The sequence below is a fragment of the Drosophila novamexicana genome, unplaced genomic scaffold, assembly GCF_003285875.2.
Source record: "Drosophila novamexicana strain 15010-1031.04,08,12 unplaced genomic scaffold, DnovRS2.1 tig00001353-arrow-arrow-pilon, whole genome shotgun sequence".
In the NCBI taxonomy this organism is placed as follows: domain Eukaryota; kingdom Metazoa; phylum Arthropoda; class Insecta; order Diptera; family Drosophilidae; genus Drosophila; species Drosophila novamexicana.
The window spans coordinates 867288-1004043 of NW_020824851.1; the positions used below are offsets into that span (position 1 = coordinate 867288).

The following is a 136756-nucleotide window of genomic DNA, read 5'->3' on the forward strand; positions in this document are numbered from 1 at the left end:
GCAGAGCGTGAGTGGACTCTCACTGTGTCTGGACAGACAGTATTGGCAACTGCGCATTGCGGTTGGCGACTTTTATACAGTTTGTACAATTATTTTAAGCATTCAATTGGAATTCGACCGCAGAACGCACAAGGAGGCAACCGCAGGATATATATATATATAAATATATATATATATAGATATGTGCATGTATACATACATATGTATGCCTGGCTGCAATTATATGCATTTAAATGCAATAACCGTCATCAGCCAGGCTGAGTAAGAAACCAGGCAGTCAGCCAGCCACAGAAACATTCGTTCCTTGATCCTTGCCAGAGCCTAATTATTTTAAATGTGCGCCCCGCAATTGAAGCGCGCGCATGCGTCCTATCCTCAGGTCTGCCTCTTCCCTCCTGTCAGTTGCTGCTCTAATTTCGTTGCGCCTTTTGCCACCAACCGCACCAGCAACGCCGACTAATGACCTGATCTGGGTCGTCAAGCCCAATACCAATAGCAATTCCAATTTCAAGTCCGATTCAATATCAATCAAACGTTTGCCGCTCGACAAATTGCGTTTGGGCTCGGACTCGGGACTGTTACATCCGCTGTGCGAAGTAATTAGTCCTGGACTAATGCTGCCCGGGGGCAACATGTGGCCAGTTTGTGTCTGAGGCTTAGCTATTGGCGTGGAATTTTAATTGGCGCTTATGCTCAGCTACTTGAACTACTTGGCCAGAAGTTGCCAACTGGCAAAAAAAAACATTGGTATAATTACCTTAGCTATGAGCACATAAATATGAATTTGGGTGAAGTTGGGTCTATATGAAAGCAATGAACACTGCAAGGAAAGAGATCGCGTTGCTTGCCAAACTCGGTAATTAAGAAGACATCTAGTAATAAAAGAATATGGAATGAGCATAAAATAAAATAAGATAAGCATTAGGAACACATAAAGAACAAATAAAGTCGCAATTAGGTGATCCTGGAAGATATAAGTGTGAATTGTTCTTGAATCTATGCGACAGCTAATCAGATGAAAAACAATCAAGCAATCAAGTGACTAGACAACTGGAAAGGAAGAAGAGGCTAGAAATATTGATTTACTTTTGTTTCTTATGAAATAAAAACGTATAAGGAGTTAAAGTCAAACTTCAATGTGTGCTAGGAAAAAAGAAGAGCCTCTGAAGTAAAGGGACTTTGAAAATCGAAAAACTCACCATTAGGTGCTCAAAGAAAGCTTCATGAAATCTGTCAAAATAAACCAATTGGTCTTCATCTTGATAAAATCAGCCAATCTCAGCAAATTTAGGTATAAAGTTCCTAACTATTAACTAACATTCCATATAATACACATGACTATGTGCTGAAACTTATAAGACTTATTCTGAGTCTACAAACTCAATTTCAAACAGATATGCAAAAAGTTTCGCTTGTTATAGCAATATTATAGAATTTATACATTAACTATTTCATAGCTAATTCGCACAAAACTCGTTATTAGGTTAATATTATTGCAACTTGATTGCAATTAATAAATATTCACAATTTTAACTTGTAAGTCTTTATAAGATTAATGTAATTAGTTGATAATTATTTATTTATTTAGTTTATTATTTAAGTATTATTATTATTTTGATGAAATTAATTCATTGATATTGCCAAACACTTTTTTGAGAGTAAAGTTAATGCAGTTATTAAAAACCTAAATAAAAATCTGAAAAGTTTTTGAAAAATTGAAAAACAATGAAATGTTAACTGGACTGACTATATTTGTAAGTCTCAATACCACAAGAGAAGCTCAAAGATATCGACTTGCGATCCTCTTTTGGATGGTTCGTCGCCATTTTGTTGGCCCCAACTGGGCGCTGCCAACTTACTGGCTGCGTGCTGCCCACTTGCCGAATCGCCGCGTCCTTTTGCCTTGCCAGCCAGTTTGACCGACATTCGCAAACGCTTTATGGCACAGCACGTTCTTAATTCTCTCAGCTCGCGGCGCTGCCTAACCAAGTTGCCATAAAAACTGGCTGCGAAACTCACCACAGCTGAGCGCATGTTGAGTTCGGGGCCAACAACATGGCGCTGCGCACAAGCGAGACGGCACATTGAACGTAGATGGGAACAGGCCAACGGACAGGAGAGAGAGGCCGTTAGGCCGAGGCCAAGAGCCAGCGCAGTCGAGACGCAGCGTTCTCGCTCTCACGCACAGACAACTGAACAGCCACCACCAAAGCAACCGCTAGCCACCACCACCATCATCGCCTATGACAAAGTGGCAAAAATTGTTGCCGCAGCCGCCGCTGCGACTGGGCTTTGTGCGGCTGAGGCGTTGCAGGTGCGTTTAGTCTCGTTTTGGCAGCCACAGCGCGACGACGTCCAGAGCGGAGGCGACGGGTTGTCCAAGTTCGAAGTCGTATTTTCTCAACTTAAAAACCTATATGAATTTAAATTTCAAGTTGAAGTGCGCAAACAGCACGAAAACATTGTGCAACATAATCAAGAACAACATTTTTTCAACTATAAAAAAATAAACAATTTTTTTTTTTGGCTGTGCATTTGTGAGTGAACGCCAAGTGACAAGTTGAAAGTGCATCCAATTGAAATCTGTGCGGCCGCCTTGTTGGCAATGAAAGACTCAATGAGCATATTAACCCAGACGCTGCCCACGACTACAGCGCCCAGCGAGCCGTTGCCACATCATTCGCATTCGCTTTCGCATCATCATCATCATCATCATCAGCATCACTATCCGTTGCATCCACCGCCGGTCAATATGTCCATGTCCACCTCGTCCAATTTGAAGCCAAATCGATCCCGCTTCATGATCAATGACATTCTGGCGGGCAGTGCGGCCGCTGCTAGCGCTGCTGCATTCTATAAGCAGCAGCACAACAACAACAATAATAACAACAACACCAGTAACAACAACAACAACAACAACAATGCTAATAATAATAACGAACTCTTGGATGCTGAGCCTGAGACGAGCCTGGCGCCACCGCCGCCTCCACATCAGTTGCCCCACCAGCCGCATCCACATGCCCTGGCGGCAGTTCATGCCCATCATCAGCATCAACATCCGCATCCGCATCCGCACACACTTCCGCACGCCAAACTGACCCACTTTGGACCCACCGCCCAGATGGGCGCCAACGGCTTGAACGTGGCGCAATATGCCGCGGCAATGCAACAGCATTATGCAGCAGCTGCCGCTGCGGCAGCGGCGCGCAACAATGCAGCAGCTGCGGCGGCAGCAGCAGCAGCGGCCGCAGCGGCAGCCGCTGGAGCTGGCGAAGCGCCGCCGCCGCCGCCGTCGGCGGAGCTCGACGATAGCAGCGACTACCACGAGGAGAACGAGGACTGCGACAGCGACGAGGCGGGCAGTGGCGGCGGTCACATGGATGATCACAGCGTTTGTAGTAATGGTGAGGTGAGCTTCTGTATTATTTTGGGGCAACGCGGGGGGCAGGGCGGAGGGCGCGTGTAAACCAACAATAGCTACAGATCGAATTCAAAATCGTATCTAGAGTTGAGCCATTTTTTAATCAGCAAAGCAGAAAACGAGGTGAAAATTGAGAAAAGTCAAGGTTCAGATGGGGTGGGGCTAATGAGAAACCCAATTTGTGTGGAATGTCTATGTCTGTTAATTATGCTTGATCCATTCCGGAACTCGTTAATAATACTAAATATACATTTCACTTAGGGTTGCTATGATACTTTAGCCCAAGTCGCTGGTCTTTAGATAGGTTATCTCCAGTATTAGTCAAAATTATAATAATAATAATGATAATACTGATAATAATCATAAAAATAATAATAATATTAATAATGACAATAAAAATAATAATAATGATAATAATAAAACATGGATAATACAAATACTAATACTAATTAATATCATTAAATTTTGACATACCAGTTGATAAGTCTGCTATCGATTTCCAATCTGACAAGACAATTAATTAGCGGTACTTCAACGTTCTGAAAGAAAAACAAAATATCTACAATGCATTAGCTTGATATTTAGAGATCGTCAATAATTATTGCTTGATTGATTACTAAGTTATTCGCGACAAAACTGTTTATATAGTTTAAATGAAAAAACCTAAACACAGTTAATGCTTTTGCATCTGCTTAATAAAAGCCAAAGTTACAAGTTTGCAACTTGATAATTATTGATGATCAATTTTTAAGGGACAATAATTATTGATATGCCTTAAAGTAGCCACAAATCTTAACTGGAATGCGTACGATTATGATTATATGTGGTAGAGATGACCTGGTCTTATTTGAAAGTTAAGAACTTTTCTTTATTTCAATTTGTTTTCCTTGATTTCCACTCTTGAAAACCTTCGGGCATGACATATTGGTTGTCTAATTTTATGGTATTCCATGACAATTGTCGGTCTGGTAGCGATAACCAATCGTAATGCGAATCTCTTTGTCCGTCCGCCTGTCTGTCTATCTGAGTGAATGTCATGCCAAGTTCGTTGCCAGAGTCTTTTGTTTGTAGGGGGACGCAGCCGCTTTGCAAAACAAACTGTAAAAATTGCATGAACATGCCATATTCTAGTTGTCGGCGGGCGTGGGGGAGCAGAGTAGGTGGCTTTGGATACTGCTAAAAAATTGCATTTTCACGCTTTGTTTGTTTTACCCCACCCCCCAACCACCTTGCGCACTTTTGATGCATGCGCCATTTCAAAATGTGTATTTGTCTGGCAGCAAAATTGTTTAAACAGCAAGCAGCAACAACAACAACAACACCAACAACATAGCAATGGAAGAGTTGGAGGCGTGGCCCGCAGTTGAAGTTAGCTAGGGTAGGCTGAGGGAGTGCTGGTGGGGGGGATATGTCTTCCTCATGAAACACAGCAAAACGCAGCTTGCAAATATAATTTTAATGATTTTTTTTTGTTTTAGCCGAGCAAAAACCTAATTATATATAGTTAGAAGCAAAACGTTGTCTCTGCCCGAGCATGTGCCTGCACTCTTTCTTTCTCTCTCGCACATACTCGTTTATTTCTCTTTTAATTCTCCAGTTCGCTCCTACTCATTTAATTATGGTAAATGTTATAAGAAAAATGCATTTAAGGCCACTCGATAGATGCCCCAAAGCAAATTTTGTATTGAATGTTGTTGAGCTTGTGTATGTAAGTGTGTGTGTGTATTCTGCGTGTGTCTCTTTTGCCATATGATTCTACACTCTTGTCGACCATTTATTACTGCAATTTCCTGTGTGTGCAATTGTAATTTTATAAACGGTAGTCGCGTCTTGTTGGCCCAGCGGCTTTGGCCTCAACGGCCAGCCAGGCCTGACGCAGGTAGGGATAGAGAGAGCGAGAGAGGTAGAGCGACACTGAGAAAAGAGAGAGATCGAAAGAGGGCTAAAAAGTTGGAGCCAAATGTTGTGCCTGGAAGCAGCGAAAGCTGCGTCTCTTTAGCATCTGCCTGGGCTGCACTTAATTTGATTTCTTGACTGCAACTCTGTTTAAGCTTGGTAATTGCAGGCAGCAGCATTTTTGTTGTTGCCCGCAGCAGCTAAATGTTAACCATTTTCTAGCTGCCCTGAAAGCCGCTCAACAGCTGGGTAAACAGTTCTCGCAGTTTAGAATATATTATGTTAGGCATTTGGCTTAAAAGCGCACTTGGCAAATTTTCGCTTTAAACTAATTTAACGCTTGTGAGCTGGCCAGAAAGCGGCCCTGAAACAGAGGCGAGTCGCTTATCGACTAACCACAATCAGATAAATTTACATAAATTTTATGTACTAAATGGCAAACGAGCCAGCAGCTAGCTGGGCAAAAAAATAAAAGTAAAGTAACCAGAAAGGGGTGGTCAATAGGCCGGCAACGGAAATGGGAGCGGGCAAGAGGACTGGGCCAAGTTTAGACATTTTGCTACACATTTTTATTACAGCCACAACATAGAGATAGAGGTTGAGAAAGCGAGGGTGAGGGAGCGAAAGAGACAGCAGCTACAGAGACAGCCTTAGCCGTTGAGAACGGAAACGGCAATTGCGTGGTCTTAAACGTTGTTCAACTCTTACGTCGCTCCTCAGCTCCTCGTGCCGCTGCCTTGGCCATGTGCAGCCGATACAGTTAAGATGAGCTGTGGTTCTAGTGGTCGTCAGCAACTGCATTTAGCATTAAGTTCTTGGCTATTATTTAGTCTATCGAAATGCTTTATAGCCCTGGCTAACAATCTCGCTAATGTCTGTTTGTTTAGGTGGCAAGGACGATGATGGCAACAGCATCAAGAGCGGCTCCACCAGCGACATGAGCGGGCTGAGCAAAAAGCAGCGCAAGGCGCGCACCGCCTTCACGGATCATCAGCTGCAGACGCTGGAGAAGTCGTTCGAGCGCCAGAAATATCTCAGCGTACAGGAGCGTCAGGAGCTGGCACACAAGCTGGACCTAAGCGATTGCCAGGTGAAGACCTGGTATCAGAATCGCAGGTGCGTTGATCCCCACGCCTCACCAAATCCCTCGTCTGCCGTTGGAGCGCTCTTAGCAACAGCCATAACTGAGTTCTCTTCCTTTTGCATTTTTCCATTCCGCAGAACCAAGTGGAAGCGTCAAACGGCGGTTGGACTAGAACTCCTGGCCGAGGCTGGCAACTTTGCAGCCTTCCAGCGGCTTTACGGCGGCTCACCGTATCTGGGTGCCTGGCCGTATGCGGCAGCTGCCGGCGCCGGCGCCGCAGCAGCCGCGCATGGCGCACCGCCACATTCCAGCATCGATATCTATTATCGTCAGGCGGCCGCGGCGGCGGCGATGCAGAAGCCGCTGCCCTACAATCTGTATGCGGGTGTGCCCAGCGTCAGCGTTGGTTCGCTGAGCGCCGCAGCCGCGCCCTTCTCGCATCTATCCGCCTCCAGTTCGCTGTCATCGCTAAGTAGCTACTATCAGAGCGCGGCGGCTGCTGCCGCGGCAGCCAATGGGTCCGCTGCTAGTGGCGCGGTGCCACCGCCACTTGCAGCAGCGCCCGCAGCCGGCGGCGGCGTTAGCATCATACACAAGCCACAGGCGCTGGCCACATCGCCGGCAACGGGTGTGTTGGCGCAGGCGCAGAACGCCGCCGCATCGCCGGCGCATCCGCCATCCACGCCCAGTCCCACGCTGAATCCGGGCAGTCCGCCCGGGCGATCCGTGGACAGCTCCCAGGCGCAATCCGATGATGAGGATCAGCTGCAGGTGTAAAGCGGCCCAGGTGCAAGCGGGTGATCAAAGAAAAAAAAAACGAAATCCAGCAACAAAATTGAAACCATTTTCAAGTATTTGTTTCCAAAACACAAAATGGCAAATGGTTGAGTGTGTGTGCGTGTGTGTGAGTGTATATATATACGTGTGTCTGGCTTAACTTATTTGTTTGCTTTTAGTAATTTATTAAAAAAATAATAATAATATTTACCGATAAACACAATTTTTTTTGAGGTTAGGCTTAAGATATACGAAGCATAAAATATTTATTTAAATGTTGTAAAAATTAGCAGCCAAAACAAATACATTTAATAAATTAACAAATAGAAGCAACAATGTGCATAATTAAGCTAGCCACAAGATGTATTAACGCGAAAACAAAAACAAAACAAAAACGAAACTTTTAATAGAATTTGCATTTTGTTTTTATTTACAAATTTTTTTTTTAATTATAATTATTAGAATAAATGTGCTCGTTGTATTTGTAATGTAAATGTAATTCAACACAATTTTTTTGTCTAAATAAAAATAATAATAATAAGAGAAACATAAAACAAAACTAGAACGCAAGTGTATGAGAGCGAACGAGCTGAAGAGAGAGCGAGAGAAAGTGCGAGAGGGGCGCAATTAAATTATTGAATAGCAGCAATTAACAATTGGTAAGAGCATGAGTGGAGGAGGGAGGGTTGGAGGCGAAAGGAAGGGCTCACTGACGATGTGCGGTCCCAACCCCTAATGATAATAATTGCATGCAAAATGCATTTAACCGCAATTAGTGCATTTATTAGGCCAAAAGCTGCGACTAGTTGGCCAGTTGGCCGAGCACTGTTACTGTAACTGCAAGCTGCCACTTCCACTGCGACTGCAACTGCCACTGCGACTTGAACTGTTATGACCATGTCCAGTTAGCCGCTTTGGCTGCATTGCGTGCACCGCCTGCTACACATGCGAACAGCAGCGCTGCAGGCAAAGCCAAGGCAAGCCTTCAAGTTTAGCTAAGGACACCTGACCAGCTGACCAACTGCATAGTTAGAGCACAAGTGTCAGCATATCGAGCCAGACACATGAGTCATGCATTTTGCGAATTAACCAAGACTGCAAGGCCAACAAACGTTGGTTCGAACCAGTGCTTCGCCTCATGGTTCGCTAACTTCAATTTGTAATAAATAAAAGTTAAATTTAATTTAACTTGATATTAATTATAAATTGATTCGAACCATTTATTGAAAAGAAGCTGGTTCAGCTTTCGACTCAGCTGTCTCTGTTCGGCTTAAAACTGGTTTGCAGCTTTGGTTTTAACAGATTCTAGCCTCAAGGTTCACCAATGCAGCGCACACGTAGGTCGTTCTGGCCGCAACTCACCCTAACCAAACTTTTTCACTGCACGAAGCTTCTTGGCATGAAACACGCGCGTTTCTCTGTTTTTCGCCTTCGTCGACAAATTGGCTGCAATGTTAATGTTGTTGGCTTAAAACAAAAGCGACGCTTGGTAGGACAATAAATGCAACGGCCGAGAACAGCAGCCGCAGCAGCAATAACAATGCCCGCAGGGGGGTTTGGGTAACCGTTCATTAAAGACAAATGACATAAAACCGGCACCATGGATGAGCCCTCTCTGACTCTCTCGCTCACACTCGCTCTATCCCACTCTCTCTCTACGTCTCTCTCAGCGTACCTGCCTGCCTCTCGCTTTGTCTTTGGGCACGCTCAATTAAACATGATCGTTGTCGGTAGCCAAATGTTGCTAATTACTGCAATATCGCCAGCAATTGGCGAAAGTGCCTGGCCAAAGTGCTGGTGAGTGCAACCAGTGTTGGTCAATAGCATTAAGGATAAACAATATAAACGACACAGTTCGAATATCCTGACTGTGCAATACTCTGTTCTTTATGCCAAAGATTTTTGAGTGTGGGCAAAAATAAACTAACATAAACTAAATAACTAACATAACATGACGCAAATACACAGGAGCATATGAAGCCTGTAAAGTTATTGTAGAGGTATTGAACTAATCAGATCGAGCCAGGATTTACAAACTGCTTTTTAGCCTTGAATCCATTCAATTATACATGTATATATCGACGAACTGAATCGATCTAGCCACATCCACCCGTTTATCCACCTAGCTTATCACTTCTCTGGATAATCAACAAATATCGATTTTAATCATAGCTCGAAAATATAAGAGCTGCATATACCGAACTTGGTATGTGGATTAACCTTTAAGCTCTGGCCATTTCCTCCAAATTGGAAAGAAAATATGATTTCAATATCCATTTTTATCAATTTTTAACAAAAACAAACTCATACTGCGCGAGCACTAGGAAGACCTACCTTAAATATTTCCCTAGCTCTTAAAGGTTCTGAGATCCTTGTCTTCATACATTCGGACAGACAGGCGGACATGGATAGGTCGACCAGGCTATTAATGCTGATCAAGGATATTTATCCTTTATGAGATCGAAGAAGCATCCTTCTGCCTGTTACATATATTTCCACAAAAACATTATACCCTTTTTACCCATTTTCAGTAAATGCAGGGTATAAAAACTATATAAATATATACCCAGAAATGTATTTAGGTGTATTATTGATCAGTATCAATAACAACTTCCAAATTCTATCCCTTATAACTTAAAAATTTTGGCAAATTGTGCAATTGTATGGAAAACATTGATGGTTAAGGTAATGAATAACATCGTACATATCTATATATATATATAAAATTGTGATTTCAATGGAACTGTTTGTGGCATTCAATTTTAAGGAATCAAAAATATAATTTATAGAATCCATTTTGGTTAGATTTCTAATCTAAGATATTTAATTGAACAGTGTTTTCTTGTGATATTTCATTAAAAGACGAAATTTAGTTCCAAACAAAACTTAAGTTAAATCCAATTTGGGTTCTTGGACGAAACTTTAGTAAAGTCAAATTTTCTTTAAGTTTCAATTCATTTTAAAATTATTCTATGAACTGTTTAAGGGCACATAAGTAATTGGTAATTGCGTAAATTTCATGCATAAATTAAAAGCACAAACGAAAATCGAAATAAATATTATGGAGCGGCTTATCTGGCTGGTCGTTTTCGATATCAACATCCGTAAAGCTATGGACGTTCGTTTGATATGCAAACTTTGGCAACTGATGGATAGAAGGGGGCCCGTTCCGCCGGGGATTGCAACGGCAATTGGGGATTTCGCCTGGCGCATTTATGAAATGAAGCCGAAATATTGGCTGCTTACTGTGCTGTAACATCAATTTGCATGGAAATCAGCAACAACAAACCGCCGCCTGTCAAAGTAACCATCTATGCGAGTGTACCCACACCCATTGCGACTGTTTGCCATACACACACGCACGCACTTACACACGCCTGTGGGTGTTAGACGGATCATGCGAGAGCTTAAACAATATGATGTTTCATTATAGCTGTGTTTTGTTTATTCATTGTTCATTTTCTTTCTTAACTCTTATGCGCTTTATAATTCCCAACTAGTTTAAGTTCAGCAAAAGTTTTATTGAGGCAAACCAATATGATGTCCTTTTATAGCTGTAACTTTGCATTATTCAGTTTTTGGTTTATTTTCTGAACTCATTTTTAATTGATTTGTAATTCTCAACTAGTTATTGATCAGTTAAATTGAGGGCTTGGCGTTGTTTATTCTTTGTTCAATTTCAATTTATTTTGTGTTCTTAATTTCAGATTGATTTGTAATTTCCCACTAGCTGACGAAAAATAATTTGATATTCTTTTGAAACTGTAACTCGGCCTTGTTCAGTTCTGATTGATTTGTAAATCTCAACTAGCTCGAACCTAGATCAGTTTTATTGAGACTCATGCAAAAACTTACAGCTACTGCTTGACTCTGTTTATACTTTGCTCAGTTTTAAGTATTTTCTAAATTCTACATTATTTGTAACTTCTAACTAGTTTAAGCCTCGATCTATTAAGTATTTGTTTTCGTTAACTGATGGTCAATTAGATATGTCGAATAATTTCAAATATTTGTCTAAGCTTGAAGCACCCAGAATTCAGTCTGAAAGCATTTACCAACTAAATACAGGGAACTACTTGAAAATGTTGTGGGTGGAACGAGCGAACCGGAACAACGCCTACGATTCAGGATTTCAACCTTTGCCACTGGAGAGGCCTCCAAATTGCAAACGGAAGAAGAAACGCTATGCTAAGCTCAGCGCCATGCCGAGCTGCAATTTACTCTGCCGCACATTTAGTTCTACAAATTTGAATTTAAAAACAAAAAAAAAAATAATAATAAAAACAAATGTTTAATAGAAAAACGAATATTTTCATAAAAACAACACAAAACAAAATGCATTCATTATGGAAAATTAAATAACTATTTTATTGCATTTAATTTTGTGTTTATTTTTTTATCTGTTGTTTCGATTGCATTTCCGTTGACCCCTGCCATATGGCACTTATCAGCGCGGACTGGGCTGGTGTTGAGCGGCTGGGCGTGTCAAGTGGGCGGCATTATTAATGATAATGATAATGATATTGAATGCACCGCTTACTGATGTATCTTGTAATGTATGTAATATAATGGGCTAGGCAGAGCAGCAGCCTGGCTTCGAATAGAGACAATAGCCGCACGCCCTGTATAATTTGTCACAGCTTTCAATTGCTTTTATTGTACATAGCTTACAATGTTATGCATTTATATATATATATAAATATATATATTTATATACATATATTGTTCATTTTTGCAATAACAGTAATAAATACATTTGGCAGTAAGCGGAAATGGTGCTTAATTGGCAACACAGCCGCAAAGTTTGCTTATCATTACAAATTATATTTTTTTTAATTTGTTAATTTGTTTGATAATTGCAAGAGAATTTTCATTGAATCGGCTAAAAATCTTAGTTAAGCTAATCGTTAAAATAGAATTGCAAATTGTGAAATTGACCGAGCCTACAGTCAGACAGAGTCTGTTTATTGTTAGGGTAGTTGAGCTTCGCTGTGACCGCAGGCTGTGGCATAGTTTTGCAGCACGGGCTGAAGCGCAACGACTTGGGGGCGGCACATGCAAATTTCATGTGTTTGTTTTTTGCAGCGATTATATTCAATAATTGTGTGCATTTAGATAAGTTACAAGCCTCGGGGCAACAGGGCGCACAGACAATGCCGCAGACGCAGCGCTGGGCCACTTCAGGCGCCGACCAAATGGACGCCAGTCACGCCATCGCACCCTCCCCAAACCCAAACCCAAATTCAAGACCGTGCCCGGGCCCAAGCCCGAGAACGAGCCGAGCCGAGACCGGGCCAGGCATTCCAGCCCCATTCCAGGAATTCAGACGTGTGTAGGTGTTGAAAGTAACTGCAGGCAGGTGCATTGTCATAGGCCCCGCTAACCGCTGCCTGCTGCCCGCTGCCCGATGCCCCTGCTCCATTGCCCATTGCCCATGACTATTCCTTGGCACTGACTATCAGGGGTAGCCGTCGGCATCGGCGTCGGCTCAGAAATGTGTCGGAAGTCTTTAGTAAAAGTTAAATAGAAAGCATATAGAAGATTTATATGCAATTCCCCCCGTTATATTTATGCTAATTTTGGCAACGCTCGCTCCACTTCTGCGCTTCGCGTTCCATTCGCTTCTCGTTGCTCAAGCTGTTTCGCATATCTGGCGCAAGACTTGAAAATTTATAAATCTTTATAGCCTGTCATGTGAATCAATACAATAAATGTACCAACATTTCATATTGTAATATATATAACCCGAATTTACTTTAGCATTTTGCATATTTAACATTTTTTCAATCAATTCAATTAATTTATTGCGTCTCTCTTTTATTGTACTAATATTAATAGTACAATGTGTGGAATGCCGATATCATAATTCAACCTAATTCAACCTGATATAATATTTTTTATATATTTAAGACACACAATAAATAACCGCTAATGTAGTAGATATAGAAGTGATTTAAGAGCTTTATTTCTAAAGAGAGTATCCACAAAATATAATGAATCGATTTGATATGATTTTGCAGATATATTGGGTAAAATATAAACTGATAAACTAAAAGTTTTCTATACAAAATTCAACTTCCCAAGAAATGCTTTGGTAAACCAATAAATGTGAGGTTTACAGGGCCTCAATTTCCGACCGATTTATTGCTATAACAACTATAGAACCACAGACTTTATAGTGCCCCGATCTGTACGGTTCTGAAATCTGTGCTAACTGCAACAAAAACGAGAAAGTTAGGATATCTTCGGAACGCCGAAATTTAATACCCTTGCAGCTCGAAAATGCTGAATTTGGTTGAAATATCTATCAAAATAGAATATTTAGCCATATAAGATCCTTTCCTATAGCCGCTATATTATTTAGTGGTTCGATGTTGATAAGATTTTTTTATACATGTAATGGGCATAGTAAAACTAATAAATGCCAAGTTATGGTAAGTAAGATATCTTGATAAACAAAAAGTATTCGGTACAAGTACTTCATCGATATGATATAATGGTCCGATTCAGCCGGTTTCAACATACTATTTGTACTGCAACAGAAAGAGGGACGTATAAAACTGAGAGACTAGTTTGCATAGAAACAGACAGACATACAGATGGACATGGCTATATCGACTCGGCTGTTGATACTGATCAACAATATATTTACATTATGAGGTCGGAGATGACTCCTACTATGAGTTACACTTTTTGAGACAAAGTTATAATTCCCTAAAAGACAGCGGCTCCAAAAACCTTCAGGTTCTATCATAAGCGAAATTGGCTATCGATTTATTAATCATTTGAAGCTTAAACTCTTTGCGAATTATAATGCGTAAAGCGACTAAAAAACTTTATGCAAAACTTATGCGTTAACAGAGATGACTGAGATGAGAGACTGAGATGAGTGAAACAAAAAAAAACGACTGTATTGAGAACTGAATAAGAAAGTGGATGTTGACATAATATAATTTATTTAAAAAAAATAATAATAATAATAATAATATAAATATTATTTTGAAGATTGTAATTAACAGTTCTCTAATATTTCCTTGATCGTGCCACCAAATAGGAACAGTTCAAATTCCCGTTTGGCATTTAATCCTTGGGTAAAAATTAAAACATTTGTTGTCATTTTCTATCGCAGCCCTGAGATCTGGGCAATTTGTAGACGGGCAAAAGATAAAAATGCGGCAAAAAAAAAATTGAAAATCATAAATAAAACGCAAGAACAAATTATGAAAGCAATCAACGGGGAGAGAGCGGCAATGGGGATTGGTCTGGGTTTTCTTTTTTGTTGGCATTAGGTTTGGGTTCGGGGCTTATGTCTTATCAGCGATGTGAATTTGAGCGTCGCTTGAAAAGGACAACTCGCCGGCAAGGACAACTCAACTCTAAACTGAACTCCCAGCCCGATGGAATGGATGAATTTGTCACATTAGAAGCATTAAGCGGAGCGGGCATATGTGAAGGAGCTGATAAGATCCAACTCGCGATGCCGGGCCGAGGCCAATGCAGCAGAAAATCTGGCCAAGGGACGGGCGGGTGGCTGCCGCTGTTGTTCGCTGTTTGTTGTTGTTGTTGTTGTTGCAAGTGGTGGTGGTTGTCCTTCTAATGCAATTTTCAAATATTGTTGTTGTCAGTGTAATTGCCAGGATATTAATAGGGGTTGTCCTGCGTCCTCGACGGATTACGCCGAGCATTATGAGCAAATTAAGTGTGAAGTGGCATTTGGGATTTATTTACACACACGCACACACTCGCACACACACTCATACAAGCGGGTGCAAAGTCGATAAGGATGCCAAAGGCAGCCAAAGGATCGCTACTCTAAAGCGCTTTACTGACTGTAAAGCCAGACAACAAACAATAGGCGTGGCCGTTGACACTCGCTAACAAAAGGTGTCACATGTCAAACAGCGACTCCCAAAGCCATATACCCATACACATGCCCATACCTATGCCTATATACCTTTATCTTTACCTATGCCTTTACAGTTGCCTTTACCCACTGCCATTCCAGTTGCCATACGCTTTTTCCTTCCTTTTTTATATATACATATATATATTTGTTTAAATTTGAAAAACAAACAAACATAACAAATGCGTTGCCTATTGGCACCGTCAGCGTCGCACATTTAACCCCAAATGCGAGCTAGCCCTTACAGTGGGCCCAACCAAGCATCTCTCAACGGCTTATCATTTACACTTAACGGCTAAGCGAGGGCGAGGGAAACGGCAACGGAAATGGCAGCAGCGACGGCGGCGGCGGTGGCACGTGCCCGCCTGCCGCATCTAGCGATTCATGAGCCTGACCTGGCGGGGGTGCGGAAACATTGAAGTATTATTAACCGCAAAATGCTCATAAAGGATCAATTTGTGCGCACACGTGCCAAGGATAATGCCTTGGTCACTGTGTGGGTGTGGCGAGGGGGTGGGGGCGTGGCAGCGCCATCATTGCGACAAAGCGTGAAGTGCACATAAATCAAAGCAACGGCTGCCAAATGGACACAATTTTGATGACAGCAATATCTGGGAGGGGGCAGAAGAGAGGCGGAGATGGAATGCTTGACTCCTTTCTGGACAGAGTTCCACTTTCTCACTATTTCATTGCTTCCTCCCGACTAATAGGGCTGCACCTGGCGGGAAGCGCACTACTAATCAGTTCAGCTAGTTAATCAGTTCCTTGCCTATACGACCTGACTATTCCGTTGCCTCTTTCATCTCACAGTTCCATTGTATCAGTCTTCCACTTTTGCACAGCTTACATTTTTTTACACCCTGCTCCATTTAGACTTCACAAGGAATAGTTCCACTGTCTCACTGTTCCACTCTTGCATTGTTCACTATATCACTGTCCCACTCTCCCAATGTTCGCCTGCCCCACTATTCCGTAGTTTTTGTCTGATTGCTCTAGGCTTTGTCTTAATGATCCTCTTTCTCACTGTTCCCGTGCCACAGAATTCCACCGCCACAGTGCTCCACGGCATCATTGTTTCACTTCCGCATAGTTTCACTAATTCACAAACTTTCCTCAGTAGTTGACTGTTTATGTTCTCAATGTTCCATTATCCTTTTCAACTAGCTGAAAGACAATTTTCCTACTACACCTATATACCTGGATGAATCCGCTTAAGTTAATTTTTGTTGTTTCGATTAATGTTCTTTTTCCACCCACTCAGCGTGATCTGGATTCAGTTCTTAATGCCATGCAACACAGTCGGTAGGGATTTATTCCCCCCTTGCCGAAAAAGCGAACTTTGTAGTCCACTTTAGCCCCTGTGTGAAGTCTCTCGTGTTCTGCCCGTTCTGATAATGCGAATCTTGTTCTATTGACAGGCAATTGAATGTACACTGTTCCATGATATTCCCGTTGCCGAACCATTGATCTGCCTTTGCAAGTCTTCTGCTCTGCTTCGGCTGTGGTGGCACAACTTTTTGTGCATTGTGTTCCGCTATTCATCGACTGTTAAAAGGCAATTAATTAGTACAAGTTCAGGTCGTGGCCAGCCCAGGTACCAGCCCTGCACATCAGTCAACTGTCCTCAGAACGGGCGGCGTCGGTGGCGGCACGGCTCACCCCCAAAAGCTACAGTGCCCACAAATTGTTTGCAATTTAGCTGAAATCGCGCCTCTTGGCCAAATTGCCTTTAAATTGGCAGTTGGCACAGCGCATCATAAATCCAAACGGCACCAAAGAGCACCATGTGTGCTCCTCTTGCTGCTGCTGCTGCTTCAAGAGCAACAAGCTCTAGCAGCATTTCCATTTCCATTTACGAAGTAGCGGAAGTATCGCTTGTCCAGCTTTGCGCTGCGTCCATTTCCCACAACGAGTCGCCGCGGCGGCCTCCTTCTGGCCGTGGGGCATCGTTGGCGGTCAGCGGCGGCGGCGGCGGCGGTCGCAAATTATCAACAAATTAGACTTTTCGTCGAAGTCATCGTTGGAGTCGAGCTGTGTTGCTGGAGCTGGTATCGGAATCATCATTTCATTTGTTTGCATGTCTCGTTGTCATTTCGTTGATTTTGGCGGCGTCTCCTTTGGGCAGTCATTTCTCAACTCTCCGCTCTCTCGCTCTCTCTCTCTTTTTCTCTCGCTCCCTCCCTCTCTTTGGACACAGCCGCCGCTGGTAAAGTGATTTCTTCAACGCTTTGTTAGCGCACAGGATTGATGCAGCTGTCATTAGGCGTTTTCGGCTTAAACGGATCCAAAGCCACGTTGACCCGCTGCCTGTGCTGCTACGTTTGCCCCGTTTGCTAAATGCGTTTTTAACGTGCTTTTAATTGTCAGTTGGTTATGACTACACACTTACACCCCCCAGCCCCCCAGCCACCAACCCACCTGCCTGCTGAGCAGCAGCTGCCCCTCTAAGCCGCTGGCTGGAGCTGCTGCTTGAGCGCAAATTAAATCAAATTGAAACTAATTAACATAAATAAATTTACACAAAATCCAATTGCAATATGCCTCGTTACAGGCTTTCACACTTTACGCTTCACTGGGCGCCGATGCTCCTGCTGCTACCTCTGCCAGCTACGGCTGCCCTTGGGACCTACCCTTGCCCCCCACCCACCGTATACCCGCCAAGCCAGGCCTGACATTTACAAGCGACAACTGTCAAATTGGACAAGTTGCATTTGCAAATAAATAGACGGGCACTCGTTCAAACGGAAACGGAACTGACGGGCACAAACGCGCCGGAGACGCGCACAGAAGTCGCCTTCCATTAAGCTGTGGCATGGCTGCGTAAAGGGTGTGGAGGTGGGCGTGGGGGTGCGGCTGGGGGGTTGTTGTTGTGTGTGTGTGTGTGTGTGTGTGTGTGTGTGTGTGTGTGTGCTGGGGGTGTCGGCTGTGGTTCGACGCCTCCGCTTAAAGTTTTAGGCGCAATACAATTAATTGGATTTGCCAGCGTTGGCTGTTGCCTGGCTGTCTGATGCTGCTATTTGAACTGCTGTCAGGCCAAGCACCAAACCTAAACTCAACCCCCAACCCAACCCACAACACCTTCACCTGACGCTCACCCGCAGAAGAAAGAGTTGACTACACTACAAGTAATTTTAAATTTACCAAGGTAAATAAAATTTGTTTACAATTTCAGAATAATTTGATGCTTAAAAAGTGTACTTTTAGCTTAGCGCTAATTAGAAATTTGTAGAAAATATTTTTTAAAATTCAGAGCATGTTATATTTTTTCTTAAGCAGAAAATATTTTATTTGGCTTTGTAGCAGTGTAGAAGTGCAAATATTTAAAACTGCTCGCCGGCCATGCGGCGTATACGCAATGCAAACGACTCTCAACCCCCCCGCTGCTGCCCCACCCCTCAAGCGGGCTGTGCTGTAACAAGTTCAGTTATTTACTGCCTTTATTTGCGGTCTTGTCAAAGCAATCAACACAGTCAGCCAGTCAGTCAGTCAGTCAGTTAGTCCATGTCCGTGTCCGTGTTCGTGTCCGTGTCCATGTCTGCGGCATCCTGGTGGTGGATTTTATTTACTTCACATTCGCAGCGACCCCAAAGCCAAATCTGAGCCGGGTCTACGGCTCGGGCTGTGCCTCTGGCTGGCTCATCGTCGTTCTGGTCCGCTCCTGTCCTGTCTGTCTCGTCGCCAGCTCGTTGAGTTTATTTGCAGAATGATTTTTCAATAATTTATGTATGATGTTCGTCGACGCACTGCCACTGTCAGAGCTACAGCCACTTGATTTAATGTGCGGGGTGTTACTTTCAACACCCTCCAATCATAATAATAATAATAATAATAACAGCAACAGCAGCAGCAGCAGCAGCAACAACAACAGCAACAACAACAATCAATAGTGTTTTTGGTGTGACAATGCAATTATCAATGGTGACAAAATAATTTCCGCTGCGTGATTTTTATGACAGTTGTGCGGCGCATTCTGCTCGAATAGGTTCGCGTACAGAGGCACAAATTAAATAAGTATTAAGTAGTTTATCTGCAACCCCTGCCACAACCCTCCCCCACCCATCCAAAGCCGCCTACCGCACCCCCAACTCCTAAACCTATCCCCACCACCATATCAAATGGTGCTCTCCACCCTAAAATCTTATCCTTTTGCCTTTTGGCTCGTTTCAAATGCGAATTCAATGAACATAATTGGATAAAAATGCAACAAAAGAAATAGTAAGCGAAACAGCTAGAGAAAGAGACTGAGAAATAGAAAGAGAAAGAGTGAGTGAAGCCCATAACATAACATTGCATAAAATATATATAATTTGAGTTCATCCTGATTTCCGGCCTCTTTGCAGTCTGTGTGTGGGTGCCCCATCGGGCTATGGCTCCACCTCCGCCATCGACCGGCGCCGTCAAATGAAATCATAATTTAAAGGGTGTCCGTGTATGCCAGATACACCCAACTCCCCACCCCACCCCACCCGCAACCGCGAACGCCATAGCCCCCGTCTCGAGATCATCGCGAATTCATAAAAGCATGTCATTTTGTGCACGCAATCGCGTTGCGTTATAATTGGAAATTGGAAATGGCTGAGAAAAAAATGAAATAGCAGACACAAGCCTTTGCGGAATTGACTGGACCTGGGATTTGGTTTGAGTTTTGAGTTTGAGTCAATCGATGGGTTTGGAGCAGTGGCCGTCTTTACCTGTCTATACTTGTGTCATTTGGGGTAAGTATTGGCTTGGCGAATTACATTGTAATTCCCAAATTGTTCAGGCCATAGCTTGGTCACTTCAGGGGCTTTAGCGCCCCGCCTTATTTTCATATTTCGGCTTTAGTCAAGTGCTGTATACTTTATATTATACTGACTGGTACTTCCAGGCCTTGCTCGGACCCAATTTGTTCTACTAATATTGAACATTGCCCTTTTGCCGCACATGAAAGAATGAAGTCTATACGTTCTATCTTGAACGCCACGTCTCGATTTATATCCGTCCAAGAGTTAGAGTCAAAATTTTCCACCTGTTTTATGTCCCGAATTTTCCCCACAAGATGCGTAGATTTTGCGAAATGAATAAAGGGCTTAGGAAATGGATCTATTTTCCATTCTTGTATGACTTAGCGAAGTGTAAAACAAGTCACCCACCAAATCTTTGAACCATCATTTCCACCAAAAAGTCGTGAATTGGTCGCGTGAAACATCTCACAAAAACTTTTGAACAAATATTTTTGAAAATGAATTTGGGGCCGATCGTATTTACTATACGAAACATGCAATAAATCTTTTCCACAATTTGTCCACACCAGCGGAACCGCGTCTTAACGTACACCTTCTTCACACATGTAAGTGTCCAAGGGAGATGCACACTGTATAGCACGCTTTAGTGGGTAATTAAACAACGAGGTACGAGCTCCTATCTAATGTGTGAAGGTAGTATTTTCATAGGTAAGGGCCAGAGTTTAACATAAGTTGCAATAATAAAATACTTGGGTCCCAATTTCACTTTTAACCAACAAATTTTGAAGAATGCTTGAATTTTGCTCTGTAGGGAACTCAAATTCTAGCTTGTTGTAGCCCCAATTTAAGCATTTGTTAACTTCCAAAAAAAAGTTCATGTCAGTTAGGCAGCGGTGCGAGGGGCACGTACTTATTTTTAGATGGAGTATATAACAATTAAATTACTGTGGGGCTTTGTATGACGAAACAAGGTGTCAAATCCATGCGGCCTTCGTCAGTTAGCTGCCACCAGCCACCGACGACCGCCACATCCTTTGTGCCACTCAATTGTCAACGGGCACGGTTCGGAGCATTGTCATAACCAAAGTGAAGTCTCCCACTCCTGCCCACTTGTGGAGAAATGTTGACAGCTGTTGGGGTTTTACCTTTTCTTTTTTTATTTTGTACCTCTATTCAATTTGAATGAAAATATATATGACAAAAAAAGAAAAAATGCCGGCAACACTTGCACCTGACCACAAAAGAACAGTCCGGCAATGGCATTGTTGATGCAGCCGCTACAACTTCATTACAACCTTCTCCCTTACTGCTACCACCCCGCCTCCTGCTCCAACACCACCCGCGCACCACGCACACTTAAAGCGTTAAATCCACCCCATAAACCCTACCCCACCAGTCGTCAGCTCTCGACGGTCGGACTGCCGATCGGTGGACTGGGGTCAAGCCGTTGGCTCTTTAAGTGAGTTGGCTTTTTATTGGCAGCCGGCGTATAGACAACCCCAAGAACGGCCATAGAACGAGGAAGATTTTAATTTACCCTAATGCGTCTATAATTCGAGCCATTAGTACAATCGCATTAGAAACACTCAACAACCCTTTGCAAACGGCATTGACCAACCAACAGGCAGGCTGAAAGCTATTTCACCAACACCGACGCGCAAATGCCCTATACAGCTCAGTTCTATATACGAGACCTTGAATTAATTCTATTATGGCTTATTCATATCCTTGCAGATGATTTATAATATTGGTAATATTATTTTGTCTGGAAATTAATTCGCAGTTTGGATACTATAAAATAAAGGAACAGCTTTATCTAAATGTCTATAATCTACACATACTATTGCGGATAACTTAAGTAGAAAATAATCTTCTATAGCTCCCATAAGACCTTTATAGAATCTTCCATATATTCTTCGTATATGTTCGGAGTGCCAAAGATGAAAAACCTTTGCAGACATAATGCTGATGTCCGATATATTTTATATAGTTAACTTCGTAATTTAGAGACAAAGTTCGCACTGTTGATATCGATCAATAATATATATAACTGGGGTCTGAGGCGTCTTCTCAATGCGTTACATATATCGTAAGAAACTATTACAAGCCTAACCAAAAATATATAAAGTAGCAACAGTTTCCCACTCATATTTCGCCTTTGCTTGTAGAATTCCTTAACAATGTGCCCAAGCTCTTACGGCTGTAGGTGTACTTTGTTATATCATTTGTGATATTATTATTTTCCCAACAAAAAGTATAGCTACAATACTTTCTGACAATGATCAATATGCGTTTTAATAGGAAGAATGGCAAAGTTGCGATTGGGATATATATTATATATATGCAACACATACTAAGATGAGAATCGTAGAGATCTGTCTATGCCGATCGTTTCTATGTCAACCATAAAATCTGAACTTTTTCCTGTTCTAAACCCAACTAATTATTCAATGCATATACATTTTAATGCCCTTCTGATGCCCTTCTTTTCAAAATGAGATATGAGATTTTTTCAATTTTCGGGAAATTTTAAGTCAGTACCAAATGAGAATATATATTTTGCATTTTAAGTGTCTACTTTTTGTAAGTCCCAAGAGGCAGAGTTCCCGAAATGGACAAATGGGCAGACAGACGGACATGGGAGGATCGACTACAGGCTATTATGCTGGCCGAGAATATATAATGGGATGGGATGGGCAAAGCTTCCCTGTTTCATACATTTGAACAAAACCAATAGACCCTTTCTAGGTCCAACATTTTCAGTAGAAAGATGGGTTTTGAAAATGCGTCACAAGCTGAACTATAATTTCGTAAGGCCTGCCCTGCGCATACACTACCGGCACGGTTACCTTTTAGCCGCGTGCCTGAGGCACCTGTATCAAAATATTATTTCATATGTTGACACTCGCACGTAATTAGGACTCGGCTCAACCTGTGGGTGGACGCTTGATTGGCTGACGGCCAATTTGACTTTCGAGTTGGCTGTCAGACAGACAGACAAACCGGCAATAAGGCGGCTAATTAAAAATCAATCGTTGGCCCCATTTTAATTGCGCTGCATGCAGGGCCGCTATTAACAGCCATGCTAGCCAGCTTATCCTGGCACGTGTTCTGCGCAAATATTGCCGCACGCTTTTGGCCGTCGCTCGATGGAGGATAAAAAAAAAATAAGCGACCGAAAAAAAAATGTAAAGCGAAAGCAAATCGTTTGATTTTTTATGCGTTTATGTTTAATATTTATTTATAGCTTGTCCAACAAATTACGCGCTTCAGTTATACAAAAAGGCGGCCAACACGTGCCCGCCCATCCACCCTCGGCCTTTGCGCGACACAGGGATTGACATTTTCAAAACTGAACGAATCTGCAGTGAGCGGAAAATGGATTTCTAATATTTGCCTTACAGATATTAAAAAAAAAAATGTATATATATATATATATATATATATATATACATACATACATAAAAAAGACAACTAACTGTAAAGATAAGATTTAAATATGCTAGCGGCGAGCGGAGCTGGGCGTTTCAACTTTTCCCGGAGGACGTCCGGGCTTAAAAGTTGAGAAAAATTAAACTTTTATGAGTTGAGCTTGACAGATTCTTAGCATTTTTTAACCGCGCTCCAGCTCCCGCTGTTCCTGCTGCTGCTGCTCCAGCTGCTGCTAAGGGGCAATTTTATTTTCGATTAAACGCTTGAACAGCGCTCGAAGAAAATGGCGCGCATAAATGGGGCCCGTCTGGCCGACAGTCCAGCTCCAGCTCCATCTTCAGTTTCAGCTAGAGCTTCATCTCCATCTCCTGCTCGTCCCGGCATCAGTTACTACGCCAGCTTGCGCCGCTTGGGATCACCGATGGCAGGCAGACCGCTATCAAACTCGGATATGTTGAGGGCGCGCGACTTTTTGAGGCTCTTCATGAAGCTGTTTCTGCCACTTCCCTCCGGCAGATGGCGCTGTCCGTTTAGCTTTCTATGATCGGCCCCTGGCTTCTGCTGCTGATCCTGCACCTGTCGCCTCTCCCCGCTGACCGTTGTGGTGTAGAGACGTCGCTTGGCGCGCTTCGCCTGCTGAAGCTTCTCGGGATCGCTGTGAATGGGAGGATGAGTCAAAGGAGTCAGTACAAATCCGTAGCTTATCGGCAGCAATTGAATGTGACGAATACCGCTCTGTGTAGGTCAGCCGATTGGTGGGCGGTGCCGCCTTTGGGGCCGCATGCTTGCTGGCAAATTTACTGGGCGCCTCCTTCAACGCAAAGCTCTTGGCAAAGTGGCCCATATGCGCGATGCGTACATTGAAGATGGGCTTCAGCTCCTTGGGAAACGTTGAATAGAACTTCATCCAGGAGACAAAGGCTGCAACGAAATGCGGAGTCTAAGTTGTTGGCTGGGAGTCGGAGCATGTTAATGCTTTCAGAATTAATTGATGTGTTGGCTTAAGTGCCTGCCATGTGTGTGTTGTATGTGTGTTGGTGAGTGTGCGTGTGCGTGTGCGTGTGCGTATGCGGTATGCGTGTGTGTGCATGTGTGTGGCATTCATTACAAAATAAATTTGTTAAAATGACAAATGAGCAATGTCAGCAAAGGATTTCTCTCGCTGCCAACCACCTCCCCAACGCACTCGTCCTCATCGTCTCTCTGTATCCTTTTGTGCGGTTGGCCCTGTTGTGGGCATGTCCTTGCTAATTACGCAGCACTTATGCCAGGCAATGCCAAATTATACAACAATGATATCAAATTACCACAACGTGCATAGCTCGAAAAGCCGCAATTGTCCTCGAGTGTGATAAGCATCGCACAGAGAGCGTGAGTGAGAGATATGTAAATGCGATGTGAAATTGTCAAATAAAAAATGCTATGGAAATGAACAAATAAAAAACAATAAAAACCACGAACGCAAAAACGAGGCAGCTGTTGTTGTTGTCTACATTGGATATGGGTATAAGCGGCAGCAGAAGGTTCACCTTTAGTGAGAGATCGAGTCATATGCGGCCAATCCGAAGCAAAATGAAACAATTACCTAACCACAATTCAGCAGATCCAATTGATATATAATCATCACTTGGTAAGCGATATAGAATCGAAGTACTTAATGGATTTCAAATATACTCATCATAGATAACAGTTGATTTTAAGACAGTGCATTAATTTCATCGACAAAGCAACAATAATTCCTGATATCCAAACGGTGAGGATCCAGGTTCGAATGCACGTTATATTTTTTAAATACGTCCTAAACGTAGGATAGTTAATATTATGAAAATTACTGATATATACAACTGAAACATGTTTTATCCAGAAAGCTGTGCCTGCAGCTAAAAATAATATCCACTCAGTGCATTTATTTTAGAATTGATTCCGAACTACTTGAAGAATATGCAATATTTTTAAGAAATATTTTCAAAATTTTTCTTTCAACTTGTAATTTGTTTTGATTTGGATCTAGTTCCGAACCAGTCAATCGATTTTAGTCTCTAAAAGTATGTATTTTATAAAGAAAACCCTTTTTTTTAAATTCTATAATTGTTGATATTTAAACCCTTGCAAGTCGGCGCAGTTAAAAAGCTAAACCACTAGCGAACCAGTTCGCAGCCAATTTGTTGATCGATCAAAAGAACTAGTCATAAATTTAGGGTTCGTTAACCGCACAACATACACATAGAAAGCGACGAAAAAAGAGTGTGGCAGAGCGAGAGAGCAAGGGAGAAGAGCAAAACTAAAAGACAAAGACGTTGCCTCTGCCCTGGCAATTAACTCGCAGCAGCCGGCGTTTCGTTACGTTCCATCCGCCCGCTCGCTAGCTCGTTCTTCCGTCCGCTCCGTTCCGTTCCATTCTGTTCATTTGTCTGTGAGCTGGTTGGTCCCTTTGTAAGTCCCTTGGCTATGGGAGTCTCAAAGTCAAGCCCTTGTCTTTGGGGCTGCTTAATTGCCGCAAACGCGCTTACAGTCAAGTGGCAGACATTAGGCAAACAAAAAGTATGACGAGCCCGGATGTTTGCAGACGTCTGCAAGCCGGAAGTTGCGAATAAAATAAATGTCATTCGAGTCGACTGTCGATTCCAGGGTAAAAAGGAGAGAGCCTGCCCCGTCCAATAAACTCCGCCCTTCGGCTGAAACCGCACAAAATGGCTTTTTATGCCACTTTCTCATCCCCAACTCCAAGCTCCTGCCCAAAATCCATTCTTCCCCTGTGTCCTGGCCAGCCCGATTTCCATTGTTTAGCCTGTGCAATTGACGGGGCCGGGGGGCAGGGTGGTCCTCGGCTAATGCGCCCGTCGACGGCTCAGCGGCAAATGCGAACGGATATTTTATAAAGCGCGCGTGTTCATGCGGTTTCTCTTGTTCTTCTTGCTGCGTAGGCGTGGCAAATTGTTGTGATTGTTTTTCCCTTCGCCGCCCTCAGCGGGCTCGGGTTTTTGGCTTAGGCTCAGTTTTCGGCTTAAGGTTTTGCGGCCTGCGGTTTTCCATCTATTGTCCACTCTGGCCAGTAAGTAGTTAATCATGTGCTATCACGAGCGCTTGGAGAAGGGGCAAAACTTCGATGGAGCTAATGTTTGAAAAATACAGGCTTGACAGGCTTAAGACCCAAACAACGATGATTATGTACAATATTCCTCTGATTGTTCCTATATTGCATGATATAATGGTCCAATGTTGATAACATGTTGAAAACATAGCAAATTCGGTTGAAATTTGTTGAAAATGTGAAAACATGTTTCATTATGTCCGACTGTTCCTATTGGAGCTATATGCTATGGAAGTCCAATGTTGATTTGAAACGACAAAAACCTCAAAATTGAATGACTAGAGACTATAGAAAGAGCCAAATCTGATCAAGAGTACTTATATATATATACTTTATGGGGTCCTAGATTAAAATACGTATGCAAGGTTAAAGAAAAAACGAGTGAACAAAAACTATTGTCACTTTTCTTCTGAGTTGTTAAAGTAATAAATTAAATAAAAACATGTAGGAACGTGCTCGACTACAAAATCCCCTTAATTCATATTATATTTTTGTTTGTACATAATCAAAAAATATATAAATATATATAAAAATATGGCAATCAAGTGTTAGTTTTTTTTTCAACATTGGAGGAATGTAGGGGAGGTAACACAAAAAAACGAAATATTCCTAATCTGTGCATGCTAACTTTGTAAATAGGTCTTCTAGTGTTCGAGTAATGGCTAAAAAAACACATCTTAAAATCGATATTTTTGAAATGGGACAAAATGACGACCTAAAATGATATGTTAGCTAGGCTTAGGGTAAGGGACAATATTTATTTCGAATTTGTCTCTCTTGCTTTTTGTTTTGATAGTCACACAGACGAGCAGACTAGCAGACGGGCAGACGGACATGGCTAAATCGGTTCAGTTCACCATCCTGGTTAAGAATTTATATACTTTATTGGGTCGTTCTGCCTATTACATGCATTTGCACCAAGCCAATATACCCCCTTTTACCCATTTCAAATGCATACATGGTTTAAATAACTTGATCTTCAAAAGAGCATATGATTGGAAATTTCATCACTTTAGCTTAAAAATGGTAGGTTTTTGGGGGCCACGCCCCCCGTTGGCGTAGGTAAAAGACTTTTAAATCGAGCATTAAACGAGATTAGAAGATGAAGAATTTCGCGATTAAACAGGCTCCACGTGGACGCAAAACGCCATACAAGGCCATACAATACATTCCAGATCTTAATTTTCTTACTTCAAAAGCGCCTAACGATAATAAACATAAGGACACTCTCCAAAACCCCGAGTATATAGTTTTCAAAAGTAATAACTATGTGATAAAGTGGTAAAGAAAGTGTTTTAAATGGGATAGTATGGCCTAGGAGAGGGAGAATCAAAGTGCATCTTTTTTGATTCACCTGTCTTTAGAGGAGGAGCTGCTGCAATATCTCAGTTTGAGCAAAAAGTGAATTTTAAGTTGAACATTTTTTTAGTTACTCACGCATGCAGCTCCACTCCGACGTAGTCCTAGCCAGAGTACATACATGGGATATGCTTGCTCCTTTCTATCCATCTTTCTATCTATCTATCTATATTCTCTCTATCTCTGTTTATGTGTTTACTCTCACACTCTCTCTTTCTCTCTGTTGTGTTTCTAAATGCTTTTATCTGCTGCTTTGTACAGTTTTGTTCAAGCGTAATACTTTTTAATGGCTTTTTGATTGGACGCGGCACAGCAACTGCAGCCAGCTCTGGCAGCACCCCGCCTCCGACCGGTCGCAGTCTAGCCTGAACTCATACTCCTTTGGGTGAGAGCGCTCTCAAGTTTTGCCAAGCGGCTTCCTGCCTTGACGCTTGACTCGACGCTTAAGTGCAATTTCAGTTGCCATTTTGGCTGCTGCCTGTCTTTAGTGCCGGCAACTTGTTCTTCTTCTTGTTGTCCCCTTTCCAATCACCGGCAACAACAAAAACTAGAGTACACTAGTCGGGTGTGCAGGACTAAGGGACACCCTGGACCCAGCAACAAGTTACCGTTACTGCATACTTAACGCATTCTTTCCCCAGCAACGAACTATGGAAAAGGCAATCTTCAATACCTTCGGTGTTTACAGTCCAATAAAATTTTTAGAGCCCAAATTTTGTACCCAACTGTGCCGATATACCATAGTGTAAGGCGCTATCTTTAAAAAGCAGTTGTTTTTTTCAATATTGCGGGCAATGTATGAGTCTTCTAGAAGGTGAAATATTCTTAATCCGTATATAATATACAAGAACCTAAATACCTTGTAATTAATGCTTATACCATGTCTCAAAATCGACATTTATCGATATTCGGAAAATGTTAGAAGATACCGAAAGAAACTGATAGAATTAACCTTATATGATATACGAGAGGTCACCATATTCTGTAGTTTCCGGGATGCAGACGAACGGACAGACAGATTGAAGGACAGCCAGACTATGGCTAGCTCGACTCATCGTTCCGATCTATGCCTGTCGCATACATTGGCTTAACTGATACCCTCTTTTTAAATACGTTTGGGCTATAACGAGTGCAATAGCAGCAACAAAATCCTCAACCTCTTCATCTTTGTTATCATCTTCTGTAAAGTCGTTTTTTCATGGTTTGTTTTCTTATGATGATATTCCTTTTACTTGTTTTTATCTCTTTCCTATACGCACAAACAACAACAACATCTTCATCATGTCCATCTTTGTTATCATCTTAAACATCTTTTGCTTTGGATTGTTGTTTTCCCATTTGAACATTTCGTGCAATTTCCGTTTGTTGTTGCTCCGTTACGTTTTTTTCATCTCATGATTCATTTGCATTCCAATTCTTTTGCGGGGGCGGGCGGGCAGGTTGTTTGCGCTTTTCTGATTTTTATGCTTCAATCAAATCTGACCGTCACCACCGCCTGCCACCCCTCACAGATGTCAACCCCTATGCAACCGCCGTCCCGCCCCCTCAACAACAACCCTTTCCATTTTGTTAAGGGGGGGCGGGCGGCCTTAGTAACATCTAATTAACTTTTTTCTCTACCGCGCTGCAATTACAATTTCAACAGGACATTAACAGGGCAACAAAACAAAAAAAATAATAAAAATATCGCGAAAAGATAACACCGAATAGGGAATACCCTCAACTCGCGTTGTCCACAAATGGGAGACAATTGTGGCTGCACGCCCTGTGGCACAATCCCCTTTGCAAGGGTAGACGAGGCAAACAAAGAAAGAACTGTACGCCGAAGGTTGAATACCCTTGCTGACATATGGCTTTCGGATTTGAGGAGAATTGAGTAGCTCGAAATTGCGGAGTTTAGTGAATAGATCTTGAAAAGCAAAAATTTGAAAATCAAAATTTTCAACCGATCGCTCCTATATGCCAGCTTTACGATATAGTGATCCGATGTTGATAAGATTTTCTTTAAAAAAAAAAGAGTGAAACTAATAAAGGCCGATATTTGTTCAAGTTTTCTCGAAAAGCAAACATTTTTTCATACAAAAACCTACTTTTCGAACGATCGGTCCTATGGCAGCTTTATAATATAGTAGTCCGATGCTGATTAGATTTTGCATATATGTCTAAAGCAGAGTGAGAATAAAAAATGTCCAGTTTGGTTAAAATATCATTTTAAACAGAAAAGTTGTTCATACAAGACCCTATTTTTTGACCGACTGTTCCTATAGCAGCTATATGATATAAGAATCCGATGTTGATAAGCTTCTGATTCGAGTTTCGTCAAGATATCTTGATAAACAAAAAAGTTAATCCTACAAGAACTAATTCCTCGACTAATTGTTTTATAATATAGTGATCCGATTCGGCGGGTTGAAACATATGAACAAAATTTCATGACCCTAAGAGACTTGACAGAGTGTTGGCCTCTGATCTGATGAAGATATATATATATATATATATATATATATATATGATATAATGTGTGACACATATAGAAGGAGACAGCTCCGATCCTAAGGAGTATATATATATATATATATATATATATTATATGATAAATAACGCACTATATGATAAATAAGTTATACCCACCACAAGGGTATAAAAAGGACAACGGATAATGGTGCGACGACAGGAGTTGGTCACTGCACACATACACACACAGAAAGAGAGAGAGATAGAGCAGAGACGGTTGGGCGGGGCAGCGTATTCGACACGCAATCGAAATTAACTTCAAATATGAAATAATTTTTAGTGTTTTTTACGCGCGTTGCCAGCGTACAAGTGGGCGGCTGGTCGCAGGGGCGTGGCGCGAACGTCCAACTTATAATTGGAAAATAGCAGCATATATCTGTCTGTGTGTGTGCGTGTGTGTGTTTGTGTGTGTACCTCTCTGTATCTGTTTTCCTTTTTCAGCCCTCTCCGAAGAGCGGCGAAATTTGTTGTAAAAAAAAATCATAATTACAAAGTTAATATCCTTTGGTGAAAGGATTAAATTGCTAGTTGCGTTTAAGTGGACTGAGAGAGGGGGTAGCGGATGAATGGAGGGTGTTTGGTTAGCCAACTGCCATAGAAACTAGCTGAACTGATTGAGCAAACAACTCACCCTTGCAGGACTTGTCATGCAGTTCGCGATCCTCCTCGAGCAGCGACTGAAACTTGTGCTGCAAATTGGATGCTGCCTCCTGAACGGTGCGCGCCTCCGCATCCCGCGGCATTAGGGCCTGCAAATAGGCATACATATCGCCCTGCATAATGCGAATTCGCTTGCTCTCCAAATGGCGAACAAACTGCGCCTCGCTGGGTGCCAGAAAGAGGACAGCCCGACCGCGTCGGCCCGCACGCGCTGTGCGACCCACACGATGCACAAAATCAGCGGTAGTCTGCGGTGGTGTATACTGCACCACCAGCTTTATGTCGGGCACATCGATGCCGCGGCCAACGACATCGGTGGCGAGCAGAACACAGCTGGCGCAGTCGCGGAAGCCACGAAATACGCCCTGGCGTTCCGTTTGCGTCATGGAACCATTGAGTCTGCAAAAAAAGAAGCGGATAGACATTAAATTAGGATCTCTGTTTGTGTAGCCAAGGTTTTTCACTCACTTGAAGAATCGCAGCCCCTGGAGCAAGGGCGTTTCGGCATCGTCGTCATCAGCCTCTCGCTCCTCTTTGGCCACTTGCTCATCATCCTCGTCGAGGACGCGACGTGTGAGCGCCTCGTTGAGCACATCGTGATGAAAGTTTACCATTTCCGTGGTGCTCATAAAGACAATGGCCTTGAATTGCTTGGGACTGGCAGCCAGCTCCTTGGCGAGCAGCGCTGAAATGGTGACCAGGCGCAGTTTGGGTGGCACCACCACATAGCTGAGCTGGAGATTCTCTGGTATGCTCAGCACGCCTGTCACATCCTCCACGTACTCACCGAGGCCATCGTCCTGTAGCGCCTCGATGGACTCCTTCTGATAGCCATTGGTGCCTTTTAGCGCCGCATCAGCTGCCTCATCGCTATTGTCTATGTAGAGCGGTTCTTTGAGCGTCAGACCGGCCAGCTGCTGCACCTGGGCGGTCAGCGTGGCGCTAAGCAGCAGACGCTGCAAGGCAACCGGCGGTTGTTGTGGCTCCTCGGCGCGATGCTTGTCAATGGCCTCCACAAGCTGCTTAACATCGCGCTCGTAGCCCAGTTCGAGCAGGCGATCCGCCTCGTCCAGCACGAGAAACTGCAGCTTGGAGAGCTTAAAAGAGGCTGTGTGTAGTAGATGATCCACTAGGCGACCAGGTGTACCCAGCAGCACATTAATGCCCTTACGCAGGCGCGCCTTCTCGCTCTTGCGGCTCTCACCGCCGAGCAGAGCGCCGGGCACAATCCATGTGTATGGCTTAACCAGCTTCTGGAATAGCTCGTACGTCTGCACGGCCAACTCACGTGTGGGAACTATGATAAGTGCTAGAACGCCATCGGTGCGCTTTATGCGTGGCAGCTGCGCCTGCAGACGTTCGACCACGGGCAGAGCATAGGCCAACGTCTTGCCGGAACCGGTCTGTGAGCGCACCAGCACATCTTTGCCGGCCAACACCTCGGGTATAGTCTTCTGCTGTACTGTTGTCAATTGGCTTATGCTCAGCAGATCCAACAGATTCTTAACCGCGTGCGCATGCAGACCCAAGCTTTCAACCTTGGTGCCAGCAAATATGGTCTCCTTAACGGGCTTGACCGCACGCTGTCCCAGCTGCTTAATTGCCGCCACATCGCTCTGATCAAACAAGCCAATTTTTTTGGTGCGAAACTTATTGGCTACCTGTGGGGCATTATTTGGTGTCTCTGGCGGCGTCTGCTCTGCAGCGGATGTCTCAACAATTGGCTGCTCAGCGGCGCGCTTAAGCCTGCGCTCCTCGTCCAATTGTGCCTTGAACAGATCGCCAGCGCGTGGTAACTTGTTGGGATTCTCCATACGCCGCTGACCCTTAAGAGCTGTACGCAACTGCTGCTTACTGATGCCGGCGCCAGATTTGGCCATCGTGGACGGCTGTTCTATGGAAGCCTCCTTCAGGTGCTGCTGTTTTCTTTTGCTGTCATCTACAGCGTGGGCTGTGTACACATTGAGCATCAGATCGCAGTGAGGCTGTCCCTTGGATGCCTCCTTCGACTGCTGCTCCTGCTGCTGTTTCTTGTTGCCATTCTCATCCTTCGCTGCGCTCCCATTAAGATTTGGTTCGCTGGCGTGCGCAAGTGCGACTTTGGGCTGGGGCGTTGCCTTGGACTTGGCTGGCGGCTCCTTTGACACTGGAGCACGACGCCGCACTACAAGCGCCTTAATCTTAGGCTTATCCACATTGAACTGAAAGTCGAATTCACCACCCGCTACACGTTTTTGTTTGCGCAGCGGCTTTTGCATTGGCGCCGCCACCTGCCGAGCATCAAATGTGAGTGTTTGGCTGTGGTTTATATATTTCTTTTCACTCACCTTTTTTGCAACATTGGGCGTCGGTTTTGTACATATATTAAACATTATATTATCCATTTTCACGCATTTATGTGCAAATCAACTTTTTACTAGAAAAACGTGCGCGCTTTCTTACAGGCACGCATTGAAAAAACAGCTGATTGGCTAGCAAGCAGTGCTGCATGTGAGCAAGTAGTGCGAAAATACTGTCTGCCAACATAGTGGCAACGCTGACTAGTGAGCCAACGAGCTGCAAGTGTAACAAAATGTATAATAAGCGCGCCTTTTCAAAATAAAAAGTACTAAGGTAAAGTCAATACGAGAATGGTTTTTGCTATATATTCTTAAATGTAAGCATACTAAGTGGCACTCTTACATTAAAGTTATACAGCTTCTAGATATAGTTTAAGATTGCAACAAGCGCAAACAAAAATACTGTCTGGCTAGACAATCTGGCAACGCCGACTTGTGTAACCAGCTGCTGTGAGCTGCCAGTGTAGCACAATTTAGAATTTGCGCGCGATTTCAAAATAAAAATGGTTAGAGTAAAACCCTCATGAAAATTGTTTTTGCTATATATTAATATATCTTGGCAAATTTAATAACATTTTATTAAGTTATACAGCTTGCGGCTGTTTTCTATGATTACAACAAGTTCTTGATTACACGAAAAAAAATGTTAACGAGCTGCCTATGGCAGCCGTCTGTGCCATGCATTATTTGTATGTGTATGTGCTTGTGGGTGTTTGCTTTAAATGGTGGGTTATGTTTTCCTTTTGGGTTAACCCCAACTGCGAGCGCCGCAAATGTCAACAACAGTCCAGTTCATAATAGTGACCGCTGGCTCCGCTGGTTCGTGCTCGGGCTCGCGCTGTGGCTGGGGCTCTGACTGTGGTCCTGGGCCGGGATCGGTTGGAGCTGACGCAGTTGCGCCTGCTGCTTGGGGCGTTGCTGCCATGGCTGCTGTGATTGACAAGGCCTGCGCTTCGCCTACACCCACATCGACATCCACATCCATTTGGATGATGCAGTGCGTGGCCGCTGGCAAACCACACTCACCGGCTGCATACATTAACTATGCTGTCACGTAATATTCGCGCTGACGTTTCTGGCACTTCTCTCGTGCAATGTAGCACAATGCAATCGTTATAAGGAGCGCGATAGTCACGCCCATGCCAATACTGACCCACATAATTTCCTCGTTAATGCCCACATACGAACGCCCTGAGGCCAAGCGTGAGCGTGAGTGGAAGAGAGAGAGAATGCGAGAGAGAGAGTCATATATTATTGTATACGCATATTAACCCAATTAAATTTAAATTTAAGAACCCTGTAGCCATCCAGCAATGATGGCTACAAATTAATTAAAATGCATGTTATTCGATTACGGACGCAATCGATGCGAATGTTAATTGTATAACCAGCTGCAGGACTGCAGAATGCATTTAAAATTTTAATTTGTAAAGAAAATAATTATGGATGGATACAAACCATTGTAATAGTGATTGGAGTAGCCGGCTTTACCGGCCACCCGACCCGCTGGCATATTGTGTACTTTTTAGTGCGTCTCCTTGTTGCCAAAAACTTGTATAGAATTGTAATAAATCAAGAACGAATGCAGCTCGTTTTGTCTTTTGCTTCTTGGCAGCTGTGCCAAGCAAAGTTTTGCTGTCTTCCGCCTCGCTGGACGCTTCTTTAATCACAATTTATGTCCAGCTGCATTGCGGCCTTGGCTTAATTTTGCATTGCTTCTCCTGCCAAAAGGCAACTGATTGCCACTGTTTTCGACTGTAGGAAGAAGAAAAGAGAGAAAGTTGTATATTGAAAACAAAGCAAGCAGAGAAATTCAATTCAAATTAAGGCCGTAATCTGCTTAAATTTTTGTTAAGTTGAAAGCAAATTGCAGTTGCCTACAGCACTTTTAAATAAAGACAATCAAAAATAAATGTAATTCATTTAAATTAGCAAAATTTCCAATTCGAATTCAAATTTGAATTCAAATTAAGAAGGCGCGCAGAGCTTGCGCCGTTGCTAACCACTGCGCGTTAACCAACACTGACACTGATCGAACAGCTGTTCGTGTATGTGTCACCTAAATTTTTGAGCAAGTTTTCGCCGTGTTTTATTTTTGTCACTGCTGCCGTCTGCTGGATTAGCTCCTCGTGCATATGGACGAGCAGAAGGTAATGGAGCAAAATATGGAGAACTTGGCCATCGCCATGCCGGCGTCTCCATCGCCGCGCCAACCGAGCCTGAAAGAGGAAGCAAAAGTCGTCAAAGATGCGGCATCTGGCCAACAGCTGAGTGAATTTACCGCCACAAAGAGTTGCACCTGTGGCTGCCGTAAGTTCATATACCCCGCTTTTGAATATGTCCAATAAGTCGAACCTTGGTCCTTGCAAACAACATACACTTAATGGCAAACTCTGATGACTCCGATGATAGCGCTCGCTTCCGCTTCCAGGCGATGTTGTGCGCTATTACCGAAGCGATACCCAACACTCCTCATTGGAGCTGTGCTTGTTTGGGCAATGTGTCTGCAGTCGTGTCCCGTCTTTTCAGCGAGACAAGACGACAGCGGCAGCTTGTCCGGTGCCACGTTCCCAAAGGGAATGCTATGCTTAAGCTTTCGTACTGAGCTTATATCCTTGTAGAGAATATTATAAACTTAACGTCATAAGGCTTTGCATAGGTTTGTCATTCTGTTGTGGGGGCGATTGCATTTATCCGGGCCCCATATCGGTTTATATAGTAATAGCAATGATCGGTCGAAAACTTAGTTTTTGTATGAAGAACTATTTTTCAAGATATCTTGACCAAACCAAGCAATTATGAGCTGCATTATGCTGCTTAAATGTCACCGAGAGCCTCGACATATCGGATTGCTATATCATTAAAAGAATCGGTCGGAAAATATAATTTTTTTAGTTTAACAAAATATCTTGAACAAACTTGACAATCAAGTGCTTCACAAAATCCTAAAAACTTTGAACCGTCATATAATGTGACTCGTATTGGAAAAATCAGTCGGAAATAAAGGTTATACTCAGTTTTCTGGTCTCACACTCATTTCTACTACCACGAGCGCGCGGCCATTCGCGGTAATTGATATATGTCGCTAGTCATAAGTTTACACAGTTGATTGTATATTGCTGATAACAAATATATATTTAGGTCACGTTTGCTCTCAACCGCAAAAATCTATACCGTTTACAGTTTTAAAGTCATCTCATATATACATATGTATGTAGATTCTCCCTTCCAGCTGCTTTCTGCTTTTGTTAACCTAGCATTAGCAATGTTCTCCTGTTTTATGTACAGAAAAGTCAAAAGTACTCGACCAGAGGATACCCTGTTCCTAGCTCCCTGCGAACGCAACATCAATTCGAGCTTCCTTTTATGGAATACGCCTCTCCTTAATACCAGTCTAGCCTCTAGAACTCATAATTTTCAAAGAGATGACCCGAGACTACCTGACAAATCATATATTAACTTCACAAAATGAGCTTTTACCCTGAAATAGATTTTAGGCTCTCGGAGGAAGGTCTGGCTTATGTCCATCAGGGAGAAAAGACCGACTTGCCTTCCATCAGGAGGTCTCTAGCTCCAGATATAGCTTTTCACAATAATGAAGGGTGGTAAAGTTGTAAGATTCAGACAGCCATGTTATATATATATATAGGTTATTGCACAAAACCAAACCAACTTTTCATTCATTTTTTGAACAGTGTAAAAACCGATGTGTGCCGCCCCAAACTCTCATTAGTATTCCCGATGTGCCACTGTAAAATCCATATCCTTGCCGCAATGATAGATTTAAGTTCCGCTCAAACGCCTCGTTGCCTCCCGTAAGCGCACAAATTGCACAAAACGTCAGTCCAATTGCGCCTGATACCACCCAACCCTAACCCTGCCAAGCTCCACCCCCTCAAACGGCCGTCCATTGAAGCTCTGAATGCGAAAAACTTTTGCCACAACAGGAAGCGGCAGTACATTACTGGTGATGCTCCTGCTGTTGCAGTTTCTACTGTGGCGCTGCCCATTACCAACTGCAATGAAAATGCTCGGGTTTTTCGTGATAGTGGCTGGGGTGGGGCAAGGGAGGAGGGGCTTCGAGTCTGTACGCTGACCGCATGAATTATTCACATAATCCAAATGAAAATTTTCGTGTGTGCGCCCGTAGAAATCGAGGTTGGATAAATGATAAGACGATATCGTTTTGTCTGCTTTCCTGCTCAGCAGCCTTAAAGGCTTTCACTTTAGATTATGTTTACTGCGCATTAAAGTCCAGGGGCCAGATCTTAAATCGAATGCTCAAAGCCCAGATATTATGATTTAAAATATGGCACATGCATGAATTAGTTCTTTAAGATTATTTATCATTGAAAAATGATTTAAGTGCACACGTGTCGCTTGGAATGGAGATTCATATTTGAGGCTGAGCTTGTGAGTTATTATTATTATGAAAAATATTAGTTTTATAGAAAATACTCTCGGTGAAAGGTGATTGCAAGAGTAAGTGGAGAAAGAGAGGAATGTTAAGGGGAAATGTGAGAGTGAAAAGTAGAGGTAGATGCATTCAACACTTATTTAACAAATATAATTTGTACAAATTTTGCTGTCAATTTCAAAATTAGTTTTGTATATCTTTAAATAGGGTATTATAATGTTGTCAAGAAATGTGTGACGCATAGGAGGCATGTGCAAGTAGAGTATATATATTCTTGATCAGCATCAATAGCCGAGTTGATATAGCCATGCCCATCTGTATGTTTCTAGTCTTTCAGTTTTGTAGCTATCGTCTTGAATCTATGCATATGTCGGGCCACTATATCCTATAGCTGTCAAATATTCATTTACCAACTTCACTACTTTCACATATCTGCAGAATCGTAAGGCAAATGTCTACAAGGATATTAACCTTTTGCCGTGTCGAGGATATCCTTACTTTCTCGTTTTGTTTTTTAAGTTTTCATTTCCTCCGAGAGTTTAGTTTAGATATTAATTATAATCACTTCGATTAGTCGAGTACGTTAAATTTTTTGTATAATAGTACATTAAAAAGTTGGAAAAACAATTTTAAGGAATCAATAAAAATAGCGCAACTTTGTTAAACAATTAAAATATACTCGTCCGGAATCGCATATTTCCCGATTTTTCTGCACCTGATAAAAAATAAGTATATATAATTAAACCTTAACGAAACGAGCTTAACCTTTTTTTTTTGAGAAATATTGTCTCAGATTGGGCTGTTAGTCTGCTAAACCAATTGAAGGTACGGTTCATGGTGCAATGCAAAATTGGAGTTCCGGTTTTGTAGAAGCGGGAAAAAGTAGGATAGAGTACACATTGGGCCCGCCCCCATTAACATTGGCCGCAATAATCGTACATGGTCGACTTTAAAGCTCTCATCTAATGCGGATGCCGCGCAGTTTGCCAAGTACGATAAAAGAAAACGCGTGCAGGGCGGCCTCGTAGCCGACTCTGATAAATGCAAGCCAGCCAGTCGCCGCTGGAGTCATTTCGCAAAAGGCAACAGCTGCATGAACAGCATCCGCTGCTGCTGGCCACATGCGACCCGAACTAACAGCCGCAATTGCAGCTCAGCTGGAGGCAGAGCCAATTCTGGACAATGTGCAGTTGCTGGGATTTATGGTGCGCAGTCGTGACATTGACTGGAAGCGCTACGTCCAACCCTTGGATACCGAAGTGCGCGGCGATGCGGTCTACTTGGAGAGGCAATCCGATTTTCTGAGCAACCATCGACGTACGCTGAATAACAACAGTCGACGCGAGCTGCTTGTCTGCCACGACATGATGGGCAACTATTTGACCGATCGGTGAGTGAGTTTTGTTGGACATACGATTAGCATATAATTTATCCCAATCTCTTACAGGCACTACCACAGCTCGGAGAAGTACGATGACTATCGATTCATGCACTGGTCGGCTGTGGATTATTTTTGCTACTTCAGCCACAAATATGTGACAATACCGCCTAGTGGCTGGCTGAATGCCGCCCATCGACATGGCGTGCCCGTGCTGGGCACCTACATAGCCGAGGGCCACTCGGGCAAACAGCTACTGCACGAAATCCTTGTCAGCGCGGAGAGCGTGCAACGTACTGTGGCAGCCATGACACGGCTTTGTCTGCACTTTGGCTTCGAGGGCTGGCTGGTGAATGTGGAGTGTCCGGTGCGTGCCGAGGCCATGCCCAATCTCTAGTGAGTAGCGTTTTTCGATTGTGGAGTTTCCATCACTCAATCTGGCCTCATTCGCAACAGCCTCTTTGTGGAGGAGCTGCGTCAGGCGACCGAGCGGCAGGTGCCGCATGGACGCGTTATTTGGTACGATAGCGTCATCGACAATGGCGAACTGTCCTGGCAAAACGAGCTGAATGAGCGCAATGTGCAATTCTTTCGCGCCAGTCATGGCACTCTGATCAACTACACCTGGAACGATCGCAGTCTGGACACGAGCGAGGCATCCATACAGCGTGAGAAGGCAGCACCGCATCGTTTGTTTCTGGGACTCGATGTGTTCGGGCGCGGCCAATTGGGACGCTTTCAGAGCGCTCATACTCTGGCTAGGATTGCGGCACGCGGCTTCTCGGCGGGCATATTTGCACCAGCATGGTGCTTTGAGACGCTGCAGCAATATGGCTACAATATACGCAACAACAGCGGCGATGAGTCTGTTAATGCCGCCTTTCTGGCCAGAAACGAGCGCTGGTGGGCACGAATTTGGCCTTCCCTGGGCACCCATCCATACCGTTCGCTGCCCTTCTACTCGAACTTCTGTGTGGGATCGGGCCGCACCAGTTTCGAGTGCGGCGTGCGCCAGCTGGCGGCACGTCCTTTTTTTAATCTGGCGCGCCAGGCCCTGCAGCCGTCGGTGCCGTTGGGCGACAATGCGGAGCACAGCTTCGACACCGCCTACGCTGGGGGCTGTGCCCTGCGCATTATTAATTATGAACGTGCCTTTCGGCTGTTCCTCACCGAATTCCAGCTACCATTGGGCGTACTGCTCTTGGGCTATGCCTACAAAGTCACCACGGAGGACGAGAAGCACGCGCTGGATGTGGTGTTAAGATTTTGTCCACCCCGGCAACCCATGAAGGATATTTATGTCTTTTGTGGCACTTATCGTGAGAATATTCTAACGCAAGGTGTATGCTACATATCGCCACTGGGCGGGACACTAGCGCCCGGCCTGGTGCACGACCAGCTGCCGCAGGAGCACGGCGCCCTGGGCGAGAACTGGCGTGTGCGATATTATCTTGTCAAATTCGATGGACCCGTGCAGCTGCAGGACATAGGCCTGATGGGCAGACGCCCGCAACTGTCCACAGCGAATGCATACTTGGGTGCCATATATGTGCAGAGCCTGCAGCTGGAGGATTATGAAGCAGCACAAGCAACGCGCAAGGCCGACATTTCGGTAAATCATGGAGAGCTCTGGCGTGATCACGAGTTAATGGAAAAGGCCTCGGCCGCTTAAAAATAAAATGCGTTTTGGACAAAAAGTAATCGCACTCTCTTTTTTTGCGTTGTCTACATTCGGTTCTCTTTTTTCATGAAGAGAGTGGCACGTAGTGTGTATATTCTTGGTGAGCATCAGCAGCTGAATGGGTGGAGTCATGTCCGTCTGACAGTTCCTATAGCTAACTTGATAAGGCTGGGTTTGTCATTCCCCACATCCCATCAGTTTACTATATTATTTAGTTCCCATAGGAACTATCATTTGAAAAGCTTTAATTTTAAGCTTTTTTATGCTTTCCAAGCTCAATTCATGGCAGATTTATTAGTCTTTAATCTCATACAACATTTGGCATATTTTTATATGCCTAGATGTAGGCAAAGCTCCATCAATCAGGGCTGCAGCTCTCTGCCGCTGGCTCTGGCTCCACTCGTGATTTTAATTCAAAGCTCGGCTTGCCACATTTATCATCGACCGTTTTGAAATATTCCAATTTTATGCACCATGCATTGCCATAAGTCTGCAAGGGTATTTAAAGTTCGGCAACTTTCTCCAAGGGCATTTCAAGTTCGGCAACTTTCTCCCTGTTATCTCGCTCGCTCCTCCTTTTGTTTGCGCCGTGCAATTTGCCTTTGGACTACTCGTCATTATTCATCATCAGCGGCTGACCTTCGCACAACGCTGCAATTTTCGTAGCCTTTTGAATATCTGGTTACGCACATGTCGGCTGCAGCCGCCCACTGGTGGCCCCCTGCTTGCCACAAGGGGCATTTCATTCCAATACCCAAACGTCAGTCCGGCCACTTGACCATCAGTCAACATCACTTGCAGAGCTCTTGGAGGGGCTAGGGGGCGTGGCAAGTGCATATGTGCTCTATGGTTGTTTTTGTTCCTTGGGGGCAGGCGCCGTTCACTTTGTTTGCCAAAGGCGTCTCTTAAAAAAGTGGCACAAAAATTGCTGCTACCCGAAAAACGGTGCTCCCCGAAACCCTAGGCAGGGCACTAATGGGATACCACATGCATACATTAGTATATGCCACAAAGCAATATGAACGTGTGTGTGGATATAGATTCAGTACTTTGCTGACCTCTGTGCGACTGCAACTGTTTGCCAAATGCATCTCTCCGTGGCCCAGGTGCTGCGACAACTGTAATTTGCCACCATTGTCGCCTGAGCAGCTCATATATATATATATATATATATATATATATATATATATATATATGATAGGTATATAGGTATATATATATATATATATATATATATATATATATATATATATATATATATGTTTGTGTATTCTGCATAAATTCGGTACTTGGTATTCTGAATGCGGTAGTATGGCATTTTGATTAAATTTGCATATATATCCACGGCTCTGTGTGCGAATTTCGGCTCCTGGTTTTTCTGTTTTTACTCCCTCGGCCAGTACAATGGCCAGATCCGCCTGGAACTGACAAACAGCTCGTGCTCAGCTTGCCGCAGTTGACATCTGTTCAACATTTTATGACAGTATCTGTAGTCACTTCTGTGGCCTCTTCTGACACACACAGACATTTAAGCAACGTCTCTCAAGTGTTTAAATGCCCGTACACATATTATTATTGTTATACGCTGAACCCATAGCAGTTTGTTCAAAATGGTCGTAACAGGCTAAAGTTAGCTCCTTCGATACCATGAAGTACATACACATATGTGCCTGATCTGTAGGATCAGCTGAGTTGATCTGAGAGACTATAGAAGCTATAGGCACGCGCAGATCAAGTTTTCTTACGAATCATCGATAGCTTCGCGCGTTTTAAGGTTAAAGGTGGAAATAAGCTGCTGTAAATCACTAAATATATTAGTTATTGCCTTGGAATAAGGTATTTACACACATTCAAATGCCATATTTACGCCCTAAAAAATGTCATTCTGATCGGACTTTAAACACCTAAGATATTCAAGAAACACTTTTCGCTAGTGTGAGGCTGAGGAATAATTGGATAATAAGCTTAGGCGCAGACTGTTGCCGACATAAGAACGCTGTCTATAAACGTTTTTTAAATTTTACCAAAGAACTCCACAAACATATATAAAGAGCAGGGTCTTAATGGCGACTAAGTTACGAGATTAACTTTTAAGTGGATTTGGCTGATAAAGCCAAATTTTGAGAAAATCATACGAAATTTGTCTTAAAATCCGCTTAATAAAGAAAAACTTATTTAATTAAAAGCAAGTAAGAGTGCTCTAGTGGGGTATGCCCGACCAGAAGATGCCCTGCCCCTGTCCTGCCTCGAGCTACTCTGACAAACATTTTAACAGCGTTTCGAGCAAACATCCACAAGACTCTCAACCACACACACACACACAGTCAGGCAAACACCCACCAACACACACACCCACCTACACACACACCCACCCACACACACACCCACCAACACACACACACACCTGAGCTTAAGAACTATAATGCATAGAATGTGAACGTTTTTATATATACATATATATATATATATATATTTCTTATTTTTCTTCTATTTTATTTAATTTTTTTTTTTTTGTGTTTTCTTGGCTTTGACTTTTAGTGCAGCGTTTTGTGTTTCTGTCTCCGTTGACATCATTTTTGCATGCATGACAGCATCTGAGACCAAAACGGCTACCTCAACCCTGTACCAGCCCTATCCGAGCGTGCTTGCTTTATGCCCGGACTCAAAGTTTTTATGCTCGTTTACAAAGTGAATAAAAAATTGTGTGCAATGTTCGCCTTGCCTATCCGCCCGTCTCCTCGTACGAAGGCATCTTTTTTAGGCGCTATGGAAGTCAACAATTTAAGACTTGGAAAATAGATTATCTAAGGGGTGGCAAATTGTGCTCATATACGCCATGAAGGCAATTAGGCAATTATCAGGAATTATCCATTGCAACTTCCTTCTATACATATATACATATAAATATACGAAAATATGCAAACGTACCCACACACACACAAGCTCGCACACTCATATTAAACGCTTGTAGCAGCTGTGCTTCTTCTTCCCTTAGCTGGCCACTATGAGAAACGCTTTCGTGATTTACTTCGGTGCGTATTGTCCGATCTTATGAAATTTTCGGTGCCCAAGCCCAAGTCCAATTATTGGGATGGAAACATGACAACAAAAAGTAAAATATTCAAGATATATGTATGCTCTTAAATATTCTACTTCCCAGATTTGGTGTACTAGCTCTTTCAAGCCCCAATTTGTGGTCAGAAAACAGTTAGTCTATACCGATCTTTGTCAATGTCGAAATGAAGAAGTGTATTATTGATGATGCGAAACAAGAGCGAGCCCTTCGTGTATTTAAAGAACCAAAGTTTCAAGTCGACACATTTATATAAAGGAACGGACGAACAAGTAGAAAGACAAGATGCACTCTGCTGTTGATGTAATTAAAAAAGCAAGGAATATACATTTTTAAGATCGGATAGGTCTTTTTCTGTCTGTTACATGAATATGCCCAAAACCAATCCACACTTCTTTGCAATTTTCAATGGATACAGGGTATTTAGAAATATATTTATCCTATCAATATATCTTTACTTAAAATTGGCGTGTAGACCGCTAGAAGCCATTATTGGGGCTTAAACGAGTATTACCCAGTCGGTTGCATCCGACTGCAACATTCGCACTCTAGCATTGTGCCCTTTCACTTGTTTAGTTCGTATTTTTTTCTCTTTTCCCTTGTCGCCCAACTTTTGTAGTGCTTTGGCTTTGCTCAGCTCCGCTCGGCAAAAGTCAGCCACGCAGCGCGCTGGTGCGGAAGCGTAAACACAGCATTGCTGTGGGCGTGGGCTATGATAGGGTGCTTTGGTAGGGTGTTGCAATGAAAAGAGCGTTAAGAGCATGGCAGCCGTAGTCCCGCTTAGGGCTATCATCATCATTAGCATTATGGGCTTACTTGCCCGTCGGAACTCAGTATGTTGGTGTGATTTGTGCCACACGCCCTCACGCTGTCAACTACTACATTGGTAGGGTTATATGTTAAGCCTTCCCTTTTCCAGCCGAGCTGCTCATAAAAATGAGATGCATAATAGTTCATAAAACTGTGCAGGGCTCCAAGCCCAAAGAAACAGATGCCTGATTTTACGTTCGGTTTGTGAACCTGTATGGAAATTTGATGTCTACCCAAAAAGGAGATCCACAAAATATGATTAGATAGATTTAATGGTTATTAATGCCTTGGAGCTGAGTAGGCCTCAAATGGTTTGTAGTTTCAGCCAACTTATTTATAAAAGTATATATTCTAAGAGTATAAAATAAACTGGAATACCGAATTCGAACTCGTTCGTTTCAAAACTGGCTAGCAGACTTGGTATTTCCCATGCCTCCACTCCGGAACTATTCAAAATACAGCCAAAAAGAATGAACATCCCAGCAGCGCAACTAAATTGACCATTGGGAGCAGTCAGTAAAATTTCCTGTTCCCAGCTACCCTGTCGCTGTCCGTGTCCCCTTTGCCTGTCAGGTTTTTTGGGAAATTTTGTTGAGGCTCTAAATCAGCTAAAAGCAACAAATGCAACAGCTACAACAACAACAGCGCAGACTTTCGCACTGGGTGGAATTTAAGTTGACCCAGTTTTTGGCTCGGTCAACGTGGCAAACCTCTGGCAGGGATTTGATTTTGCCATTTATGTGCATGTTCAACGTTATTTCCATAAATGTATAGCAAATCGTTAATTTAATAGCTGCCTGCAACAGCCAGCCAGTGGCAAATAGATATCATATACTCATATATATATTATATATGCATGTGTGCCTGTTGTACTCGCAGCTATTGTAAGTCTGCATTGAATTCAAATTTTACCTAGAGATAAAACAAAAATATATATACTATATGAATATGAAATGATTTTACAATTGTTACTAATGGCAAAATGGAAGCCCCTACGAAACTAGATTTTTACAATTTTAAAACGTAAAATAAGCTAAACCTGAAGTTTGCCTTTTTGAGTAATTAACATGTTCCCTTTGTTATAACATAGCCTGGCCGCAAGTGATCACAATTTCAACATTTTGTTGACACAAAGTACAAGCTAACTTTTAGCTACTTTTAACGTAGAATTTGTGCAGCAACGTGAATAAGTTTACACAATTAACGAGATTAAGTTGCTGTAGACTTAGTTTAATAAGGTTGAATACAGGAGACATAACGCGGCACTGCAACAAAGGATGCTGGTCTCTCAAACTGACGTCTGACGAGGAATAAAAAGCCGAGCTGATGGACTTCTATTTCCTAACTAACCTAACCTAAGTTAACCTAATCCAGCCTAACCCTTCCTGACATAATCTTACTTCGTCTAATTCAACTCAGCCTAACCTAACATAACATAATATAACCTTACCTAGTATAACATAACCTTACATAACATAACATAAAACCTAGCCTATCATAACCTTACCTAACATAAGCTAACATTAGCTTATATAACATAACATAGCCTTACTTAACCTAACATAACATAACCTAACCTTTCCCAATATAACATAACCAAACTTTACATAGCCTAACATAACATAATAAAACCTAACCAAACCAAGCCTAACGTAACACAACCTAGCATTACCTAACCTAACATGAACTAACATAACCTAAACTAACATAATATAACCCAACATAACCTGTCCTTACTTAACATAACATATTATGTTACGATAAGATAACCTAACCTAATCAAGCCCTACTTAGTTAAATAACATTTTGATAAACTGTTTTCATTGATTTTGCGACGCTGTTGCAGACATATGATAACGACTAGGAATATGAAAAAGCCGCATAAATATTATCAAGACATTAAACGGACGAGTGCATGTGGGCGAAGGAAGCCAGAGTCAAGTTAACCAGCCAACTCAAAGACCTAACTGCAGTGGGAACTTTTCTAATAAGCCGGCAGTTTGCCGAGCAGCAGTTGGACAAACTTTGGCCAAAGTCTACAACAGGCAACATAAATAATAATAACGCAAGCTATCAATGTCGTAAAATGTCAACATAAACCACCAGCTGAAACATTAATTGGCCGACAGTTGGTTGGCTGCTCCAAGTGCAGAAACGCGTAGTTCATGTAGTTCTGGTCGGGCCCAGTTCTTTCGTTGCCAGCAACGTAAGTGAAATGCCGTGGCGTCGTCTCGGCAGGTCGTTTGTTCTAATTATAATAACATTTAACCCGTTCAGAACCTTTGACCCATGCCCCTTGCCCTGTGGCTTTTAGCTGTTGGCTCGGAAATAATATTTCTCACTCTTAAATCGAGTGCAGTGCACACAAAATGCAATGTGCGCAATTTCCGATCTCTGCTCAAGTAGGCAATCTGTCGACGTGTGTATGATGGGTTTGTGCGTGTGTGCTTGTATGTGTTTGACTCTTATTTTTTGCTGTCGTTGGGCATCATTGTAGCCCACTAATGAGTTTCCGTCCGTCTGGTTTGTTCCAGAGTCGCTGTGTCTGTCCTTTATGCAATATCGCAATTTTACACAATTTAAAGCCTACTTTTAGGCCCTCGCTTTCAATGCAATACATAAGCTGGCAATACATAAGCGGAATGAATTTTGCGGTTGCAGACCGCAAATTGCGGCGACATATTTGGCCTCATCCGATGCGTTGACCAGCACGCAAATAAAATGTAAGGGAAAGATGAGTTCTGCAATCCGTAAACCTCTCAAAATCTTCAAAGAGTTTAATTCTGGGAAAATCATTGATTTATACGATCATGTTTATTGATTAGCTAACTCTATTTATGCTGCTATATCCTAATATACAGTCAAGCGGGTTCTCATAAACGTTTTCTTTAAAACATTTTCGCCTCGAATTGGACTTTAAAATTGTGAGTAACAGATGAAGAGCTGCTGCTTATCATTTTTGTTTCAACGAAAAGTTTGGTGGAATAGTAAACTCTTTGGCTAAAATCAATTTGATTTTAATGGAGCACTCTGGTTCGAGCCCCAGCATTGCCTTAGCTTCGACTTCGACTATTTAAAAAGTTAGTTGACAGTTTGTAGCCAAACACTTTATAACATAATAATATTAAGAATAAAAACTGCTCAGTCAAACATTTTTATAAGGGTACAGAGACATATTCCATCCAGAAATCCCTCAAACAGTCGGATAAAGTCTTTATATATAAATATATTGAAAAACTGTTCGGTGTGGAGAGGTAAGCGTGTTACTCGCATCAAATGAATACTAAATCACGCTTCGCCTTCCCATTTTTCAACTTATTCTTCATTCGCCGCGTGTCCTTGTTTCTGGAAAGGTCTTTTTATATAAAATTGTTGGGGCTGTTTTCAGGTCTAGCGGCGCCTCATAACTTTTACACTTCGCCAACGAACACCATCAACACCAACCACAACATCAGCCCCCATCATGATGGTAAAATATGTTGGCCGCGGCTCTTAAATTTTCTTCTTATACCCCGTATCTATTCAATGCGTATAAAGTGTACTAAACAATTCTGTTAATAGCAGTAAATAGGCTCCTAGCAGAGAGAATTATTTGACGATATAATGAAAACTACTTACAAAGTATTTTATGCATGTATATAGTATATAGAAATATATAAACAGCATCACAGTCGAGTACATTTGGATACGCATGAAGAAGCTTGTAGTAGACCCAAGTAATTCCAGCTTTGCTAGTTTCCAGAGAGTAGCTTCTAGTCGAGCACTATCAACTAACCGATTTACAGTTGTTTTTCGCTTTTTATACCCTTTTGAAGGGCACTGTATTTTTTTCACACAGTAAGTTACACATGGAAGAAGGCATCCGTCAGGAATAGACGATTTGAGTTGACATTGTCATGTCCGTCAGTGTTTGTGCTTTGATATCCACATACACATCCTTGTACTGCATGCGGTATTGATTTCCTGCTACAAAGCTGACATTTCCGTGCTCGCATTAACATCGAATCATTATTTTATACAGTTCTCTGGGACCGATTGATCAAGTGAGAAGTTTTTTATGAAAAACATTTTTACTATACAATTTATTCAGCAATTACCATAGATCTGGGAGACTACAAAATCTATAGACGCAAAATTTGAAATATCTATTTTCATATATCTTAATCAGATCAAGTTTATTTTTATCGATATCTCCTTTCATTCCATAATATCGATTTGGAGACATGGTTTTTAAGCATAACTCCAAAATTATAAGAACTAGAAACCGCAATGTTTGTATAGATGAAGAATATTTCACTAATTTTATGCCGTCACTCCCCCCTTCATTCCACCCAAAACTAAATATACTCAAAGGACTATAATACGCAAGTTCTCGCAACGACTGTTTGTTGGGTTCAGTGTATTCGCCAGTCGGGCACACCCGACTCAAGCATTCTTGGATATTTTTTGTTGTTTTGTTTTTGGGTTAAAAAGGATTTCTGAAGGATGTCCCATGCGAACAAATTTTTCTTATTTGCCAGCGTCGTTTGGCTAAACATTTATTACTTTGGCTATGACGGATATTCGTCATTATTTGCGCCGGATTATTTCCCGCTGAAAGTATTGAAATCCTTGGCAAAAGTCCCGAAGGCAAAGCGGCAAACACATATATTAATGCGCAACTGCTTGGAATCTTGTTGTCAATCAGTTGGGCAAACGCCGCACAACATTCAACTCAGTTAGGGGCCAAAAATGCCTGATAAATGTGGCATGCAACAGGCTAGGCGTATGCGCAATAAATCAAACAAATCGCATTTTGATTGCCACTAAAATAGAGTCTATGCCTCCATGCAACCAGCCTATATGCTTGGCAAGCCTCCCAACATCTATTTGCGTCTGTATGCGACCACTGACAATAACAAATTTGACGTTCTCATCACTCAAGTTGTTGCTGTCAGCGGCTAGGAGAGAGATCAAATCAAATATGAGTATATGGTAAATGGGGCACAATTTATCATCCATAACTAAGAGAGGGAAGACTGCATTGATGTTGTGCGTTGGCTCCATTTACACTCAATGGATGTGTGATTGAGCATTGCGAAAGTTAGCTGGATATAAAACTTTTCACCCCAAATAAGATTCTGTTCAGAAAAAGAACATTTATGGGTCTTTAAGGCGAACAAATGTGATACGAGCTGCTACGCAAAAGATGAGCCAGAGTCATAAATATCATAACAAACTAACTACCATTTTTTAAAAATGAAAATTTAATAAAATAAATTATTTCAAGAATTCACAAAATAATAACTGAAATCAAGGCCAAATGCAAAAAATCTGAAATCGAATACAATAAAAGTGAAATTCATTGGAATGCGCAGTTCAGTCTAACGTCTGAAGAAAACTTCAATCTAAATAGTCATGTGAAAAGCAATTATTTGTTTATTTATTTCTTTTCTTTTTTCAAATATAGCGTCAGCTCTCAGACTATATCAAAGCGATGCAAAATAATCAATTTTTTTAAGAGTTTGCTTTTGTTATGTAAAGAACACATCCCAGTCTCAAATATATATGTGGACGCAGCATTTTATTATGCTATACCCATTAAGCACTAGACAAAAGGCTAGGCTGAAGCCAAGGTTGAGGTCAAGGTTATTCAGTTTTAATTAATTTTTCAATGAAAACTTTAACCGACTTCTTTGGAAAACAAATATGCTTCGGTTCGGGTTTCGATTCGGCTGGGCAATTGCTTTGCTTTAAGGTTCGGTTATGCATTATTTGGCAACAACTGCTCAGAAATTGCTACAGGGTTTCGGCCAGTCGACTATTGCATACATTTTTGTTTCTTATTTGATCGCTTTCATGTGCCAGCTTCATCACAAAGTTTTCATATCCTTTGGTTCGGCAAAGAGTCCTTCAGGTGACTGCTGTCGGAGAGGCTCACGGTTTGAGCGACACTTTGACGTCAGCGGCAATTGTTTGTTTTTGTTGTTTTTGTTGCTCTTGTTGTTGTTTTTATTTGGCCTGTTGTTATTGTCATACAAAATATAAACAGAAAAGAAGAGGGAAATCAGCCAATTTTGGCAGCGCGAAAATTTTGCGCTGTCAGCGACGTCGACGCCTTCCGTTCATTTTCCTGTCCGCCCGTCTGCTGTTAAGCTTACTTTGATGACGACCGACTACAGCAAACATGAAGTGGCAAACAACCAATACACATACATAACCCGCATAATTTACACAAACACACGCACATATTTATGGTCACAGGGTCGGATTGTAAACTCACACACCTTGGAGCAATATACGTGCAGAGCCAGCATATATTTGTTAAAGATCGTAGAAATTGCCTAAGATGTAATTTTGAAATCAGAAAAGATTAAATTATCAATTAACTCGAATTCGCTTGAATTTGCACTTTACCCAGAAGGCTGGATTTTAAATAATTGGTGAAGCAAGTCTCAAGACATTTATATATATATCGTAAAAAATTAGTTTCAAGTCGTTGGAGTTAAAGCAAAATAATTGCTATCAACAATTCTGCTGAGGCTAGATGAAACGTATTCTCAATGAAACATTTTCTCAATAAATTTTTGCATGCATCTATGTAAATGTAATCAAGCTTTAGGAAGACAAAAACATTGGCCCTAGGCAACATTGGCAACATACAACATTGGCCCTAGGCGGCGACTTTTCGAAAGGATTAAATCACGTATTCATTGACTTTTCATGTCTCCTATGAATATTCATATTCAGAAAATGTTAATAGATTACCAGCTGGTGTTACACAACTTTGTCCGCGCCCAGTTTTCTGTTCAAATGTTATGCAAAAGTTGCGCAACCATATTTACGCATGTGGGAAAATTTCAATTTTCTTTTTCAACTTTAGACCCTTATTCCCACTCGGCGAAATGGATTTTACGCAAACGGTGCATTAAGTTTAAAATGATTTTCCAAATATGTAAGCCAATGGATCTATTGGAAAAGAGATGCATGGGTTAATTTTTCAAAGGAAAGTTCAGCTCGGTGGAGACTTAAACTTTCGTCCATTCACCCTTCCCTTTTTCACCCTTCGGAATGGATTTCTTGACAATTGTGAAATAAATTAAATCAAATTAATAATAAACAAATAAAATTTAAGAAATTTAAAAATTTTTCACAGTTACTTTTGGATATTTTTAAAGCACCAGCGATCAGTTAGTAAGGTCAACTAACATTTAGATATAAATATTTAGCTTGACATATATATATATATTCCCAGATATTCCTCGAGTGTCTGCGTGTGAAAGCTCTTTGTGACCAACTGACCGATGTGGCCGTTGCATATTCCCATGAGAATCAGTTTGTAAAGCTGCTCCGCTCCTGCATGTGCGCACACACACCCAAACACACATTGAGATTATTATGATACATGATGTGTTTGTTGTTTACAAGCCTAACGCACTTTTTCATAACAGCAAACGAAAGTTTCTTTTGGTTATGTTTGCCACTGCTGATGGTTTTTTGGCTGCGGCCAAAAGCGGAATGCCAGTGCCTAAAAGATGCCATAAATAAGCGCTTAGAGCAGCGTCATGACTGCGCCCCCCCAACAAGGCTCTGGTACGCTGGTGGGCTCATGTGTGGCTGTTTTGTTTTTTTCTGGTGGATCTCAGTCATTTTCTGCTTACGTTCTCAAGTTGTCGACTTGGCCATGTGGCCATGTACATGTCCATGTCACCGATTCCAATTCGGAATGGCATATGCAAAGCAAAAGTCACATAAATCAAATTGCCCGGCCAAACACGAAGCCTGGCAAAGCGACAAAAACTTGACACTGAGTAACTGTTGGCACTGGCGATGCCGATGCCGATGCCATTGCTGGCAAAAGGTCAGCTGGCAGCCAGAGCAAACCCTTGGCCCTTGCCTGCCCCACAAATTGTCCAAGGTCATGGCCGGGCCTGCTGCTGAGCTTGGGTCAGCATCGAGAAGCTCCAGTGTTTGGTTGCCGGTGCGTAGTGCGTGCTCTGTGTTTCCAGTTGCCAGCTTTAATGTGAAAGTCGAGCTTAAACGGAAGCGAGCTGACACAGGACTCACTAGCACAGGATGCAGCAGCCAGCCAGCCCGGATGTTAGGCCGGAAACAAAAGGTGCATTGATGCATTAAATGAGATTTGTTCAACAAATCCGGAGTGTATTTACAAACTTTAAATCCGCATTCATAAACTATGCAAACATATAGCAGATTGAGACCCAAATCGTTTAAATATATGACACAAAAAATCCGTTTACTTACAGGCACTTGACACACTCAAGCAGCTCACATAACCAGCATCTTTTGTTGAAGGACTGTCGTTTATCCTTGTGTCGTTCAAATGTTCCTTAAATAAACTTGTCTCCAACTCTGGCGCCACTTGGCAGCTGCCAGTCAAGCACTCACACACACATACTCTCTCTCTCTCTTTCGCAGGCACACACACAGACATACACAACTATTGCGTGTCACTTTAAATTAAAACTTATCTGGCGCCCTGTAAAGTTAGCTACATAAAATTGCATTGTCCATGGTAAACAGTTTCAGCAGTTACACTAAGCAGAATCAGCCCAACTTCGAAATAACTGCTTTATTAATTAACTTATTTTAAAATCAGTTTTAAAAACATTTTCCTCAAAAGTGTTTTTAGTATTGCTTTTGAAGTAGAATGATTTGAAGCTCTGTCTGTTTATAATACCTTCACAAATGTATTTGCTCATGCTCTAAGCTGAGACTGAAATACATTATTTAAAACTCTATGGACTAATAAACTCTATAGATTAAAATGTACTTAGCTCTTGATTAAGGCTTTCATACCTGCTGGTGAAGCACTTCCGAACACGAAATTCCAATTTAATATTAATAAATAACAAGTTTTTTAAATGCATGAACTTTGCACTCAGTGGTCGTATACATTTTGGCACTGGCTGAACTGAACAGTTGCCCCTCAATGTGCCCCCTTCTCTGCGCTCAATGCATTTAACAGGTTTTTTCGGCCCTAAGCCCCTACTTGGATCACCGCTTGACGTCTGCTGTCAGTGGCGTATTGTTGTGTTTCCCGGACCACTGGCAGCCTTCGCGTTTAATTAACTCTCAAAATACATAATCTATACTATATATGCCATGCATTTGCACATATACACATATGTGTGTTTTTGGCAATTTAAAGTGCATTTCTCGCGTCCTTGCTGTGACTGCTGCACTGTGCAGGCTGTTGTTGTCCTTGTCGTTGTTCTTGCTGTTGTCATAGCTAATATTAATGGTAAACATTGAGCCTAAATTACATTTACAAGCCCATGTATTGAAATTTATGACAACATGCCCACTAATTGGCGTGGCATTTGGCCATAATCATATGCATTAGCTGCTAAATACAGTCGGCACATAGATTGAGTGCAGATATGAAACGAAACTAGTTCAATCCATTTATTACGATGCTGTCAATTAGTTGAGTGTAGAGCTGTTTCTAAAACTCATCCCCCATAAATATGCTTCGCATAAAAGCCAAGCACATACAGATAACTAATGCAAGTGCATCTTTTGCTCAGTAGTTTAAAAGCAAATGAGTTGTAAACGGAACGTTCAAAAAAGAACAAACAATACGTGAGCTCGTCGAAGCCCCAAAAGTCCCTTGGCTAAAAATAATATAGTTCCAAAGGCTAACACCCACACACACATACGCACACACATACGCAGACACACGCGCACACACTTGTGCACCTAGTGAGCTGCAATGCAAGACAAGTTGAAAACCGGAGCACACAGGAAGTGAATAGGAAACGGGACAGCCAGGACGGCAAAAGGTAAAAGGGGCCCAAGTTCTAATGCCCTCTAACAAGCTGTAGCTGCATGGAGAGGCACTTGGAGTATGTCCGGACGATATTCAAGGCAAACAACTGAATGAAGCCATGGGCCATGACATGAACAGCAGCAACAGTACTAACAGCAGCCGCAACATCAACACAAAATAAATTAAATGGGTGGGAATCGTCGTTTTATGCCCTTGCTGAGGATCGTATTATTTTTTCAGGAAATGTGCAATGCATAGAGAAAAGTATTTGCAACCCCTTGAGCGATATATGTTATTGATCTACCGTTGTGTCAGTTTTTATGCATGCTAGTCTCTCAGTTTTAAAGCGAAACTCTGCTTAGTATATGCGAAATATATGTCGGGCAGATTGGATCTTGCAGTAATATCATATGGCTGCCATAAACAAGCGATCTGGTATTTCAAGAAAAGGTTCCAAGGTTTACCATACTCCTTATCTTATCAATATCCGGCTATTATAACCTATATCGCTTAATAAAAAATAAGAAAAATCAGTCAAAAACTGAGTTTTTGTACGGATACGTTCATTATACTTATCGATTGCGAGCTCTACTATGTTTCTAACTTATCTACAAGCCTGTATCAAATCGATCTTCTATATAATATAGCTGATATAGGAACAATCAATCGAAAATAATAATACTACTACTAATAATACTACCATGACATATTTCAAGGGTATTTAATGCTCGGCGTGTCGAAGTTTGCCGTTCCTTTTTGTTTTTACTTCGAGGCGCATATGATGGGCGTGGCTGAAAGCTCAGCCGGTTCTTCTAAGCAGCTGTAAGTGTGTGTGTGTTTATTTATGTGTGTTTTGCTTATATTTGTGGTTAGCTAGAGGCATTTGGCCCAACAACACGAAAAGTATTATCCTTAACATCAGCGTAAACATATTAATACATGGTTCAGCCCACACCCAGTGTGACTAGAGCCGCTGCTCGGCATCATAATTTTTCACACTTAATGGCATTAGTTGTTAGACTAATTAAATAACAAAGTACTTTAGTTGTTATGGTTATTATGGAATATAAAGTATAATATATAATTGATATTGCAAGCACACAAGCAAAACTATTTACTTATTAAAAAGATATATTATCTATTTACTTAGCGAAAATATAAACAGTTTATACATGTGAATCTATCACAAGGACTTTAATACAACTTTAAAGGCTCTTCTCAACACAAAAGAAAAATGTGCCAACAAATGGATATATTGCAAAGTTAAAAGCCAATTATGAATTTTGAATTTATGAATCAATCGTGGTATATCATGTGTACATGAGCTATTGACTTACAAATGCGTTCCGAATGCATTTTTCTTTAGCTCTCTACCAAAATAATTTGCTTCTGATGTTCTTAGAAAATGGGAAAATAAAAAGAATGCTGAGATACCTATGAAGCACATTTAGATCTTTCCAATAGAGAACTTCTTCGAGCAGAAGTTGAAATCTCATATCGCTCGTTCAAATTGAAATCTCCTAGGAGCAGAAGGTGAAATCTCATGTGGCTCGTTTCAACTGGGTAGCTGAATCAACACGCATACGTGTTTATACTGGCAACAATATTAAGGGGCAACAAAAGTTGTGAGGGTCCAGCATTTTATTTGCTCAAATCAACGGCAAAAGCAAATTGAAAACGCGTCGCAGCGTTATCGATATATAAACAAATACACACAGCATGCTCTTGTGTGTGCGTGTGAGAATGTGTGTCTGTGAAATTTTTATAAAGCTAAAGTCATGTGCAGAGTCCCAAAGAAAAAAACATTAATTGGCAATGATATTTAATCTTACGAGAACCGAACAACAACTGTAGCGTAGTCTCAGAACTGCTGACCTCTTGACCTCCTTAAAAGATCCTGCCCCTTGCTTTTTTTAACTTCAGTTCCACATGTGTAGAGAAATCAAGACGAAAATTTGTTGCCATGCATTGCTCGAAGATAGCTCAAGGCATTTTCTAGGAATTTGTTATACACTTGAAAAGGGTATTGCCATTTCGCTTACGAAATCTGTAATGCAACTAAGGTATGGGTATATATTCATAATCTATCTGATTCTATATGCAGGTTTGATGCACTTTTTGAAGACTTGGTATAGGTCTATCCTTTCAGGCTGTAGATATGTAAAACTCAACCGACGGGAACAGCTAGCTGAATGAGCTATTATTAGAATTCTCATTGGAAGTAATTTGCATATCTGTTTAACATTTACTTAATATTGTAACCAATAATAGTTTTCATTTTGTGCTCCCAAATATATTAACTAAGACTGCAATAAGCTGCTCCACCGAACCGGTTTTAGCTTGGACTTTAAAATATTCTTTACCCTAAACCAACTTGTTGACTAAATCCAATTCTCAACCAAACCAAACCAAATTCAAAGAAAATTGTAAAAATCTTGGTTCTAACTAACAGCTGAGTTTATAGATGTGGCTTATCTGGCACAGAAACCGAAACTTAATGCGAGCCATTGGTTCGCAGTACTAAGACTTACACATGGTTCTTCTGAATCACAATCGTAAAAAGCTGCCACAAAAGAGCATTTAGTAGTCGGCATCACGAGTTGAAGCATTTTTTCAGCTCTCATAGGTTCATATACGTATAAAACAAATACATAAATATTGTAGCATACATCTGGGCGAGGGCCTGTTGGGGGTGGTCGGGCAGCAGACAAACGGCACACAAGCTCAAGAACAACAAATATGTTTGGAATTTCAGTTGTAACCAAGCACAAAAAAAAAAAGTAACATAATGCAATGTGAGTTAAGAACCGAAATTGAAGCTTAATTACGTGCAGAAAGTGAAATTTATCGACTTTTCTCTAATTAAAGAATATAAAAGCTGCAGGTTTTATTACGTTCATAGGCCTGGTGCGATGTATATATATTTTTGACTGCGTTGTGTTCATTGCATTGATAAAGGCATTTGCCACAAAATTCATTCGCAGATATTGTAAAGCACTTGGAATTGAATTGTGTCGCAGATATTTACAGATATTCCACAACATACACAAATTAGACAATTTCCTTCAGTTATAATAAGGCATTATCTTTGATAATTAGCGCATGCTCTTAACCCATTTAAAAAGTAGTTGCTTTAATTATGACTTAAGTAGCTAAAAGCCGTCTACGTGCTGCACGGGCTGCAGCTTTGTCTTGGGATCACAGTAAGTGCAGAAGATAATCGCAACTCATTAGCATTCCAAAGCTAAGTTTGCACTTTGCTCGTTATGCTTATGTTTCCGGTTGTTGGTATCTGGGTTGGCGCTTAGCTGCGTCCCACCCCCTCCCTTTGTGGCTGACAACACCCCCTTAGACCAACAGTCTTAAAAAATCGTGTTCACGATACATTTTTTATATGCTGTTATATTATGTATATTGTTTTTGTATACCCTATATCGAAAATGTAACACAACAAGCTGTACTAAAAGTGGTAATAGTGCATGTACATGATATTTAATGGGCAGCTTTGATGGCTGGGGTCTGAATAACAGTTAACAAATATGAAAACTGAGTTTGAACAATTTTGATAATTGTGAATATGCCCTGAAACCATTGAAAATCGCTTTGAGACAGTCAGAAGACAGCACATTCTTGTTCAGGATGACGAGCTGAGTCTAGAAATGACTCCCTCGCTCTTTCTCCCAGTCTCTCTCTTTCTCTCACTCTCTCACTTTCGTTTTTTTTTTTCTCTCTCCGTGAACACATCGATTTCAAAAACTGCAAGAGGTTGACACTCGAAATTTAAAAGATAATTATTCTCGTGTTACACACACACAGGTTGAGTGGGCTTTTATTGATATCAACTCCCATTTCCTTGATATCGATAATTATCTTCTTGAGACTTTGTTTTTTAAACAGAGCTCTAGAATTATAAGAGCTAGATCCCCCAAACTTGGTATTTAGATTCTCTTGTTGTATACACAGAATGGGAATAGCTTACCCTGGCTAAATTGAAAGAAAAAAAGGATTTTGAACGATAGAGCCTTGTGCTTTGCCAAGAGCACACATTCGGGTGTCATGTTTGGGAATTAATATCTTATAAAGAGCGGACCATAAATTCAGGTAATATTCCATTAGGCATTTTCCAAAATGTGCACCAAAGGGAAGAGAAATCATGCCAAATTGGCGCTTGGTTCATAGTATTTCCCAATCGAGTACGCCCGACTAAACACTCTTGAATTTGTTTTGCGTCGAGTTATTAAAAAAAAACACATGGTTCGGTATCGCTCGGCTTGCAGGGTATCTTGCAGTCACATTACTCTACCACTTGTTGTTTGTTCGCAGCCACTGGGCGTGCCGCAACCAGCTGCGATGCAGTTGTAGTACTATGCACATTAAGTCAAAGCCACATGGTTTTAGCACTCTCCGCCCCCGCCCCCCCCCCCCCCCCCCCACACACACACACATACACACATGCATACCCTGTCCTATCCAATACCCCTTTTTTTTGTATTACCCACTGCAGCTGTGCTGCGTCTCAAGCGTTGCCAAGGAGGCGCCTCCAGTCAGACAAGGGATTGCATCTATGCATGCCCAGGCTGTCGGTTGTTGTTGTTGTTGTTGTCGCTTTTTGCATTGTTTTGTTTACATTATCTGCCGGTTTCTGCACAGCTGCCTTTAAATGGCGACAGCGCGATATTCTCGCTGTGGTTGCCCATTGTTGGCCGTGTTTATAGAGCTGTTAAGTTGCCACCCCCACAAACCGACCCCCTCTCTTCCCTACCCCGTTTATGTCACCATCAACCCCTGCCCGCACTTGAGCAGAGTCGCGTTGAAGCGTTTTTATCTGGCATCGTCATGTAAATTAAACTGTACTGAGCTAAAGAGAAATTGGCTGCAAAAAGCACATATTCTCTAAAATTTGCTGCAACTGTCTTCTGTCTCCCTGTCCGCGCTTTGGCCTTAATTCGCTATACGCTGACAAACGTGTCGATTGAAAAAATACCGAAAATTCGTGAGAAAATTGTAGATTGCACGTGTCTTTCAATTGGCATCGAAACGAATTTCCGAAAAGTTTTCCTTTTATATATTTTTTTTTTGTCCCAAACTAATGAGTTTCAACAAGTGGCACAAAAAAGGGGAAAACCCAAAAAACAACAAAAAAAAAAAAAAACGTGCAGACAGCTAAAAGGCAAAAGTTTTTCATAAGTAGCCTTGCCCAGGTCCACATAGCATTTGCCTGGCTCTAAGAAAAGCCAAGAGTTGCAAGAAAAACCACAGCAATACCTTGTATTGGCCTTTGCCATTTGCATAATTTTCTACTTTTTATAGTGCTTTTAAGAGTATTCTACATTTGTCATGAAGTCTGTAACGCTTAAAAGCAAACCTCTGTAAGAGACCATTAAATATTTCTACCTCATTTTCATTTTAAACGGTTTGAAAATAATATTTATGAAATCAAACTCAACAAAATTAAGCCGAATTTTATTTCGTTAAAGCAATTAAGTTTTGTGAATATTTTATGAATTTTCAATATAATTGGTCGTGTTTGGCAAAGAGTTGTGCTATTGACAAATTTTATTTTGCTCACATTAAATTAAATTTTTTAGCATAAGGTAATTCCTATGCATTTTAATATATTGATTTTGTTTATAGCATAACTTTGGATATTATTGTTTTATTTGCCTGAACTTGTGGGATTTTACATCCCTTTTAATTGAAAGTTTATTTGTTGAATAAATGAATGCATGAACGCTCAAACATTAGATTTGCGAATTAATAAAATAAATATTGTTTTTTGCTTTACAAAATTGGTTTATTTCAATTATTTTAACAGCTTTTACAAATATGCAACCAATCAGCTATTTTGCTTACGCACAATTTTTTGTTTAGATGGCTTTTTATGTGTATTAAGAGTCAAGTCCCAATTGGACTAATATACCATAAAGCTGCCATGGGAACTATCGGTCGAATATTTAGTTCTTGTAAGAAGAACTTTTTGGTTCTTAAGAAATCTTAACTAAGCATTTATGCTCATTAAATGCAACCAAAATCTTCTCAGCATCAGACGGCAATCTCATAAAGCTCTATAGAAAGAAATATTTAAGGAATAAGTCGGCCGAAAACTGAATTCTTGTCGGGAGAACTTTTTGACTTCTTAAGAAATCTTAACTAATCATAGCATGCACATACATTGGACTTGCATGTCATAAAGCTTTACGGAAAGCATAATTCAAAGAATAAGTTTTTGAACATTTTCTCAATGTCATTCAATACTATGCCTCCAAGTCATTTATCTAAGAGCATATTTAATCTTCGGCGTGAATATAGCCACACCATCTGGTTTTGCAGATGCCTTTGCACATATTTGCTTAGAAAAAAAAAAAAACAGCACGTATTATGGTTAGGCAACATGCAAAGGGTTGTATTAACGCTGGCGCAACCTAGTTTAGCCCGTTAGCTGCCAGAATGAAGTTGCAAAATGGACCAAGACAAAAGACAACCGAAAATGGCAAAAGTGATTAAATTAGCGGGCAACCAGAACGCAACTGTTGTCGCTCATACGCCCAGTGGGACAGCAGCAGACAGTACAAAAAAGAGCAGAGGACTTGACAGGACACTCTAACCACTGCACGGGCAACAGCCGCAGCATGAAATCTGCCAAAAAAAAAATGTTAATTAAAAAAACCAAATTATGTTTATGCATATTTCAAGCGCTTAATGAATTTACAAAACTTGTCCTCCTGTTGGTTTTTGGCTCACGTTGACGAGCTGTGCCTTTACAGGATGCACAGACGAGCAGACGTGGTCTGTAAATGTGCTGGTGTTGTGCTGGCGGGTGGTTGGGGTGGTCTAGGAATGGAGGCAGCTGTTCACTCAGTTGTTCGCTAAGTTGCTGCGCCTGTTGCTTGCACAAGCTTGCCGCCTGCGTCTTGCATGTGTTGCCACATTTCTCGTTTTTCGGGGGACAGGCGCTGCATAAATTTAGTCCACTTATGAAGCACTCAGAAGGAACTCTGCTTGTGCAATGCACTCAAAGCATATAACCCAGTTTGGGGTCATAATTGCAATCTTCCATAAAGATAACACATGATTTACAGAGCCACAGCGCGTATATGCACATCGAGTCGAAGCGAAATTTCGCTAAGTGTAGCTAAAGAAAATAATTATATGTTGCTAACCTAACTTATCTTCAACACACTATTTTGTGGAAATGTAAATTACGTATACGTTTAACGTTTTTTCAGCGAAGAGCATCAAATGCTCTCGTCAAAGGTGAGTTATAACGAATTTTAGGGGGAGAGTGCGATATGGCATTTCAGTAGAAATTGATTTTTTTTCAAGAAGCACCTTCTTGCCTACAAGATATTTCAGATGAAAAACATAAGGAAGTGCTTTCAACTGGGAGTGACTACACGTTATGGGAAATACATTCTAGAATACCTTCCACGTTTAAAATCCGATCATGCAAAAACTTTTAGCGCCTAAATATGGCAGCTGAAAGTGTGTACATACTGAGGCACAAGCCTAAAGTTAACAAGTAAGAGGTTCTAGTCGAGAGCTCCCGACTAGGGGATACCCTGAACCCTATTCTTCCAACATCAAATGTATATATATATTCTATATTAGAAGCTATATGTCAAGTTTGATGACTCTAGCTCTTATTATTTGCCAAAATTGCCCAAAAAACAGGATATCGATATCGATTTTTATCGATTGCTTGGAAACGGTGTAAGTTATCGATTATCGGAAACAAACTCGATCTGTGCAGGCACTAGGAGCATCTACATCTAAAATTTCATGTTTTCAAATGTTTTCTGTGATTATTTGATTGCAAGTATTTTATAGCGATAGTAATTGCTTGCGTTTTCTATTAGTAATGTCGCTAGCTCTTAAAATATATCACGGTAATATATATTTCGATTTTCCAGTCTCTAGCTTCTATAGTTTCCAAGATCAACGTGGTCATACACACGAACAGGGCTTGATCGACTCTAACACGTCGTCCTGATCAAGAACAGATGCATAAGCTCTATGGGATCGGAATTCCTATTGCCGGGTAAGCACGTAGGTGCAAGGAATACAAATACTGCAAAAACACTTGAATTGCATGAAAGCGAATTACAAACACAGATTGCCTACGAAATCCGTCACATTAAAGCCTAATACCAAATAATATCAGGTTGCGCTCAGTTCTAAAAAAAAAACAGCTCTTAATAGAGCTATAAACAAGTGCGAGTCATTCGGGAATAGAATTGCCGCATTTTCAATGCATTCATTTAAATAATGAAAATGAAATAAATTTTAGCATAAATATGTATTCATTCAATATGCAATAATGAATTGAATTACAAATTGAATTCGTTTTTTATTTTTTTGAAATTCACAAAATTGATTTCACTCATTTGAATAAAGAACTGAATTCAATTCAAAGCTGAAAGCATTTTTTATGCTCGACTCACAAAGGAAACATGTGTATATTTATTTGCGCACTATAGAACTATATATACATACATACATATATATAAATGAGGAACTCTACTCATGAGATGGAGCCAAAAATATTGCGTCCACGCCCACAATCGCCCCAGAAGTTGCGCAATTCAATATTCCAAAAACTTAGTGCCAGCAAGAGGACTCTACTTTGAACAGAGTATTGCGCAGCCGTGTACACCCTACTGCAACGCTTTTAGTTTTTTGCTTTGTTGCTTTGTTTAAAATTTTTCGTTTGAATAGACAATTAATTAGGTTAAAATTCAATTGCATTTGTTAAGAAAATAAGCTAGTCGATTGGCAAATATTAAGTTTACACTGAAACAGAATTTTTTTCTTTGCATTGACCTTAAACGGAACCTTAAGGCGTATTAGCTGACTACCTGAACCGGAATCATATATTTCCAAAAGCCGTTTCGATTTAAAGCAATATTATGTTCCACGGAAAATTGTTAAAATATGTGAGAAGCAAGGTTCAAGCCAAAACCTGGTTTCAAAGAAGTAAAAAACTATATTCACGAGCCATGGAACAATTTAGCTGTGCCTGCACTCTTGTTGCACAATATTCGACTGCAGAATGATAAATGTTATTTATTCCAAAAAATATATATCCCAAAATAAAAGCAATAATTAAAATGCAATTTGCATATTTGTTTTTGCAGCTTTAGTTTTTGCCACACTCCCAGTTTAAGATGCGTTTGGCTCAGCTTTAACTATGTCTGCGATGCCGCATAAAAAAATGCATACAATTGCAGTTCCTTAGCCCATTTGGCAAAAAATCAAAAGGGCAATGAAACTTTGCTGGTCGCCTCAGTCAAGAGCGTTGAGGCCATAAAAAAGCTGAAGTGTGGCGCCGAAAAGCGGGCAACACGGCGTACGCTTGCGGCAGCGGCAACGGCAGCGCCACAGTTGAGGGCAAGTGCTATAAATCTAACGATAATTTGATGAGAGACGTTTAACGATGCTTTTGCGACAATTTGCACAAAAGAACCAACCGAGACCTGCCCATGCTACCCACACACCCGACACACTTACAACTAGAGGTCAATGATCTCATCTTGGGCCGAGCAGCATTTCGTTTTAATTTAAGCCCGCCCGGGGCTCAAGCAGGTCTTAAGCCAATTAAATTAAACAAATGCCACAAAACTGTTGCATAGCTGGGCTCAGTGGGGCATGTTGGTTGCGTTTGTGTGTGTGTGTGTGTGTGTGTCTGTGTGGTGCCCTGAATACGGAATCCGGAACTCGGAATCCGCTTCGCTGTTGTAAGCCATTTGCAAAGTTTACGAGTATTTTATTTTTTACACAGAATTCTACAAATTCCATCAAGGGCCGTTCGCCAGGTGGCGCCAGTAGCTCACTCAGAGTCTTTACTTTTGCATAAATTTCATGATGATTGTGTGCGGCCGCTTGTCGCATGCCCCACACCTTCATGTGCCTCACACGGCTGATTTGGCAAACATTATGCAACTGCAACAATTGCTGGCAAACGAAGCCAATCAGTCGCCAGCGATAACGTTGACTGGCGGGTGGTGAGTTTTGGGTGGTGCTGGAAATTACAGCTCACCAAAAATAAAATGCATTGAGCCACCGCTGACAAGCTCCACCCGACCAGCAGCTGCTGACGAGACACAAAATCATCTGCCATAAATATTAGATTAGAAAAGTGTGTGTAAAATATGCTGACAGTTTGACGATGGGCCGGGTTTTTGTAAGGCTTGTGCCCTTATCAGCATATTGATCAGTGCGGCAGAGTTGCATTCACCGAGCTCCATGTGGCACTCAACAGAAAGCAGGCGCAAATTAAGCGAGCAAACAAATGGGCCAAGTTTGTCCATAAAAAAAATTGGAAGAAGAAGATGAAAGAAAGAAACAGGCGAAAGACACAAAAAACACGCACGGGGGCAACATAAAGTACCATGTGTACGAGTATGAACCCGAAATTAAATGAAAGATTCATGTTAATGGCATTGAAGTGTTTATGCGGCGTATACTTGATTTTTATATCTGTCGACCGTTGTGTTAAACTGTCTGACAAAAGTGCGTGCAACGAGCCCACAGATAAATAATAAATGAGGCCAGCCTGATGACAGACCTATACATGTCAAAGGATATTGAGACGTTGTCAATGGGATATTTGATTGAGGCTGGCTAAGCCACAAGAGATATGCAAGTTAATCGCAGGACAACATCGTTACAACAAGAATGCCAAGAATTGATAGCTAAATACTCACGCCAAATGCTTGGCCAATCTCTCAGCCAGTCCAGAATGTAATCGGTCCGGTATCAAGTGCCAAGAAACCAACTGGTGAGCACTGGTGACAAGGATGCCTCGGCAACGCCTTAGTTGATGAATCCGCTTTCAAATTGTCAACTGAAAATGTACGTCGAGAGCGTTGACTGCGTCGGACTGCTCGCAAAGGACCGTCTGGGACAACCTGCCGCTGGGCGAGAGAAAAGCGAACTGAATCAAGTCCGGCGACTGATGCTGCACCAAATACGAAGCCGACTGCCAACTGCCAACTGCCAACAGCCAACTGCCGCCTGCCGCACGATGCCGAACCGAAACGAATGTCGGCCGACCGACCGACCGACTTACTGCCCCTTACTGCTTCCCATTACTGCCGCTTAACTTTTGCCCACAGGCATTCCACATAATAGTAAATTGTAGACTGAGATGAATATCAAATAAAAAAAATATAAAAAAAAAAAAAAACCAAAAATACTTTATTATTTTGTAGAAGCCAAGTTTAGGATTATTATCACTACAGCATTAGCCTGCCAATCGCAGTAATTATCAAACTTGGGCGCCTGTCATCGCTGCGCTCGGCTCACAGATAAAGTGAAAGTAGTAATAATATAACACTTAACAGTAACAGGCATACTTACTGTCACACCAACATTAACAGCAACAGTAAAAGTAACAGTAGCAATTACAGATCACAGTAACTGCCAAAGTAGTATTTAAGTTTATGTGCCTATTACCGCCTGCTTATTTGTTAGTCTCGGCCATGCTGGCAACTCAATCACTTTTATTGACAGTCGCATTAGTAATATCTATGTAATAATATTGAAAGCAACAGTAACAATTGCAGTTGTAGTTACAACAAACGTTACTTTAACAGTAGCAGTAACAATCACAGTAATATCAAAGTAATATTAACAGCAACATTAACAGTTGCAGTAACAAGCACAGTGACAGTTGCGGTCATAGACAGAGAAACTTTAACAGAGGCAGCAACAGATGAAGTCAGATCTGTCAAAGTAACAGATCACTGTAATGTCATGGTTATATTAACAGCAATATTAACAGTTGCAGTAACACGCACAGTAATTATATTAACAGAACCAGTTTCTGTGACAATAACAGTTACAGTTAAATGGAAATTTATGTGCCAATTTCGCCTGTTTGCTTCAATAGCTGGCCTACATCTGAATATTTCGAAATGCTTTCCAACTGCACTGCGACGTAATGAGCAAATGTACCTCGTGTGTTTGTGTGTCACAGCCGAGTCAAAGTAAGTGCCAGTTGGGCTTAACTCAATTTGCACCTGTCATAAGGGAGGGCGGGGGTAGGCGTCATTTTAGTTGGGTGCATCTCGAGTGCAGCGCGGTGCATGCAACAGGGTGCATAAATAAATACTGACATGTTTACACTGACTGGCTTTTGTTGTTTTTTTTTATACCCTGAACCAATTAAAAATGGGTATAAGGGTATATTGTATTTGTGCAAAATGCAAATGTATGTAACAGGCAGAAGTAAGCATCTCCGACCCCATAAAGTATATATATTCTTGATCAGCATCAATAGCCGAGTCGATCTAGCCATGTCCGTCTGTCTGTCCGTCCGTCCGTCCGTCCGTATGTATGAACGCAAGGATCTCAGAACCTATAAGAGCTAGAGACTTGAAATTTTAGATGTAGATGCTCCTAGTTGCCGCGCAGATCGAGTTTGTTTTCGATAATCGATAACTTACTCCGTTTCCAAGCAATCGATAAAAAAACGATATCGATATCCTGTTTTTTGGGCAATTTTGGTAAATAATAAGAGATAGAGTTACCAAACTTGACAATATAGCTTCTAAAATAGAATATATATATGCATTTAATGTTGGAAGACGAGGGTTCAGGGTATCCCCTAGTCGGGAACTCCCGACTAAAACCTCTTACTTGTTTTTTGCTGTCAAAAGGTGTTACCAACTTTGTGCTTCAAACGGGGCGTAGAACTGTGAACTTGCCATTCCGAATGGCTTGTTCGTGCCTCTACTCAGCCCCGTACCATGGAATATGCATTATTGCATAACTTCGGTGCTTATTGTCCGATCGTTATGAAATTTTCAGAAGGTAAATATACGATTCAAAGTGTGTAAGTATAAAACCATAAAACTCTAGCTGAGTGAGAGCCAGAGAGAGAAACAATTTTTTTAGACTCTCAGCACCAAAAAAGTAATATACTCTTAGTCTACGAGACATCGAAATTAGAGTTCCTAGCTCTCATAGCTGCTTAGGGGAAATTGCGCCAGCAAAACAAGTAGGATGTTCTAGTTGAGAGCTACCGACTAGGGAATACCCTGAACCCTCTTATTTCAACACCAAATGCAGCCCGCGCTACGCGCTCTTTTGCTTTAATAGTAATAAAGATAAATTAAAAAAAAGTTCCCTTGGCAGGGTTCGAACTGACCGCAATATTTGTTGCCGCCTCCATTCAACAGCCACACCAGACAAAAAAAGAAAAAAAAAGATTTTCACGCTTATAATTTCCAAGATCGACGCAATCATATAGATGGATAGACATATCATTTAAAAAAAAAAAAAACAATATTCAGCACAATTAATTTAAGTAAGAAACTTATTCTAGTCCAAAGAATACAAGAGTTTTCTGAGAAACAATAAAGGAACAATTTCGGGCAGAGTTCGTATTTGTTAGCCTTAAGAGTTAGCGGTACACAACACTGAGTCGTGTATTTCTTTACGGTTTGAGAGTGACTGTATGCCGCCTAATTGACATGCTGTGCAGCCAGTTTCCAGTGTTGCCTGACCCCACCGTTTCCTCATATGTAAGTGTGTACCTATGTATGTGTGATTGTATTTATTTATAGCTTTTGGCCACACGTTGCGCTATTGCCAAAACTCAGACCACAAAAAAAAAAAAAAAACTTTAATTGTCGCTCAAGTGGCGTACCCCGTTGGCCCCCCTTATGCCGGCACCACCACCTGCTGGAACAGTAGCAACAGTTTCGCTACCTTTTTGTGACTTTCTTTCCGCAATAAACGTAAAAAGTGACACCCACAGCTCGTTGGCATACAAATGCGAACAATTCGAGCGCTCATCAGCGTTTGCCAACATCTCTGTCTCCTTCTCCCGCCCCCTCCGTCTTTAGACCATTCAAGCCCCATGTCTGGCCAAGTCGAGCGTCTGGTCAACAAAATTGAAATACCAATTCAAATTCGCGTTGCGCTTATGCAAAGAAGACAAAAGAAATGCACAAATTATGTGAAAAAAAAAACCAACAACAGCCAAGACAAACGAGAGAAAAAAATGATATAAAAATAAAAACAATTAAACAAATTACATTTCGAGTAAATATCTGCAATAATTGTTGTAAAACCGCCGTGGCTGGCCATGCATTTGGGCCAAGTCTAGCCCGAACGAAGCGGTTAAAACAAAGCACAAAACAAAAACCCAAATAAAATAATAATTAAATAATTTGGTCTGCCCCGCAGCAGCAACAACTTAAAAGTTATATAATATTCCACGATTATGACTGTGGTAATTATTTGTTATTGTTTTTTTCGCGTCACGATTGCCAGCTGAGCTGCTTCTCTCTACCATTGAAAATGGGTACAAAAAATGAGAAAGGGTATTATTTTTTTCTACGTTTTTTGGTGGTTTCTAATAGTTTTTCGCTGCGTGAACATTGCATCGTTGGTTGGAACCGTGGCCAATAGCGTTAACTTCTGTGAATATCCGACAGCTCTATCTGCGTCGGTGTGAGAAGAAACCAGACGCTGACCACGACGCAATCATTTCCAGCTGGGCTAGGTTAGTTAACCCGCAAGTCGCTACAACGATTAGTGGTCATTGTTTTTTCGACCCATCCTTCTTCCGTTCTTCCCTGAACCCAAATGATTGAGAAAGTAACATTTAGTTTCAGCCCTAGGCATGATTGATACCTGATATGATCTGACAAATACAACAGATATAGCTTCTAAGCAAACGAAGTATAGGCCACTATAAATACATTGCACCGCTGATCCGACCTTCCGTTCTCCTTAAATACAGCCGATTGAAAGAGGAGCACTTAGTTGCATCGCGGGGCAAAGCTTAACTCTAAAATAGCTGACGAAAATAGTTCTTTCTTTAACCCTAACGATTGAGAGACGAGCACTTAGTTCCTTCCCGATACAAAACTGAAATCTGAATGAACTTGGGGGACGCGCTCAGAAAAGTTGATACATCTTCCAACCAAACGAAATTTTGACCATTATTGGTCCATTATAATGCCAACCGATCCACCTACCTCCTTGAAACCATATGATTAAGAAAGGCGCATCCAGTTCTCACCTGGGTCGAATTACATCTGAAATGAACTTGGAGGTCCTTACCTTAGGAGACCTTAGAGATTCAACAGAAATAGATTTTAAGCAAAGAAATTTAGATCACTATTGATCCATTGTAATGCCATCCGATCTATCTCCCATTCATCCCTGAAGAAAAATAAGTCGAACAGTGTTTATAATATTCATCGCAAAATGATATATCGATTTTTTGTTCTGATATGTATTATGTATATAGACTAAAGTTCTCATCGCAATGCTAGGCAACAGTTTGAAAGCAACTGGAGAGCAGATCCGTGCACTGCTTGGCACCAGGCTGGCTTAACATGAAATTTTGGACAGATTCGAAATTCGTATTTGAAATTCGTTTGTCAATTCGATTGATTAAAAATTACATCAAGTTATTGCCAAAATTTTACATATTACAAATTCAGCGCAAGCATTGAGCTGTCGTACAAAATTTCAATATCCAACACATTCATATCCAAATATGTCGCTGCTTAGTGAGATAAAAGCTGGCACAGCCATTACGGCTGGTACACGGGCGGGCACCCTGCATCCAGATCTGAAACCGTGGCAGCGCATCGATTTGCCGCTTTGCACACAGTCGAACTTGTTTAAGGACTGGGGCTGTCGGCTGCGCAACAAGAAGGCCCTGGAATATTTTACACGCGCATTGTCCGTCTGCAAAAGTCAGGGGAATAACACCTGCTGTTTTGACCAACCGACGACTCCGGCCGGGCAAAGGTGCAAAGCAATTGAGGGACAGTTTTGCAGCTTAGCCTCCGATGCGCTGGATAAGCGTAGCCTTTGTCGGCGGTCAATTGCCCAGCCGGAACTGGCGTGGGAGGATGCGCAAAAGGCGCACGAGTTGTTGGAGCTACAAGGACTCTCGAACATTGGCTATTTAATGAACAAATGCGATGCACTTTTCGAGTGCAATCGCTTTGAAGACAATCTAGTCCAACTGAACATTGAGGCTCGTAAGTATCAAGGACAATCTATCAAGGATCGCTTTCAGTTGCGTGCAAATCACGTAAGTTTTTGGGTGTTGACTCACGGACCCCGTCCTAACAAACCTTTTGGCGTCTTTATACGCTAGACAATTGGCGTGCTCGAGGATACCCTTGGCGATAGCCTCCACCCCTTTCTGCTCGACAATTGGCCGTTGATAACGGAGGTGGCACGCGCTCGCCGGACATCCGTTGCGTTTATGCCACGCCCCCTCTGGCAGCAGCTAAGCGAGAAATTTGACTGCGACGTGGAGAGCGTTAACGACATACAAAAGCCCCTGCTCTCACCGCTGGAGCGTGCACGTCGGCAGGTCTGCAAGAGAGTCTACAACAATCAGTATCTGCACAAGAGCGCCGTCGATGTGGTCATGCTGGGTCAACTGCAAAACGACAAGAACTTCCTCAATCCACTGTCGCACTATTCCACGCCCTACATGTCCGAGCTGGCCTCTGAGCAGTATGCAATTGTCAAAAAGTTCATGGTAGTCCTGGTTTCTTGCTATACCCTTTCACGAAATATGTAACGCATAGACGCAGACAGATTTGGCATTTACGAGCCTTTCTATTCATCTGACACATCCGCAAAAGCACATCAAATTTGAATACAATATTATGTAGCATTTATGGGTATTTAAGCTTCGGTGTGCCATAGATAATCGTTCTTTCTTATATTCCCATTCACCTTTGATTACGAATTATGCCACCTATTTACAGAAATTGATGCATGCCCGCAACCCACTGTACCACTGCAGGCAGGTGAAATGTCGTGTTAGCAAAATCTGTGAGAAGAACCGCGAGAATTATCTGTACCGTGTGGAGCATCAGACTCGTCGCGACTGCTTCCGTATGCTGCGCGAGGTGCACCGCCGGCGCCAGGAACAGAACATCGAGCGTCTTACCGACTATGTTGAGCACATCATGTCCAGCAGCATTGAGCTGAAGACACAACGAACGCTGCCCTGGAAGTGGGAGTTCGTGACCGAGGTGTACAACATATTGGCACTGGCCCATATCGATCGGTGTGCGGTGCCGAAGAATATTGACTTTCTGGATCTTAAAAATCACTCGATGCTCTATTTGCTGCCAACGGATCGCGTCAAGGAGCAGACTATCACATTTGGAGGGCCCAATGTATACAGTGAAATTGACAAGGATGATGAGCGACTTAGTCGTGTTACGTAAGTGGTTGGGGGAATTTATATGTTATATATATATAGATACATATCGTATTTATCAAGGCTGCAAACCCATTCAAAAATAGTTGTCGGTGGTAGGGTTCAACGTTAAGCTATACTCTGCATTTGCATTCGGCTTGATTTTCCACATTGATGAACTCGGTTTTAAGTTCAAGTAAATAAGATCTATATTCTATATTCAAAATTAAAGAACAAAAACGGCGCATGTCCATCGCTAACTCTGACCATAACTACTAAGTACTAATTGGTATTCGAAACTCCAATCTGACCCACTTTAATTGCAGGAAGAAACTGAATCGACTGAAGGATCGCCTAATCCACTCTCGCTATGCGATCGAACGGACCTATCTGTTCTTCGAGATAGCGCGCTGTCACTTTAAAGAGTCGCGCTTCGACAAGACCCTGATCATGGCGCATAAAGCGTCGCACGGTAAATATATATAAACATATAATTTCCTATAAAAATAAGTTAATTAAGTAGGCCAACTTTTAGAGGCACGCATCTGCAACAGCATTGTTTGGCGCTTCAATATCACCTTTCTGATTTGTCAGGTGCATGCGATATTCAATCGTTTCGAGCGTCTCAGCGAATCGCTGGGCAAAGCCAAGCAATTGGCCGCCAGGCTAAAGTCAACCAAGCTGCAGGCCTATCTGGCGCTATGCAATGCGGTCAACGATTATGAGCTGGATTATCAGCGTAAGAAGCAATCGGAACACAATTTACCAAAAAGCCGCAGGCGCAAGGGACGCCCCTCGCTGGCATCCTTTGACTCGGCTGACAACAATTTATAGCACTTGGGTCAATGAGTGGGCGTGACGGGGTGCAACAACAACAGCAACAGCAACAACAGCAGCAGCGACAGCAACTGTTGCTGCTGTTCTTGTTGCTGCTGCTGTTCCTGTTGCTGCCGCTTGATGCGCTCCAAATTGTCTGGCAGATTTTAGATTTCTTTAATCTCTTATACGTTTTTCTATTTGATTTATTTTTTTAATTTTCTTTCGCTTAATCTTTTATTTGTTGACTTTTTTTCTACGTTAGCAATAAATATGTATTAATTAACAAGCATTTAGCATAAACAATTCATTAACAATTATAATAAATTAACAATCAGCTGTTACTGCTGAAACCGAAGCTGCTGCAACAATTATATGCCGCTGCGCTGTCGCAGCAGCAGCCGTCGCAGTCGTCGCTGCTGCAGTTGCAGTTGCAACTGCTTAACCCCAGTTCCATTAGCATTGCCATCAACAGCTTCACGGCTTGGCTCATTGTTGTTGCTGCTGTCGTTAGGCCTGACAGCGCTTTCATTGTCATTAGCAGCTGACGCCTCCTGGGCTAGCGCCAGCTTGTCATCGTTTTTAGCATCATCACCGTCATCACCATCATCGCCATCATCGGAATCATCATCATCACCGTCATCAGCATCCTCATCATCATAATCATCAGCCTCTGCTGGCGTCTCCTCAGCTTGCTGCACCTCCTCCGTTTGGGCCATTGCTTCGGTTTTGTTCACACTAGCCGCTACCTGCTGCCCCTCGGACAATGCCTCTGCCGCTTCAGCTGGCTTTTGCTGTGCGTCAGGCTCAGTGTCATCTTCCTCTGCTTCTTCCTCATCATCCACATTCACTTCATTGTCACTGTCATCTGCCATTGCTGCAACTGCTGCTGCTGCTGATGTTCCAGCCTCCTCCTTTGCCTCCTCGGATATTGTGGGCTGCTGCTCAACGCTGGCCTCCACTTCATCCTCTGCTAGCTGCGCTGGTTTCAACGTTGTCGTTGTCGTTGTTGTTGCTGCTGATGCTGCTGTTGCTGCTGCTGCTGGCGCCTTGTTGCCTGTTATTGAATTGGTAATTGTTTCAATTACTTCATTTTGCTTTAGGTCGCTCTCGCCAGCACTGTCAGCGGCAAGCTGTGGCGCCTCCTCCTGTTGCGCCTGCGCCTGCACAACACCGGCATCACCTTCACCTTCCACATCAGCGTCATCGTCACTGTGATTGTCACTGGCGGACACAGCCAGCTCTTGATCCCCAGCCATAAGCATTTCACTTTCAATTGGCAATGGCTCGGGCTCTGACTCGAATTCGGCCTCTGTTTGGGTCTCCATCTCAGGCTGTTCAGTCTGCTGATCCACGTCCTCCGGCAGCTCGGCATAGTCATACTCGAGCGAATCCTTGTCATTCTCATCGGCTTTCGCATCGCCGGGCGGCAGGACTGGCTTGCCGTTCTTGTCCACATACTGAACGCCATCGAGACCCATGCGCATGCACTGGAAATGCATCTCGAACAGATCTGTGGTGGCCAGTCGGACCACAAAGTCCATGCACATGTTCAAATTGTTGCCCACCATCGCCACGTCGGTCAGCTGGACGCACATGGCCATTGGCACGCCCATCATGACGGGTATGCAGAAGGGCGATGGATTTCGCAGAGAGATGCCATATTTGGACGAGGGACGCTCGTTTAGATACACTTCCAGCTGTGCCTCCTCCAAATGTGGCACAAATGTTATATTGGCGCAAACTGCAAACGCACAGACACATGGCAATTAGTTAGAAAGAAAGTAACAACAGTTAGATCTACAGAAGAGTGTGTGTGTGTGTGCGAGAGTGTTGCTCGCAGCGCAATGAAAGTTGCGGGTGGAAGTTGCAATTCCAATTGGATGCCAAGCGAACACAGCTCCGAGCGGCAACATGCAAAAAAAAAACTACGCCAACGATTTGTGGCATTTTGATTGGCAAATGCGAGCATGTCATGTGAGCAGCAACAATTTGTTGTTGTTGTTGTTGTTGTTTTTTTGTTACTTTTGTCTGGCTGTCAATGTGTCGGCCATGCCACAGCTGCAACAAAGTTAAACGCTTTACACACTAGAGATGAAAACGGGTCGAGTGCCGCAAAAGGAAAAATTTTAGGAGGAATGAGTGGGATTTTTGCATGTTCCCGAAATGCCTGTGGGTGCAGAAATATATCAGCCAACTGGACACGTGGAGCAACACTCTATCTGTTATCTCTGAAGCAGCAGCAGCCCAGGCGCCTGGTTACCTACCCTTCTGATCGAACTTGTATTGATCTACTTTGAGGCCGGCACAGCAGCCGCATATCGCGGCGCGGCACTCGCACGGCTGCCCGAATGTCGACCAAATGGAGCCTTTCTCCGAATACTTAACGCTGGCCAAGTTGCGGCCACGCGACACGCTCACCGTTGGCGGCAAATACGGCGTGTGCGTGCCCAGCTCGTAAAAGATGAGTCCATTGCTGTAGCTGCGTGCCACAATTAGCGGCAGCAACGAGACGGCGCAGGCGCAAACGCACGCAAGCAGCGCAGTCGAGGACAACATTTCAATCACACTTTGCAAGGCACTGACAATATCCTTAAAGCAATTGCACAATTAACACAGCAACAAAAATAAATCACAGAAAATTGGTTTTATTTTTTTTACACTCAAAAAAAAAATAAAGGAGAAGCACGCGCGTTGTTGGCGACGTTCGATCAGCGTCCGCGTTTTGTTGCCAATTGCAGTAGCTCAACCGCTCGCGAGCGACGGGAATTAAATATTAAAACGCTGAACGCGTCGAGCGTTTGCTTAAAAATGAAATGGAAACCGCCAGCCGAAACAGCTGGCAGCGACGCCGGCCGAGGCAGCGACAACAGCAACAGCAACGGCAGCTGCTACTGTAGCTTTTTGCAATATTTTTTTGCCCCGAGTAAACTGTTGTATACGCTCACAGAAGCAATTATTTATATAATTATTAATGTTATTTATGTACTAGACGAAATAACCCGGCATTGCCCGTGTCTAAACATTGCTGTTAAAAGGGCAAATGTTCAGTAGCATATTTTTGCAGCTCACTTTAATTTCGGACCGACGCAAATAGCTATAAAATGATCAACTTTGCTTTCGAGTTGAACCGGCGACTTTTCGCTTGTTGGTCCGACGTTCAGACATCTAAGGCGTACAGGCTCATGACGTCACTTATATAAGAGGCTGCGTTTTTGTGTCTGTTTTTTCTACAAATTTCGAACAACGTTTTCCTTCTGCTTGGACAGGCTTGTGCTGAACCAAGGAAACTTTCTGTACAAATTACAACCATAAAGTTTGCAGTCAGTCAGTCAAGCAGAAGTAACTCTTTTGTGTATATAAATGTATGTAACATATATTCCAATTTATATATATAAAAAACATATATTTGTCTTAAAGCACTTACCCAACAATCCTCATTATATTATTGACATCTTTAAGCAGGAAACTTTTCCAAATTCACATCACCTAAAAAAATAAGACATGAGGAAACAAATTAGAGTCAAAGCAACACAGTTTGTTAATATAAAACTTATAATTATGATTATCATCAAAGCAAAGCGAAAATCTGTAATCTTAATTGAATCACAAGAATAGCACAACAGGGCGATCTTTACTATACAACGAATATCTAGATCTTTTACTAATTTAGAGCTAGAATGACCAAATTTAAAATAAAGATGAGCTTCTGATGAACTTCTTATTATATTCATCCTAGTATAACGCCCATTGTAGTGAGGCACATCGGCAAATCTTTAGCTCTTAGCAAATTTGACTTTTAGCTCGCCTTTGGAGTGAAGTAAGTAAATAAAACTTGCATTAAGTCAGTCAGTCGGGTAGGAGCTAATTTTTCGTTCGACAGAATACGCATTTCAAGGATTTAGCAAATTCCACCATCAAGGGTGAAATACGGGCGGAAAACTTTTGATTACAATTTCATTCTCATTCTCAATTTCAAGACATATGTGTATATATTCTTTGTAAAAAAGCAACCTTATAAAAATAAATTTCTTTCTGTTAAATTTAACTAATAGTTGAATGATTAGACATGCAGATAACATTTTTAGTGTTGCACAACGGCAATTGACAAACTCTTCGATATGCAAGAGCAGAGAGCATTTCTTCGTCGGCTTGTTAACAAAAGAAAATTGTTATCAGCGCGCTGCTATCGTTGGCAGTTGCTGTCACAGTTAACGCTAGCTGCTGTTGTTGCTGCCGACTGCGACGTCAGCTGCGCAGCTGTTGTTTTTTGGCTTTTGGCTGTTGCCGCTATTTTTTTTTTTTTTTTGTTATTTTTATTTTGTTGCTGTTTGTTTGTTTGTTTTGTCTTCTTGGCTGCTGTTGCTGTTGCTGTTAACTGTTGCGGCTGCTGCTTGGCTTTGTTGCGTGTGCCGCGCGTTTCGGGTGACAGTGACAAGAAAATTGCGCCGGTCGTGACTCGCTGGGAAAGCCAAAAACTGCTGCTGCTGCTGCCACTTGAACCTCTGCCACTTCTGCTGCCGTTGCTGCTGCTGTTGGCGTTGCGGCCCACCCGTTGTTGTTGCTGTTATGCAAAGCTTGGCACTTGGGTTAGGTCAGGGCGCTTACGGGTTCTGCACAGCGTCTAATAGAAAAGAAAAATTCAAAAAAAGAAGAAAAAAAACTCCCACCTTAAGAAAGCAGCAGCGGAAAAAACAAAAAATGTAGCTGGTAAAAGCGACTGATTTGTGGGCAAACGCTGGCCGTTTACATTGCTGATTTATCAATGGAAAGCAGCACCATTGTTTGGGCCATTTTCGCCGGCAATTTCGCCAGCCCAGCCGCCCAAAAAGGGTATTTAAATCCAATCGCATTAAGCGCAGCGCTGCGATTGCATAATGTGTCGGACTCGCATTGTCATTAGTCACGCCTGCCAGCTGTTCAGTGCTCCCAAGCCCAGTCGCTACCAATCTTTTTAAGCGTTTACGGGGCGAGAAAGAGAGCGGAGTGCACGACTAAGAAATAACCTATGCCCAGCAACGAGCTGAGTTTGTGTATGAGAAATGCATACTTGTATTACTTCGGTGCTTGTAGTCCGATATGTATTTTAGTTTTTAGGCCAAATGGATTTATAGCGTTCAAATGTGTGTAACTTGCCGGAGAGGGTAAAAAAAATATTCCCCATCGGTTCAGCGATTGTGTGATCTATATCTTTACTCCATATATTTAATAAAATTTAATAAGACCTACAATTATTATTGTGGTAATACCCATTTGTTCCCATTTGTTATTCCATAACAAATTTATTTACTCCTACTATGCCATACATTTTTGGCGCAAATGGAGGAAGTTATCCTAAAACTGAAATATTCAAGATCTGCAGGATATGCAAACGGGACATTGGAAGATCTAAGGTCCATCTAAAATCTCAGTTCAAAATTTCTCCAACTCTTTTCAGACCTGAGCTCCACTCGTTCAGACAGACGAACATGACTAGATCAACTGTATTGTTAATGAATACATGCTGTCGTCTGCCTGTTACATGCCGTGGCTCACAACCCATATGCCCTGTTTAACAATTTTCATTGAGTATATATATATAAAAAAAAAAATGTCAACGCTGCCAAGAGCTGCGACAATTAACGCTAATTCGACGTCGTCATCGTCTGCCACTGCCACTGCGCCTGCGCCAATTGCTAGACATTTGGAATTTCAAGGGGGCGGGGTGGTTGGATGAGAGGCGGCCGTGGTGCAATGCGCCCGTTTATGTAATGAGCATCGCTGGCGTTGTTGGCCATTGTCATGGCAATAGACGCGCCGCAAAGCCTGGTCGCTTATTGGATATTATTATTCATTATTCAGTATTCGTTATTCATGATTCATTACTGATAATATCAATTTTGAATGCGGCCGCCTTCGTTTCTCTTTCTTTGCCACTGTTATGGGGTCGTCATTAACGCTCGAACTTATCAATTGAACAGGTGAATTGAACAATTGCAGCTGCATATGGGTCAAGTGATGAACGCGTAACGCAAGTCGAGCCGATTAGCAGCACTTATTTTAAATGATGCCAGTCGCTTCTTTCTTCATAGTACTTATTTGTAAAACGGCCCGATGCAGTCGCTGGTAATCTTAATTAGGCGCTCTGATCAGCTGTCGCCTAAAGAAAATGTAATTGCGTTTAACTGTGCTGTCATACAATGTGTCAGAGTTGCATTTCAAATTTACAAGCAGGAATTGGGCATTGTATACTGACGGGTAACTGGCAGGTAAATTTTGTTCGAAATGCTCGCTAACTTTTGTCCACTGTTATTTTTAAATTTTTTGAATAAAAGTCAAATATTAAATTTAACTCTTTGCATAATATGGCTGCTGTCAGGAGGATAAGCTTATCATCAGGATAAAATGTTGATCGTTAGCAAATCAAATAGTAGCCGTTGTCTGTCTTGTGTTTATGATTTATATATGGTATTCAATCGAATCGAATCAGATCGAAATATCTATATATTAACAAGCGACTTTCTATTTAGGAAAGAGCGTAAGTATTTAAATTGGACTTTATTATTTATTTGCGGTTATTTTAATGATTCATACTTTTATGTTGTAATGAAATTGGGATCGTACTATAAGCTATATAAATATATATGTTCTTGATCAATAACAACATCTGAGTCTATGTAGTTATGATCGTCGCAGATGCTTATACGCAAACTAATCTCAAATATCTGATAACACTTTATACTTATTAAGCTTGTACTACAAATATATTTTATTGTGCCTACTTCTACTTAAAAATGAAAAAATCCCAAAAACTGGGATAAAATGTTAAACTAAAGTCAAGAGGTATGCTAGAACTTTATGTTGCTCCAAAAAAATTCTTTTATGACACTTAATTAAACACAAATAATTGAGCCACTCTTCTAACAGGTACCATATATTGTTATTATTAACAACTACCCAAATCACAGAAAAGGTAAAAACACAATTTAAGAAAGTAAGAAAAAAAACGTCGCATAATAATAAATGAAATAGCTACGAGTAGCTATGAGTACCCATGAATGCATTGTCCGCATAAATCCGTAAAAATTTGTAAACGTTTCCTCGAGCTGTGCAGATTACACCGCATAAATCAACATAGATATCCACACAAGCAGCCAAGTCCAAAATGGACCGTTGACTGTTACAGATCGGCAGGCAACTGGTTTGCTATGCCAGCACCTGTCCAGCAACTGACCCACGCTGGCAATAGAGGCACCTGGCCTTTAATATCAAAAAAAAACCTAACAAAACGAGCATTTGCCAGCACATAAATGCTCGACTAAGTGATATCGTGTAAAATTCAAGCCATACTCACATAATTCTCTGTGGTCGTGGAACACATACTTATAAAGCAAACACATTCCTTTGGAAGAATTTCCTAAAATGTTAGTGTGAATTTCCACACCACAAGGATAACTCGTTTGCTGAAAATATAAAAAAAAATAGTTCGAATGTATATCATTTTACTATAAATTTAAATAAAATCAAAGCAAAATAGAAATAAAGAAAACGTTTCGTTTCGGAGACATATGTTACTTAGAAATAAAATTGTTAAAATATCTATTCGACATTTTTAGAACATTTTTTTAAAGGAAAATTACATTTTTACCCACAATATAAATACGTTGAAACCGGAACAATAATGTATTTAAAAGAATGTGTTAATCCTCAGAATTAAAAGTAGCAAGTAAGAGGTTCTAGTCGGGAGCTCCCGACTAGGGGAGACCCTGAACGCTCTTCTTCCAACATCAAATGCATATATATATTCTATTTTAGAACCTATATGCCAAATTTGGTGACTCTAGCTCTTATTATTTACCAAAATTGCCCAAAAAACAGGATATCGATATCGATTTTAATCGATTGCTTGGAATCGGAGCAAGTTATCGATTATCGGAAACAAACTCGATCTGCGCGGGAACTAGGAGCATCTACATCTATAATTTCAAGTCTCTAGCTCTTATAGGTTCTGATCCTTGGACATGGCTAGATCGACTCGGCTATTGATGCTGATCAAGAATATATATACTTTATGGGGTCGGAGATACTTCTTTCTGCCTATTACATACATTTGGATTTTGCACAAATACAATACATCCTTATACCCATTTTTAATGGGTTCAATATTGTCTCTAGCTTTACGTGATTTCTAGTCTTTTTGTCTGGATGAAAAAAAGACTACAATTGGAGAGGTAGATTATATATTAAGTATGTACATAGTTACTGTAACTCTATTCCTTTTTTAACTATTAAAATAAAGGGGCTGATAACCCGAATTTTACAACCACGAAGTTAAAGATACGATATGAATGTAGTTCTTCAACTGAGATATAATCATTGAATGCTGTATTATGCCCCATTTGAGGCAGTTTTGTAGAGGGCATCAAATGTGGTTTGCAGACAGACTGGAGATGTGGCTTGGACTTGGACTTGGTCATTGGCAAGGTACGCATATGGATTCGTGACTTGCGCATGGATTAGAGTGACCATTTGGCGTGTTTATAACCAGTTCACCCGCAGCTCTGTGCGTGCGCTTCCGTTTTCCGGGCCAGGTCCAAAAAACTGGATGGCAGGCGACATAAAAATATAAAAATGAGCAATGCCTGCAATTGGAGCAACAATCGTGCAACAACCAGCAGAATGTCAACTTCAAGTCTTGTGTGGCTGCTCCTCCTGCTCTGCCATGGCATCGAAGGCCAGCAGCTGGTCTACGCGCGTGGCCAGCGTTCGCTTTATGGACCACCGTCGTTGGACTGGAACACCATCGGTAGCTTCAATCCCATCGGTCTGGGCCATATGACCAAGGATGAGCTGTTGACGCTACTGGAGGCCTGGCAAGATGCCGATGAAGACACCAAGCCGCCTGCACCGGAGCCAGCTGAGCATGCAGTACCAACGGCAGCGCCACCAGAGCGGCCACCAGCGCCACCACCACCACATCGTCCAGCGCCGCCTGCGCATCCGGCGCCACAGCCTCCACGTCCTGCTCCTGCACCAGCACCGACACCGGCACCCGGAGCACCAGTTACCGTGCGCCTGCCTGCCTTTGTGCCCATCCAGCTCTCGGCCATGTTCACGCCACCTGCGCAAGCTGGTGGTGCACAGGGAGCAGCTGCTCCCGTGGACACTGGAATTGCTTTCAACATTGACAACGGTGCGGGTGGCCTTGACATGGTTGCGCAATCCAATGATAGGGCCTCGCCACGCCTATTTCGCTTTATGCAGGTGCCCATGATTGCCGCCCAGCCGCGGGCACGTTCCCCCCAGCCGCCAGTGGTGCGCAATACCCTGGAAAGTGTTGACGCTGGCATTGCGCCACTTTCCAATCTTGTGCAGGCAAAGGCGCTCAGTGCAAGTGACAGGCCTAAGGATCTGCGTCAAGCGCCGCCAGTTAGACCCAGGTAAGCAACTTTTGTTTTTACTCATCTCTCGTGCTTATCGCAATGCACCTTCTTAGATTTGCGCTGCCACCCTTCCTAGCCAATGCGCCCGGCCCTCTGGAACTGGTGCCCTCCTCACAGATAATTGGCGAATGGCGCGAATAAACCAAACTCCTTGAAGCTTCCACTTTTTTTTTTTGTTATATATAGTCATAACGTACACACAATCAAAGCCTGATTCCAATATACGTAACGAACGTTAAAAAGCAAACGATTTACATTTTTAACAATTTTCCACTATTTTCACTTCTTGAAACGGTCCAATATTATTAATACGAGTGTAAAAGATTGACTCTTGTCTAAGTTTTATATATTTTATGAAAAACTCTTTGCTGTATGATACACTTATGTGTGCCTATATAGAAAAAATGACTAATTTATCATTTTTTTTTAATATTTTTTAAAATCAATTTGATTTAACAAAAATAATAAATTAATTAAGTAAAGATTAAAAATAAATCTTTCTTTTTTTGATTTTAAATAAGCCGCCCTTAATGGTATTTTCAAACACCGGCAATTTGGAGAATTTCGCCCCTCTGGTCACACTTTCGACAAACATATTAAATCCCAATAAGGTTATCATAGCCACGGTAGATAAAGAGTGTTGCAAAATAAACGTGAAAATACTAAAAAGTCAGTATATCTGTTAGGAAATGTTGTATTTTTTAATACCAAAATACGTAAACAGCTGATTTTTAACATCAACGAAAATGCGAAAACAAAATGATTTTTATTTGCACAAAATTTATATTTATATTAATTGCTGCGGAGCAAACGAAAAAAATCAATACAACGAATCATTTATGATGCAAAAACTCGTGGACGCTGTCATATATATTGAGAAAACAGGAACGTAGACGTAAGAGATGGTACTTATTTGCATCCTTTCAAACCCATTTCATAAACATTTCCTGTTTTCACATTTCATTCAATCTTGTTTAGACAGAGGCTTACAATAAACCAAAAATTAAACAATGATTGCTTGTTACTTGCTCGACTACGGAATACAACGGATTTCTGGCGTAAACGCAGTACGAATCCGAAAGAGATGGCATAATGAGACGCGTCCTACACCGATTAGAGGGAGTGCGGTTGTCAACAAATCTTATTGTGATGAAGGAGGACAGGAGCATGGGTCATAATGTGTAATTATAATTATAACTATAAATATGCCCAATTACAACAAGAGCAATTGCAGCAAACATGACGGAAACGACATCATGTGGAAACATTCCCGCAAAGGATCAATGGTTTTCACAGGAGCAAATGACGTTTAATCAACCCTACCAAAATCTCAAAGGTTATATATCGATATAACAAAAATGTAAGGGAATATCGAAGTTCGACCCGTTTACCCAGACGGACATGATGCTTCTGCCTGTAACATACATTTCCACTAACCAAACTTTATAATAGATGTATTAAATTGTACTTAAATCGAGTACGAATTGGAACCCACTTTCAAATTTGATAATACTTTATGTCTAAATTACTCCAATTTATTGGATCAAAGATACTTATTGGAATAAGATCGAACTCCTCGACTTAAGTGATTTAAATTTTAGTTTAAAATAAGAAGTTTTTTTTTTAGGTATTCTTATGTGTAAATAGTTATTGTACGCATCTAAGAAGTTATAAGATCAACTATAGTAGCCTGTGCAGTTGTACCTGCCTGTCTTTAAGGACCAACAATTGGAAAAAGACATATTCCTACTCGCCCAACGTCCAACCCTGATGCGAGTACGGATCAATAGAAACCCTCGTCCGAACTCTATATTAAGACAATAGACTAAAAATTGTTCTGTGGTTCCAAATGGAACTTGCTTAAATTGCTTTTTGCTTGATAGGGCTGCAGCATAATCAAATCCATTAAATATACTTGATCTTTGTATGCTATACGAGACATTGGAGGCTGTCCTAAAGAAAATGAACTAGAGAACGGGACGCGTGCCGATGCCAAGGGACATAGATGAATCAATTTTGTTGATATTACGATTCTGAATCAATAGCGACGGTAAACAAGGCGCAGGCACAGTTATATATAGTATGGGATATAGACTAAGTTTATAAGTTAAAGGATAATATATGCAGTATTGGTAGAGATCAGGTACTGCAGAACTGCCGCAAAGCAATGCTTGGTAGGCGCCTTACTGGTACGCAATTATAACAATAAGAGGTTCTAGTCGGGAGCTCTCGACTAGGGGATACCCTGAACCCTCTTCTTCCAACATCAACTGCATATATATATTCTATTTTATAAGCTATATGTCAAGTTTGGTGACTCTAGCTCTTATTATTTACCAAAATTGCCCGAAAAACAGGGTATCGATATCGATTTTAATCGATTGCTTGGAAACGGAGTAAGTTATCGATTATCGAAAACAAACTCGATCTGCGCGGCAACTAGGAGCATCTACATCTAAAATTTCAAGTCTCTAGCTCTTATAGGTTCTGAGATCCTTGCGTTCATACATAAGGACGGACGGACGGACAGACAGACGGACATGGCTAGATCGACTCGTCTATTGATGCTGATCAAGAAATATATACTTTATGGGGTCGGAGAAGCTTCCTTCTGCCTGTTACATACATTTGGATTTTGCACAAATACAATATACCCTTATACCCATTTTTAATGGGTTCAGGGTATAAAAATAATGACCACTCTTCAACTTACCAACGTGTATATGTATATATAGATATTTATATATATATCTATTTACTCCGACATCGGTTGCAGCGCTCAGCTCTAACATAACTGCTGCTGTCTCCAGCATGCTCAATGCCGAATTGTCCACCGTGTTGGGTCGTGGCATAGTTTCCTGCAGCGGTCGCCTGTTCGCTAAGAGTCCTTCACAGTCGAAGATGATGTGTGACTCGGAGTAATTGCCGTTCGCCCAGTTCCAGACTGCCATGTTTGAAATCAGTGTGTTCTTTCAACGGTCTATAGCTAGCGGCTGCTTCAGTAGCTGGACAATTCCTGCCACATCATAAATCAATAAATCACTAATGCAATGAATCGCGTCCATAGCCGGGAATAGCAAATCGTCAGCTCAACTTAGGAATGTAGAGTACCACAATCAGGCAGACGGTATCACTGTTGTTTGGATCCTAAGTGTTCAGGCTAATCCTGGATAACGCTCGGCAGGAAACTAGAGCCCAGCTGCGGTTGCACGATTTTTGTCAACCTTCAGCATCTTGCAGTGGACTACAAGGGCCATCTCATCTGCGATGCCAATAATGCTTTTGTCGATCAGAAATTTCATTACAGATCGGAAACTTTCAGAGGAGTGGTCCTAGAACTGAGACCCAGCGGGCGTCTGGTGGGCAAACGAGCCAACAGTGACAGTGAGAGAATCTACCTCTAAGATATGCGTCCTTTGTAAAGCCTGGTTCAGATATTCTTCTTTGGCACCATTCCCAGAATAGACGAGTTGTTTGCACCCTGTCAGGCACTTTGAGCCTAAGCCATCTAGGACTGTTCCCATCTGCTCCATGGTGCCTCTCAGGATTGTTTGTGCATCATTAATCTCTTGCACTGGCGACGGCCAGTTTGGCCATCATTTGCAACACTGATGTTGCCACTTGGCGCGGCATACATTGCTGAGGTGCAAAGGGGCACGCAAGGTCCTGCAGCTCATCCTCCATCATGACGTCATCTGCTTCAACTCCCAAGGAATGAATTTGTGCACGGCTCTATTATGTACATTTGTATGTAACACATAAACCATTTTAAGCGATTGAGTGAAGATATGCACAATTTTGTGTATATATGTACACACATACGTATGTATGTATGTTTGAATAACACATGTAGACACACAAATATACATACATACATACTCATACCGTTGAAACAAGCCAAAACCCGAATAGCGGCCAAAATCGGGTTGAAAATACGACTATAACCAAATAAATTGCGAGTTTTCGATAGCATATGTACATTAAATATGAAGGGAATTTGTTTTAATTATCAAAATATAATCGTTACTGATCAATTTGCAATATGCTACAACCCTTCTTTGCGCTTGACGGTTCAAATGCTTACTATCCTCTCTCTCTTCTCTTTAGGCTTGCCATGTTCGCTTTTGCCATCAGCGTCGCTGCCGCTGTTCAGCTGCATGCTTTGAGCATGGCTGACTCCTTAGCGATGTTAAACGGTTTTTTGATCGATCCGTTATTTGCGATTGCTATTAGTGGTGACATTTGCTACTCGTGGTGGGTGAATGACGACTATCGTCGCCTCCTCGTGAGAGAAATATATTTATTACTAAGAGATAAATTAAGTTATATAAGATCAGTTAGTTAAGCATGCTTAAACGAACGCAAAATCAATTAAAATAAAAAAAAAATTTACTTTTTTTTTTTTCAATAGTTGCACTCAGCGTAGCGTCACACTTTTTGTAATAACCCACTGTCCAATAAACATTCGCAAATTTCCTATAGTATATTTGCCAATCTTTAAAATGTATTACGTCAGAATATCTGGCAATGACGTGCCGAATGACGGACCTGTGCGTAACCATTTGATCCTCTGCGACACATGCATATGCATGTACATATGTATGTACATACATATTTATACATACATATGTATGTATGAATTTAAATACCAAAGCGAGTTGTTCCCCAACAATGCGAGAACGATTGCCAATGGAAGACGGGCAATAAAACAATTATTGCTATTCTCCATTTTCTTTCGCATGCTATTTGCTTTGACGTTAAGTTCCTCCACAGAGGACGAGCACGTTTGCAGAGAATCGCACAGATTACGCACTGGGCCGCAACGAGGCGCGTCAGCATCAGAGATTGAAACGTCACACTTCATAGGATTATTACATGGAAGCCTAATACAATGTAATTATAGATTAGGTACATATGTACATTTAAAAGAAACACATTTTAAAGAAAATTGTAAGCAAACGAAGTTTTTCAATTTTTATTACTTATTGTACAATCAGTGCGATTGTATAAGAAACTATCTACATATCTGTGACGTCATACGGAGAACAAAAAAATGCGTGAGTTCTGTTCAGTCTCAGTCTTTTTCTTCTTTCGCTCTCTGGCTGAAAACGCTCAAGCCTTGCTCAGCATGGCAGTCAATGATCTGCGCGTCAGGCGGCAACAACTAATAATGCGAACGCTTGCACATAACGGTTAAAATGTGAAAATATATGTATTAGTGGGTGTGCATTTTTATTTTTTATTTTTTTCTGTGCCAAAGTAAAACAAGGAAAATAAATCTGGTGCCAAAAAGTGTTAAGTGTAAAGTGTTATAGGGTGTAAAGCATAAATGTGAAAATAAATGAGTGTGTATTTTTTTTTTTCTTTTTTTGTGCCGTGCCAAAGTAATAGTGAAAAAAGAACAAGAAAAATTAATCAAAAAGTGGTAATAAGCTGTGAAGCATAATCCGCGAATGCAACAATAAAATTGGTCAAAAATGTGAGTATAAAGGAAACAAATTATTCGTTTTAAAATTATGTTTTGCTGTTGGTTTTTTTTTTTTACATTTTAAACTTAAATTATATTTTAATGTTAATTATTCTTCTTATATTTAAATATGGTCTCATTTTTCTGCTCGTTCGAAATGTGAAAAATATTGTGTGTTCATATTTACATTATGTATTTTTTTGTTTCTTCACATTGTGAGAATACCAAACCACAAAAAGAACGCGCAAAAAACAGTTATTACTGCATTTGTGTTTTTCTGCTTGCTTAGCTAGGCTTCCGCTTGAGCAAAGCGGAGAAGTAAAACATAACTGTATCTTAGCATACTTTTATTCTTTTGCGAGTGCTTCGCTTGATTTTGCATTTGCGCAAAGTGACCTTGGGATACAAAGAAACGTATGTAACGGTAAAAAATCGCAGGCAGAATTTGAATAAGGTTTTTGAATAAAGTTATAATCAATGGACTTAAGTTTTAAAGAGCTTTATACTATCTAAATGCAAAATAAGCTCGACACTTTGTAAACGATAAGAATATTATTTATTTTAACTCCTGTCAAACTCATTTCGGAATTTAAGTATGTATGACTTTGATTTAAGCTTTTGGAAAGCTATTGCAACTGTTGCGATACTAACAGTAAAAGCTACACGGAGCAGAAGCTTTTGCGGCACTGTTGCGTCTCTGTAGTGGGTAACGACTTGTAAACGGATGCTTGTCGACTCGAGTCCATCGTTGCGATTTCAAAATCATTCGTCAACAGACTCTCGTGCGATTCGGTTCAGGCTCAGTCTCAGTCTCTCCATCTCTCTCTGACAGGCAGCAGCTTAAGCATTGGCTCAGCATCAGTGACAGTCAATGATTTGAACGTCAGGGGACAAGAACAACTGTTACACGCGCGTACGCCTAACGGTTGAAATTTGAAAAAAAAAGTAAGAAAGGAAATAAGTGCTCGTGTGTGTTGATTGTTGTTCTTTTTTTTTTGCCGTGCCAAAGTAAAAGGTGTTTACATTTAACTCGGCAATTGTTAGCTGAGCAAAGTCGAAATTCGAAGTTTTGAATTGATTTTCTGAATTAAATAAATCGAGCAGAATTTATCAGTTTCACGCTGGTGCCAAGAGTTCGTAGGCCTGTTCAAATTCTACGCGGGATAAGCTGCAATAACAAAAACAACAAACACAAATCTAAGCAAGAAAAGTGAGTACAAGGAAAACAAATAGTTGATGTTTGTAAGAAAATTCGTATTCAAATTGTGTTTTCTAGGTGCCGTATTATTTGAAATTGAATTTCTCCTACATTTTTAAAGTTAATTAATCTAACGGTAAGATTGAAGTCATTTGGTTATTTTGCATAGATATTTAGATTGCATATTAAGTTCGAATGTTCCAGTTGCGAGTGCTCAACCCAGAGATACCCTGTAGCTAGCTTGATAACATTTTAAACCTGTTTATAGAAAGAGAAGGGGCTAGACTATACTATATACCACTTGACGGTAACGGGAGTATATAATCTCTGAGTAAAAACTCTGATTCCGTGTTAACTTTACAAGAAACTGCTTAACAAAATTGCTTCTAGTTCTTGAAAATCGAATCTGTAAATCAATAATAATAAATTTCGAGGAAATGGAAAAAACTATTAAATGATTCAAAGTAATAGTACTTGCAGTAAGAGTATCTACATTCCCAGCTTAAAGTCTTTGGCTTCTATAATCTCTGATAACCATATACTATAATCTTTGATATCCATATACCCCTTTTAGCAATGGAGTATGGAAACCCTTTTGCTAGTCGTATAAGCATTTTATTTTAATTATGTGTATTTACATATGCATTTAATTAAGTTATTTTGCAAACATTTAGTTAATATTTAAATTACTTGGCTTTCGAAATTCAACATCGTGCAGTTTGAATTTGTCTTTAAATTTTGTTTAGCTTAAATTTAATGAACGCCAAATACTTGAAGTATACAAAACAAACATCTAAGTCTTGGCATCAAAGTAAGAACTTTGGGTTGTGTGGGTTTTTCTCTTCATTAGCTTTGAAGAAATATCAACAAAAAACATAAACATACGGAGTTACGGCTGCTGTAAATGTAACTGTAAATGTAACTGTAACTGTAATTGTAACTGTAACTGTGGCCGTAACGAGGTCCAACTGGTGTTTGCCCAAACAATTTTCAACCAATTTTACTTAACTGCCTTCGCAGATAATAAATCATTTTCTTTGCCCGTTCGCCCGATTTGCCTGACGCCCGCCCACCCGGCGCTGGGTTAAGTGACTGATGGGCAGAATTTGTGTGTGAGGGGCTGTGAGGTGGTGTGAGGGGGGCGTGGGTTAGAGTCAGTCCCCTGCCAGACTCTAGATGGCCTTAGATGCTCGTTGCTCCTTTCATTTATATATGCATACAAATATATATATATATATATATTGTTGCGACGTTATCTGTTTTTTGCTAATTAACTTGGCTGCCTGTCAGCCCGGAAAGCGCGCGCGCGGCGAGAGAGAAATATTGGGAAAAGGAGATACTAATATCCCGAACGGGCTAAACTTGAACGTTACGTTTTGAATTTCTTTGGAAATCAAAAATCTCATTAAAATGCCCTCCGAGAACCTCTTTAACATAAAAGAAAGCATAAATGAAAAGAAAAAATAAAAAATATAAACAAAAAACAACGACGACGACAACAGCCAGCGACAATTATTTGTGGGCGGTCGGGGCGCTCCTCTAAGGCAATATTACTGTAGTTACGGCTTAGCTGGCTTTTCAGGCGCAGCGAGTTTTCCACTTAGCCAAATAGTCATTTCAGCTCTCAGTTGCCAGACAGAGGGCTAAGGCGAAATGGCCACGAAAGTAGCAACGGGTTGGCTAACTGGGCGTATGCTAAATTTGAATAAACTTCCTTGTTGCGAGCAAATATTTACAGAGTGTGTGCCTGCTTGTGTGTGTGTGTGCGATTGTGTGTGTTGGGTTGCATATGTGTGTAGCATCTTTGTATATGTATCATATAAATTGATCACAAATATATATATATATTAATAAATACCTTGACTTTATTCTCGTGCAATTGGGAAAATATGACAGAAAAAAAAAATTGAGCAAAATAATCACGAATTTTGGCGTTTGGTAGCATAAACCACATTTGAAATATTCTGCCCGAACAATGTTTTATATTTGATTTTATTTTTTTCATTTAGCTTTTGTGGATAATCAGCTTCCATATTAAATACCACAAATTTAATATGCATGCCAAAAATATTGACCGTTGGCATTTGAAAGACACATTTTCATATATATAAAACTCAGATTTAGAATGAATTAATATTCAAATGCAAGCAACGTTTTAAATAACCCTGTACTTGAGCTCAACTGAAATGCGCCTTCGGATTGTGATTAATTTGGGTTAATAAATAATTAAAGCTGCATATCAACCTGACGATGCTCATAATTATATGTTCAGATCTTATCTGCTTTATATACCCTTGCAGAGGGTATTTTAGTTTTGTCTTCAATGTGTAACGCATGCAAGAAGTCATCTGCGTCCCATGAAGTATATATATTCTAGATCAGTATCAGCAGCCAAGTCTCAGCTTAAAAGCTATCGCCATTATACTTTTAACACACAGTACATATATAAATGTAAAAAACGGACTATCTGGTCGAATATTCATTAAAATAAGTACTACGCATATATACTTTATTCGAATACTCATTCGTTTGCAGGGCATTTCCTCCACTGCCTGGAAACTCAGATATATATATATATATATATGCAAAAATCGCTGCCCCTTTCGCTCGTTGCGGTCGTTGTTACTTTTTCATTAATTGAAATATGAAATTATAATTGCATTTTTTGCCCAGATTACACGAAAAACAACATTGACCCGGAATCCGGTCGTGTGCCGCCCAACAAAACTCCAGCCCAAGCCCAATTGATGACAACACAATTTGAGTAAACTTTTTGCCAAGACATAACAGAAATGAAAAAAAAAAGCGAAAGAAAGTACAAAAAATTGTAATTATAATTATAATTAAATAACGAGCAAGTTGAAGGCGCGCGCGGCTCGAGGTGTTCCTGTGTGTAACCAGTTAGGTCAACAGCTTGGTTAGGATGTGGCCATAATTCACTTGGCTGCCATCGATTTGGCTAAAATGTGTCAACAACAGTAGCAGAGGCCACCAGGACTAACTAATGCCGACGTCTGTGTATGTGCATGATATCAAGAGCAGCTACGAACAATAAAACGACAAAAACGAACGACTATCTTCGGCACGCCGAAAGCTAAATACCCTTGCTGACATATGGCTAAAAATTGCATTTATAGCAAAGCCTTAGGCTTGTTCCTATAGCAGCCATATGATATAGCTGTCTGATATGCAGAATTGCAAAGCTCGTAACTGCTGAGTTTGAACAAGAAGGAACGCATATTTCGACCGATTCTTCCTTTAGAGCTATATGTATGATTTAGTAGTTCCATATGGATTAGATGTTGCTCATATGTAATAGCCTTATTTCGCTATTAACATTTCATACATTTTTTGCGAATGTGACGTATGTTACCTGTTCGTTTTCCCATAAGAAACCACTTTTTTCATATTTGCGAAAAATGATTTATCGAATTTCGTATCGATAAAGAAGCGGTACTTTTGCCATTCATATGTTATCGACAACTGACACTTGCTAATGGAATCGCAGAATGTGAGGTTTGTAAATGTAAGAAATGTTGAACATAGGCAAATCAGGCCATAACTCGCAAAAACTTTTAAATGCAGACTTAGCTTAAAAAGAAGTTCTTTGTACAAATACATATAGTTCGATTGATCCTTTCCATGGTAGCTATAAAATAAAGTGCTCCGATCTGGAGAAACTTGAAATGAGAGACAGGCTTTTCTTTATATATACACACAGATGTGACAAACCGACGGATATGGCTAGATTGACAGCTTGTTTGTCTGTCTTCTTCTGTGCCTGAAACATTTGGGTGACAAAATTATGATACCCTCTACAAGGGTATAGCAACAACACTAATGGCCGTGCCTGTGTGTGTTGTGTGTGAATGTTTGTTATGGGTATGTGACAGGCGGCTGTCATTTGTAATGCGCTGCGTGCTACATAATACAAAAAGTATCATGTCTCGCAACAATAACTCACACACAAGCAACATAAACAATGTGACGCCTGCACATTTGCAAGCTCAAAAGAATTTGCAAACACACAGCAAACACACAGCAAACACACACACACACACACACACACGCCCTAACAGCTGCTGTTGTGCCATTGCATGAGAACAATATTCATACATTTTTGAAATAAATGTTTACAGACACTTTGCACGATTTTGCACGACTCTGGTAACGCGTTTGATGCAGATGAGCTATATGAATATCTATTTAAATATATACATATATATATATATATATATATATATATATATATATATATATATATATATATATATATATATATGCTCCTTCAAACACGATTGTTCGTGCTTTATAAATAGACGTTAAAGCCACGAACTACACTCAAGTCAACCTGCAGCTGCTCTTGAATGCCTGTTCTGTGTGTAACACATGTATGTAGTTTATGGCTTATTCAACTTTTTTGTAAAATTTCGTTATATCCTATATTCGTAAAATCGGTAGATGATATAAATATATAAATCAATGCATAAGGCGTGCTATGCCTTGGCATAGGTGGAAAGGGGACCATGCAGAGCAATTATTTTAGCCATAGCTGGCTCTCAAATACCTTAGCATGCGCTCTAACAAGCCAACATGCTTTAGGCATAAAAATAGACTAATTTAGGGAGAAATGTATTCAATCGGAAGAGGCGGAACCTAAATTTAGTGTGTCTTAGCCCTATCAAGTAGTTTCGCTCGCGGTCTGAAATCAATTGATTTTCTTTAGGCTCAGTTTTGGAAGCCAAGTTCCCATATTATTGAACCGAAGTTTTTGTTTAAATTGTGTAATGTTTAAAAACAAGTCAATTCGCAATTCTTCTCAATTATGCTTCAAATGGAACTTCTCCTAAAATATGATATAAATTCTTGTATGCTTTGGTGCGGGATTTTTCTCGAAAGTTCTTCGGGTTTCAGTTCGTGCTACGAGGTTTGAGATTCGGTTTGTAGTAAATAATAATTTGAACTTTCGGGTTTGAACCGGTTCAATTGAACACTGATTTGCAGCTTTGGGACAAAAACCTGTATGAACATGGATATTTTCCACTTGGCGCATCTTGAACTAGGACATGTTTACATTTATAGTGCTTGAAGCTTGTGATAGAAAAATGAACGAAAAAGAAGTGTGCCTACTTGTTTCATACTTTGCAATTTGAATGCCCGAGTGGCATCAATTAAACACTTCTACTTTTACTTTCATTCTCTCCAGCACACATAAATATTTAAAACTGAATTGCTGGCATACTCAGCTAGAGGTCAGCGGACGGAATGCAGTTAGTCAGTTGCCCTTTGCCCTCCCAACCTGCCCGCAGGCAACTCTCCAGATAGAAGGACGTTAAATGGCAAACTTGTAGGGTGCTTGGAAAGCTGCAGCTGCACCAGCAAAAGGAAAGAAAAAAAAATGCTGGCCAATTTAGTGAAGTGCGCTCAGAGGAGAGCACCTTAGTACAAAGTGGTTCGCATTATATCCTGGTTGCTTTTGGAATGGCAATGAAAAGTGGAAGCTGGGTATAAGAGCATCTGTGTGCATGTTAAGCATTCGTTGATTCGTTTACGATACTTTTTCAGTTTTATCCCAGACAAGCACAGAACTTTTCTAGGCTTCACATGGAAAAAGTGTATTCAGTTTTATTTTTGTGTTGCGATTGATTTTATCCTCTGTGCGGAACGTGAGAAGGGTGTATTGGCTATGTGCAACAGCTTGCTGCAATGCCTTTAATACTTTCAGTTTATTCGAATTGAGACTTGACTTAATTCCTATTTAAAGTAAAGAACTGTGTATTGGTTTGGTGAAATGCGGTTCGGCGAAGCTAGTCTTGTCTGAAGTTTTTCTTATTGGAAGCTGCCTCAAAAATAATGCCCCATTTCAAGTCTAGTGCAGTAGGTTTTTATGAGGATTTTCTAGAAGCAATACTTTTAGAATTATTTAAAAATTAAATAAAATTCCTACACCAAATTGTGAAGCATCTTAAAGACTTTGCGGTAGACACTCTTACTTCCTTATCAGTCTTATAACATTGGCTAGTGGAAATATAAAAAGTAAGCTGATTAAAATCGAATGGGGGGATAAAAAATATATGGATTAAGGCAAACTGAATATTAAAACATATATATATATATATATATATATATATAAAAGTAAATAATGTTAGCACAAAGGAAAAGTTATGAATAAATTTAAAATACGCATAAAAAATTGTATAGCCAAGACGAAAAATTATGGATCTAAATTTGAAAAGAAGCTGCGGAAATTCCTTTCATTTTGATAGCCAAACTTTAACCTTGAGGCCAAAATGTATTTCAGTTGGCTCGGCTCGTTTTTTGTTTGCTGTTTTGGGCACGCTTAATTTGACGCCGTATTGCCCTTTTTATTTTGTGCTTTTCTTTTTGTTTTTTGTTGTTTGTAGCTTCTTTTAATTACGTCGCACCCCCTTTAAAGGCGGGACAGGATTGGGGTGCCCTAGGCAGCTGTAATGGTAGCCGGTTTGCCTGGCCAAATATTTTACGCTCGACATGGCATCCACAACAGCTACGGGAGCACCAGCAGTAAAAACAATTGGAAAGTTAAGTGAGCTTGCAAGAACTGGCTGCTCAAACAGGGCCAATAACAGACACATACAGATACGCGCGCGTGACCACACACGCACACACACATACACACAGGAGCACACACGAGCACACACGAGCACACACCCACCAATACCCTTATCGACAGCCACAAACACAGTAAAGCCGCTAGCAAAAATGGCAATGAGAAGCGTGCCAATATTTACGACCACACTCGCAGCCCGCATTTCCCGCATTCCTGTAGGTAGAACAGCAGCCGCAGAGCAAAAATGTCATTTACATTGCACAATTGTCAAAGGATACTGTTGTGTGTTTTTCATTTTTATACCCTGTACACATGCAAAATAAGCTGAACACAATGGATTTATGCATGTTAATTTAACTGGCAAAGTGAATCAGCTTCGTTCCCATATAAACCCGACACATTCTTGGATAAGGACAACGAAACATGATCACGTGAGCAAGATCTGAGAGCTTTAAGATTCTTGTACATGCCACTTCGTCAACACCGATAAATATCAATTTCCAGTTCTAAGTTTTGAGTATATCTCTCAGAAATGATTAGAACTAAACGCAGCAGATATCATGTATAGCCCAATCTTGGTTTATCGCACAAAGACCTGCCCCTTGATTCAAATCGATAAGAATATAAACACCAAAGCTTAAAGCTGCTGAAAAATAGGGTATTTCCTTTTTTCATTAACTTTTTAATACTCTGTTCAAAAAGTGTAATAAATTGTATTGGTTATGTGCAATGACCTTCTTACTGACGGTATAAAAGTAATTTTTTGAAGCCATTGAAGCCTTAAACTTCAACCAATAACCAATTCCCCAGCCACGCCCACCGCCGTTACTACGAATCGCAAAAATCGATAGTTCCTAAAGTTAAAGTTTGAAGTGAGAGAGGTATCGCAAGTTATTTAACTCTCTTCGACACACTTAAGCTGTAACTAAGCTGTCAGCAGAGTATTGCACAGTCGGCTGCATCCTATGTAATTGGTTAATAGGAATGTGTGCTTGTTTCGAGCGTTTGCGCATTTGTGTCTCTTTAAGGTTCAATTTCTCTTCTGCGTAGCTCTTTAGTGTAAAAGTGTTAAAGCTTAAACCTTGGATATGCAATTGTGCAATAGATATTGAGTTAAAATTGTGGCCACGAATACGCGGGCGAGGGTAGTAATTGTAAAATCATCATATTAAGTGTTGCCGATTTCCACACTTGCTTACATGCAGATAATCTGTCTAATGACTTGTCTATCAAGTCTTTCTGCCTATATTGGTAGCTAAAAGTAACGATTTGATATGTTCACAGCAGTAACTCGTTGACAATTTGAACATGGAACATAAAAGTTCAAATTGCGCTTACGTTCAGGAATCTTAAAGATACAAGATTTTAGTTTTGAACTTGGGTTAAAAACTATTTACAATTGTGTGTATTCAAGGTAAACATTCCCCATAGATTATTTATTCGTGAACAGCATGAGAAACTTGGTCGATTTGCGATTCACTGTGCTGCTCTGTATGCTCGTTCATTGGGATCTACAGACAGCATTTTTCTTGTATAGTTTCTACCAGCTTCTGGTCAAACACTCAAGATATTTTATTTGTTGTGGTTTTTCTTGTTTGTGGAGTTCAACAATGGCTCGAATTGGATTTGATATGCCCGAGTCAGGCTCTTGCTTTTGAATAATGGTGGCCACGTGTATCACAAAATCAAAATCAGAATCAAGGTTCTGCAAATATCAACTTGCTGCTTGTTTGCGAAAACTTTCATAGCGTACTTTGGTAAGTTGGCAATTATGTTGTGTAACTGTGTGTGCTTGAGTATGTGTGTGTGTGTAGGTGTGTGTGTGTAGGTGTGTGTGTGTAGGTGTGTGTGTGTGTGTGTGTGGGGGTGGCAGCTACCAGTGGCAGCCAGTGCATTTCACTGCATTGATTGGCTTGCCTCAGGGAAAGGCATGGCGGTCTTGTCGTGGGCCTACGCGCTGGGTATGCCTCATGGCTTCGAGTGGCTTCTATGGGCTTTGGTTTCCCCAACTGCTTGGCAATTGACGCAAAATGCATTTCGTACGGCAATGCGCCCTTTGTTTTCACTCCCCTGAGAGCCACTCCCAAATGCAGCCAGAGCATATAGCAATTTTTATTAGTTCATACTGTTGATTTTGCTTCATTCCTAGCTGGGCTGCTTGTTTTTTTTTTCATTCGACATGATCATTACAAGTAGTCGCAAAATAACTCACTCTGTTATCCTGGGGACAACGTTTCGATGTCCTGGCAACAACAATAACAACTGACCAGCAAGCAATGCCAAACTAGCTACTGCTCTGCTCTGGCTTCGACAGAATTGTGTCCAAGAATGAGGATTTTTGTAAATGTTTTACATATACAAGTATGTACATAATATATACTACATATACATATATCGATTAGTATATCCTTACTAATAAGCTTTTTTTGTAGATGTGATTTGGCATAGTGTAGGCAGGACTGAACATTCAAAATAGATAGTCGTTGACAACATCTTGCCATGGTTTGAAACGTGATTTTGATTCCAGCCTTGGCCATATTCAAAATTATAGTGCTCAGTTTTACGATTCACATTGCGTTGAGGTTTGGTTTTTCGTAAAGGATACAAACAGATTTCTACAGTTGCTAATCGGCCTTAACGAGCATTTCTCTTGTGACTGCTTTGTGATGGCAGTCTTGGATTTCATGGTCTACCAATTAAACATACTCTTCCTTTGCTAATTTTATCGCTTATTACGTAGTGAACAGAGTACTGCGCAGTTGTTTGCATCCGTTCTGACATGTTGTAGTATTCCGCTCAGAGTCAAAAATGAACTTAAATAAGGATCTCTCCTTGAAGAATTTGAGCATTACCAAATATGATTCACAATGAGCGCAACAGTCGGAGGGAGCACGTGATAAGGAAAGGTGATTGTGGCTTGAGGCTAGACCAGTGGGCAGCTGGTGACATTAATGAATAAGTGTGTGGCAAGAGGCAAAGCTATAAAGCTCTCACAAAACGCACGAACTGGCCTGCAACAGGATGGTTGTGTACACAGTGGTTGAGGGAGGGCCAGGCGAAGGGGCGGCGTTGAGTTCAGCTGGAGCGTAATGCTGTCTATTTAAAGAAGTGCCTTTTTTTTTTCGTTCAATCCCACAACATGGACTCTTTCACAAACATATATAGGCATATGTATATATAGATGGATAGTGCTATATCTGTTGCTTCTATATGTGTGTGTGTATGTATGCATGCATGTACAAGTATCTCGGGTGTACATAAGTGTTTACACACATGTGTGTGCATATGTATAGGCGTGCACTTGAACTATGCGCCATAAGTGTTGAAAAGTGTCGAAAAGTGTGCGCTCTAAAACGCTTGGCAGGCACTCAACAGCACTTGTCCTCAAGGTCGCCAGCTATCTTGACAATGTCAAAGTGAGCACACAGGACAACACACACGCACACACACATATAACACAAACCAACCAACACACACACACGACAAACTGTTGATATTGAATTTCTGATAGAAGTCACACCACGTTGGCCAAACAATGCAAATTGTTTATTTGTTGACATAACGTGAGCTGATTTTCTTTTGATACAAAATTGTTTGTAAACGAGAAATCCGCAGAGAAGAGTACTGACATATAAACATATTTATTTTTTTTATATGCAATTTAATGTCTTGATTTTATTTAACTTTTCCGACAGTTTGATCAATTTGACTTTTAGCCATGGTAATTCAATTCAACATGAATAAATTATAAATACTTCTTCACACTTATTTTAGCTTTGCCTAAGGAAATATAATTTGGGAATTATATTGACCTTTGCTTTGCCTTTTGCTTCGGTTCGTGAACCTGGTTTTGTTTGCATATTTATTAATTTATCGTAGTTCAAATGAATTATTTCATATTTTTTATTTATTAAAATTGGTCATGTAAATTGCTTAGTAGTATTTTAAAATAAAAAATATGTTATTAATCATGTTTTTTTTAATGTTTAGATTAGAGTTTGCTGTTTTTTACACAATTAATTCGGTCTTAGACTCGATTTATGTTAAACAAAAATATGGACGGTTCAATGTCAAAGGACACGACAAAGACCCTTTGCATATCTTTGGTACGACCTATAAGAGAGTATGCCTCGTGTTTCTGGTCACCATTTATTGTGAAATACATTTTAAGCACAACAAACAATCTGCACTTCAACAAAAAAATAGGGTGAATTTGTAGACAACGGCAAATGCCAACGACATGTGTCAATTAACTTGAATAATTGAGTAGCTGCATTCGGTTGCAGTCGCCAAACTTTAAGGGTGGACTCGTTGAAGCAGAGGCCAAGTTTGATGTTTTCCAACAAATTATTGTTAATAAACGAAAAGATAATATGGATAGCCATATTGCATTATCATCAATTATGTTGCAGACTGGCAAAGGAAGGGAACTAGAAGTTAATCTGCAGTTGAATCTTCTCACATTTGTACTTATCATATATTGCTTGCATGTCCTACGTTTGTTTAAGCCATATAAACTAGGATTACTTGAAATGATAAATGTATGCATGTCCGACCCTTACAGGATGATAAATATATATGTGTGTAGTCAAGTCTCCAAGGTTATGTTAAGAACATCGTATTTCTAGCTCAAGTATCGCTTAAAGGAATTCCGAACGAGCCTGTTCCTTTACGATTCATGATGCATTGCTATATGTCACATCAGCATCAAAGTATTAACAAACAGCGTCTGAAAGGATGTTTAATCTTTGCTATGCTCAGAGTAGCGCGTATTTCACATTCAATGTAGAGTTTCATGAACGTAATTTGGGAATAAGCCTTTCACGAGCGGTCGGTCGATAAGTTGAGAATTTGTAAATTACTTTGACCGCACTTATGAGGGCATTGTTTTTATTGTGGTCGTTGTGTCTAGCATTGTCAACAATAAATCGGAAATATAAGTAAAATGAATAATGCACAAGGTTTAACATTCATTCAATTAAAATGGCCAAAATCTGCAGCCAAATGCAAATCATTTACAAGCTAAGAACTTTATGTATACGTACCTTCTCGTTTGTATATAAAAAACAAAGCTAAAAACTGGTTTTGATCCGAATCGTTTCGAGTCCGGAGCTCACCTTTTTTCTTTACTACGAATCGAACTGTAAATCTAGCGAGTTGCTCAACTTTGCCAATCTGAAACGATTTTCAAGTCTGAGAATTTTTATTATACATCCAAAATCGTTTGGTAAAAATATCATATACTCCTCCCCTTAGAAGTTTTTTTTAAATCGATTGTGGGTGTCAAATTGATTAGAAATTTCATTTTAAAAAATAATCCTTAGGTTAAAACTCAAGCGAAAAATGTAATTAATATTGACATGTTTCTTACATATATTGGATGGAATAAGGGTATAAAATGAATATTGCATTGTTGCATTACAATTTTCTTACATGTTTGAGGTTTGCAAGCTTTGAACCAATATTTGGCTTAAAGCATGTGCTAAACCAGGTCCATGCCCCGCATCTAAAGGCAGAGACTTGTCTCAAACCGCGAATCCCTGGTGTGTATGTATGTATGCATGCATGTATGCATGTGTGCATGTATGTATGCATGTATGCATGTATGCATGTATGCATGTATGAATGTTTGTATGTATGTATGTATCTATGTATGTATGTATGTATGTATGCATGCTTGTATGCATGTATGTATGCATGTATGTATGCATGTATGCATGTATGCATGCATGTATGAATGTTTGTATGTATGTATGTATGTATGCATGTATATTTGTATGTTAGTATGTATGTATGTATATATGTATGCATGCATGTATGTATGTATGTATGTATGTTTGTATTTAGTCCGACAAATAGCAAACAATGTTTATTAGGTGGCCAGCATGTAGCGGCCGCTGTCACCTCGACTAATTTAAGTGAAAATGTCAATCAAATTATAATTTCATTCAACTTATTGAAATGCACGTGCAGTATAATAACAACGACGAGAGTACCAAAGAAAAAAAAAAAAAAAAAACAACAAAAACATGCAGTTCGGCTGCTGGCAACGTCCCTTTAGTGTCAGTAGAAGACAAGTCTGGGGGCGTGGCCTGACTACGTGCCAAAGCTAATGGAACGTCTTTCAAGTCAACAGGAGCATCAATAATATCTACAGCAATAAAACCCGAATTTCAAATTGTGCGTGTAGAGAGAATAAGCCCAGGAGATACCCTGTGCTTGGGCAAGACAACTAATCCTAGCAATAATATCAATAATCAACTGTTAAGCGTTCATTGGCATTGCTAAATATGCAAAGCTATACAAAAAATATTTCTAACTCGGGCTACATATCTATTTATGTTACGCATTTGTGTACAGTGTATTTGTGTGTAGATATTGGTTGGTATATGAATGGGTATAAATAAAATTGTATTGATTTTACATTATTGATATTTCTATTTATTGTATTTAATAATAAATATTTAAACGAAGCGTGCGTGTCGCTTCTCTTCGCCTCGTGTTACGACGCAGCTTGAAGTTGATTTAAGTGTTGGCCAATAACTGAGTTACATACTTGTAGTTGGTTAAAAGTGTCTGCTCGAGTGTGTCATGAAATTGAGTTGTGCAAAAATATGCTTGAAAACTCAGAAATTCAATCTATATAGTTAAATGCAATGCATACCCTTTACAAATCTGTAAAAGAGGGTACAATTATGTCCACCTATATATTGAGCTTATAGTATACCTAGTATTTATTCGATATTAGCCTTAAAATATGAATATGACATATATAAATAAGTAAAGTATGTTTGTATTCAAGTGCACTTCAAAACCGCCTACAGGGTATCTTCTTGCCAAGCTCTCTTGACGTCAATTTTCGCTAGCTAAATGCCAGCTAGGAAATCACGAATGTATCTAAGGCCACATCAGATATGGTTACAGGGTATCTGATTGTCAAGCACCCACGTGTGGAGAAATTTTATTGGTTTTAATTTATTTTTCGATTGCCCCTGAAAAACAGGTTACGAAATTTCTCCTGATACACATTTCCGCTAGCTAAATGTCAGCCATTTTGTTTCAGTTGTGCCACTGCCCAGGTTTATACCAACCGCACGCGACGGCCCCTCACACACACTTGTCCCAAACTCCTCCTAGCCAACTCATCCCAGCCCGGTGGGAGCCCAAACGCTTTGCGGCAGCTCGCAAAAAATATTTAAAATTTATTTATAGTCAAATACGGTACACTGCACCTGTTGTTGCTGCGGGTGGATGCTGGCTGCTTTGTTATTATTGTATTGTTGTACCCTGTCAACACTCTTTCAAGAGTGTGTCTGTGTGTGTGTGTGTATACAGCTATATATACATATATGTGTGTGTGAGTGTCTGTACATACACACATTTATTGACAACAAATGTTTGCTGTTGTTGTAGTAGCTGGGGTGTAAAAATGATTGAGTGTTTGAACTCAACTTTTGTGTTGCCATCCTTGTTCGCGTCAACGTGACTTGTCAATACCCTGTATATTATTGTATTATAAGCAATAATTTCTTCGATCCATTAATTTCGAAATTAACATTTTACAACAAAAATGAATTAATTTACTTAAAAAAGTTTTTTTTTTTCAAATAATTAAAAACAAATACTCTAATATATATATATATATATATATATATATATATATATATATATATATATGTATTAGTTGATTAGCTTATAAAAATAATTATTAAAAAAAACGTAACCCATTTTTTCTAACCAAATGTTATTTATATTGATTTCCGAGCCAAATATTTATGCTACAATAAATACATATATGCATATATTAATATATATATATGTATATTTGTTATGTATCTCGTTTGTTAACAATATTTGATTGTAATATCGACTAAAATTCAGAATATAATAATATTTTTACAGAAAAATCAGTAATTTAGGGCATTATGATTACACCTAGAGCTTACACATTTATTAATAAGTAGAGTGTATGTAGTATTTGTATAGATTTAATAATAGAGTATACAAAATTCGTGCAATTGCAATGTCAAAGCTAATGTAACTCTGCTGGCTCTTTGGCAACGTTTTAAATTGTGTTTAAGCCAGCTGCTTCCTGGCAACTTCTTTTCGGTTATTGTTGTTATCAGTGTTGTTGTTGTTGCTGCTGCTGCTGCTGCTGTTTGAGCAGCGACACAGGAAAATTACCAGGGAGCAGCCAGACGTTGCCTAACCCAAAGGGCCGCCACTGTCAACAGGGCGACGGTCTGGGAGCAACGTTGCCTTTGCCTTGGAGTCAGTTTGTTTGTATGCACTTCAATAAAAATTTAGCATACGCTTCAATTCACTTCGCTTGCCACACGCACTCACTAACACACACACACACACACACATCTAAATATATTTAAGTATGATATATATATATATTGTATTTATATACATATATACCAGCACGCGCACCTGTAACGCCCTCTGGCGGCAGTCAAATGAAAACATTGCTTTGTATTATTCTGTCTGGCATTTTTCGATTATATGTTGCCTTTGCTTTCGGCTCTCGTTTTTCAATCTAAATGTCAGCACATCCAAGCACGTGCGTGTATCCTAATGGCAGCCACTATGCTGGTGTGCGTGTGTTTGTGTGTGTGTGTGGGTGTGCGTAACTGTGTGTGTTGAAGCAAATTACACGAGTGAAGTGCGCACTTCAAGATGAAATAGTCAAGCAACTGACACGCAAACAACTCACCTTACATCCCTTATGCTCATCAATTAAACTGTATGTACGTCTGTGTGTGTGTGTCTGTGTACATATGCTTATATATATAAACACATATACATATATAAAAACATTGTATATACATACTTGTGTTTTCCTACCTAATTTTCTTGACGTAACTTTCGCAAGACTCTGCGCCTCATCTCATCTCAAGCTTCTCACTTGACGCCCTGCTGGCTGCAACGGCTGCCAAAAAAAAGTAAAAAATTAAATAAAAAGAAAATAAAATAAAATAAAAATCGGAGGCACAAGTTGAAAATTAAGCCAAGCAGCAACAATTTATGTGCGCGAGCGTGTCATAAGCAGCAAATTTCAAAGAATCGCTAACGCGCTAAATGTTTCCCTCAGTTGTCATCTTGAAATTATTTCCCATATTCATTTGCAGCTGGCACCAAATTGTGCTACACAGTTGCTGCACACACTCACGCACAAACGTGTACACAAGAAAGTCTTTCTTGTGTATATGTCGGAGCAGGGTACTTAGAAATGAGCTTAAATTGAAACAAGCAAATCTTAAGAGGCATTAAAGAATTTCTTGACTTTTTGGCTGTAATTTATCCGGTATTTAACTCGAAACAACATTAATTCAATTTAACTTACCTGATGCTTGTAAACAAATCAAAGCAGAATTGAGTTGACTAGGCTTTTCACGATATTTAAGGCTTTACTCTGTTAGGCTCTGTTTTTGGGTCTGTCATATATATAATCGAGTGTCCCGATTGACGATAAATGTGCGGGAAACGCTTGAATACAATTTTTTGTTTTATGTCCAAACCATTGCAATCCCATTTCCAACATGCTCTATTTGAAACCTGATTCACTGATTGCGGAAATCAATTTCGCTGAATGTAAATTTTGGCTCAAAATGGTGGGGGAAGTTTTACATTTTATTACGGGCGGGAAAAGGTTGGAAAAGTTATTTTCAATTTAAATCTAAAAACTTGGCGCCAGGCAATAAAGCTTAATATCCGCTATGTATGCTCTGTAATACCCAACGCGGATCAAGTTTATTTTCCGCTGCAGATAGAGGGGGAAAAAAAAAATTAATTTTATATATAAACGTATTAGGAGATTTTCATGAATTAAGTTAAGGTAAGACTTATATGTTTTCCTGCTTTAATTATAAATTTCAGGCTAACAAGTTGTTTATTCGCAATCTATAATAGAAAAAGTTTATTTTTCTGCATTTGCGTATTATTTTTTTATATTTTTATAGCAGCTAACTAGAACGATGGATGAAATCCAATATTCTAATTAAATAATATTTTCATAATTCAGCAAGAAAGTTCGCAGTTAAATTTAGCCTGCTGTAAGTTGGACAATTTACAAAACTTTTTGTTCTCCATGTACAATGTACATATTAACATTGGCAAGTGTTTGTGTATGTATCTCTATTAAAGCTGCGCCTGACTGACGTGGAACGTGACACTCAGATCCAAATCCACACCACCTGCCATCCACCCACACATCCACACACTCGCGCACACCTAGACACCCACACTCGCACACTCGCACACACATGTGTATATAGGTACTCTGAGACATTTGATGGATGATGTTGACAAGAAATTTACGTTAGCTCGCAATTCGTCGTCGAATGTGGAAAACTGTTCATGTGGAATATTTTTAAACGTTTGATTAATAAATATTGCAAAATGCCATTCAATTAATTGCTCTATGTGCTGTTTTTGCTATTTATCGAAATGTCTATGTGCGGTTGGGCATGCTATTTGTACCCTGGACGCATTAAAAATTAGTAAAATGAGTAAAAAAGTGTCTCTGCAAGTGTATCTCAGAGGTAGTACTACCTACTTCTCCCAACCCAATAAGTATATCTCTATATATAAAACTGACTGATTGACTCACTGACTGACTGACTGACTGTCTGACTGACTGACTCACTGACTGACTGACTGACTGACTGACTGACTGACTGACTGACTGACTGACTGACTGACTGATTGACTGACTGACTGACTGACTGATTGATTGACTGACTGACTGACTGACTGACTGACTGACTCACTGACTCAAAATTCTGTTCAAAAATCCATCCTCAAATTCATTTGAGTGGTGTTTCGCACTTTTTGGAAAATCCATCCCTCTTTGGTGAAAATGAGGGTCAAATATTTGGTCAATGACGTTTCGCGCTCAAATTCATTTCCAAGGATCTATATGAAAAATCATTTGAGACCTGTTTCACATTTGTTGCAGGATCAAAGCATCCTGGAAAGGAATGTTCGAATGCTTGTTAGACTATTTTGGCGCTGAATACAGGGTTACTTCTAGTCGCAGAATCTCGACTATCGCTCTGTTATTTAACTTTTTACTTTATTTTTTTTATTCCAACCATTTAATTAAATTTGCATGTTTTTAATTTGTGATGTAGACCATCGATCCAATGGCATTTGATTAAAGCGTCCTTCTAATTTAATCAACATGCCAAATGCATTTATTTTTATCAACTATCGGCGATGTCCATGATGACTATTAAGATGATGATAAATAACTCATTTACGATTATATTCATTTTGGTTACTTGCAAAAATATTCCAAGCTAGCTGTTGAGTTGTAAGCAGCGGAGGGAGATATAAAAAAAAAAACAAATATTCTGGTGCCCCGGAAATGCCTTTTAGAATCTGTTGAATACATTTTCACAAAACCAATATACCCTATTTCACCCTAGTAGAGTATAAAAAAACCTAATAAATCGAAACAAAATAAAACGTAACAAAAACAAACGCAAACAATTCGAGGCTAGGCAAAATAGACGGATTTCAAGTTTCTACATTTGCTGCGCAGTGAACTAGATTTAAAACTCAACAGCAAAGAACAAAATGTTATATACATAAAAAATGTGTACTGGCAGTTTTACAAATGTATATATAAACGAATATATATGTATGTATATACTTGCCGGCATTGCTCGTGGAACGTTTTGTGGTAAAAATTTGAGACATTACCTTTTAACCCATCTTAATCTCGACATCTATTTTAAAATATGTTTTAAGTGCATCTCTTGCGTTGAGAATCTTGAAGCTAAAGAATAAACTTTCATTTATTCAACCTTTGAGCCGCATTTGCCACCCAAGAACGTGTCAAAAAAATGCTCACAAAGGTCTTTAAAAATGACTTTGAGGCTGATCGGATGGTAATGGAAAAAAGTATCATAATAACGATTTCGCGATTTTTCTACACATGCGGCCAGAATTTCCCGAAACCCCGTCTTAATGGTAACAAAATGTAACTATTGTGAAAATTTCAGCTGAATAGCTCTAACGGTTTTCTACATAGAGATATATGTTTATATGTACGATTAAATACTAAAAGCCAAGCCGAAAAGAGTTTGGATCCCCAGAGCTGGGACCGCTTTAAGGACCACTGCGCCGAGCCGTTGACCCAATTATATTTGCCCGCACACAAACGCCCTACTAAAGTACATAATACATAAAGGTTTCAGATGCATGCAGCAACAGGCGGTGTTTATTGCTACTTATGAGTGTATTTGAATGAACATTTTGTATAAGGGGTATATTTATTTTATTTTGAAGCAATTGTGAACACATTGAAGCAATTAATTTGCCTCGGGTTCGGTTCGAAGTTTGGTTATTGAAAAGGCAAACTTTTGTCGGCTCTAAATTATTTGCACCATTAAAAAATTTGAACGATTCTTTGATACGCTTCGCATGTTTTCAAAAATACACTAAACGGATTATTAGAGCTTGAGAGAGCAATAGAAACCAAGTATACAACATTTTGGATACCTCGCCATATTCCCCAAAATTGAAAAAGAGAGAATATTATTTCTTAAAAGGCTATTTAGAGGGTATTGTAATTTGTTCACGAAATGTGCCAATTCTAAATAAATTCTTGATTAACTTTATCAACAGCTCAGTCCTTAAAGTCGTGTCCAACTGTTGGTCAATTTGTTTCAAGCTGTCATGAAAAGTTGGATAGGTCCGTCCTACGTTTACAGGCTGTGTACATGAGTCGTAATCGGCCAGAGAGGAATAAAGCTGCGTTAGGGATGATCGGTCGATGATTAAGTTGTTTAGGTAACAAACGAAGAATAATCATGGCAATAACGAGCTTCACTTCTAGCATATCTGAAGAATCATATCAAATCGGACTACTATGTTATGTGGTTCATACATATAGGAACAACCGGTTGAAAATAGAGGTTTTTAGACTCTTCGGTTAGACTCTTCTTTTAGACAATCAATTGTAAATAATAGTTCTGCTTAAAAGTACCACAATATGCTTAAAATTCAGATGTGCAATAGAGAGATGGACCAACCTGTGCCTCCAAAAAGGTTCTCAGACTCCTAAGAGCTCTGATCGGGCATGTCTCAGTCGAGCTGTCTTCACTCATTCATTTTTCTGATGTTGCTTTTGTTGGCGCTGTTGTTATGAAGTATGCCGACGATGCTTATGCAAATGACAGGTGACGCCGTTTATTTAAACTTTTTTTTTTTTTTTAAGTGCAAAATAAATATTGTTTGCCACAGCGGAGCATGTGGTGGAGTAGAGGGAAAACAACAACGCCGCCGCATTGTGGCCGCCCTTCATTATTTTATTTCTCTGTTGTTGTAGTTGTTATACTATGCGGCCCGGCATTATTTCCTGCTTCCAAAGCTGTCAGCTTTTATTAAAAAATTCATTATACCCTGCATTGCAGCTCTAATAATAACAAAAAGCAACGGGGCAGCGCCATTAAAAATATTACTATATTTCCTCAGTTTACCACAAAGTATAAGTATTCGTGGTCGCATATACCAAGGCACCGCAATGTTATTCATTTTGCAGGAGACCTTTGTTTGATAAGTACAAAAATATTATAATATTGATAGTTGCTTATTGGTATAATATTGAATACGCTAGAAACCCAACAAAAATGTACCGCAATTCACGGTTCGAACCAATGCTTTTTCCTTACCATGAACTTTGTTCTGCGGTTCCGTGCATGGCACGAACTAGTGCATCTTCCTGAGTTTGAATTTGTGAACCTGGCCTTTCTTACTATGAACTATGTTACTCTAAGCACTTATTTCAAACTCTATCAAACTTTCTATGGGCATTTAGCGCCAAGCTAAACCTCTCAAGATGGGATAAGTATCTATGCAGGCTAAACGAGAATCTGCAACGAAATTTGGTGTCTGTAGCTTTTTAAGTTCCCGAGATCAATGCGTAAAACAAATAATTTATGGAGCCCAAAAATCAGCCTTCTGTCTGTTCAAATCCTTTCTACCACTTGATGAACTTATCTGCCCAACAGCATATAAACATTTAAAGCAGTCTGATTGCAATGTATTTAATGAGAATGTTCGTAGGATTGCGAGCTTAATCGATCTGACTTGACAATAGCCTAGCCAAGAGAATGTCACATTAATGAACAATAGTTTTCGCAATCTTTCTGACAAAACTATGTCAGTCTAGCATACATAGTATTGTTTTATTCCGTAAAGATGCGGCGATAAATATCAAAAAGAAGGTCGACAGCAGCGTAAATGCCAGTTTGTGGCATGATGCTTCATTGTTATAATCTCATCTGTCAAGCTATAAAATTTAATGGCCACAACATCTGCAGTTTTCGACTGCTGCATTTGAAAAATGTATGAATTCTTCTTCATGGTTGTCTGTGCCACAAAATGATTTCCCACCAAGCTGACATTAATTTACCTCATAATTGAGTTTGCGTGTGCTGGTTAACAATTGTCGCGTTTGGCTTCTGCTTTTCAATTTCATATCATTTCAATTTTTGGCCAGAGCAGCTGTGTAAACGCTTTAATTCATTTGCAGCATTTAAAGTGATTTAATGTTTACGTTCAACCAAATGCCACCTTGCCACGTCAACACCGCGCCCTTCCATATTCAATGCCAGCGAGTGTGAAACGAATAAAAATCTATTTTGCAACAATTCTCTGCACAGCATGAAGGGGCTTTTAATTTTAGCCCAGTTCAGCGTTGCAAATCCCATGAAAAAAAGAGAATGAAAGTAAAATAAAACATTGCACTGACGCTGACTGGAAAAGTTTTCAATAACTATCTCATATCCTCACCCACACACACACACACACACACACAGCCAGACAGTTCTACACACACATTCAGTTACTCATACACACACATGGCACACACTTCCGGCTGCCTTTTGTGCTGCGCAACTGTTGAGTTATTTTATGTATTGTGCGGGCCACTTCTGCGTCCGGCTGTGCCGGACCCTGCCCTGGCATTGATAAGCTGCAAATAGTCAGGCGGCGGCAGCACCGCTGAATTGGACCAGGACCCAAACCAGGACCTATAGTTGGACCTGCAGCGAACTGACTGGACTGACTGCCGCATTTGCCACTAGATTTGTTCAAAGCCATTCGGGAGAGTTGGCCCAGCAAAGTGGCAGGGGTGTCATGACTATGAAGTGGAGCTGCTGACGGCGATATTGTTGTATTTGTTGCGGTTTTTTTTCTCTCGCATTTTTTTCCCCTCTCAATTTTTTTTTTTTTTTTTTTGCTTGTCGTGGACAAAGCGCCTCAGGCACTGTCTGCTTACTATAAAAGTTAAATTGCAATTTCAAAAAGTATTAATGTGACAGCCGTGTGCTGAGACCAAGAACGAGCCAGCATTATAGCCGGGCAATGTAGCTGAAGTCGACTATGATCGACTGCACAATACACTGTTTCAGTGTTTTCTGAGAGACTGCCTTTTTCGGTTGGCTACTCAAAAAACGTAAATCAGTTACCACACAATGCAGCAGAATTTTTATTTTATAGATTTCGAGTACCTAATAAAAACATAAATTTAGAAAAAATGTTAAGTATACAAAGTTCTTTTTAAAAAACTGAAATATCCCTTTTGGCCATATTTGTGTTTGGATTTAGCTGACTTTATTCGTTAACACTTCCGCTAATCGCAACCGATTTCAAATAGCTTTACACCAACGAGAAGCCAATAGATACGGCAACCTATTTGTCCCACAAAAAATATATATTTCGATCTTTGATAGCTCTAAAATGGGAAGATATATTTATTTTTGCCACGCGGTCATTTATGTCCGAATATGCACGAGTGTGCAATTGAAATTTAAAAGTCATTAGCTTCAAAACCTATATACTCCTTTTCACTAAATGAAACGCCACACTAAAAAGTGCAATAAAAGTTGGCCAACAAAGAAAGAAGCTTGGAAAAGACGTTACAGCAAAGATAACTACTTGGACTATGCAAAGTGTTCAACGATAGGTTTTAAATTGAGAGAACAGACAGGGGTACATGGCTATAACGACTCGGCTCTTGATGCTAATAGAAGCATATATAAAATAAATATATTTATGTATGAAACTGTTTGCGCCGACTGACTGACTGAATGACTCCCTGAATGACTGACTGGCTGACTGACTGGCTGACTGACTGACTGACTGACTGACTGACTAACTATTGTATGAACGTTTTTTGCTTACCATCCGACCGTCTTCAAAATCCACTTCAAAGCTCCTTGTGAGAATTTATTTATTTCTATAGCTTCATGATTCTTAACGCAAGACTAACATGGGCGGAAACCGTTGATTCCAACACTTGGTTTTTTATTCGATGCACTTAAAACATATTTGTAAATAGAAGTGCACGGGCAAGGCCGGGCAATACCCGCTAGTATATCTATAAGTACCTTATGAGGTCAGAGATGTCTCATGCTATGCGCTTAAACGTGTCGTGACAAAATTAAATTAACTTCACCAAGGCGATAAAAACAAGTAATAGTGCAAAACTCGAGAATGGCCGACTAGCAGATGCGCTCTAGCCAGCAATTGTTCGCAGTAAGGGTAGATTAAGCTTTGGCTTGATGTTGATGGTATGCCATATCTGGTTAAATATGTGTCTTGGGTGGACTTTGTGTTTTGTTTTTAACGCACACTCTCAAAAGTACACATGTACACAAAAGCACACGCACACACACAGCTCATTAGCAGATAGCTTCGTTCTAATGGCCATGCAAATGCGCCCATTTGATGGGCTTGGTCTGGGTGCTTGATTGCGGGTGCTGTGGTGGCCGACGAACATAACTGAAGCGTGAGTGCACAGCTGCCACAGTGCTTGCGGCCAATGCAAATACACACACAAGCAGAGGCCGAGGCAGTGGCAGAGGCAGAGGCACACGCGCACGAGCAACCATTCGACCATGGTCTTGGCCGGTGGCCCTCACGGCGTATACGCAATGGGTATTGGCATGTTTGTGCTGTACATAGTAGCATTGAATGCAAATTGAGCTAAGTGCCATAATTGAAATTGATCTTAGTTACACCAACTTGTGTTCTATCAGTTAATCAATTGATCGGTGCGTACAAAATCTGATATACGATCCAGCCGTTAGCTTTGATTAGATGATTGATTGGCTCACATAGATCAACTGGCTAATAGCATTTAACAACTGAATCAATTAGTACATCAAAGTAATTAACGTTACTGTTAAGGTATTATCTCTTAGTCATGTACCTGTGATTATGTCAATGTAACATTTGTGCGGTTTGCCTTGTTATTGCTTTGAATTCTTGGCATAATGTAAGACGCTAAGGTGTTGTCAGATTTATCGTCAGTCAACAGTCAAAAAGGGGTTGGATTTTTATAAGTGTCCGTCCCTCATGATATACCCGTTACATTTAAACGAAACCATTCAACCCTATTTTATACATTGGGTGAAAATGTACAGTTAACGAAAACGTCTTTCACTGTTTCTTGAAAATCCACCACATGGGCGGACGATGGGCGAAAAAACGGATTTGAAAATTTAATAAAAAATATTTGGATAAGGCAAGGACGGGGCCAGTTGAGTGGGCCGTAATATGAGTGCGAGATAATATAAAATGAATATGTCGTAAAAAAAGCATGCTTTAAAATATCATTTCTGAAATCTGCATGCTAATGAAGAGTATATATATTTATATATATATATAGAGTATATATATATTATATAAATACATGCTTCACTTGCTCTGAGGTGTAATATTAATACAGCGACTTTATAATGACCTTATTTCCTTCTTTTTTTCTTTAAGGGCTTTAGGGTATAAAACAATAATAAAAGCCAATATACGTATATAGCATACAAACAGATTAACATTGAATACGTGCATGTCGACTACACATGCACGTATATGTGTGTCTTTATGTATGCTTGTATATTTAAGTATGTATCAAAATTAAATTGGGTTCAATAAAAAAAGTCGCATCATCCCAACTTCGATTTAAGCAAATTGACTGTGCGCCAAGAGCAGGCATGCCAGCACTCAGCCATACCCTAAGCATGTCAGATTTTATGACTGCAGTCTCTAAACTGCAATAAAAACTGAAAGAATAATTTACTTATAGCTAACCGACTCGACTACACACTAAAAAACACGAAGTGTTTATAAGCAAATTTTAATAATTATATTTTAACATCTAGAAAAAAATGGATAACTTAAAGAAACCCAAAATTCATATTAACATTCAGAGCAGAAGTCAAAAAGTAAGCCTAACGTTAACATCTTTTTTAGACAAACTCCTGAAGTAAATGTGCATGCTTTTATGTAAAGCGTATGAAAAAGAAAATCCCCACTCAAAGTCAGCGCGGCACGTTTTGTTTTTAAGAGCTCAACATTGGAGGCCAGCCCAGCCCAGAGCGGATTGAACTAAATATTGCTTACCACAGCTAGAAACAGTAAGGAATACACACGCATATACAATTACAATTATGTATTTCGTGTGCTTGTATGCGTATACATATATTTATGTGTTTTTCTTTTGATTCTCTGAACATACAGTGGAAAAAAAAAACGATGTGGAAAGTAATCTGCAATTCTGTAAAACGCAGGCTTTTAAATTAGATTATTTCTGCTTTAAAAATATGCCCCATGAAATGATATGCTGAGGTTCTGTGGCTAGCACAAAAATATATATTTGCCGGATTCAGACAGTTCTTAAAGATGCAGCCAAGTGTGTTCCATTTGCTCGATTTGCGGTTAGAACCAGCTTCCTGTAAACTCGGTTTGTTCACATGGCTTTTCACATCCTTTGAACACAGGTTTTAGTTCAAGCAGTGCCTTGTCTTCTTTTGCAATGTTCTAAACTTGAGCTCAGTCCAAAAGTATGGTTAGAACAAAGTATGTTTCGGCGCGGGATTTGGTTCAGTTTGTTCTTAGCAACTGGTATACTTTAAAATTTGGTTTATAGTAAAACAAAAAAACAATTTGTAAAATCCCGCCTTAAAGTTTACGTTTTAGTCTCCAATCCCATAATGCTGTAAGCGGAACAGAGTATTACGCAGTCGAGAGACAATATCTCAAGATTTCTTTTTGTTAGCATTTTTGTCTGGCCAGCTCATCTGATTATATCCGTGGAGCACTAAAAAGCCTTTTAACTTAGGAAACAAAACGGAAACGGAAGAGGACAAAGGACCACCGGAAGTGGGACCCTGACAACTAGCCGACGTTAAATATGCACAAGTTAAATGTGTTAATATTTTATTTATGTGTACATCACGATATATATATATATATATATATATATATATAAAAAATATGTGCGTATAAATGAGTGTATGTATTACAGCGTGATTTGGCAACTTGCAACATGGCGCAGCGTCGTTTGTTGCAAGTAAAAATTGTTGCTTCAAGGTTCTAAGCATCAGTAACAGTCAAGGCTTTGCATGTGCTGGTATGCATTTGGGCGGCAAGGGCGTGGCTAATAGCAAATGAAAACAAAAATGCGAAATAATCAGGGTGCATGTGATTTGCATAATTTGTAATGTGAAATTTCCGCTTACATGGCGCTCATTTCCCGAACGCACACACACACACAAACACACACACATTCGCTGGGGAGTTGCGCCTTCTCTTTTACGTTACCTTGCCCCTCTCCGCTCTCCTCTCGCCCAGGCACGCACGCACGCACGCACGCACGCACGCACGCACGCACTCACTCAGATTCACTTGTTTCTGTAGCAGACCGCGACAGAGGCGGGGCGGGCCGCAAGACGAAAATCGGCGCGCTTGGATAACTGTTTAATATGCATAAACTTGGCGAATACAGCCCCTCAAATTTTTGGTTATGTTGTATCCTTCCGTTCCGGCCAGAGCTGCAAAACCTGCCCTCTGTGGCCCCGAGGCAGCATTCTGGCCCGAACCAGAGAGCTGGTAACTGGGAACTGCGAACTGCGAACTGGGACAGTGGCAGAGGAGTTGACTGCTGTTTTTGGCCTAATTGGCTGCCACTGAGCAGCGCTGTAGAACTTTGACTACGGGTTTTGTCTTTTCACTTTAAAGGCTTTTTCGCTTGGACAAGAACTTTTCGAACTTAAACAATTTATTTTGTATGCTTTATTGACATTGAACGTGTACACACCAGCGACTGCCGCCCCATCACCAAATCAATCAAATCAAAAGTTTCATTTCGCAATTGAATGTACAAATTCACTGACTATAACCAAATTGAAAGCATTGCTTAGTTTAGCTATAGGCATTCAATTAACGAATAAATTATAATAAAAATTGTTTGCTTAACCATTCAGCCAATACGAAAGATCTTACAGCATTTCATGAAATCTAAATCGTAAACAAATATTGGAATAGCACATTCTGTTTCTGTTGCTAAACGGCTGCCTTTGAATTGAATATGGCTGTATGCAATGTATTTAGAGGGTATTCAGCGGTTCTGGCAAGTTTTTTTTTGTGTCATCCTTGGCAGACTTTCAGATTACAACTGCCAAAAACATGCCCCTGAGTAACTATGCATGTTAAAGTCTTTGCAAACGTGTTAAGTTGCAAAACTTTGTAATTTCTCTACAAAACAGGACAACAATGTTCTTTACAATAAAAAAATACAATTTTATTCTGTAATTTCTTAAACATAACTGGTAAAGTTGTGCGTGGAAGAGATCAAGGTTTGAGCGTCAAAGACAACAACAATTTGTCTGTGGTTCGGTTCACGGTACAAGGCAGCTCTCTGTTTGGGTTTGCCATAAACCAAGCTTTGTCATATCTTGTCATATCTATATATATATGAAATATGTTGCCCTCACTTTTGATTATCGTACAGCCCAAGTGGTAAGGGCTAGGTTGCTTAATATTAGGGAGTTTGGTGATCGTGAGCCTGCGAAGCTGAGGGGCCTGAGCGTCGAAAGGACAAGCGGTAGGTTACTGGTTCAAATACAACAATTAATTGTAATTTTTATACCCTGAATCCATTAAAAATGGTTATAAGGGTATATTGTATTTGTGCGAAAGCCAAATGTATGTAACAGGCAGAAGGAAGCATCTCCGACCCCATAAAGTACATATATTCTTGATCAGCATAAATAGCCTAATCGATCTAGCCATGACCGTCTGTCTGTCCGTCCGTCTGTCCGTATGTATGAACGCAAGGATCTCAGAACCTATAAGAGCAAGAGACTAGAAATTTTAGATGTAGGTGCTCCTAGCTCCCGCGCAGATCGAGTTTGTTTCCGATAATCTATAACTTACTCCGTTTCCAAGCAATCGATAAAAATCGATATCGATATCCTGTTTTTTGGGCAATTATGGTAAATAATAAGAGCTAGAGTCACCAAACTTCACATATAGCTTCTAAAATAGAATATATATATATATATTTGATGTTGGAAGAAGAGGGTTCAGGGTATCCCCTAGTCGGGAGCTCTCGACTAGAACCTCTTACTTGTTTACATTACAAAATTGCTTATTACAGAAGTTATTTCTTGCGCGCAGTTAAGTCAGCTGTTATATGGGCAACTTGTTTGGTTTAAGTCTCGGCTTCTGTTTAAAAACAAACTGAAATTTTTGGTTCGAACCAGTTTACAATCTCGGACCAAATTTCATTGTACAAAATGTTAAAATTAAAGTATATTTTCATATATAATTAATGTACATATGCAGCTGCCCAGTTGGGCTTACTGGGACCTAATTATGAGCCACATGGTGCTACTTAGAACTAGGTAATGAATGCCTCAGAGAAATCTAAACAAACGGGCAGACCGACGGCGTTTCAAGGGAGAGATGGAGATATGGATATATAGAGTGATAGAGGGATGGAGAAATAGGGAGAAGGAGAGATGGAGAGATTGAGAGATAGAGGGCTAAAGAGTTGGATAGATATGGTGAAAGAAAGATAGAGAGATGGAGAAGTAGAAAGGGAAAAGAGAATGAGAACAAACAGAAAGATAATAAATAAAAGAGCGAGAAAATAATCGCTTTTTATGGACACAGACAGTAAATTCTGTTTTATATTCAAAGCGTTCAGACTGTCATTTTATTTCAACTGCTTTTTACACATGAATTAATAAAAAAGAACTCATTAAACTTCGTCGCACACGCACATGTCAAAAGTTTTTGGGTTGGCATACTTGTAGTTTGTGTTACGTTTTATTTCGTTTAATTTTTATTTTTATTTATTATTATTATATTTTTTTTGCTGGCCCCCGCTGCGTATGAGTAATGTGTGAGTAAATGTAAACCAGTTAGAAATTTGCATATATGCGCTCCCGCCACGAACACAACGGGCTAATTTGCATGGGACGGTCACAGTGTAGAGTGGGGCTTGAGCTCGGGATGCAGAGTGCTTAGCGAGGCAGTTGCACAACCCTACAGATTTTATTATCATCTCCCCGTCTGGCAGCTGCCCGCTCGCCCGCCCGTTTGCCCTTTATGTATGTGAATATGTGCGTGTGTTCTTTGTGAGCTTTGTGGTTGAGTTTTTTACGGGGCTGCAAAAATTGTTTATGTTATTTGTGCTTTGCATACTTTGGGCCGTTATTTAACTTGCATTTTGAATACGTTTTAAATGCCCATTTTAGTGTGTGTCTGTGTGTGTGTGTGAATATATATATATATATATATATATATCGGTAGCTCTGCTTTTTTGGTTGAAGCCATAAAAAGAGTGCTCGGGCCTCTTGCGGTTTTCATGTTTGGCTTCCTATAAGCTGTCTGCATTGCCCAGCGATCCAGCGATTTGTTGTTCCCAACTCGACTGAGAATTCCATGCTTGCAATTAAGAGGTCCTGCCCAAAGGGTCCTGGCCTCAAGCATTTGTGGCATCTGCTGCGCAGTTGCGCAGCATTGTTGAGCGCGAGCGCTCATTTCATTTGCATACTTTGAAGCCGCTGCCGCTGCCGGCGCCGCTGCTGACTTGATATTGATTTTCAGTGCCAGAGCACACATAAAAGCTACTGCCAAAAACTGTCTAAAAATAACACCGCGTCACTTAACTGTGAAGCAGCAACTGGGCAGCCCCATACACCTGGCCTGACATTTGGGACAAAGGTGACTCTAGTAATCCCTAGCAGCAACTTAATTAACGCATGTCGTACTCATTTGTAGCAGCAAACAAATGACATTTGAACAAACTTAGTTTGTCATTTGCACAGGCTCTCCCTACCTCTCTCTATCTCTACTACCCACAATTTGTCTCATGCCTTAATGTCGGCAACGTTCTGGAATTTTTGGGGCAGTGTGGGGTGGGCCAGCAACAGTTTGAACTTCACTTGAATTGCCGAGCACAAAAGGCCGTGCAAAGTTTTCTTTTATTGCTATTAAAATGAAAGCAACAGCAGTAACAACAACTGAAATTTATCTTATTACCGGCGTCAGGCAGCCAGCCACTTGTCATAAGTAGTCTTGAATTCTTCACTTGCGACAAATGCTTTCTGTATTTAAGCTGGAGGCCAATATAAAAGCTGGCCTATCAATTCGAGAGTCGAAATCCTTAGCAAAGCACTTAACTACACTCGAATTGATGGAAACTTTCTGATAATGGAATTGTTTAGAAAATGTAATTAGTCGAAATAAGACGCTGCGCGTCTTGAATTTAATATGGCATTTTCGGAATGACAATCAAAAAACTTCACGTTTTATATTGTATACTTTGTTATCAAGCGATTTTCGTAATTTATGGATATTTATTTATATTTTATTATTTAAAATTGTTTTTGAATCCATTTTCAATGTTTTTTGAACATTTTCTTTCAATATTCCCCACTTTTTTCATAATACATTCGACTACTTATTATTTCTTGGATTAACTCCGACTGCCATTTACCCCAAAACTGATTCTTCATAGTGTGGGGCAATTAGAGGAAGCCCAGCCATTGCTTGCATGTGTGTATGTATTTGTGTACATAGAAAGAAGCCTGCACCTAGGTACAGAGTATCTCCTAGTCGGACACTCCCACTCTAGGGCACTCTTGTTTTGCAAATAAATACTTAACAATCACCGCAAAGACTTAACTTTCGTGTCAGCATTGGAGTCTATTATTCCACAGAATGATTATTATAATAGCCAAAAGTTAAAATTCATTTAAGGCTATTAAAAAACATTTTGCCTAGTTTTTGGCGGCAGGGAAATCAAGACACAAATGTTTCTGTGTGTCTTTCTCTCTCTCTCACTGTGTGTGGGCGGGTGGGCATGTGCCAGTGTGTGTTGTATTTATTGAAAGTGCTTTCGTCGCATAAAATATAATTTCACAAATGTTTTGCATTAATTCAACGTTGTAATTGCTCTGCGGCAGCATTTGCTGGCTTAGTCTCTGCCCTCAGTCCCAGTCCTGGTTCCGCTTCCTGCTCCTGTGTCACTGACTGTCTCTGGATGGCTGCCTGTTGGCGCAGTTGTCAAGGCAATCAACTTTATTACCCGCAACGCACATGTGTGTATGTGGCATCATCTTTTCCCTTGCCCACTTAGCTTTCTATACGCCTCTCTCTCTCTCTGATTCTGTATCTGTGTACATATATGATTTTATTTCCTGAAGTGAAAACTCAGAAAGTATTCCACTGCTGAGCAGGCATGTAACAGGCTGAAGACACCATAGCAAAAAAAAAAAACAAGTAAGAGGTTCTAGTCGGAAGCTCCCGACTATGGGATATTTTAGAAGCTATATGTCAATTTTGCTGACTAGCTCTTATTATTTACCAAAATTGCCCGAAAAACAGGATATCGATATCGATTTTAATCGATTGCTTGGAAACTGAGTAAGTTATCGATTATCGGAAACAAACTCGATCTGCGCGGGAACTAGGAGCAGCTACATCACTTCAAGTCTCTAGCTCTTATAGGTTCTGAGATCCTTGCGTTCATACATACGGACGGACGGACGGACGGACTGACTGACAGACGGACGGAACGACTGACTGACAGACGGACATGGCTAGATCGACTCGGCTATTGATGCTGATCAAGAATATATATACTTTATGGAGTCAGAGAAGCTTCCTTCTGCCTGTTACATACATTTGGATGTTGCACAAATACAATATACCCTTATACCCATTTGTAATGGGTTCAGGGTATAACAAAAATACAGTAACTTACAAGTGTATGCCTGCTTCAATATAGCAAGTATTATGGGAACAATTTTCTGATTATCATAAAAGAAAACACATATCCATAAAAGAGAGGCTATGTTTTATATTCTATGTCTTTTGTCCTTTTTATAGTCGTGCCGTAAAGTAACTTATATTTAGAATTAATTCCCTTAAATCTTAAGCTATCTGAAACCCGTAATAGTTAATTAAATGAAGGTTTAGTAAGGTCAGTTGTATCCATAATCTGCAGCAATTTATGGTTTAAGTAAATATTTTAGGCATATTTCTACCTGAATATTGTAAGAATAAAATCAGGTTACGATATTTGGTAAGTCGGTTCTGCCATGCATGCCGCATTCTCACGTCAAATATAACATAAACAATCATATTTGTATACCCTGTTTCCGTTAAAAATGGATAATGAACGCATCGATCTCAAGGTGTAATTTTAATACAATTTTCACCCTGGTTAGCTATTTCAAATTATCGATACTTTGCACGAATCGAAAAGTATCGATAAGTTTGTTATCCACATCTTCAAGCTTCAAAGAGCTATAAAAAAACAAATTCTACGAGTTTGTATAATTTGTAAATTTAACATATCTCCCCCCGAGAACTGATGAAGCGATATTTTGCTAATTATATTTAAATAACTTTTAGTCTCTGTTTCACATAAAAAACTGAAGTCAGGTATCATTTGATGTTACAAGAATATGTAGGGTAGCGCGAAATCGACCAGCATTACGTAGCTTGAGCATTACGGTTCTGCTTGTCGTAAACGTAGTCGTAATCAGTTTGCGTTTATATGTTTGTCTCTCGGACCGTGTATTTTTCTCTGACATTTCACAGCTTCAAGGCGCATTGCTTGCTGTACGGCAACAATTCTCTTTTCTATATATATATATATATATATATATATATATATATATATATTTTTGTGCATAGCAGCAACAAACATAAGCATAAGGGATATCCTGAGCAGGCAGCAACCGCTGCGACAATAAAATGCACATAAAATCATTAACTCAAATCAAACCGTGTACAACAGTTACCAAGGTGTCGTTTAAGCAGCAACCACTGTACTGTGGGCAAATTATGTTAAGTTTAATAACTTTTAGAATGTTCACTGCAGCTTAGAGTACTCACGTAGGAAATAAAGAGCCATGCCATAAGGTAGTACAAGCCAGAAGACAACGTCAAGGCCGAGGACATCAGGCTGGAATCGAGGAACGGTTCGAAGCAATCGTCCTCTTTAATTATAAGTTCGGTTTTAATAAGTTGCATTAAGTTTCGTCATATTTCTTACATTTCCCAATCGAACAATTAAATTTATATTTGTATGTATTTTAAAAAATTTGTATTTTTCAAAAATTGGTTTATTTTTCAACTTCGAAACAAGCTTCATCATAGTTCTTAAGTTTTCTTCATGTCTCTGACAATTACAATACGTTTTACGATTTAAGCTTATAAAATGTTAAACCAAATTTAAATTCCCGGAGGTGAACATTGTTTGCCATACACTTGATGCCGACTTATTCTCGCGCAATTTTTCATTTATTAATTTATGCCGTAAAATGTGCCCATGATGGAGTCGGTGGAGTCATATTAATGGCTTTTCTTTTCACTTTGCCCTCCGCATACGCGTATCCCAGCGCTTTTGTGAATTCTGGCAATACAATAAACTCAATAATTCTGGTTACTTAATGGTCTGGCGGGTCGCCTCATCAACAGGTAGATCCCGAAAGTATGCAGCATGCGAGCTAAAAAAGTGTGTGTCTGTGTGTTTTACTGTGTGCTTGTGTTTGTGTGCAAGCGCTTGTGCTCTGGGTTCTTTTCGTCTTGCTTCCAAAATAAAATTACAGACAGCTCATGCTGCTACTTCTGCTTCTGTTACTCTCAACAGCTGAGCCTGCGACCAGTTTTGTTTGTGTAGAGAAGCGCAGCAAATCAGAAAAAGGTTAATTTGCAATTATGTTTTATGAGAGAAGTGCGTGTAAGTGAGCGTAAGTACTTGTGAGTGCTGCTGAGTGCTGGTGAGTGCTGGTAAGTGCTTTTTGCTCCTGGGCCCTGGCCAAGGGAATGGCCTTAGGGCCGACTGGACCCATTCCGCATAGCTGTTTGTTTTTCTTGCCTGTTCTTTGTATGCAACATTTATTGACTATCAAATCTTTGATTTTAGGGACTAGCAGTTGTTACCCGACCTAAGCGGGGCAAAGTGTTTCTATTTAAATATTAGCAATCACAAATATCAACATTTATTCACATTCTTATGTGCCTGTTTCCATCCAGTAAGGTGGATTACCTGTATCGGTGAAATGCCTTCAAATGGTCTTTTAAATTAGATCTTTATGTCTTAAACGGGGTCATGTCCATAACTTTTCGCTCACGTAAAAATCCGTGTTCAATATTTTCTAATCAATTCTTTTGAAAATAAGTTTTCACCCATGTATGTTGAATTTTCCAAATGCGCATTTTGTTGTTTGCTTACATCATAAAATGTATCTTCCATAAAAATGCACTCTGATAATGAATAATACATATGAATATATGTATATATTTTTACATTTGGATTAAAGTTTTCCATCTATTCCCTGCCCAAGTCCATTTACACTTTTACAGCACAAAATGTAACCGTCAAGACCATAAACTTATTGCCCCACGGTGCTGTTATTGACAAAGACAAGGTATAGCAAGAAAATGTATCGCAAACGCGGAAACTTTTTCGTTTTCAGATTTTTCTTAACAACAGCAAGGCCAAAGGATTTGGATTTGGACATGAATTTCGACTAAAAAATCGGTGTTCAGATTTGAATGCCACATTAATCTAGAGGGAAAACAATGAAGAAAAAGCCAAACTTCGTGAAAATCGGATGAGATTTGGCCAAGATATGGGGTGGTAAATTTTGACGCATGTCTATATACGAATCTTGGGGTAAGATTTGGACATGAATTTCGACTAAAAAATCGGTGTTCAGATTTGAATGCCAGATTAATCTAGGGGGAAAACCATGAAGAAAAAGCCAAACTTCGTGAAAATCGGATGAGATTTGGCCGAGATATGGGGGTGGTAATTTTTGACCCATGTCTATATACGAATCTTGGGGTAAGATTTGGACATGAATTTCGACTAAAAAATCGGTGTTCAGATTTGAATGCCACATTAATCTAGAGGGATAACAATGAAGAAAAAGCCAAACTTCGTGAAAATCGGATGAGATTTGGCCAAGATATGGGGTGGTAAATTTTGACGCATGTCTATATGCGAATCTTGGGGTAAGATTTGGACATGAATTTCGACTAAAAAATCGGTGTTCAGATTTGAATGCCACATTAATCTAGAGGGAAAACCATGTAGAAAAAGCCAAACTTCGTGGAAATCGGATGAGATTTGGCCGAGCTATGGGGGTGGTAATTTTTGACCCATGTCTATATACGAATCTTGGGGTAAGATTTGGACATGAATTTCGACTAAAAAATCGGTGTTCCGATTTGAATGCCAGATTAATCTAGGGGGAAAACCATGAAGAAAAAGCCAAACTTCGTGAAAATCGGATGAGATTTGGCCGAGATATGGGGGTGGTAATTTTTGACCCATGTCTATATACGAATCTTGGGGTAAGATTTGGACATGAATTTCGACTAAAAAATCGGTGTTCAGATTTGAATGCCAGATTAATCTAGGGGGAAAACCATGAAGAAAAAGCCAAACTTCGTGAAAATCGGATGAGATTTGGCCGAGATATGGGGGTGGTAATTTTTGACCCATGTCTATATACGAATCTTGGGGTAAGATTTGGACATGAATTTCGACTAAAAAATCGGTGTTCAGATTTGAATGCCAGATTAATCTAGAGGGAAAACCGTGAAGAAAAAGCCAAACTTCGTGAAAATCGGATGAGATTTGGCCGAGATATGGGGTGGTAATTTTTGACCCATGTCTATATACGAATCTTGGGGTAAGATTTGGACATGAATTTCGACTAAAAAATCGGTGTTCAGATTTGAATGCCAGATTAATCTAGGGGGAAAACCATGAAGAAAAAGCCAAACTTCGTGAAAATCGGATGAGATTTGGCCGAGATATGGGGGTGGTAATTTTTGACCCATGTCTATATACAAATATTGGGGTAAGATTTGGACATGAATTTCGACTAAAAAATCGGTGTTCAGATTTGAATGCCAGATTAATCTAGAGGGAAAACCATGAAGAAAAAGCCAAACTTCGTGGAAATCGGATGAGATTTGACCGTGTTATGGGGGTGGTAAATTTTGACCCATGTCTATATACGAATCTTGGGGTAAGATTTGGACATGAATTTCGACTAAAAAATCGGTGTTCAGATTTGAATGCCAGATTAATCTAGAGGGAAAACCATGAAGAAAAAGCCAAACTTCGTGGAAATCGGATGAGATTTGACCGTGTTATGGGGGTGGTAATTTTTGACCCATGTCTATATACGAATCTTGGGGTAAGATTTGGACATGAATTTCGACTAAAAAATCGGTGTTCAGATTTGAATGCCAGATTATTCTAGGGGGAAAACCATGAAGAAAAAGCCAAACTTCGTGAAAATCGGATGAGATTTGGCCGAGATATGGGGGTGGTAATTTTTGACCCATGTCTATATACGAATCTTGGGGTAAGATTTGGACATGAATTTCGACTAAAAAATCGGTGCTCAGATTTGAATACCACATTAATCTAGAGGGAAAACCATGAAGAAAAAGCCAAACTTCGTGAAAATCGGATGAGATTTGGCCGAGATATGGGGGTGGTAATATTTGACCCATGTCTATATACGAATCTTGGGGTAAGATTTGGACATGAATTTCGACTAAAAAATCGGTGTTCAGATTTGAATGCCAGATTAATCTAGGGGGAAAACCATGAAGAAAAAGCCAAACTTCGTGAAAATCGGATGAGATTTGGCCGAGATATGGGGGTGGTAATTTTTGACCCATGTCTATATACGAATCTTGGGGCAAGATTTGGACATGAATGTCGACTAAAAAATCGGTGTTCAGATTTGAATGCCAGATTAATCTAGAGGGAAAACCGTGAAGAAAAAGCCAAACTTCGTGAAAATCGGATGAGATTTGGCCGTGTTATGGGGGTGGTAATTTTTGACCCATGTCTATATACGAATCTTGGGGTAAGATTTGGACATGAATTTCAACTAAAAAATCGGTGTTCAGATTTGAATGCCAGATTAATCTAGAGGGAAAACCATGAAGAAAAAGCCAAACTTCGTGGAAATCGGATGAGATTTGACCGAGTTATGGGGGTGGTAATTTTTGACCCATGTCTATATACGAATATTGGGGTAAGATTTGGACATGAATTTCGACTAAAAAATTGGTGTTCAGATTTGAATGCCAGATTAATCTAGGGGGAAAACCATGAAGAATAGGCCAAACTTCGTGAAAATCCGATGAGATTTGGCCGAGATATGGGGGTGGTAATTTTTGACCCATGTCTATATACGAATCTTGGGGTAAGATTTGGACATGAATTTCGACTAAAATAAACTTATTGCCCCACGGTGCTGTTATTGACAAAGACAAGGTATAGCAAGAAAATGTATCGCAAACGCGGAAACTTTTTCGTTTTCAGATTTTTCTTAACAACAGCAAGGCCAAAGGATTTGGATTTGGACATGAATTTCGACTAAAAAATCGGTGTTCAGATTTGAATGCCACATTAATCTAGAGGGAAAACAATGAAGAAAAAGCCAAACTTCGTGAAAATCGGATGAGATTTGGCCAAGATATGGGGTGGTAAATTTTGACGCATGTCTATATACGAATCTTGGGGTAAGATTTGGACATGAATTTCGACTAAAAAATCGGTGTTCAGATTTGAATGCCAGATTAATCTAGGGGGAAAACCAGAAAAAGCCAAACTTCGTGAAAATCGGATGAGATTTGGCCGAGATATGGGGGTGGTAATTTTTGACCCATGTCTATATACGAATCTTGGGGTAAGATTTGGACATGAATTTCGACTAAAAAATCGGTGTTCAGATTTGAATGCCACATTAATCTAGAGGGATAACAATGAAGAAAAAGCCAAACTTCGTGAAAATCGGATGAGATTTGGCCAAGATATGGGGTGGTAAATTTTGACGCATGTCTATATGCGAATCTTGGGGTAAGATTTGGACATGAATTTCGACTAAAAAATCGGTGTTCAGATTTGAATGCCACATTAATCTAGAGGGAAAACCATGTAGAAAAAGCCAAACTTCGTGGAAATCGGATGAGATTTGGCCGAGCTATGGGGGTGGTAATTTTTGACCCATGTCTATATACGAATCTTGGGGTAAGATTTGGACATGAATTTCGACTAAAAAATCGGTGTTCCGATTTGAATGCCAGATTAATCTAGGGGGAAAACCATGAAGAAAAAGCCAAACTTCGTGAAAATCGGATGAGATTTGGCCGAGATATGGGGGTGGTAATTTTTGACCCATGTCTATATACGAATCTTGGGGTAAGATTTGGACATGAATTTCGACTAAAAAATCGGTGTTCAGATTTGAATGCCAGATTAATCTAGGGGGAAAACCATGAAGAAAAAGCCAAACTTCGTGAAAATCGGATGAGATTTGGCCGAGATATGGGGGTGGTAATTTTTGACCCATGTCTATATACGAATCTTGGGGTAAGATTTGGACATGAATTTCGACTAAAAAATCGGTGTTCAGATTTGAATGCCAGATTAATCTAGAGGGAAAACCGTGAAGAAAAAGCCAAACTTCGTGAAAATCGGATGAGATTTGGCCGAGATATGGGGTGGTAATTTTTGACCCATGTCTATATACGAATCTTGGGGTAAGATTTGGACATGAATTTCGACTAAAAAATCGGTGTTCAGATTTGAATGCCAGATTAATCTAGGGGGAAAACCATGAAGAAAAAGCCAAACTTCGTGAAAATCGGATGAGATTTGGCCGAGATATGGGGGTGGTAATTTTTGACCCATGTCTATATACAAATATTGGGGTAAGATTTGGACATGAATTTCGACTAAAAAATCGGTGTTCAGATTTGAATGCCAGATTAATCTAGAGGGAAAACCATGAAGAAAAAGCCAAACTTCGTGGAAATCGGATGAGATTTGACCGTGTTATGGGGGTGGTAATTTTTGACCCATGTCTATATACGAATCTTGGGGTAAGATTTGGACATGAATTTCGACTAAAAAATCGGTGTTCAGATTTGAATGCCAGATTATTCTAGGGGGAAAACCATGAAGAAAAAGCCAAACTTCGTGAAAATCGGATGAGATTTGGCCGAGATATGGGGGTGGTAATTTTTGACCCATGTCTATATACGAATCTTGGGGTAAGATTTGGACATGAATTTCGACTAAAAAATCGGTGCTCAGATTTGAATACCACATTAATCTAGAGGGAAAACCATGAAGAAAAAGCCAAACTTCGTGAAAATCGGATGAGATTTGGCCGAGATATGGGGGTGGTAATATTTGACCCATGTCTATATACGAATCTTGGGGTAAGATTTGGACATGAATTTCGACTAAAAAATCGGTGTTCAGATTTGAATGCCAGATTAATCTAGGGGGAAAACCATGAAGAAAAAGCCAAACTTCGTGAAAATCGGATGAGATTTGGCCGAGATATGGGGGTGGTAATTTTTGACCCATGTCTATATACGAATCTTGGGGCAAGATTTGGACATGAATGTCGACTAAAAAATCGGTGTTCAGATTTGAATGCCAGATTAATCTAGAGGGAAAACCGTGAAGAAAAAGCCAAACTTCGTGAAAATCGGATGAGATTTGGCCGTGTTATGGGGGTGGTAATTTTTGACCCATGTCTATATACGAATCTTGGGGTAAGATTTGGACATGAATTTCAACTAAAAAATCGGTGTTCAGATTTGAATGCCAGATTAATCTAGAGGGAAAACCATGAAGAAAAAGCCAAACTTCGTGGAAATCGGATGAGATTTGACCGAGTTATGGGGGTGGTAATTTTTGACCCATGTCTATATACGAATATTGGGGTAAGATTTGGACATGAATTTCGACTAAAAAATTGGTGTTCAGATTTGAATGCCAGATTAATCTAGGGGGAAAACCATGAAGAATAGGCCAAACTTCGTGAAAATCCGATGAGATTTGGCCGAGATATGGGGGTGGTAATTTTTGACCCATGTCTATATACGAATCTTGGGGTAAGATTTTGACATGAATTTCGACTAAAAAATCGGTGTTCAGATTTGAATGCCATATTAATCTAGGGGGAAAACCATGAAGAAAAAGCCAAACTTCGTGAAAATCGGATGAGATTTGGCCGAGATATGGGGGTGGTAATTTTTGACCCATGTCTATATACGAATCTTGGGGTAAGATTTGGACATGAATTTCGACTAAAAAATCGGTGTTCAGATTTGAATGCCAGATTAATCTAGAGGGAAAACCATGAAGAAAAAGCCAAACTTCGTGAAAATCGGATGAGATTTGGCCGAGATATGGGGGTGGTAATTTTTGACCCATGTCTATATACGAATCTTGGGGTAAGATTTGGACATGAATTTCGACTAAAAAATCGGTGTTCAGATTTGAATGCCAGATTAATCTAGAGGGAAAACCGTGAAGAAAAAGCCAAACTTCGTGGAAATCGGATGAGATTTGACCGTGTTATGGGGGTGGTAAATTTTGACCCATGTCTATATACGAATCTTGGGGTAAGATTTGGACATGAATTACGACTAAAAAATCGGTGTTCAGATTTGAATGCCAGATTAATCTAGAGGGAAAACCATGAAGAAAAAGCCAAACTTCGTGGAAATCGGATGAGATTTGACCGAGTTATGGGGGTGGTAATTTTTGACCCATGTCTATATACGAATATTGGGGTAAGATTTGGACATGAATTTCGACTAAAAAATCGGTGCTCAGAATTGAATGCCAGATTAATCAAGAGGGAAAACCATGAAGAAAAAGCCAAACTTCGTGAAAATCGGATGAGATTTGGCCGAGATATGGGGGTGGTAATTTTTGACCCATGTCTTTATACGAATCTTGGGGTAAGATTTGGACATGAATTTCGACTAAAAAATCGGTGTTCAGATTTGAATGCCAGATTAATCTAGAGGGAAAACCATGAAGAAACCCCAAACTTCGTGAAAATCGGATGAGATTTGGCCGAGATATGGGGGTGGTAATTTTTGACCCATGTCTATATACGAATATTGGGGTAAGATTTGGACATGAATTTCGACTAAAAAATCGGTGTTCAGATTTGAATTGCAGATTAATCTAGAGGGAAAACCATGAAGAAAAAGCCAAACTTCGTGGAAATCGGATAAGATTTGACCGAGTTATGGGGGTGGTAATTTTTGACCCATGTCTATATACGAATATTGGGGTAAGATTTGGACATGAATTTCGACTAAAAAATCGGTGTCGAGATTTGAATGCCAGATTAATCTAGAAGGAAAACCATTAAGAAAAAGCTAAACTTCGTGAAATTCGGATGAGATTTGGCCGAGATATGGGGGTGGTAATTTTTGACCCATGTCTATATACGAATCTTGAGGCAAGATCTGGACATGAATTTCGACTAAAAAATCGGTGTTGAGATTTGAATGCCAGATTAATCTAGGGGGAAAACCATGAAGAAAAAGCCAAACTTCGTGAAAATCGGATGAGATTTGGCCGAGATATGGGGGTGGTAATTTTTGACCCTTGTCTATATACGAATCTTGGGGTAAGATTTGGACATGAATTTCGACTAAAAAATCGGTGTCGAGATTTGAATTGCAGATTAATCTAGAGGGAAAACCATGAAGAAAAAGCCAAACTTCGTGAAAATCGGATGAGATTTGGCCGAGATATGGGGGTGGTAATTTTTGACCCATGTCTATATACGAATCTTGGGGTAAGATTTGGACATGAATTTCGACTAAAAAATCGGTGTTCAGATTTGAATACCACATTAATCTAGAGGGAAAACCATGAAGAAAAAGCCAAACTTCGTGAAAATCGGATGAGATTTGGCCGAGATATGGGGGTGGTAACTTTTGACCCATGTCTATATACGAATCTTGGGGTAAGATTTGGACATGAATTTTGACTAAAAAATCGGTGTCGAGATTTGAATGCCACATTAATCTAGAGGGAAAACCATGAAGAAAAAGCCAAACTTCGTGAAAATCGGATGAGATTTGGCCGAGATATGGGGGTGGTAATTTTTGACCCATGTCTATATACGAATCTTGGGGTAAGATTTGGACATGAATTTCGACTAAAAAATCGGTGTTCAGATTTGAATGCCAGATTAATCTAGAGGGAAAACCGTGAAGAAAAAGCCAAACTTCGTGAAAATCGGATGAGATTTGGCCGAGATATGGGGGTGGTAATTTTTGACCCATGTCTATATACAAATATTGGGGTAAGATTTGGACATGAATTTCGACTAAAAAATCGGTGTCGAGATTTGAATGCCAGATTAATCTAGAAGGAAAACCATGAAGAAAAAGCTAAACTTCGTGAAATTCGGATGAGATTTGACCGAGATATGGGGGTGGTAATTTTTGACCCATGTCTATATACGAATCTTGGGGTAAGATTTGGACATGAATTTCGACTAAAAAATCGGTGTCGAGAATTGAATGCCAGATTAATCTAGAGGGAAAACCATGAAGAAAAAGCCAAACTTCGTGGAAATCGGATGAGATTTGACCGAGCTATGGGGGTGGTAATTTTTGACCCATGTCTATATACGAATCTTGGGGTAAGATTTGGACATGAATTTCGACTAAAAAATCGGTGTCGAGATTTGAATGCCACATTAATCTAGAAGGAAAACCGTGAAGAAAAAGCCAAACTTCGTGGAAATCGGATAAGATTTGACCGAGTTATGGGGGTGGTAAATTTTGGCCCATGTCTATATACGAATCTTGGGGTAAGATTTGGACATGAATTTCGACTAAAAAATCGGTGTTCAGATTTGAATGCCAGATTAATCTAGAGGGAAAACCGTGAAGAAAAAGCCAAACTTCGTTTTTGACCCATGTCTACATACGAATCTTGGGGTAAGATTTGGACATGAATTTCGACTAAAAAATCGGTGTCGAGATTTGAATGCCACATTAATCAAGAGGGAAAACCATGAAGAAAAAGCTAAACTTCGTGAAAATCGGATGAGATTTGGCCGAGATATGGGGGTGGTAATTTTTGACCCATGTCTATATACGAATCTTGGGGTAAGATTTGGACATGAATTTCGACTAAAAAATCGGTGTTGAGATTTGAATGCCAGATTAATCTAGAGGGAAAACCGTGAAGAAAAAGCCAAACTTCGTGAAAATCGGATAAGATTTGGCCGAGATATGGGGGTGGTAATTTTTGACCCATCTCTATATACGAATCTTGGGGTAAGATTTGGACATGAATTTCGACTAAAAAATCGGTGTTGAGATTTGAATGCCACATTAATCTAGAGGGAAAACCATGAAGAAAAAGCCAAACTTCGTGGAAATCGGATGAGATTTGACCGAGTTATGGGGTTGGTAAATTTTGACCCATGTCTATATACGAATCTTGGGGTAAGATTTGGACATGAATTTCGACTAAAAAATCGGTGTTCAGATTTGAATGCCAGATTAGTCTAGAGGGAAAACCATGAAGAAAAAGCCAAACTTCGTGAAAATCGGATGAGATTTGGCCGAGATATGGGGGTGGTAACTTTTGACCCATGTCTATATACGAATCTTGGGGTAAGATTTGGACATGAATTTCGACTAAAAAATCGGTGTTCAGATTTGAATGCCAGATTAATCTAGAAGGAAAACCATGAAGAAAAAGCTAAACTTCGTGAAATTCGGATGAGATTTGGCCGAGATATGGGGGTGGTAATTTTTGACCCATGTCTATATACGAATCTTGGGGCAAGATTTGGACATGAATGTCGACTAAAAAATCGGTGTCGAGATTTGAATGCCAGATTAATCTAGAGGGAAAACCATGAAGAAAAAGACAAACTTCGTGGAAATCGGATGAGATTTAACCGAGTTATGGGGGTGGTAAATTTTGGCCCATGTCTATATACGAATCTTGGGGTAAGATTTGGACATGAATTTCGACTAAATAATCGGTGTTCAGATTTGAATGCCAGATTAATCTAGAGGGAAAACCATGAAAAAAAAGCTAAACTTCGTGAAAATCGGATGAGATTTGGCCGAGATATGGGGGTGGTAATTTTTGACCCATGTCTATATACGAATCTTGGGGCAAGATTTGGACATGAATGTCGACTAAAAAATCGGTGTCGAGATTTAAATGCCACATTAATCTAGAGGGAAAACCATGAAGAAAAAGCTAAACTTCGTGAAAATCGGATGAGATTTGACCGAGTTATGGGGGTGGTAATTTTTGACCCATGTCTATATACGAATCTTGGGGTAAGATTTGGACATGAATTTCGACTAAAAAATCGGTGTCGAGATTTGAATGCCAGATTAATCTAGAGGGAAAACCATGAAGAAAAAGCCAAACTTCGTGGAAATCGGATGAGATTTGACCGAGCTATGGGGGTGGTAATTTTTGACCCATGTCTATATACGAATCTTGGGGTAAGATTTGGACATGAATTTCGACTAAAAAATCGGTGTTCAGATTTGAATGCCAGATTAGTCTAGAGGGAAAACCATGAAGAAAAAGCCAAACTTCGTGGAAATCGGATGAGATTTAACCGAGTTATGGGGGTGGTAAATTTTGGCCCATGTCTATATACGAATCTTGGGGTAAGATTTGGACATGAATTTCGACTAAATAATCGGTGTTCAGATTTGAATGCCAGATTAATCTAGAGGGAAAACCATGAAAAAAAAGCTAAACTTCGTGAAAATCGGTTGAGATTTGGCCGAGATATGGGGGTGGTAATTTTTGACCCATGTCTATATACGAATCTTGGGGTAAGATTTGGACATGAATGTCGACTAAAAAATCGGTGTCGAGATTTGAATGCCACATTAATCAAGAGGGAAAACCATGAAGAAAAAGCCAAACTTCGTGAAAATCGGATGAGATTTGACCGAGCTATGGGGGTGGTAATTTTTGACCCATGTCTATATACGAATCTTGGGGTAAGATTTGGACATGAATTTCGACTAAAAAATCGGTGTTCAGATTTGAATACCACATTAATCTAGAGGGAAAACCATGAAGAAAAAGCCAAACTTCGTGAAAATCGGATGAGATTTGGCCGAGATATGGGGGTGGTAACTTTTGACCCATGTCTATATACGAATCTTGGGGTAAGATTTGGACATGAATTTCGACTAAAAAATCGGTGTTCAGATTTGAATGCCAGATTAATCTAGGGGGAAAACCATGAAGAAAAAGCCAAACTTCGTGAAAATCGGATGAGATTTGACCGAGTTATGGGGGTGGTAAATTTTGACCCATGTCTATATACGAATCTTGGCGTAAGATTTGGACATGAATTTCGACTAAAAAATCGGTGTCGAGATTTGAATTGCAGATTAATCTAGAGGGAAAACCATGAAGAAAAAGCCAAACTTCGTGGAAATCGGATGAGATTTGACCGAGTTATGGGGGAGGTAATTTTTGACCCATGTCTATATACGAATCTTGGGGTAAGATTTGGACATGAATTTCGACTAAAAAATCGGTGTTCAGATTTGAATGCCAGATTAATCTAGAAGGAAAACCATGAAGAAAAAGCCAAACTTCGTGAAAATCGGATGAGATTTGGCCGAGATATGGGGGTGGTAACTTTTGACCCATGTCTATATACGAATCTTGGGGTAAGATTTGGACATGAATTTCGACTAAAAAATCGGTGTTCAGATTTGAATGCCAGATTAATCTAGAGGGAAAACCATGAAGAAAAAGCCAAACTTCGTGAAAATCGGATGAGATTTGGCCAAGATATGGGGGTGGTAATTTTTGACCCATGTCTATATACGAATCTTGGGGTAAGATTTGGACATGAATTTCGACTAAAAAATCGGTGTTCAGATTTGAATACCACATTAATCTAGAGGGAAAACCATGAAGAAAAAGCCAAACTTCGTGAAAATCGGATGAGATTTGGCCGAGATATGGGGGTGGTAACTTTTGACCCATGTCTATATACGAATCTTGGGGTAAGATTTGGACATGAATTTTGACTAAAAAATCGGTGTCGAGATTTGAATGCCACATTAATCTAGAGTTAAAACCATGAAGAAAAAGCCAAACTTCGTGAAAATCGGATGAGATTTGGCCGAGATATGGGGGTGGTAATTTTTGACCCATGTCTATATACGAATCTTGGGGTAAGATTTGGACATGAATTTCGACTAAAAAATCGGTGTTCAGATTTGAATGCCAGATTAATCTAGAGGGAAAACCGTGAAGAAAAAGCCAAACTTCGTGAAAATCGGATGAGATTTGGCCGAGATATGGGGGTGGTAATTTTTGACCCATGTCTATATACGAATCTTGGGGTAAGATTTGGACATGAATGTCGACTAAAAAATCGGTGTCGAGATTTGAATGCCAGATTAATCTAGAGGGAAAGCCATGAAGAAAAAGCCAAACTTCGTGGAAATCGGATGAGATTTGACCGAGTTATGGGGGTGGTAATTTTTGACCCATGTCTATATACGAATCTTGGGGTAAGATTTGGACATGAATTTCGACTAAAAAATCGGTGTCGAGATTTGAATGCCAGATTAATCTAGAGGGAAAACCATGAAGAAAAAGCCAAACTTCGTGGAAATCGGATGAGATTTGACCGAGCTATGGGGGTGGTAATTTTTGACCCATGTCTATATACGAATCTTGGGGTAAGATTTGGACATGAATTTCGACTAAAAAATCGGTGTCGAGATTTGAATGCCAGATTAATCTAGAGGGAAAACCATGAAGAAAAAGCCAAACTTCGTGGAAATCGGATGAGATTTGACCGAGCTATGGGGGTGGTAATTTTTGACCCATGTCTATATACGAATCTTGGGGTAAGATTTGGACATGAATTTCGACTAAAAAATCGGTGTCGTGATTTGAATGCCACATTAATCTAGAAGGAAAACCGTGAAGAAAAAGCCAAACTTCGTGGAAATCGGATGAGATTTGACCGAGTTATGGGGGTGGTAAATTTTGGCCCATGTCTATATACGAATCTTGGGGTAAGATTTGGACATGAATTTCGACTAAAAATCGGTGTTCAGATTTGAATGCCAGATTAATCTAGAGGTAAAACCATGAAAAAAAGCTAAACTTCGTGAAAATCGGATGAGATTTGGCCGAGATATGGGGGTGGTAATTTTTGACCCATGTCTATATACGAATCTTGGGGTAAGATTTGGACATGAATTTCCACTAAAAATCGGTGTTCAGATTTGAATGCCAGATTAATCTAGAGGAAAAACCGTGAAGAAAAAGCCAAACTTCGTGAAAATCGGTTGAGATTTGGCCGAGATATGGGGGTGGTAATTTTTGACCCATGTCTATATACGAATCTTGGGGTAAGATTTGGACATGAATTTCGACTAAAAAATCGGTGTTGAGATTTGAATGCCAGATTAATCTAGAGGGAAAACCGTGAAGAAAAAGCCAAACTTCGTGAAAATCGGATGAGATTTAGCCGAGATATGGGGGTGGTAATTTTTGACCCATCTCTATATACGAATCTTGGGGTAAGATTTGGACATGAATTTCGACTAAAAAATCGGAATCGAGATTTGAATGCCACATTAATCTAGAGGGAAAACCATGAAGAAAAAGCCAAACTTCGTGGAAATCGGATGAGATTTGACCGAGTTATGGGGGTGGTAAATTTTGACCCATGTTTTGGACATGAATTTCGACTAAAAAATCGGTGTTCAGATTTGAATGCCATATTAGTCTAGAGGGAAAACCATGAAGAAAAAGCCAAACTTCGTGAAAATCGGATGAGATTTGGCCGAGATATGGGGGTGGTAATTTTTGACCCATGTCTATATACGAATCTTGGGGTAAGATTTGGACATGAATTTCGACTAAAAAATCGGTGTTCAGATTTGAATACCACATTAATCTAGAGGGAAAACCATGAAGAAAAAGCCAAACTTCGTGAAAATCGGATGAGATTTGGCCGAGATATGGGGGTGGTAATTTTTGACCCATGTCTATATACGAATCTTGGGGTAAGATTTGGACATGAATTTCGACTAAAAAATCGGTGTTCAGATTTGAATACCACATTAATCTAGAGGGAAAACCATGAAGAAAAAGCCAAACTTCGTGAAAATCGGATGAGATTTGGCCGAGATATGGGGGTGGTAATTTTTGACCCATGTCTATATACGAATCTTGGGGTAAGATTGGACATGAATTTCGACTAAAAAATCGGTGTTCAGATTTGAATGCAGATTAATCTAGGGGGAAAACCATGAAGAAAAAGCCAAACTTCGTGAAAATCGGATTAGATTTGACCGAGTTATGGGGGTGGTAAATTTTGACCCATGTCTATATACGATATTGGCGTAAGATTTGGACATGAATTTCGACTAAAAATCAGTGTCGAGATTTGAATAGCCAGATTAATCTAGAGGGAAAACATGGAGAAAAAAGCCAAACTTCGTGGAAATCGATGAGATTGGCCGAGTTATGGGGGGTGGTAATTTTGACCCATGTCTATATACGAA

At 40.3% G+C, this 136756-nt stretch overlaps 7 protein-coding genes and 2 long non-coding RNA genes across 12 annotated transcripts; 6 read left to right on the forward strand and 3 right to left on the reverse strand.

Moving 5' to 3' along the window:
• Positions 1–2581: 2581 nt before the first annotated feature.
• Positions 2582–7193, forward strand: LOC115767239 (homeobox protein B-H1). The gene is made up of 3 exons (XM_030711440.1): positions 2582–3404; positions 6205–6433; positions 6539–7193. The coding sequence occupies exons 1-3, from the start codon at positions 2606–2608 to the stop codon at positions 7176–7178; spliced, it is 1668 nt and encodes a 555-aa protein (XP_030567300.1). The 5' UTR covers positions 2582–2605; the 3' UTR covers positions 7179–7193.
• Positions 7194–19066: 11873 nt separating this feature from the next.
• LOC115767225 lies at positions 19067–23131 on the forward strand. 2 transcript variants are annotated; one of them, XR_004018362.1, is made up of 3 exons: positions 19067–19344; positions 19422–19796; positions 23053–23131. It is a non-coding gene; the product is annotated as an uncharacterized LOC115767225 (long non-coding RNA). The 2 variants fall into 2 exon arrangements; XR_004018363.1 differs by lacking the exon at positions 23053–23131 and adding an exon at positions 21540–22050.
• A 475-nt stretch (positions 23132–23606) lies between these two features.
• Positions 23607–33295, reverse strand: LOC115767223 (probable ATP-dependent RNA helicase CG8611). Its single transcript, XM_030711422.1, has 5 exons — positions 33189–33295; positions 31330–33131; positions 30833–31260; positions 23969–24158; positions 23607–23892 (listed from the first exon to the last, which is right to left on the reverse strand). The coding sequence occupies exons 1-5, from the start codon at positions 33243–33245 to the stop codon at positions 23628–23630; spliced, it is 2742 nt and encodes a 913-aa protein (XP_030567282.1). The 5' UTR covers positions 33246–33295; the 3' UTR covers positions 23607–23627.
• A 936-nt stretch (positions 33296–34231) lies between these two features.
• LOC115767186 lies at positions 34232–65227 on the reverse strand. The gene is made up of 3 exons (XM_030711377.1): positions 65035–65227; positions 34659–34955; positions 34232–34391 (listed from the first exon to the last, which is right to left on the reverse strand). The coding sequence occupies exons 2-3, from the start codon at positions 34711–34713 to the stop codon at positions 34243–34245; spliced, it is 204 nt and encodes a 67-aa protein (XP_030567237.1). The 5' UTR covers positions 34714–34955; positions 65035–65227; the 3' UTR covers positions 34232–34242.
• LOC115767184 (cytosolic endo-beta-N-acetylglucosaminidase) lies at positions 35102–40696 on the forward strand. The gene is made up of 4 exons (XM_030711376.1): positions 35102–35510; positions 38770–39007; positions 39065–39391; positions 39452–40696. Exons 1-4 carry the CDS (start codon positions 35336–35338, stop codon positions 40665–40667), a joined length of 1956 nt encoding a protein of 651 aa, XP_030567236.1. The 5' UTR covers positions 35102–35335; the 3' UTR covers positions 40668–40696.
• Positions 65228–69713: 4486 nt separating the features above from the next.
• LOC115767246 lies at positions 69714–72586 on the forward strand. Of its 2 annotated transcripts, none has more exons than XM_030711450.1 (5): positions 69714–70394; positions 70461–70853; positions 71086–71549; positions 71852–71997; positions 72049–72586. In XM_030711450.1, the coding sequence occupies exons 1-5, from the start codon at positions 69849–69851 to the stop codon at positions 72357–72359; spliced, it is 1860 nt and encodes a 619-aa protein (XP_030567310.1). In that variant the 5' UTR covers positions 69714–69848; the 3' UTR covers positions 72360–72586. The 2 variants fall into 2 exon arrangements, with proteins under 2 accessions (XP_030567310.1, XP_030567311.1); XM_030711451.1 differs by having other exon boundaries at positions 69715–70394; positions 72061–72586.
• Positions 72585–74900, reverse strand: LOC115767202 (nucleolin). The gene is made up of 2 exons (XM_030711392.1): positions 74609–74900; positions 72585–74085 (listed from the first exon to the last, which is right to left on the reverse strand). Exons 1-2 carry the CDS (start codon positions 74898–74900, stop codon positions 72713–72715), a joined length of 1665 nt encoding a protein of 554 aa, XP_030567252.1. The 3' UTR covers positions 72585–72712.
• A 6051-nt stretch (positions 74901–80951) lies between these two features.
• On the forward strand, positions 80952–81904 carry LOC115767203 (vegetative cell wall protein gp1). The gene is made up of 2 exons (XM_030711393.1): positions 80952–81760; positions 81817–81904. Exons 1-2 carry the CDS (start codon positions 80952–80954, stop codon positions 81902–81904), a joined length of 897 nt encoding a protein of 298 aa, XP_030567253.1.
• A 642-nt stretch (positions 81905–82546) lies between these two features.
• Positions 82547–83277, forward strand: LOC115767227. Of its 2 annotated transcripts, none has more exons than XR_004018365.1 (3): positions 82547–82668; positions 82742–82944; positions 82998–83277. It is a non-coding gene; the product is annotated as an uncharacterized LOC115767227 (long non-coding RNA). The 2 variants fall into 2 exon arrangements; XR_004018364.1 differs by having other exon boundaries at positions 82548–82658.
• The last annotated feature ends 53479 nt before the right edge of the window (positions 83278–136756 follow it).

Coding starts and splice junctions, on each gene's coding strand:
- LOC115767239 (XM_030711440.1), top strand. CDS start 2,606: ATGAAAGACTCAATGAGCATATTAACCCAGACGCTGCCCACGACTACA. Junction 3,405..6,204: donor TCACAGCGTTTGTAGTAATG/GTGAGGTGAGCT, acceptor CTGTTTGTTTAG/GTGGCAAGGACGATGATGGC. Junction 6,434..6,538: donor ACCTGGTATCAGAATCGCAG/GTGCGTTGATCC, acceptor TCCATTCCGCAG/AACCAAGTGGAAGCGTCAAA.
- LOC115767223 (XM_030711422.1), bottom strand. CDS start 33,245: ATGGATAATATAATGTTTAATATATGTACAAAACCGACGCCCAATGTT. Junction 31,261..31,329: donor CAGGGGCTGCGATTCTTCAA/GTGAGTGAAAAA, acceptor CTTTTTTTGCAG/ACTCAATGGTTCCATGACGC. Junction 23,893..23,968: donor CGGCTGACCTACACAGAGCG/GTATTCGTCACA, acceptor TCCCATTCACAG/CGATCCCGAGAAGCTTCAGC.
- LOC115767186 (XM_030711377.1), bottom strand. CDS start 34,713: ATGCCAGCGGGTCGGGTGGCCGGTAAAGCCGGCTACTCCAATCACTAT. Junction 34,392..34,658: donor CTCCAATCACTATTACAATG/GTTTGTATCCAT, acceptor GCTTGGCCTCAG/GGCGTTCGTATGTGGGCATT.
- LOC115767184 (XM_030711376.1), top strand. CDS start 35,336: ATGGACGAGCAGAAGGTAATGGAGCAAAATATGGAGAACTTGGCCATC. Junction 35,511..38,769: donor GAGTTGCACCTGTGGCTGCC/GTAAGTTCATAT, acceptor CCGCAATTGCAG/CTCAGCTGGAGGCAGAGCCA. Junction 39,008..39,064: donor GGCAACTATTTGACCGATCG/GTGAGTGAGTTT, acceptor AATCTCTTACAG/GCACTACCACAGCTCGGAGA.
- LOC115767246 (XM_030711450.1), top strand. CDS start 69,849: ATGTCGCTGCTTAGTGAGATAAAAGCTGGCACAGCCATTACGGCTGGT. Junction 70,395..70,460: donor TTCAGTTGCGTGCAAATCAC/GTAAGTTTTTGG, acceptor TTTATACGCTAG/ACAATTGGCGTGCTCGAGGA. Junction 71,998..72,048: donor GGCGCATAAAGCGTCGCACG/GTAAATATATAT, acceptor TTAATTAAGTAG/GCCAACTTTTAGAGGCACGC.
- LOC115767202 (XM_030711392.1), bottom strand. CDS start 74,900: ATGTTGTCCTCGACTGCGCTGCTTGCGTGCGTTTGCGCCTGCGCCGTC. Junction 74,086..74,608: donor ATACAAGTTCGATCAGAAGG/GTAGGTAACCAG, acceptor GTGCGTTTGCAG/TTTGCGCCAATATAACATTT.
- LOC115767203 (XM_030711393.1), top strand. CDS start 80,952: ATGAGCAATGCCTGCAATTGGAGCAACAATCGTGCAACAACCAGCAGA. Junction 81,761..81,816: donor GCGCCGCCAGTTAGACCCAG/GTAAGCAACTTT, acceptor GCACCTTCTTAG/ATTTGCGCTGCCACCCTTCC.